The following is a 141675-nucleotide window of genomic DNA, read 5'->3' as shown; positions in this document are numbered from 1 at the left end:
ACCTGGGAGGCCCCCGTCTCCACGGTCTCCTTTGGGCCCCACTTTATTTTTACAGTATGAACAGATGCAGGAAGATGGAATTTGTGCTATTATTGGTGAGTTCAAAAGTATGTCACAATCAGTGATGGGCGGAGGGAATATCTGACCAATTGAGTCGTCTGTAACGTTGACACGGCGCTGCCAAGAGTTCCTTCTGGGAAGCTGCATGATGGTGGGCCTTTCCTTCATCATCATGGTAGTGCTGATGGTGGTGGAGGAGTCAGTGGGCATTTCCTTCATCCTCTTTGTGGTGCTGATGACGGTTGCGGACTCAGGTGGCATTTCCTTCATCATCTTTGTGGTGCTGATGACGGTTGCGGACTCAGGTGGCATTTCCTTCATCCTCTTTGTGGTGCTGATGGTGGTGGGGGACTCAGGTGGCATTTCCTTCATCATCTTTGTGGTGCTGATGGGGGTGGGGGACTCAGGTGGCATTTCCTTCATCATCTTTGCAGTGCTGATGGGAGCGGGGGACTCAGTGGGCATTTCCTTCATCATCTTTGCGGTGCCGATGGCGGTGGGGGACTCAGGGGGCATTTCCTTCATCATCTTTGTGGTGCTGATGGCGGTGGGGGACTCAGGTGGCATTTCCTTCATCATCTTTGTGGTGCTGATGGCGGTGGGGGACTCAGGCGGCATTTCCTTCATCATCTTTGTGGTGCTGATGGCGGTGGGGGACTCAGGCGGCATTTCCTTCATCATCTTTGTGGTGCTGATGGCGGTGGGGGACTCAGGTGGCATTTCCTTCATCATCTTTGCGGTGCTGATGGGCATTTCCTTCATCATCTTTGTGGTGCTGATGGGCATTTCCTTCATCATCTTTGTGGTGCTGATGGCGGTGGGGGACTCAGGTGGCATTTCCTTCATCATCTTTGCGGTGCTGATGGGCATTTCCTTCATCATCTTTGTGGTGCTGATGGGCATTTCCTTCATCATCTTTGCGGTGTTGATGGCGGCGGGGGACTCAGGCGGCATTTCCTTCATCATCTTTGCGGTGCTGATGGGCATTTCCTTCATCATCTCTGTGGTGCTGATGGTGGTGGGGGAGTCAGTGGGCATTTCCTTCATCATCTTTGTGGTGCTGATGGGCATTTCCTTCATCATCTTTGCAGTGCTGATGGGGGCGGGGGACTCAGTGGGCATTTCCTTCATCATCTTTGTGGTGCTGATGGCAGTGGGGGACTCAGGTGGCATTTCCTTCATCATCTTTGCGGTGCTGATGGGCATTTCCTTCATCATCTTTGTGGTGCTGATGGTGGTGGGGGACTCAGGTGGCATTTCCTTCATCATCTTTGTGGTGCTGATGGGCATTTCCTTCATCATCTTTGTGGTGCTGATGGCGGTGGGGGACTCAGGCGGCATTTCCTTCATCATCTTTGCGGTGTTGATGGCGGCGGGGGACTCAGGTGGCATTTCCTTCATCATCTTTGCAGTGCTGATGGGCATTTCCTTCGTCATCTCTGTGGTTCTGATGGTGGTGGGGGAGTCAGTGGGCATTTCCTTCATCATCTTTGTGGTGCTGATGGGCATTTCCTTCATCATCTTTGTGGTGCTGATGGGCATTTCCTTCATCATCTTTGTGGTGCTTATGGGCATTTCCTTCATCATCTTTGTGGCGCTGATGGGCATTTCCTTCATCATCTTTGTGGTGCTGATGGGCATTTCTTTCATCATCTTTGTGGCGCTGATGGGCATTTCCTTCATCATCTTTGTGGCGCTGATGGGCATTTCCTTCATCTTTGTGGCGCTGATGGGCATTTCCTTCATCATCTTTGCAGTGCTGATGGGCATTTCCTTCGTCATCTCTGTGGTTCTGATGGTGGTGGGGGAGTCAGTGGGCATTTCCTTCATCATCTTTGTGGTGCTGATGGGCATTTCCTTCATCATCTTTGTGGTGCTGATGGGCATTTCCTTCATCATCTTTGTGGTGCTTATGGGCATTTCCTTCATCATCTTTGTGGCGCTGATGGGCATTTCCTTCATCATCTTTGTGGTGCTGATGGGCATTTCCTTCATCATCTTTGTGGCGCTGATGGGCATTTCCTTCATCATCTTTGTGGCGCTGATGGGCATTTCCTTCATCATCTTTGTGGCGCTGATGGGCATTTCCTTCATCATCTTTGTGGTGCTGATGGGCATTTCCTTCATCATCTTTGTGGTGCTGATGGGCATTTCCTTCATCATCTTTGTGGTGCTGTTGATGGTGGGGTTCTCGGTGGGCATTTCCTTCATCATCTTTGTGGTGCTGTTGATGGCATGATTGGTGGGTGTTTGTTGCAAACTGGCTGAGCAGAGGGAGGCCAGGATGAGGAGTCCCAGCAGCCTCAACAGCATCTGCAGAAAGAGGAGAATGATGAGGCTCTGGCACTTTGCTGTGTTTTTTAAATCCCAATGTAGTGAAATTAGTCCAACCTCGTTCTGGTAAAAATGGGTTTGTTTAAGGAGTTATCCAGAATCAATTATATTTTTGTCATTTTATTACAGAATACTGACATTCATCTCATCATCATGATTTTGAATCAAATAAACTTTTGCTTTCACTGCAAAATACAGTGGTCCTTTTTTATTTTGCTTTCACCTGACGTTTCACAAGCATTGTGGATTTCTGGAAAAATTGGAGTATTTTGGGTGAAAATTCAGGAAGTTCAGATTTATTCACACAAAGTGCAAATACATCACAAGAGCGATATGTCATGGATGATGAGTTGAATATCATGTTACCAACATGTGATAAAAAACATTTTTCTATCTTTCAGCAGGCTCAACAGTCAGTAAATGGCAGCATATTAATGTCATATCCGCGGATAATGTCAGTAAGTCTGAGGCCTTGTCCACACGTAGCCGGGTATCTCACAAAACGAAGATATTTTTCTACGATTCGGCCTATCATCCACACGAAAACGCAGATTTACGTCATCAAAAACCATTCTTTTTAAAAACTCCGACCAAAGTGAAGATTTGCGAATTCTCCGTTTTATACGTCTGCATGTGGACATCAGTAACCGGGGTTTTGCGTTTCGAAACGTCACCGCCTGCGACAAAATATGTTCTTACGTCACATATGCGACCTGTGTTTACATTCGGTAACAGTATGGATGCTCTCACAAGGTTTTGGGCGCTGTTTCTTGTACAGGCGCTTTTTACTTGCTTGTTTTTACAAGCCCAGATACTGCTCCACATTCAACAACACAGGCGAAGGACGACGTTAAGGACGGTTATTCTCCACCACCTTGCTAGGATTTGGGGAACTACTGCCACCTAAAGGTCCGGCATGCTTATGAATGTGCTGAAAAATGCACTTATGCGGTTAGGTGTGGATGAAGTTTTTTTCTAAAAATGAGGTGGTGTGTACGTAAGCTTTTTTCTAGACGGAGGGGGCAGGATATTTGGTTTTACAAAAACCCTGCTACGTGTGGACAAGGCCTGAGTGAAGCAAAGACTTTGCTTATCCTGTGCAAATGCTCCGCATGAAATACAGACATGTGATGGGTCATTTTTAAATCGGTCGTCCCGTATGAATAGAACTTTAGTGTGAATGAAAATATATTAAAGCTCGTCTTGATTAAAAGACACATGAAGTGTAACTGTGGTCTGATCTCAATTGTGACTTTGATATTCACACAGACGATCTTTAATCTGTATCAGTGAGCTGCACAGATCACTGCTTTGACTTCAGTTAACTCAGCAGTGAAAAGTACTGATAAAACCACATCTGGGTTGGTTTACAGCATCATCCTGCTGCCACGACTGCCACTAAATGCTCTAAGTCTTGAAAGAAGGAATCAGCCTGAAGAAAACTCCTGCTCATCTTTAGGTTTACTTTATAACTGCTAAGTTAAAGAGAAGCATTTGGCTTTTAAACACACATTAAAACTCTTTTTTTCATTCAGAAAGCATGAAACATTGCTGTAACTGTAGTGTGTAGGCCTTAAGGAACAGTCAACATATTGTCTGTGAATTTTTCCAAAATGCACCTTTTATATTCATTGATCAGTTCAACATAAAGATAAATAACTTATGAATATGCAGTAACATTGTGTTGAATTTTTCTGAGCATTTTTACTAATATTACTTCTAGCATTCAGTCAAATATTCTCTTAGATTTAAAAATACAATCCTCGTAGCTGCTTTAGAAAAAACTCACCGCTCTGTTGTGCAGCATCGTCTGGAGAATATTTTTTGGGAAGATGAGCTGGATCAAAGAATTTATAAGTCTCGCCCAAAACAAAACTTCTTTCAGGTTCCATCTCACCCATTAGACTCGCAGACAAAGGCTGAAGATGGGGGGAGAATGGGGAGGCAGGGGAGGCGCATCGCCATTGTCCCACCAAAGAACTGGGCCTTCTCCTGACCATGAAACAGCAAAAATATATTCAGAGCCGAAAGGAGAGACGCTTTGTCTGTTTATCGTTCCATCGTTCTCCACCCTCCTTTTTCTCTCATCCTTGAAAACAGTCATTGGCTTTAACCTTTTCCTGTCTCCTCTCTGTTTACGGTCACTTACAGTCTCTGGAATGTTCTTCCTCGTTGGTTTCGATCAGTTTGGAGTCCAAAATTTTGCACCAACACAATAGATTAATTTTCCCCAGGGACTTCCAGTAGTTTCCCCTCAGAGGAAAAACTTTTGAAACAGCCATCAAACCATCAGAGATGATAAATTCTAAACTTCGTTCCATTTGGACGATAAATCTGGAGATATTCTAGAGTCACCTGATACAACAAAAACAACCAAATCTAAAAGTAGTTTACACTTGACCTCCTTTAGAATCCATTCTTTTCTATGGCCTCTATCTCAAGTACATCTAATGAAGCCATGCAAAGATTTACCTTCATACTATTAATATTCTCAGAATTACAGGCCATTAAAGTATATAGAGGTGGGGGAAATTTTGCACTTTAGAATTTGCATTATTTTTTCCAGTATTTCTAAGCTTCAAAACTTCAGAAGTGCAGGAGATAGACATATACATTTTTCAGAGTTTCAGAATTTTTCAACTTTGGCCATCAATAGTATGGGATGTATAACTGTTTGAACAGTAGAACTGCAGCAGTTTAATGTCTATGACATAGAATCATAGAAGCAATCATTGATACCCTGGATGTATTTCTGGTTTCTGATAATTCAGCAGAGAAAATTTTTAAAATGCATTTTGAGTAAACTTTCAAGGCTCATAACAGGATGTGTGATAGGTGGTTGGTCAGAACAAGTTATAGCAAATGAAATGTTACATTTTGATACCAGTCTCATTTTCTAAACTTTATGTGTCAGAATGATTTCCTTATGTAGTCATAATTTGACACTGATTTGATTCTATTTACTCAAAGAATAGAAAAATGTCAGTGTGAGATTATGTCTTTAGATTGTGACACCTTGGGTGAATGTAAAATGAATTTGGAGTTTTTTGTAAAAAATATGATTTCATGTGGCTACCTCTGCACTCATGAAGTTAAAAGGGTTCAAAAATGCTGAAAAAAGTAACACAATTTAAAAAATCTCAACTCAACTTTATGTACTTCAAGGGCCTGTTATTTAGAAAAAAAATCATAGTTTGATGCTACATAGCTCCAATAAATGTACCACAGTTATTAAAATCAGCTGAATCTGAGGGGTCAGGTGGAAGACATCTTTAAAAACACCTCACAAATACTAATTTAATTAAAACAGCTGCTTAAATTAGCTTTAATAAAATGCTGGGGACTATTTTCAGCTACATATCAATCCACATTTGGTGCTCTTTGGTGTAGATGCAAGATGGTATTTGTTGGACTGAGTCAAAATGAACTACAGGCACTTTAAAATCAGGCACTTTTACTGTGAGTACTTCATGACAGGCTCTGCCTAGAAAGCACTTTACTAAATAATAGCACTTTAGGGTAGCTTTAACCCAGCCAGAATGAATGCATTTTCACTATCTTTGTTTTACTATATTGTTTTTGTAAGTCAGTAACCCTGCATGTTTTTCTTTTATCTGTGGGACAACGGATGGAAATTAGCACTTGTTGCTAAATCCAACTGTTTTACTGCAACCTCGTGTAAACTATAATGAGATGTTCATTAATATGCACTGTCCCATCCAAATTAAGAAAAATGAAAAATGAAAAAGAAAAATTTTATTCATAAAAAGGACACATTTTATTCACTATATACTGTGCAGTAAAGTCAAGCACTGGTACTTGAGTTTCACTGGTTGGGAAAATTCAGCCATTTTTATTGATTTTACATTTTTTATATGTCATATGATGCAAAACCCCACTTTAGACATTTTAACAGGTCATATATAAGCTTGCATTGTGCTTTCAAGACTTAGCTTCATCAAATATAAATGGAAAACACTCCAAATTGTTCATGAAATCAGGTAATATTTATCAGAAACATATGGAACTCTCAGTCTGATGCTTCATTTTAAAAAAAAAGCCTTGCAGTCATGAGAGACTTTTTATGGAGGATTTTAAAATCAGCTAAATCTTGTTAATAACACATCACCACTTTCCCCATGATTCTCTCAGTGCTGCGTCTTCAGTCTTCTTCTGTTGTTCACATCTTGTTTTCTTCACGGTGGTCTTCCTTACCTGCTCAGGAACCCTTTTAGCTAATCACACGTTTGTATCAACAGACTTTTGGTGATTGAATTTTCTGTCAAAAAGGCTGATTTCTCTCCAGGTTTCTGTGGCTAAATCAGTCCACTGACTAAAAGCAGTTACAAGAGCAGGAACCTTTATTTGGCAAATACAAATAACTAAACCTTTGGATTGTTTGGTTGGCTTGTATTTGAAAATACCATTGTCATATCATGATTGAATAAGGGAGCAAAACTGCAAAACTTCCAGGGTCATGTTTTCCACTGCTACTCTCAAACTTAGGTTTGCAAAGCATTGGAGGTAAATGAGCAGCTGTTAAACAGCCTTAAGTACTGCAATGATGCTGAACACACACAGTTTGCATGAACTGACCTGCAGAATGAACAAAAGCAACCACAGTAAAAATAATTAAAGCAACACATTCCCATCCTGAGCCAGAAAAACCCTGTAAAGAAGCTAGCAGGACATAAAAATTAATCAGTGTACAAATGAGATCAGAGAGTAGGCTGTAAATGTTTTAATCTATTTGTCAATTTTCAGATAACATTGCTTTTGCCAGAAATGAAATGTAGAAGCTCTTCCCATCGAAGCATTTGCCGTGGTTGATATTTCGATAGAATTTTTTTTCTCTTTAGGCATCATCAGCATGTGAAAAGGTGAAATGATAAAAGTTCTAAAGCAAAACTTCAGCAAGCTGATATCTAGGATTAAAAAAATACGTCCTCATTTTAAAAATATTTAACATTAGAGCCGCTTTGAATTTCTGCAGATGCCTGACAAAGTCGTTGGCCAGTTTAGCGATCTAGCAGTTTATTAAAGTGAAAACATTATCAAACGTAGCCTGGTCAAACTTTCCATCCTGGAAAGTATAGATGCAGCGTTTAATCACAAGTGAATTTATCTCCACATTTAAAGAGGTGCTATTTTCAGGGTCAATATCTCCGTCATTTTTTTGTTCATTTCTTCACATTTCTGCAAGCAGCTGTTTGGTTTGAAGAATTCTAACAGCAGGTTGTTTATTAACACACACAACGCAAAAATACAGCATCAAGTTTTGTCAATAATTTAGTTCGAAAACCCATTGTTTTCTTAGAAGATTTGGGTAAAATGGTAATGTAGTAATAACATTTTTTCCTTTTTTCAAATATAAGTTACATTTTTCAATTTAAACATAAAAAAATAATTTTCCTACAAAGATGAAAACTTGATTCATATTTTTGCGTTATGTTCTCGTTTTCAAAGCTCTACCACTCTGTGTATAGACTCAATCCATTCTAACATTTTGGTCCTTTTCTGCTTTGCAGTAAGTTTGGTAAAAGCGACATTTATTACTTTCAACTCCTACACAATACGCTTCTTGCCATTGTTAGAACTACATGAAGAAACCAAACAACAACTTCCACATCTGAAAAATACAGCCAATGTGCAATGTGCCAAAAACTGCAGTTCCTTAAATGTCCACTTGAGACAGGCTCCAAAAGCAAGTTCGTTCCCATACAACTCCTTGTTGAAATGTCCAAACAAGCATGTTTACAACCTGGAACTTAAAGCAATTTTGGTTTTCAGAGCTAATTTCCACAATCATGCAACTGTGCCGAGAATAATTTTTAATATGTCTCTCCTGTTTAAATTTTCTGAAGGCTTCATGTCATACATAACTAGGGCGTGACCACTTAAAGTGACATGGTGGCACCATCATATAATAGTCCATGGTCCACATCAGCTCCAATCATGCTTCACCCTTTTGTTCATTTTTTACAAACCTTAGGGGTTGGAAGGCATCAGGTTCTGCCAAGATGTCACCGGGTGAAACCATCACTGTGGGCTTCAAAACTGCTCTAAGGAAAACCTGTGGGTGGCATCGCAGAGGGTTTGTCCATCTTTAAATAGAGTCTGTATACGAAATTCAACTCAGTGGTATAGAAACGACAGTGAAGAGTACCAGCCACACAACATGCACATCACCACAGTGACTTCTCTGACAGAATCTCAATTTCAAAAGTGGACAATGCTGCATCTCTAGAATACCCCTCCTTTAAATCTTGCAGTTATAAATACACAGAGATTGATCGGGCATTTGTTGTGGATGCTTTGTCTATAACTGTGTGACAGACTACAACCTAATTTTGCGAAGGGGTGGTGATGCCTTCAGAATTCCCCCAGCTGTAGGTTCCACGAGTTGGGTGTGGCACGATGGGAGATCGACTCCTGGGAAATTCGCAGGAGTCAGGGTACAACAGAAACCCAGAGAACGTGCTGGTGTTTTCTGTGTCGGTGTACATGCCGTTGGTGTCGCTGTTCTTGACCTGCATCCATACTTCGTCTCCCAACGCAAGGTGGAGGACAATCTTGTGGCTAGTGGTGGTTGGGTAGGTTCCTTCTGTCACTTTGACTTTCGGGTAGAAGTTGTGGAACAAGCCAACTTTAAGTGGCTTCTTGGCAACTGCAAGGTGGAAGCAGAAGATGTAGGTGCCGTTGACAGGGGCCGTGTAGATACCCATTAATGGGTTAAAGTGTCCCTGCTTGTTGGTGAGGACACGTGGGAAAGAAATGGGCCAGTCATGAATAGGAAATGACTGGTTGATAGATGCTGAGAACGCTGACTGGATGGCCGGAGAGCAGGGACCACGTGGCCCCATGATACCCATATCACCCTGGTTGCCTTTTGGCCCCATGTTGCCCTGTTCACCCTTTGCACCAGTGTCACCTTTGGCCCCATTGTCGCCCTTTTCTCCTGGCATTCCATCAACACCGTCTGCCCCGTCAGTGCACTCACACATTCCCTGCTCACCTTCCTCCCCCTTCTGGCCGTTCATACCAGGTTCCCCAGGTCTGCCTAAGTCCCCCTTATCACCCTTCATACCCTTGGGTCCCTCAGATCCCTTCATCCCAGGCAGGCCCCGGGCTCCAGCTGGTCCAGTCATGCCTTGTTCACCTGGTTCACCCGGGACACTGTCACAAGTGGTTGGGCATGTGCCGGTTTCTCCCTGGGGGCCCTCTGCACCAGGGGCCCCCATAGCTCCTTGGTCACCTTTTTCTCCTGCAAGCACACACAATACAGGCCATTGCACTATTTTAATATTTGTGATTTTGTGGTGATAATTCAAGATAAATCTTTCCAGTCTGCATCTGGTTGTCTTTCCAGGATTTCCTTTGGGAACGCTGTCTCTCACATAGATTCATCACAATGACAAGTGTGCCTAATAAACACAAACCACAATCTTTCCCCAACCACGTAATTTTTATGCCTAAACCCAACCAAACCATAGTAGTTTTGGATCACAAAAAACGATATTTTGGAGACTGTGATTTGTAACATTCTGGGTTGGTGTCCATGTAGCACTAACAACCCTTTAAACAGAGCACTGATCCACATAACAGGATTTCAGCAGACCTTTGAATCCTCGGTCTCCCTTCATCCCGGTGAAACCAGTTGTGCCAGCATGTCCTTTCTCCCCAATGTCTCCTTTTTGACCTGTAACAAGAAACGAAAATTAAATATGATGTGATCTACATTGAGATATGCTATTAATGTTCTCGATAAATAGCCAACAACAAAAATTCTAAGGTCAAGTCAGCTAAATGATTTTGAAGGTACATTCAAAAGAAAAAAATCCCAACTTGATTGGTTGTAGTTGTAAGGTAGCTCACAGCGGGACTAATGAAATCCAAAACCTACAATTGCTTTAGAAAGTACGACCCTCAGAAAATAGACCCTCATCTTTTTCCTCATCAGACTCCATTAAAAAAACTCAGTAACAAAGTGAGTACAGTATTTAGACTCTTTGTTGGGGCACTATACTGTGGTTGATTTATCTTGTTTTAATTATTCTTTAGATGTTTAGAATGTGACTGAAGTCCATGTCAGGACAGAAACCAAACAATGAAATCGCGGGATTCAGTCTGGAATTCAACCCTACAGATCATCTGCTGAGGGACCCGAAGTTCACACAAGCTTACATCTACAAGTTGAATTTGTTTCATTCATTTAAAATTTAATCTACATCTTGTTGGTACATATTAAACATAAGGTATTCATGATATTGCACCAACATAATTGGACATTAGGTGATGTGTTTGTCAAGCTTCTTCTTTTTAATGTACACCCTACAGTGACAACGTCCAGTTTTAAACTGGCCTGTGGGCGAACAGGGCAAAACTGCCATACAGCACTGAGGTTTTGTCATGTTTGTTGTTGTCATCAGTGCAATGATGGAGAGTCTTGGATGTGTAACTCACCCTTCATTCCTTGAGGGCCTGTGAATCCTCGATGACCTTTGAAGCCCATCGTTCCACTTCTCCCAGGACTCCCAGGGTCACCTGATCAAACATCACAGTCAGGTCAGTTTGTACACAACCTTCTGGAGACATGATTTTGTTTTGTACATTTAGCATTTAAGTCAAAGACTGGAATGAAGCTACCAGCCCTGTTGTTGTTGGTGTTTTGCCTTCGTGACTCTTTGATTGATCATGTTAAAATCAACATTTCTGCAATGAGTACGGTTTTCAAACGGTTTTGTAATGTCCTTTGGAATTGATTGGAATTGCATCAGACAACACAAACAAGCAAATTGGAGAAGGTTGAATTTACGAACTCCATGAACGTGATCCCTGTTTCTGAATCATTTGTAAGGCTGTTTCAAAGAACATTGTTGGAACTTCAAAGCTTCAGTGAGAATTCTGAGTAGGTCTGCACTAACAATACCATGAAGCCATGATTGCTAATCTAACGTTGCACTTCATCATGAAGGTTGTAGTTGCAAGACGGCTAAGCTGTTACTTACAGATTCTAGATTTATGGTCTCGACAGTCGACATTTTTTGGGGAGTTTTGTAGATTTTAATGTTGTTCCAGATTAGAGATATGTCTGTGTAGCCATCCAGGTCATGATTGCCCTCGCAGCTTCAGCAAAAAGCAGCTGGACTCTTCTTTTAGATTGATTTCTTCAATTCAGAACCAAAGATGCCTTCTGGATGAGAGGTAAAGTTTTCTCAGGAACCTAAAAGAGAAGTCCAGCTGCTTTTTACTGAAACTTCCAGGAGTCCAGACCAGAGACTGTATCTAGGAGCTTAACTTTTTGACATTTTGTTCTCATAGCTACAAGTCTGTCACATGGTTACTTGTCAGTTTCCCAGTGCCTGTGCTGGTAATGTTAGATCAGACCTGTCATGCACCAAGATAAATTATTAATGTCTAACTAATACTAATAGTAATTATTGCTGATGCATGAAGCCTCGAGTGACTCGTGTCCTTAACTCTCTGAAACCCAAAACCAAAAAGGCATTTTATCTTTCAAAAATAGACTAAGTCAGTATTTTTACAGCTTGAAACTATAAAAATAGAAAATACTGCAGGATTTCAAACATTCTGATGGTTCTTTAACGTATCTTGTGATGTGGTTCCAACAGGAAATACAATCAGATCGAAACTTAAAATCATGTTTCATCAAAATCACTTCAGTCTTCAAGTCTCATTTTAAAATTTTCTAAAAAATGAACAAATTGTGCCAGATTCTATACAAAACCAAATCCATTTGAGCTCTTCAACCTGACTGGTTTGCCTGCAACCGACAGGCAGTGTTTATGCAGAACAGAGGAGACAAGTGTGGAAACAAATGAAACAAGACAAAAATACTATATTTTTTATCTCTTCGACAGTCACCTGTTTCTTTGTTTTTTGTCTTCTTTTCGTGTCTGAAAGAGTCCTGCTAACCTGAATCTTTGCGTACACGTGAGTTCTCGTGTTCTTGGTGGTTTACATTTAAATGTAGGTGGTGTTTTTGCCCTCTGGTCATGTGTGATTAACCGCAGACATATGAGGAGGACTCACATCTCAGTGTTTAAGGAACTGCAGAGTTGACTTGTTTCGAGTCTGATTCTTACAACAATCAACATCATTGACTGTTTTCTTTTTCTTTCTTAAACATTGTTTGAGGTAAGAGTTGTGACAGTGTCGTCTACTTTTTAAACGTGTTGGTTGTTACTCAAAGTTACGAAAAATTACCTCAAAACAATTTTGATAATGTGTGACAAACTGCACTGAAGGGTAACATTTTTAACTAGTAAATGTAAAACTACCCAGTTTATTACTGATGATATATATTTTTTTAAATGCTCTGCAAGTTTACAGAAACTGTTTATTTAAATATGCAGGTAAGGCATTATTAGTATGTAAAAATGCCATAATTGGCATTAATTTTTAGAAGGGGAATCTAAAAACACCAAGTTCTACAGTTTTTTCGTTTCATCAGTGTATTTTTAGAGGATATTCTGGAGATCATCCTTCATCACTTCATCAATCAGAAAATGCTGTCAGCTGCCAGAACAAAATATCAAATTTCATTAAGTTTTTAGGAATAAAATGTTTTATAAATCAGGCTGTGACAGATATATGTACAAACTTCTTGTATAAAAACTTTTGAATATAGACTAGAATGAATCTGGGAAGTTTGTAAGAGCTGCTGAAGGGGAGATTCCTTGATCAGACAAGGAGGAAAATCTCAATTTAAAAAAATGGCCCATAAATATATGTGTTATAATTGAAATTTACATACACAAAAAGAAAAAATACTATTAAAAAACATCTCACTACTCTGAAAAAAGGCATTTTATGCAAGTAAAACACCTAAAAAATGACCGGTGCATGAAAAAAGTGTATGTTTTTGCCTCCAGATTCTTGTCTTGCTCCAACAATTTAGTCTTTTTAAGTGTTTGCTGTGAATTTGAGAGCTAAATTCTAGATGTTTGTGATTCACTTCACAGCAGTCATGACAAAATGACCACAACAAAAAGCTTGGTATCTGGATGTAACCAAAACAGCTGTCAGGATGGTTTTACATTGAAACTCAAACACATCATTGAAGGCGTTTAAGGTGGTCTACGTGCCTGGAAGGCCTCGGTCTCCTCGGTCTCCTTTGGGTCCCACAGTTCCTTTACAGTGCGAACAGATGCAGAAAGGCGGGATCTGGTCGGCAGGCGGCGGTACCGGTAAGCTGAACAGGAAGTCGCAGATTTGTGGATCGGGCTTTGGGGGCATCGGGGGCTTCGGGGGCATCGGGGGCATCGGGGGCATGGAGGAGCCGCCGGGCAAAAACATCCGAAGCATTTCAGTCATGTTGCCGTCAGATGGCCACGGTGGACCTGTGGGCAGGGGGCCGCTGTGAGGGTTGGGTGGCCAGGGGGGGTTATGTTCTGATCCGGTCCAGTAAATGGTGTTGTTGTCGGAGTTCGAGCTTCTTTCCATGCTGGGCTGGGTGCTGTTTGGATGCAACATGGCCGAGCACAGGGAGCTCAGGACGAGGAGTCCCAGCAGCCTCAACATCTGCAGGGAGACAGCAGGAGTAAAACCACTTCAACCTGGTTTACAGTAAAGAGATGCTCAGCTAACGCTATTCCCTCAATGACAGATGGACAGACACAACGACATTTGAAGTGAACTTGAGGTTGCAAAAAATGGAGACACAGGAAATATGAATTAAGCTTTTTTCCATTATTCCTTCCCAGTTGAAACCCCATCAGACAAAACAGCGTTGCCTAAACTGCTCCATTTACCAGAGCCAGATGCTGTAAAAACAGAGAGAACTATCAAATATTCAGCTTTCCGACAAATAATCTGTGACATGCAATTCCATCAGGAACAAATGACCAAATCTAAGCTTGAAACTGTAATATTTCATCAAATCATTTTTCTTTTACATGCCAAAAATACAACCTTCATTCTAACCTGATTCTGTACAAAACATACAATTCTGCACTACTTAGTGCCCTTAGTTAGCTTTGGACCCATGCTAAATAAAGCAGCAACTTTCAGCTGAACTGCAGGCAGTGTTACAGCAACCAGAGAGCAAACTAGTACTGAAACAAATGAAAAGATGTTAGTAGTAAAATATCTATAATGTATATATGTGGAGCCACCATTTATTTCTATGCTGCAGAGAAGACATTTGTGAGTTCTCTCTCCTTCTTCATGGTTGTTTTGTTTCCATACAGATGCAGGACTTTATATTGAAGTGAAAAATTAGCTCACAGAATTAAGAATATGCATAAAAATAGGTTATGGAAACTTGAACTGAGGAGCTGTCAGATAAATGCTGCAGCACAGTGATTCTGCTTGTCCTGTTTCGCTCAGACCCGGATATTGAACTGTTTTCTCCTTTGTACAGCAAACCACAGCTGCTCCACAGAGTTTATGGCAAAGGTTGCAGTCTGCCATCATAAACCCAGGAAACTATCTTTGCGTTTGTTTTTATCCTTTATCTTTAAGTGGATGAGCTTCCATCTGTTAAAGTGAATTCAGCCAAACAAATGTCTCAGATACCAGCTAATCTCAGTGCGTTCAAACACTCCTTTAGTCATTCATAAGTAAAGACTGTGACAAAAATATTCGTCCAAATTGAAAAGCTACGTTTTTTGGAAATTTTAAAGCTCGTTTGCTGTTTTTCCTTTTGCGAAAAGTTGCTCAAACGACCAGTGAAACACAACCTGCTCTCTGACTAAAATCCTCTGAGGTGTTTCAGGAGAAACTCACCACTCTGTCTGAGCTGCACAGCATCGTCTGCAGAGGCACGTCTGGGAGGAACAGCTGGATCCAAAGGGTTTCAATGCATTTATAAGCTTCACCCCGAAACAGCAGCGTCTCCCAGGTTGTACCTCACCTGCTGGACAAAGGCTGAGGACGGGAGGGAGGAGGGTGAGGAGGGGGAGGAGGGGGAGGAGGGGGAGGCGTGTCGTCATTGTCCTGCTGAAGGACATCTGACCTCCTTCACCATTAAAGTGCACAAACACATCCAGAGCAGAAAGAGGAGACGCTTCACTGTTTATCGCTCCATCGTTTCCACCCTCATTCTTCTGTCGTCCTTTGAATAATAATTTTTTAAAAAGCCTTCAGCCTCACCTGCCCACATCTCTGTTTACACCTCAGTGCTTCATTGATCACTTTGGATTTGTCCCACATTTTAAACCACTTCTTTGGATTCATTTCCCCACCAGCCACATATTTAGAGTATTATTTCCCTGCAGAATAAAAACTTCTGAAACAGCAGCCAAACCCTCACTGACACGAAACTCTGAACTACATTTCATATATGTTGATTTATTGTGACAATCTTGATGAAGTGTGTTTTTGCAGTTGCTGATAATGAAAGTTAAATAAGTTACTGAATAACTGAGAATTAAGGAGATAAAATCATGAACAAAAGCTTCCATACATTTGTAAAGATCATTTTCTGTATATCGTGGTGGTCTTGAGTTTCCAGTGACTCCAGTAACTGAATTTTTACTCCGTCACGTTCCTTGGTGGAGTTATGTGACTGTCTGTTAGTCTGTGAACAGAGGAGATCCATTCAGCATGGTGAAACATCTTTCTACAGCTGCTAAGTAGTAGTAATAGTCGTAGTAGTGGAAAAGTCTGGAGAGGCTGGAAACATAGAAATAGTTAAATATCTGTAGTATGCAGAGCCTCATTTTTTCCCCCAGTGTTGGTAACACCTGCGCTGCCTGGAAAGAATGTTGCATATGTTGCTTTTCCTTTTTTCTTTTTTTGTGAAACAAATAATTATAGAAAACAATCCTGCAGATATAAATCCCATCCTGCACCTCTGTGGAAACAGCACAACTGTGGCTAGAAGCAGAAATGTCTTCTGTGCACAGTGACACAGAATGACAGAAATCATAAAAAATACAAGAACAAAAGTTGCATTTCTTTGATTATTTGACTAATGACCCCGAAAGAGGTTCTACAGGGTGGTTCTTGCAGTCGGAACATGGAAGTTTCTGCAGCAGACATAAAATATAAAGTTGAGGACATAACATAGCATACCTCCTTCCAGTTATTTATTTTTACTGTTACTTTATTCAACTGTTGGATTCGGCACCAGAATGGAAACAGAAAGTCTGAAAGAGCCAATAAAGGTTCTGCTTCTATAAAAACTCCTTCACCTCAGGTTCCTGCAGTGGAAACCGAAGACGGTTTTTAATCCTTTAAACAAACAGCTCTGTTGACTCAACAATACAGTAATCTAACACTGTGAAAGCAGGCAGCCTTTACAATGAGCAGCCTACTTTTATTTTTTAGCACATTTTACCATAGAGGACAATGTCTTCATTCTGCAAGAACATCTCATGGGATCATCTGGATACTTGATACTGACAAAACTAATTACACACATGAGAAAAATGGATTTGGATGAAACTTTCAGGGAAGCTCAGAAATGACACAAGGACCAAGTGATTAGATTCAGGCAGTGATGCAGCTTTGTAGTCTGGATCCACGGATTTGTTAAAGATTTCTGAATCATTGTTAGATAGCGGCACGGCGTCACTGTAACTATGACAACAAGTGAACACTACATCAGATGCAGCTACGATCATATGATTGCGATCCTACTACAAATCAACCGCTGCGGACTTATCGGGACTTATCTGTCAGAAATCATGCAACGACTGAGCAGCCTTGGCAGAATACTCCGCTCTCTGAGTGCTTTTCTTCTGGTGCTTTGTGGTTGTTATACATTTAAAGATGCAAACTAAACTTTAAGGCATCTACTTTTGACATTCTTCAAGGCCCCTACAACTAGCTAGCGTCCCAGCTTCAGGCCAGTTCTGCCTTATAGCTAACCAACAGTTGTGGAGCTCAAACTTTGTATAATCCAGCCCCCTCAGTACTCTGACAGGTGAGATTAATGGGTGAGGAACGTATGTTGATCCATTTCCAAGCTGCTGCTAAAATACTAATTTTATAACGCCGTCTCACAAACTCACCAAACACAGGAGTTAAAAACGTCTGCGTTATGAGTTCAAGGATGTTTTCATGTAAAAAGATCACGCAGAGAAAAAGTCAGAAAATATAAAGTCCTGGTCTCACAAACTTATTTATTTCTATGTCAGTCGAATATGCAGAGAGAGTCTTCTTCCTGAAACTCGGCTGCATGTAAAGCTACCAACACTGAAACAGAACAGACTACCATCTTTGCACTGCTTTGTGCTGAAAAAATGAGAAGACACGTTGTGGGCACATTTGAAACTTTCATCAGTTTGCTGAAAAGGGGCACAATATAAATAATAAAACTCAACTAATGTGATTTTCAAGCAGAACTTTCAAAGAATTTCCTGGTTGCAACTTCTCTCCTGTTGCGATTTGCTGCTTTTCTCTGTTCAGTATCAGAGAAAAAGATACTCTTCTGGCAAAAACAGTTAAAAGCCTTTTTACAGAAGGCTGTTTCATGATGAAATTCTAACAACACAGTCAGTGCTTGTGCATGCTAAGTTACAGCTCTGTTTCAACATGTACAAATATTGTCTATTTTACCTTTTGTTGTTAGAAGAGTCCTTCACATACTTCATCTTTTTGGAACTTTTGTATCCTCTACTAAACAGAATCTGCATGTTTGACCTTCGAAGCCCTCTGGATGTTTTCTTAATATCTTTGGGTTTTGGACCATTTGTTAGACAATCTAGATTTGACATTTACATGCATTTTATAAACCAAATCCTCTCAGTTGAAGTCCGATTTCATAAATATTGATTCAAGTAAAATAATTTCATGTTCTTGAAAATAAAACACGAACAAAATAGATTTTGAAATTGCTGTGTGGAACTGTTTCTTTAGGTTTAGTAGCATCGATTCATGTCTTTTATTCAGATTGCTTTGATTGGTAAAAATAAATTTTATGCATCAGAATATTTTGTTTGCAGCAGAAGATGTTTTGCAATCAGGATGTGAAGGGGAAATGAAATCTATTGTCTTTACATCAGAGCTCTTTTGTTTGTAGTCGAGAGACAAAAACACAGATCCTGTTTATGAAACAGCTTGCAGAAAGTGGACAGAACAAAGTGGAAGCTGGACGGAACACAAAGCAGCAGGCGGTGATCCAGTTCTCTGAGTCCACACCCTCCATCGGCACTTTCCCAACCGGCATCAGTCGCCTCCTCACAGAGTCGCCGTGGAACCAGAGATGACTCCTTTATGTCCTCAGCCCAGCTTTTATTCTGCAAAATCAAAACAGCAGAGGACGCCGATGGAAACCGAGTTGAGAGAATGAGGCTGAGACACAAAAGAATAGACGGAGATGAATAGTTAACCTTAATAAGTGTCCTGGTTTCCACAGCCGACAGCGCTCAGTGACACCCTGGAGGCCGATAGTTCCACACCTGTACCTGCTCGCTCTGTGGGAGAACAACAAGACCTGCATTCCTGTTTGAAGAGGTTTATTCAGGGACGGTGTTGAGCAATCTGAGGGCTGTTACCCAAACAGAAAGGTCACGTTTTTAGAGCGTCATGTGACACACATGATGCATAAACAAGCTGTATGTCTGAGGCTGGGAGTTTGTTCTTCAACTGTTCTGAAGCTTTTAAAAACAAAACACATGGTTTTCCCAGCAGGCAGCTCTGCCACAGTATTCAGATTTCCCATTTTTGAGCATTCAGGGAGTAGATCACCACCTCACATGGAAACTAAATGGAGACTGTGGTGCACCAACTTCCTATAACATTAATAATACTTTGAGTGAGAAGAAAACTACAGCAGAAACTAGGGATATCCTAATTATATTTTTATATATTTTTTTGCTTCCAATCCAATCTGACTCAATAAATTGTAGTATCTGTCAATCCGATGCTATTTCTTTTACATATTATACCCTTAAAATATGTAGATTAGCTGTAGTATTGGGTTGTGCCACCAGGGTTGCTGTTAAATAATGTAGGGACCTGAGGAGGCCAGCAGTTCCATGTTAGCAAACAGAGAGCATCATAGGAGTTTAGCTGGTAAAGGGGCATCATAACAAAGTGTGTGACGCTAAATTACATCCAGCCAGTGCACATGTGTCATATAAAGTAAATCTGAGTGGCGTATGCAACATCTACTATAGTGTCCTGAATCCAGTGCTTTGATCGGAAGCTGATCCAATCCTCCCTAGCAGAAACACATCTGGATGAGGAAACGTTGGGAAGATTCATCAACACAGGTTGTAGTGTCTCAGGATGATTAATAATGGAAACCATCCCAACTCACAAATATCAAACATGTTTCATATTTAAAACTCCTGTTGTTTGAGTCAGGCCTTAGATGTATAATCTCTCCATCATGTTTTTAGTCCACCTTGAGTTCTTTAACCAGCCCAGAGAACCCTTCTTTGGACAAAATTCATATTGAAGACTTTTATTCACAAAAAATGGCTCTTTGCAGGTGTTGAAATGCTGGTAGGTAGAATTTGTTACCCTTTAGATCAGATGGTAAAGGAGAGTTTATGTTTTTCTTCAGATTATTCTGTTTCTTTTACTACATGAGGTCTGATCAGAGAGTTCAGTCTGCACCTACTGAAAGCAAAAACTGATTTAAATTCGGCTGCTGTCCTGTTTGAAGTTATCGTTTTGTGCATTGATTCTCTGCTCCCAGCACTTCTGCGACATTCAAAGGTTTGCATTTGCAGTTTCACCATGGAGAGAGAGCAAGCATTCCATTTTTAGCCAGCCTTCATGTCAGGGGTCATCACTGTTGATCGAGGTGGATCTTCGGCTACGATGCAGAGACCCAACAACAGTCCCATCGGGTCAGCAGCATGACAAAGATACTTGTTTTCTTCAGCATTAACGGAGTCGTGCAATGTGAATTCATCCAACAGGTTTGTAACAACTATGGGATTGATTTCTATAATAGAATAAAAACAAAATCTTAAAACCAGTAAGAGCTATAGAAAGCACGCACATCTTGAGATTTTTCAAGTTCCACATGGCAGCAAAGTTTAAACACAGTCCGGTTTTTGCTTTTATTGGTGAATGTTTTAATCACAACTTGCAAAAATATGACTCTTAAATCATAAACTGCCAATTAGTTTCTTTTGATTTAAGTAAATTCTGGTGGTTTAAATTAAATCCTCCTCAACATCAGTGAATTAAACTCTGTCAAGTTCTGGCATCAGCTTTTCCGGTTGAAAACGGAAATCCTTTCCCTTCAGGTAGAGCAGCAGCTGTGTGTCATTGTATTGACAATATGGAGGCGCCTTGCGAGGCAAACCATTACATTTGGCATTCTGAGGGTAAAGGCTATTTTGGTTCTGATTGGTAGAAACCGTCCTGGTTAAAGTTAAACAGGGTCTGCAGGGAATAAGCGAAAGTGAAGTCAGTGCTGTGTTCTACTAAGGACAATAACTGTTGTTTTTTTGTACATGCAGGGAAGTGTTCTTGTGTCTTGATATCTTCTGATCTGATATGGTGAGTTACATGATGCCTCCGTCTTTATACTTTGTGTGTTATGTAATTCCAATAGAAAAACAAGATCTGTGAAAGTCCCAAAAGCCTGTTTTTGCCTTCTCATCGTGTTCAGGGTTTGTTCACACGTCTGATGATATCTACAGTCTGTCATCATCTGCAGCTCACACACCTGAAACAGGTATCTCCTGTGTTCCTCCTGCTCTGGATTTGTCTTTAAAAGTATATTTAAAATCAACACATCAACTTTACATATTTGTAGTTATGTCTTCACCAATGTTCCCTGTAATTTTTCAGTCTGAGTGTGAGCAAACACACAAACTCCCTGAGCGTCCCTTGGACCACTGTGAGCAACATCAGACATGTGCACTGTGGTCACACCAGCATCACATCCATTCAAGTTACATGGTTCATTAAAAGAATCAAATTACAGCATTTACATTTCTGTTAAAACACTTTGTCAACAGGAGCCAGTTGAAGGCTGCAGTGATTTTAGTGACACTACAATGTATAAGAGTGAAGTTATTGAATATTTGTCTCTCTTTACTGTTGCAGCGGTTTTGCAAATTGCAGACGGACCCTGTTCACTCCATAGACACCAATGTTATTCCTGTAGCTTGAAAGACAGCTACTTTTGATAAAACTGGGCTTGTAGCACATTGTCTGCCTTGCAACAATGGGAAAGAGGCACCGTTTATGTTTTGACAACCTATATCTAATGAGTTATTGATGCTGGAAGTCCCAATCTGTGAATATCTTTCCAACTTTACTGAACTTGGGGCCACTACCACCTAAGGAGTGATATATTTAATTCTGAAAAAAAGCATTTAGCCATACTTAAAGCTTTAAGTGCTTTATTAACACGGAACTAAAAATTTTGTATTGTTTTATTATCACAGCTTCTGTCTGAAAAGAGGTGGCATCATTTTAAACAGTGAAATCAAACTAACAAAATGTAATGACCAACCAGTGAGCAATACTGGATTCTGCAAAAACATAAAGAACTTTTTAAAATCTAAATCTTATCTTAACACAGTTAATGTATTAACTTATTTTTGTGTGTATGCATGTATTTATTGATTTATTTAGTACTGTTAACATATCAGAGTTCTGAGTGAATTTTTCTTAAGATAGACAAAGGCCATTTATTGATTACATATAGGCTGTTAAATGTTTATTAAAAACTAAAAAGCATTAAAATAAACAACTTAGGCATTTATTGAGTCACTAAAATACTGTAGAGTACAGACTACATCAGCATGATTATAAGCATCCTCTGGTAAATGAACAACCAGATACTGATGTCTCTCACCATATGGACTTCAGGAGATGACTGGGGGATGATAAACTGTGACCTACTGGTTGGGTTCTCTCTGTTCTCATGTTTCTTACATGTTTGTCCCCTGACAGCTGGGTCCTAATGTTTTTTGAGCAACACACCATACTATGACGTTTTTACAATGATGGTTCTACTATGGAACCAGTTTGACATGTTCAGGTGTTCTTTGTGTGAAAACTCAGAGATTTCAGGGATCAGAAGGTGGTTTTCAACTTTCTTTGTTAACTTTCTGCTTCAACTTTAAACTAAATTTCCTTCACTAACCCCGCCCTCTGGACTTCCAGTAAGCTGTGTTCCTATTGGCTGTCCAGGTGGCTGCTTGGCATTATCAGGAACACCTGAGCAGCTCAGTGTCTTCCTGCTTTATTTAGCTGCAGACAAACATTTCCTCTGCTTCTCTTCACCACTGAACCTGGTTTAGCTCCATTGCTTTAGTTTGTTCTTTAGGCGTTGGCTTGCAGCTTCCAGCAGTAAAATCGTCTTTAATGTGTTTCTTGGTGTGTTTTAGGGCTTTGTATTGGATAGTTGTCTTGGTAAATGTGGTTCTTTAGCCACAGTTAGCACATGGTGTTAATGTGTGCAGTGATTAGTGGATTTGTTGCAGCTGAGTTGTGTCTTTATCTTGGCTGTAGTGAGTCTTTAGAGGTTTCTGGTCAGACACATTCTGTATTCTTGGTTGTCCAGAAGGTAAGAGTTCCTGTCCTGATTCTCTGTTCTCAGAGGTTCTCTGGTAGGCTGCAGGAGACTTTAGCGTTTGGGTTGTGCTAGTTTGGTTTTTGTATGGTTTCATTTGGACGACTATCTTGAGGCTCCTCCATGTGGTTTAGTGAGGTTTTCTGCAACAGTTCTACAAAGCAACCTGCAGCAGAAGAGACTTTGAGAGTTTTTAGGAAGTTCTGGAGACCAGACTTTAGAGCAGCAGAAACATTTGTCAGCAGTTTGAGCAGGAGAAGGTGAGCTTCAGAGTAGAAATGAGACAGAAACCTTCTTGACCCGTGTGGTGAGGTCCTGTACCAAGAGTTTGAGCAGGTTGTGAAGAGTCTGTAGTTCTTTGGTCTGAAAGCACAAGAAAAGTCGACTCATTAAAGGAGAAAACAGGAGATATTGTTGGTTCTTCTGTCGCTCTGCAGTTTCCTTAGACTGAATATCAAGTTTATATTTTAAATGATTTACCATGTGAGCCCAAGAAGACTTCAATAAACTCCCTCCATCCCCTGGACACAACACATTTTATTACCATGTTAAATCTTTTTTTTTTTTTTTTTTAATGTTTTTGAGTTTTAATCATAGTTTTTTCTCTTTGCTTGTTTAGTTTTGTCATCTGTGTGAAAGGTGCTAAACAAATAAAGTTGAATTGATAAACTGAATAATTGACTAACTCATGATTGTGACAACAGAAGTATTTTCATTGTGATTTAAGGGTTTATTTCATTTTTAAGGTTGGGGTTAAAATCTTGACAGAAAAAGAAGATTAAAGAAATAAACTACATAACAAAAAGCAATTAAATCAAACAAAAAAAATTAATACAATAAAACTTTTAAAAAGTTTTATTGTCAAAAAGATTTAAGAAATTTAAGATGTAATTTTCTAATTAAACCTTTAATTTTTTAATTAAATGTTTTGTCTTTTTAAGGGTTAGGTTAATCTGATTAAATGTTTTGCATTTTTTTAAAACGTTTCACATTCTTCTTGTTTAATTGTATTTTTTAAATGTTTAATGGTGGAAAATACTTTATCTGTAATTTCTAATATTTGTATTTTAAAAATTATGTTTAATTTCATAATGACACGTATTGTATCGTGTTGAATGATCTCATTCCATATTTTGTCTGTTTAATAGAGTTAAACATTAAATTACATTACATTCTATTAAACAGACAAAATATGGAATGAGATCATTCAACACGATACAATACGTGTCATTATGAAATTAAACATAATTTTTAAAATACAAATATTAGAAATTACAGATAAAGTATTTTCCACCATTAAACATTTAAAAAATACAATTAAACAAGAAGAATGTGAAACGTTTTAAAAAAAATGCAAAACATTTAATCAGATTAACCTAACCCTTAAAAAGACAAAACATGGGTGCCTGTATAGCTCGACGGGTTAAGCGGGTGATCCATGTACAGAGGATGGTTCCTGATGCAGCGTCACGGGTTCGAGTCCCGTTAGTGGCCTTTTGCTGCAAGTCTTTCCCTGACTCTTCTCCCCCATTTCCTGTCTGTCTCTCACTAAGCCTATCCAATAAAAAGCTGAAAAAGACAAAACATTCAATTAAAAAATTAAATGTTTAATTAGAAAATTACATCTTAAAGACAATAAAACTTCAAATAGGAATTACACAGAAAATACAGTGAAGCATTTAAAAAGAAAATTAAACATTGAAAGGTGGTAAAACATTTAAAAAGAAAAACCTTAAAGATTTAATCGAAACATTAAATATTGGGAAAGAAAAAGAAACTCAAACAAGCCGATAAAACATTTGAAAAAACAATTAAACATTAAAAAGACAAAACATTTGGAAATCAAATCAGACATTAGAAAAGAATAAAAGGTGAGAAAAAAGCAAAACTAAACATTTAAGAAGAATCAAACTAAAGATCAAACATTTGAAAAGACACCAGTTAGACTTTAGAAGATCAAATTAAACAGAAGAAACAATAAAACAATCAAAAAGAGCAAAAACAGAGCAAATACGTATGTGAATCGCATCATTGGCTGCAGCAGCCAGTCACCGGTCACTCACTGACTCACACTGAAAAATAGCACAGAATGAATTGTTACGTCTTTATTTTATTTACAATTTAGGTTGGATTTTTTTTTTTTTTGTGCGCAGTGCAGATTTTCTGTGCGCAGAGACCGTGTCAGCAGTGCACAATTGCGCATGCACACAGCTTAGAGGGAACAGTGGTCTTCACGGCCTCCCTGGTTCAAGTTCAGCACCCAAAAAACCACCCAACTTCATTGCTTGTTGTTGGTATTTTAAAGTTTGGCAAAGTTCACAGTGGGCTAAAGAAAACTATAAATGCAAAATGAATGAACATCTATGCAAGAATGCAGTAAACGAACCCGTTTATTTAAGGTGAGCATTTTGATTTTGCAGCATAATGGTAGTGTTGAGATATTCCAAATATCTTCATGGCCTCAGTCCTGATCTGAATCCTTCAGTGTTGGGTATCTGCTGAGACAGTCTAACTTTTACCTACATGGTCATTAAACACATCAGACACATTGGAATAAAAAGCTGTAACCTACTAAATATGACAGAGATCCAAGAGAAAACCAACTACAGGAGGTGAAGGTTAATACAGATAAGTTTATGAGCATCAAATTGGAGGCATTGCCCTCGCAAAAGAAATCATATGAAACCTGAGAAGTTTTGTTTTTTCATCAGGTCACTGTGGAATTAATGTTTTTTGCTGGAGCATTCACACAGAGCTTTACTTACATATACTCACATATACACTGTTTTGCCACAACATTAAAACACTGACAGGTGAAATGGATAATATACATTATCTAGTTTAAGTGGCTCCTGTAAGAAGATGGAATATATTAGACAATAAGTGATCAGTTAGAACCTGAAGCTGATGTTGGAAGCAGGTCAAATGTGCAACCTTTTGACCTGCACATTTGAAGATCTGCAAGACTTTGGGTTAAAACATCTTAAAACAGCAGCTGTTGTTGGGGATTTACGGTAAACTGTGGTTCCCCAAAATGAGGAAGGACAACCAATGAACCAGAGACATGGATGCCCATGGCTTGAATCAAAATATTAAATAACTCTGATCAGATCAGCAGCCAAACATCCCAACCAATAATTGATATTTGGGTCGATATACATAAAAATATACATAAAATTAAAATGCTTGATTTCAAAATTTGTTGAAAAGCTTTTTTTCATTTATGTTTTACATATTTAAGTGAACCATCAACATCTTTCCTTCACTGTTGATTGACTTTCACTTGGCGACCAAGAGAGGCGACTATAATGGAGCCAAAATAGTGTTTTTAGATAATTAGTTTAATTAGGAATTGGTTTGGAAAAAAATTACGATATCAATTAAAGCTGCAAGCAGTGTTGCTCAGGTCCTCGCATCCTTATGGCTCAGCTATCCCAACCATGTCCACCAGGTGGCACTGTGACTGAGAGTGTATTTTGGCCTATGGTTATGATGAGGGCCAGACACTGATCACACATGTAAAGTTTGAGCCAGCACTTCCTGTATCATGGCGCATTTTGATAACTTTTGATCAGCCATGCCTGGTGTACATCCTTAGCAAATTTGAAGTGTCTCAGTTTACCCCCCTTGAGTTTGCAGCTTTTGAAAATGTGCAAAAACTGGGCAAAAATCATCAAAAATTAGACACATAATTCAAAACGGCCAACTTCCTGTTGGACTTTGTGCATGGGCGCCAAGACTTTTTGTGGTTCTCGACGTGTTACATATGTGCACCAAATTTCGTAGCTGTAGATAACACATACTGGCCACAGGAAATGTTGAGTTTTTAAATGTTTGGGTTTTTTTATTTTCCAGGGGGGCAATTGAGGCACTTTGGCACAAACGTGAGCAATTCCCAAAAATATCACATTTTTGGCCAGTCCTGATGCAAATTTTCACACGTTTTTGTGTATTTTTATTTCAAAAAAATTTTGATTGTTTTGCCAGCCAGATAATAATAATAGATAGATAGATAGATAGATAGATAGATAGATAGATAGATAGATAGATAGATAGATAGATAGATAGATAGATAGATAGATAGATAGATAGATAGATAGATAGATAGATAGATAGATAGATAGATAATAAACCCATGGATTCCAAGAGGGTTCTCACACAGACCTTAATAAATGGAAAAATGCTCAACGGATAATTGAAGAGTTTGGAAGCAGAGTGGTCTGAACCACTTTTTGCAGTTTCTGAGAAAAATGGGTTCAAAGTATTGTGTTATCAAGAATGGTCTAACACTGGAAGCATCACTCTAATGCTTTATTTGGGTTGAGGGTTAGACCACTTTGCCATGAAAATCTAGACCATAAAATATTACAGAAATGATATAAAACTGAGTTATGATTTTTTTGTGGGTTTGGCTATGGAAGCAAATCAGACTCATCAGATTCTGAATTTTAAAAGCTGCTGAATTTCTTACTTTGAATTTTTTTGCATCAAAATTACGTATGTGAATTTTTTAATGCCTGAATTTAGCTCATCAAAATTCTAAAAACCAGTAAAAATTCAATGTCTTCAAAATTCGCCATCAAAAAAATTCAATGTCTTCAAAATTCGCCATCAAAAAATTCAATGTTCAAAATTTCGCCGTCAAAAAATTCGCTGTCAAAAATTCGCTGTTCACATCCGGGGGACTCAGGCGTAAACAATTGATCCTAGCCAAAATCGAACCAACGCCCAGCCAATCACGTGGCGCTCCTCCGGTCATGTGACGCAGACGGTTCACCTCACAAGACAGGGGTCAACCACAGCTACCAGCATGAAGGACGGCGCTTCAGTGAGTGTATTAATCCTTTTTGTCCTATATGTGGTTTGTTTTTGTGAGAGTCAGTAAGCTGTAATGCATGCCGTTAGCTGCGCTAGCACAGCGTTAGTCGCGCTAACACAGCGCTAGCACAGCGTTAGCCGCGCTAATACAGCGCTAGCCGCGCTAGCCGCGCTAATACAGCGTTAGCCGCGCTAATACAGCGCTAGCCACGCTAGCCGCGCTAATACAGCGCTAGCCGCGCTAGCACAGTAATAAGGTCACACAGACAGCACGTTCTGCAGCTGGGTAGTTGAGTAACAATTTTATAAATGCACAAATGGGTGGAAGTGTGATTTATGCGCCCGAAAATGCAGTTAAATCACAGAGCAGTGTAAAGAAACTGGTCACCTAGCAAACTGAATTAGTCTAGGTAACACTTTGTTTATTATGTGTGTTTTCTGCCCAAGTTAATGTCCTGGTTTGATTCATTTTAAATTACTCCTGATCTTGAAAGGTTTTAAACTGTGCAGTCAAAGTAGTTACAACTGTGAGCGAATAGCTTGAAATGAACTGCCCTAGACTGCCCTGTTCATAACCCACCATTCTTTCACAGCTGTATCAAGAGTTATTGTGCAATGATAGTGATAAATGCAGCCCATTTTTTCAACTGTTTCCTGTTTAGTATGCGTACCCTAGATTGTTTTTGATAATTTGTTGTAGCCATTTATTTAATCAATTTTAATCCACTCCATAGAAACACCGTCTGAACTGACCAGTCTGGTGAAATTCTGGACTGGATGGGAGACTCTACCAAGAACTCTCTTTGCTGAAGTAGTGAATGGCAGATACCTGACAGCCTCCACCTGCTGTGAGACCTTACACATCCCAGGACATTACAAGGACCACACATCATTTAAGACTGACATCCTGGCCTGTATATGTATATATATATATATATATATATATATATATATATATATATATATATATATATATATATATATATATATATATATATATACATATATATATATATATATATATATATATATATACATATATATATATATATATATATATAGTATGCCAAATACTGTCAGAGCAAAAAATATTTTTAAATTGACTGTCGATCTACTTCAACAGGCATTTTTTTGCACATTGAAATTTGAGGTTGTTTGAATGCCACTATCTCAGAACAATGATGAAGAATCTATAATACTGAACAAGTAGATCAATAATCTCAGATTATGGGTGAGTTGAAAAATGAAAAAAATGAAGTGGTCTATGAAAAGTCCAGTCTTCGAAACCTGACATGTTGTTTTGTGTAATTTCTTTGTAAATTAGCCCTGCATCCAGTCATTACCATGACATTGGCATAATGGAACCATGACCACATATATCCTTCTGAATATAGTGGCATTTTTCCAATGGCAAATTTTCATGCTTTGACAGATACAGTGGTGGAAAAAAGTTTTCAGGCACCTTTAAAATTTTCCACAATCTCAAATATTATCGTGAAATATTTGTTGGAAAGTCTTTTGTGTTTCAAAAGGTGTGACTGCATTAGACACACAAATGATGCTTTTTTTTGTTTATTCTTTACATGAACAACAAATCTAAATTCTACCAAAATGACCCAATACTCAAAATTTCTTATTTTTAAGGAACCAATCAATTTCAAGTTTTTATTGACTTTTTTAGGATTTGTTTCGTATTATGGTTGTGACTGAACTAATAGAAATTGCATTTGAAGACCTCAGAGGGATTCTTAATGCAATATTTCACAAATGTATGAGGTGTCCAAAAACTTTTTTCCACCGGTGTATTTAATAGCAATCGGATATGCTTATGTTAGCAAGACAAATAAATGAAAATTTCAGGCTTTTATCTTGAATTATTCTTGAGATATTTTATATATATATTATATATAGCCTCAAATTTCAATGTGAGAAAAAAAAATACTGAAACTGGGTCTACGGTCCACTTAAAAAAATCTAATAGTATTTGACATACTCAGCTAATACTTCACAGATACCATTATCTATACATGGGACAGACATATTAAGTTTCAGTAAGTTGTACAGGTGCTCTGGGGATGTGACCATTCTTTGCCACCCAGCTGGTCCTCAGAGTGCACAGTTGCAATGTACTGATTCCTGTTTTCTTTTTCTGAGCTGATAAGATGGTGTAGCTGTGTCAGTGCATTTAAAATAGCTGGGCAAACTTCTACTTGGTTGGATAAAGCATTTAAAAACACAAGTTCTTGTGTGCAAGTGAACTCTAAGAAGTCCAGATCCAGAGGCATGCGTCCGAGAATATGCTCCAAACGAGAACAAAGTCTCACATAAAGATGATTTAACAATAGTTCCTAGAACAGAGAAAAACAAAGTTATATAATGCAAACCACCAATGGGAAAAATGACTTAACCTGACTGAAAGACTAGACTGCCTCATTAGACATTTCTTTTAGAACAAATTAAGAGGAGGTTACACATACTAAACAGGAAATGGTTGAAAAATGGGCTGCATTTATCTATCATTGCACAATAACTCTTGATACAGCTGCTGTGAAAGAATGGTGGGCTATGAACAGAGCAGTCTAGGGCAGTTCATTTCAAGCTATTCGCTCACAGTTGTAACTACTTTGACTGCACAGTTTAAAACCTTTCAAGATGAGGAGTAATTTAAAATGAATCAAACCAGGACATTAACTTGAGCAGAAAACACACATAATAAACAAAGTGTTACCTAGACTAATTCAGTTTGCTAGGTGACCAGTTTCTTTACACTGCTCTGTAGGGTTGCCACCCGTCCCTTAAAATATGGAAACGTCCTTTATTTGACAATTAATTGTTGCGTCCCGTATTGAATCAATACGGGACGCAAGTTGTTCCGTATTTTCATAAATGCCCCGTACACGTCTGTCACACACTCATCAAAACTGCATAATGAATAAAATAAAACACAGGAAATATTAAGGGCAGCCAATTTCATCTTCGTAGGACCTTTGTAGCGAGGACCCGATGCCAGGTCCAGTGGACAGACTTCAGACGTCTCTGTGTGTTCGGTCCTGTCTCTGGTTGCCTGGTTACAGACGCTGCTGCACCCGCATGTTTAAAAATGTCTACACCTGAAACTCCACCACGTCTAAAGAAGCAAAAACGTTTGCAAATGTACAGACTGGAGTGGGAAGAGTGGAACCCCTGGCGGTGGATACAAGGCAAACTGTGTTTTCTGTTGCTCATGGACTGGCTGAAGTAAGGCAGCATCAGGAGACAAACATGGAGGAAATATGAGAACAGAGAGAACCCAACCAGCAGGTCACAGTTTATCATCATCTAATCATCTCCTGAAGTCCATATGGTAAGAGACATCATGATGAGATCAGCTAGATTTCCTACAGTATATGGCTGTGAATTTACCAGAGGATGCTTATAATAATGCTGATGTGGCCGTAGACTCTACACTATTTTAGTGACTCAGTAAATGCCTAAGTTGGTTATTATTTTTTTTAATACTTTTTAGTTTTTAATAAACATTTATTTAATAGCCTATATGTAATCAAACATGGCCTTTGCCTAAAAAGAATAATATTTCATTGCACAAGTAAAAGTATAGTAATTTTTAAAACTGTTGAAATTATATGTTGCTAAAAAACAAAAAAATACAAACAAAAAACACATCATAGTAATATGTCAATTAAAAAAGCCTATAGTATATAGCATGTTCCCAACAAACGTCATAGTATAGCATGTCGCTCTAAAATTGTCATAGTTTAGCATGTTGCTCTTAAAACGTCATAGTATAGCATGTCGTCCAACAAACGTCAGAGTATAAAATGTCGTTCAAAAAACGTCATAGTATAGCATGTCACTCAAAAAGTGTCACAGTGTAGCCTTTGGTCTAAAAACGTCATACTATAGCATGTCGTTCTAAAAACGTCTTAGTATCGCCTGTCGCTCCAAAAACGTCAGAGTATAGTCTTTGGTCCAGCAAACGTCATAGTATAGCATGTCGTTCAGAAAACATCATAGTATAGCATGTCGCTCTAAAAATCTCATAGTGTAGCATGTCGCTCTATAAACGTCATAGTATAGCATGTCGTCCAACAAATGTCATGGTATAGCATGTTGCTCTTAAAACGTCATACAATAGCATGTTGTCCAAAAAATGTCATAGTATAGCCTTTGGTCCAACAAACATCATAGTATGACATGTCGCCCAAAAAACATCATATTATAGCCTTTGGTCTAAAAACATAGCATAGCATGTCGCTCAGAAAACGTTATAGTATAGCATGTCGCTCTAATAACGTCATAGAAAAGCCTTTAGTCCACAAAACGTTATGTCCCGGCTGTCTGAAGTAGGTGAGGAGCAACACAAAAACAGTACAAACGCTGGTTTCCAGAGGGTTTGACGAGTATTTATTTGAAAGACTAAGTTTACAACAACACAACATGTGAGGGGGATAAAACCAAATGGGTGTTAGTAAAATAAAAATAAATAAACAGAACTAAAAGTGAACTTCATGTTGACATTGATGGACATTCCAACCAGGAACAAAGTAAAAGATAATCAATACGAAAAAAAAACTCTTCCTGTTCACCTCTTAAAACCCAAAAACACACCACAGTGGCAGCCTAAACTAAAACTACCAATGGTTTCCTGTTTTCCTTTGTGAACAATTCAAAGGTCCCTCTCTATCTCCCCACACATCCACCAACCACTGGAACACATCTCCAAAGTTCTGCTGGACCAGCTCAGCTTCCCCTCAGAAGAAGTGGCGCCACCTGCCAGATGAAGGAGCCTTTTGAGAGGCAGCTGGCATCGTGATTGGACTGTACTTTGGTCTGTTCCAATCCAGCTTCAGCTCCAGAGACGGCAGGCGGGACGAGTCAACGGAGGCCGGATGGACGAAGGCATGCAGCTGAGTACAATCCAGAAAACAACAGAGGAGGAGTGCAGCGACACAGGGCCAGAACAACCAGAGTAGCATCGTATGTCTCTTAGAAAACATCATAGTAGAGCCTTTGGTATGAAAAAACGCCATAATATACATCGTATATTGTACAAATAACAAGTCAAAGCAAAGAGACATACATTGTAGAATTGTAGTAATTGTGGGCTGACTGATTTACTGATTATCAGTATTTTATTTTTTTCACTGATTTATGGTAATAAATACATTTAAAAATGGCGCTACTTTGGCTCTGAACCTTTATCTACCTGTGGTCACTCTGTCTTCTGGAGTGATTTGATTGGTTATCCGTCACGAATAAAACTCCTTTAACTTAACATCTGTAAACAAAACAAAAACGTATCAACAAAGTTTTCTGTTAGTTTGTGTTCTTCTGAGATTAACTCCAAGATTTTAAATATTTTCATTTACTGCAAATGAATATCTACTCCAAATGTCTCACTAATAATCATTATCAGCCTTAAAAACCCACAAAACACCCCTCTATACTCCACCACACTTAGTACAGTCCGGTTCCCCCTTCTATAAATCTGCTTGGAATCTTCCACTTCCTGTTTGTCAAAGTGGCCTTCTACCTGGACAGGTTTTGTTGGAGCTCATGCAACAAACATTTTGGGTAACTGCACTTTAATATGGATGGATGACACTGAATTAGAGTCTGTTTTAATGAGACTGAGTTAAGATGTGTAGCTCTGTCATTAAATAGTAAATTATTTCTCAGAATTCACAGAGAAAAGTCTGAAATGTTTGCTAGGTTAGCATCCCACATGTTCTTTGGCTCAGCTAAAGCTAACTCTCTCCAACTTCTGGATCCCTTGAGTTGCTTGTTGTTAAAATATCTTGCTAGAGGTGCTGAAGCTCAGAAAGTCTGAGATGTTTGTTCAAAATAAGCTCATTGTCAAGTCTTACCTGAACTGTCCTCTTTTGTTTGAACTTTCCCTAAACTTAGGAGTTAATGACAGAGCAGCACATCCAGACTCAGTCTCATTTATGTAGAGATTAAACTTTAGTGTCATTCATTGATGTTAAAGTGCAGTTTTTCAAATGTTTGTTGCACATGCTCCCGACCAAACCAGTCCAGGTGGAAGACGATGTGAAGAGAAAGCTCCAGAGGATGAATATCACACATTTACGTTGGAAATAAATGTCCTGTCATTAGACATTGTCATGCAAAAGTTGGATTTCCCTTTAATGATGTTCAAATCTTTGTTGAGTGTTTCGTGGATGTTGGTTTCTAAATGTTTTTTGACACTCGGCCCCAAAGATTAAAACCTTTTACGGCTCACAAGCTGCAACAATTCACACATTATCAACTATCTTTCTGACTAAACTAAGATAAAAAGTGAAAAACTGCCTGATTCCTGCATCATGAATGTAAATCTTTTTGGTTTTTATGACAGTAAGCTGAATATATTTGGGTTTGACATTTTATAAACCAAAACAAGAAATGAATTACTGGAGAAAACAATCAACAGATTAATGGTCAAAGAAAATGTGTTTTCCAACATGTATGGCTGAATTAGTCCAACATTACAAGATACATACAATTTTAATTCAATTTTATTTATATAATGCCAATTACGGGTCACATTGTCTCAAGACACTTTATTTTTCCATTTTCTGTCATTTAAAATATGACAAAGTAAGAAATTTAAACCTCTTGACTAATCCAATTTATTATTTGGTTTTTAAGAGACTAATCGACAACTAAAATAACTTTCTCCACTAAAACTAATAAACATGAGGTCAAATAGAAGGAACAGTTTTAAATACTGCAGTCCCACGATGACAAGAATAAAGTTTCACAACAAAAACTAAATCTGCTGGTGGATTCCATTAAAGTCCTAATAAATGATAAAGTGTGATACTAAAGGTTTGTGGTGCTAAAAATGTCAAAGTAAAGATATGAAGTTGAACATGTGGATGGAGGTTGATAAAAGTTGACCTTCCTTCATTTCTCTGGAGCCGACTCCATGGATTTTATGGATGGTGGTTAAAGACCTGCTCTTCTAGTCGTCTTCCTTCTAGTCGCTGTAAAAAGTCAGTCCATCCTAGCCGACCTCAACATCTCTTCATGACAACTTGTTCTGCCTCCGACCTGGTGGAAACTCCAGAAACTCGGGAAAACCTGTGGAGACTCGAAGAACTCGTGGAGACTCGAAGAACTCCTCGGGCGGGGGAAGGTGTGGTGGGCGGTGGGGGAGTCTGGGTGGAGTCAGGGCGGAGAGTAGGCGGGGAGGTGGGTGGTGGCCTCCCCCCCCTCTACTCCCCCCACCTCCCCGCCTACTCTCCGCCCTGACTCCACCCAGACTCCGCCTTGGCTCCACCCATGTGGTGACATCAGAAACTACGATGCCAAAGGGACGACGAATTTATTTCTTTGTATCTGATCTGTAGCTCAGTGAGTTAAGGATTTACCTATGGAGCTGCAGGTCGCTGGTTCAAGACCAGACACTTCTTAAATGTTTTCAAAATCCTGACAAAGACAAACAAAGAAAAATGCCGCTGGCGGGTCTCGAACCTGCGACCTACCAGTTGGTAGTCTTCTTCTTATCCTCCTGAGCTATTCGCTCAGATACTAATTCTTCTTTTTTTTGCGCATTTATCATCTATTTTTTGTCGTTTTCGAGTTTTTTTTTTAACTCGAGTCTTGACTCGACCGTTTTTCTCAGGAGGTTGGACTTCAGCCTTGGTACTGGAGGGTTGAACCCTCAGTTCCAAGACTTTCCAAAGCCCCCAGACCTCCCGAGTCCTCAGGACCTGAGCTTTCACACAGTCCAAGGACTGATACCTTCTAAGTCCCACAGTAGTTCTCTGTTAGATTGAACTTCCAGACAGTCCAAGGACTGATATCTTCTAAGTTCCTGAGTAGTTCTCTGTTAGTTTGAACCTTCAGACAGTCCAAGGACTGATATCTTCTAAGTTCCTGAGTAGTTCTCTGTTAGTTTGAACCTTTAGACAGTCTGAGGACTGAAATTTTAAAAGTTTCTCAGTACTTCTCTGTTAGTTTGAACTTTCTGGTTAACAGAAGCCTTAAAACTAGTGACCATGAGTCTTGATTTCACATTTAGATCATCCATCTGAGTTCTTCTCAGACCTTCACCTGTGGGTTTTTTAGAAATCCTCAACAAACTTTGATTCTCTTCACTGAACAGTAAAGTTTATGGAGATCAGAAGGTAACATTAGTTTGATAAATGCCTTCAACTACTAGTCGACTTTATCTGGAAAGCAGTTTTCTGAAATGAGTTCTTAGTAAACCTGTCCACAATCAAACCAAGAACACAGAAAGAGGAAATGTTTGAAGAAACAACTTGATGTTTTCATTTCAGACTAGAAAACACTAAGATCTTTATCTGTTTTTGCTCTTTTGATCATTTTATTGCTTTTTCTGTTTAATTTGATCTTCTAAAGTTTAACTGGTGTCTTTTCAAATGTTTTGTCTTTAGTTGATTCTTAAATGTTTAGTTTTGCTCTTTTCTCACCTTTTCTTTTCTAATGTCTGATTTCATTTCCAAATGTTTTGTCTTTTTAATGTTTGTTTTTTCAAATGTTTTATCGGCTTGTTTGAAAAATCTCCTTTTCTTTCCCTGTTTAATTTTTCGATTAAATCTTTAAGGTTTTTCTTTTTAAATGTTTTACCTTTCAATGTTTAATTTTCTTTTTAAATGCTTCCGTTGTATTTTCTGTTTAATTCCTATTTAAAGTTTTATTGTCTTTAAGATTTAGTTTTCCAATTAAACATTTAAGTTTTAATTCAATGTTTTGTATTTTTAAAGGTTTAATAATCTAATTTAATGTTTTGTATTTTTAAAAAATGTTTAATATTCTTGTTTAATATTATTTTTTAAATGTTTAATTATCTAAAATATTTAATCTTTAATGCTTCATATTTTTGTTTAATAAATTTTGTTTAATTTCATAATTACATGTTTTGTATCTTGTTTAATTATTTAATTAAATATTTTGTCTGTTTAATATAATTTAATTGTATTTAATGTTTAATTTTCTTTTTAAAAGTTTTGTTGTATGAAATGCTTTTTTCTTTTGATTCAATTGCTTTTTTAGAATGTAGTTTATTTCTTTAATCTTTTTTTTCTGTCAAGACTTTAACCTCAACCTTAGAAATGAAACAAACCCTTAAATCACAATGAAAATACTTCTGTTGTCACAATCATGAGTTAGTCAATTATTCAGTTTATCAATTCAACTTTATTTGTTTAGCACCTTTCACACAGACGACAAAACTAAACAAGCAAAGTGAAAAAACTATGCTAAAACTATGATTAAAACAAAAAACATTTTTAAAAAAAGATTTAACATCGTCATAAAATGTGTTGTGTCCAGGGGATGGAGGGAGTTTATTGAAGTCTTCTTGGGCTCACATGGCAAATCATTTAAAATATAAACTTGATATTCAGTCTAAGGAAACTGCAGAGCGACAGAAGAAGCAACAATATCTCCTGTTTTCTCCTTTAATGAGTCGACTCTTCTTGTGCTTTCAGACCAAAGAACTACAGACTCTTCACAACCTGCTCAAACTCTTGGTACAGGACCTCACCACACGGGTCAAGAAGGTTTCCTTCTCATTTCTACTCTGAAGCTCACCTTCTCCTGCTCAAACTGCTGACAAATGTTTCTGCTGCTCTAAAGTCTGGTCTCCAGAACTTCCTAAAAACTCTCAAAGTCTCTTCTGCTGCAGGTTGCTTTGTAGAACTGTTGCAGAAAACCTCACTAAACCACATGGAGGAGCCTCAAGATAGTCGTCCAAATGAAACCATACAAAAACCAAACTAGCACAACCCAAACGCTAAAGTCTCCTGCAGCCTACCAGAGAACCTCTGAGAACAGAGAATCAGGACAGGAACTCTTACCTTCTGGACAACCAACGTTGGTTCACAAACAAGAACACAGAATGTGTCTGACCAAAAACCTCTAAAGACTCACTACAGCCAAGATAAAGACACAACTCAGCTGCACCAAATCCACTAATCACTGCACACATTAGCACCATGTGCTAACTGTGGCTAAAGAACCACATTTACCAAGACAACTATCCAGTACAAAGCCCTAAAACACACCAAGAAACACATTAAAGACGATTTTACTGCTGGAAGCTGCAAGCCAACGCCTAAAGAACAAACTAAAACAATGGAGCCAAACCCAGTTCTGTGGTGAAGAGAAACAGAGGAAATGTTTGTCTGCAGCTAAATAAAGCAGGAAGACAGTGAGCTGTTCAGGTGTTCCTGATAACACCAAGCAGCCACCTGGACAGCCAATAGGAACACAGCTTACTGGAAGTCCAGAGGGTGGGGTTAGTGAAGGAAATTTAGTTTAAAGTTGAGGCAGAAAGTTAACAAAGAAAGTTGAAAACCACCTTCTGATACCTGAAATCTCTGAGTTTTCACACAAAGAACGCCTGAACATGTCAAACTGGTTCCATAGTAGAACCATCATTGTAAAAACGTCATAGTATGGTGTGTTGCTCAAAAAACATTAGGACCCGGCTGTCTAGGGTCGCCGAGGAGCAACACAAAAACAGGTGGTATATTCCACCCAACATCCTTGAACATAAACTTAAAAAGTTCATTCAAAGGAATATTCCAACCAAAATCTTTCAATGTAGACCAAAAAATCTTGGTGTAAAGGAGTATTCCACCTTAACTGTAGACCTAAAGGATGGTTTGGAGTAATATTCTACTCTAAAATCTTCCAATGTAGACCTAAAAGGTTTATCTGATGGTATATTCTACCCAACATCTTGGAACATTTACCTAAAAGGTTGGTTTAATGGTATATTCCCAGAAGAACCCTTAAACATTGGGCTTAATGGTATATTCCACCCAAAATACTTGTACATTTACCAAGAAGTCAGTGTAAAGGAAATGTAGACCTAAAAAGATTGTTTAAAGGAATATTTAAAGGATTATTTTCATTATTTAATAATCTGTTATCAGTCAGAACCCTGGCAAACTTATTTTCATCAGTTTTTTTAGTGGAAGTCACAAATAAAGGAGCTCTTGGTTTTTCCCGGCGTTACTGAGTCCAAAGCTGCAGTTTCAACACAGATACGTTCACATGCATCCACAAACCTCTCAGCACTCAAACACCCACAGACAGGAGGCCGGCTGGACCGAGGCTCGGCGGCGTCCTCAGACCCACGAGTCGGGGAGTCGCTGAACTTGTTGGTCCGGTTTGAAGGCCTCCGTGTGGTCCAGTAGAAGTCCACATAGTCGGTGTTGGCTTTGAATCACAGCGACTGGCCGCCATCAGGTGGACCGGCTCGTCCTCGTAGGACTCCTCCTGTAGCCTTGAGGGAACCACAGGAACATTCAGTAGCTGTTGGAGTTCTTCCTGTCAGGCTCATGGTAGAACGGCTCTGAAGAATCTTGTACTTGTCTTATCTGGAACAATCTAACAGCCTAAACTGTTAACAGCAGTGTAAAGAAGCAAACACACAGGCATAGATTAGGACTCAAACTAGATTTATTTTAGAAAACAAATCAGCTTAGAGGCATTTGTTCACACGTGGCTGAATAGGAGGCCGTCCAATCAGATTGGAGGTCTTCATTCTGTAGGTTGTTTGTTGGGTGAGACTCTTGGACCTCCATCAGCTGACGTGGATGTTTGATGGTCTTCCTCTCTAGTGCCAGATGATTCATCCATGAATTCAGCAGCTACAGACTGAAATGAAGCTCATGCTGCTGTTATTGAATTCCTGTTCCAGATCAAATGTTCAGAGCTCACCTTGAATGCAGCCGTCTGATGTCTGATAGTTTTTCTCATTGTAGTCTTCAATAAAGTCTTTTTCCTCATGTCAGGATGTGGTGAGACTCTTTCTCAGTCGCTGCAGACGTCCCTCATTGTGCATCTCCAGAGAAGAAACAGAAAAAGTGGTCATTGCTTCAGCATCACAAACGCTCTCCAGCATTGAGAGTGTTTTAGGAATTCATTGTGTTGTAAACTTTGAAGGAGCAGAAACTTTACAGCTGCCAAAGATATGAGCTCCAATTCTGGATGTTTTAGGAAATGAAGTTCATCAAATGAACACTTGATTTTTGCTGATAACTCTCATTAAATTACTAAAGAAATCTCACATAAAAACCTGTAAACTCTCAGGCAGCTTTTGTTAAAGTTTGTCTATAATTCTATCATCATGTTCTGGAACCAGGACTCTGCAGAAGTTCCTTCAATCAGATACTTGTGTGTTTCTATTTAAGGCCTCAGGTTTGAACGTACAGCAGAGGATTAGAAAGGAGTGATTTTAATATTTAAATCAGTCCAGTAAATGTTTGGAGTAAAAAATGATTAAAATTTTGATTTAGATAGATTTGTGTCAAAGAATATTGTAGAGTCTCACTTAACTATATCCAAATGAGTTCAGTGTATTTACATTTTATAGCATATTTGATTTCTTAATCTTAATACTGTAGAGTCTGACCCTAAATATTATAATAATGATGTAACTCAATAATAAATAATATTGCAGTGCAGAGTCATAAACTTTAATCAGTTAAACTTACATAATAAATATCACTGTACAATCTTAACCTGAACATTCATATTATTGAGGTAAATTTACATAAATCATGATATTCTAGTCTTAACTGGAATATGTCTAACATGAATCTTTTTAGATTGTGCTGATAAACAACAATAACCCGACTTTCAGATAATATTTATTCACTGTGTATTGGGTAGTACAGAAGTATTAGTACAGAATATTATTTCTTGTTTTATGTGTGGTAATTGGCAGTAAACATTCTAAGAAGTGGAAATTGACAGGGTTGTAATAGTGCTGTTCTTGCACAATATTTGTCACTTAATTGCCCTCAGGATGCTGTTGTTGAGCTACCAGTTTTACATAATAGGCAGATGTTGCAGCTAATGATGTCTGTTGTACCCCCCTGTGCCACCCTGTGCCCCCCACTAAAATTAATCTAGATCCGCCCCTGTCTGACATGAAAGCTGGGATCGTTCTGCAGTTACTGTCCTCAACGAGCAGCAGGTGGCGCTGTGAGCTCCTCCCCTTCCAAAGCACAGCCGTCAGTCTTGTGACCTGCAGCATCCCACTGTCTGATTAGAGGAGACCCACATCACTCCATGTCCAGACGGCAGATGAATCAAAGTCTCTGCAGATCCCGTCCTGCTTACAGAGCGGGATGGAAATGAAAATGTTTCTTCACTGTCACACTAAAATAAATCACTGCATTTAGTCTCTAGTTCAGAAACATATTTTGGGTATTTTAAACTCACTTTTTGTCTCTCCCACAATGTTGATTACAATTACATGCAAACGGGAAATTATGCAAATTAGGCGATGACATCATTTAGTGACTTCTAGTGACTTTTAGGACAGCCAATAGCTACTTTCCTTACTGAGGAGTTGGCAACACTGGTCAAAACATAAACGATGCCTCTTTCCCACCGTTGTAAGGTCGACAATGTGCTACAAACCCAGTTTTATCAACAGTAGCTGTCTTTCAAGCTGCATGAATAACATTGATGTCTATGGAGTGAACAGGGACCGTGTGCAAATTGCAAAACTGCTGCAACAGCAAAGAGAGACACAAATATTCAATAGCTTCTCTCTGATACACTGTAGTGTCACCAGAATCACTGCAGCCTTCAACTGGCTCCTGTTGACACCAATGTTATTTCTGCAGCTTGAAAGATAGCTACTGTTGATAAAACTAGGCTTGTAGCACATTGTCTACCTTACAGCGATGGAAAAGAGGCATCGTTTATAATGAGTTATTGATGGTGGAATTCTGAATCTGTGAATATCTTTCTGATTTTACTGAACTGTGGCCCCAAGGAGCCGTGGTGGGCGTCCTTTATTTTCATTTCTGAAAGGTGGCAACCCTACTGCTCTGTGACTTAACTGCATTTTCAGGCGCATAAATCACACTTCCACCCATTTGTGCGTTTATAAAATTGTTACTCAACTACCCAGCTGCAGAACGTGCTGTCAGTGTGACCTTATTACTGTGCTAGCGCGGCTAGCGCTGTATTAGCGCGGCTAACGCGGCTAGCGCTGTATTAGCGCGGCTAGCGCGGCTAACGCTGTATTAGCGCGGCTAGCGCTGTTTTAGCGCGGCTAACGCTGTGCTAGCGCTGTATTAGCGCGGCTAGCGCTGTACTAGCGCGGCTAACGCTGTGCTAGCGCTGTATTAGCGCGGCTAGCGCTGTATTAGCGCGGATAGCGCGGCTAACGCTGTATTAGCGCGGCTAACGCTGTGCTAGCGCTGTAGTAGCGCGGCTAACGCTGTGCTAGCGCAGCTAACGGCATGCATTACAGCTAACTGACTCTCACAAAAACAAACTACATACAGGACAAAAAGGATTAATACACTCACTGAAGCGCCGTCGTTCATGCTGGTAGCTGTGGTTGACCCCGGTCTTGTGAGGTGAACCGTCTGCGTCACATGACCGGAGGAGCGCCACGTGATTGGCTGGGCGTTGGTTCGATTTTGGCCAGGATCGATTGTTTACGCCTGAGTCCCCCATGTGAACAGCGAATTTTTTGACAGCGAATTTTTTAACATTGAATTTTTTGATGGCGAATTTTGAACATTGAATTTTTTGATGGTGAATTTTGAACACATCAAATTTTTTTGATGGCGAATTTTGAAGAGATTGAATTTTTAACTGGTTTTTAGAATTTTGATGAGCTAAATTCAGGCATAAAAAATTCACATACGTAATTTTGATGCAAAAAAATTCAAAGTAAGAAATTCAGCAGCTTTTAAAATTCAGAATCTGATGAGTCTGATTTGCTTCCATATTTGGCCACTCTGCTTTTAACCCCCTGATTTGGTCGTCCTCCTCTCTTTTGCTTTGTCTCATTCAAATCCTGGAAGTTCATGATGATTGAATCCACACACCTGGATAAAAGCTGCTTCTTCTTTCTGCTCTCTGACAAAACTCAAACTATTTCTGCCTCGTTAGGTTCATATATCGGACTGTAAAAAGGTCACTGTGGAGTGAGTCTGTCTCTCTTCCTGAGGTCTTGAGTAAAAACGTTTTGCTAGAACACTAATAAGAGCGTTTTGGACTGGAGTGCAGCAGTGAGTGTGAAGTGCAGCACAGGTGAGTGGGTGGAGGTTAAAGAGCTGGAGGTCTGTGTGTTGACAATGTTGTCTGGCAGCGTCCAGCGGCAGACTGTGGACTCTCAGTAAACACTGGTAGTTAGTCATTAACACACCAGAAACAGAGCGAAGCATCGTCTTCGTCCTCGGCGTCCGTTCTTCATACGTAAGTACAATATCGTTCCTCAGATCGACCCTCCCTGGTTTCATGAAACTTAACATCTTTAGGATGTTGACTTGACTTCGCTCTGCGGTTGCTGTTGTTCTGCTCGCGGGGTTAAAAGTCACAGCGTTTCAAACAGGGATCATGTTCTGCTGCGTTTCTGTTCAGAGGCCTAAATGATCAATACTGCAGAAGTGTTTCACCGAATCTGTCGATTGTTTTTAGTCATTTTGTCTTTCTGTCTCCAGCTCCTCCAGAGCTCAGCGTTTTTATCCTGCTTTGATCAGTAAGTCACAATATCATTATGGATATTGATGTTTGGAGACGGTGGGTGAACACAAACACTGAGGAGGTGATTGCTTTGTCTGATTGGCTGCAGGGTTGACTGAGGTCATGTCCCGCCTCGTCCTGTATGGCTGCTTCATCGTCGCTCTGTGGTCGGCGTCAGTCATCAGCATGTCAGGTTGGTATGTTTGGATGATTACTACTGAGAACAACAACCACCATTAATTACACCTTGTTCTTGATCAAGCAGCACCAGTTTCCTGTTGTTGTATTTACATATTTTTCCAAGCAGTACGGTGACAAAACTGTGCAAAAGTGTCACACAGATGCCAAACATGTATATGTGGTGTAAAATGAAAAATGATCAAAGTAAAGAGGAACAGGGCAAGTAAATGTATAACACTGCAGATGATATATTGCACTGGAGCAGATATTCAATTCATTTTTCAGTTCAGTTTGTTTATATAGCACAGATTGACAACATGTGTCATCTCAAAGCATTTAGCATAGTATGGTACAGACCTGATGACTTACAGAGAGCAGAGAACCCAACAATCCAAAGATGCCTTTGGTTTTCCTGTGAGCGACGGTGGGAAGGAAGGAAAAAACCCTGAGACAGGAAGGAGAAAAAAACTCAGACAGAACCAGGCTCAGGGTAGGCAGCCATCAGTCTCAGTTGGGTCTGGATCACAAAACGGCTTGTAAACTGCAGCTTTTTTATTACATTAATACCAGACTTGTCCATATTTTCATTGGAAACGATATGTTAGCTTCTCCTGTTGCAGCAGCAGATTAGCCTTCTGCCACATTTTGACAAATTTTCTGAGCAGGCGATGAGATACAAGATGTGATCAAAAAGTTTGTGCCACCATCCCATTCTGCTTGTGCAGTGATCCTCTGCTCCCGGTGCTCCTGCAACGCTTATGACGCTTCCTGGAAGTCCAGTCATGTAAACATGTCAACCAACATCTGCAGTTAGCGCTGAATCTCCTAGACTGTCAAAACAGAAATCCTTTAACTTGAATTTCAGTTTGGGGAAGAGTCAGCAAACACAAGGAGGCAAAAGTGGTGAGATGACCTGCTGGAGAGTGACGATTTTGTTTTTAGGCCAAAAAGAAAATCTAATCTCTGCACTCTGATTGGGTGCACAGTGCAGTTGGGGCACCAACATGCCATCATCTCAGTTCAGGTCATTTGCGCTGATTGTTCTCCTTCAGGATTTTATGACAGATTGATTCACAACCGCTTGAATGTTGAGGAAAACATCGAGCTCCTGAACTGATGCTCCTTAATCAGTCTTTGAAACTGTTGTTTCTTGTCCTGATGGTAGTGACAGACCCTCCTCCCATCACCAGCAATGATCCTCTACATGAAGTTTGGCTATTACATGGTCTCCTGACTCATGACAGTTACTGCTTCTACTTAATACACAGGTGTACCATCGCTGTGATTTGTCCATGTACACCACAAACAGTCCCACAACTTTTTGGTTGCACCACAAAAAAATGCATTTCTTTACTACATAAAGAAGTTCTGTGAGCAGTCAGGTTCAGGGTTCCCAGCTTCTACAGTTCATGGATGTATAAAAGCTTTCTTTCTAAACCGTTTCATGTCCATCAGACCAATGAGTTCAAGTTTTCTGACAGTCATTGAATATGTCTACCAGTATCTGGGTTTCTGGTTTATATTTTTGGGACAATTGGTCGGATTTAATGATGCTGAACTGGGGAAAAAAAGTGTCACGATCTTGTTATGAAATCAAAAATTTGTGCCAAAGAAGCTCAAACGGTGTCCCTGATTTCTAAAAAGTTTTCTTACAAGAGTGTCAAAAGTATAACAGAAGAGCTTTTGTGTAGCAAAAACAAGCAGATTTTTTAACATTTTCATGCCAAAGTATAACATCTTCAATATATAGAGGGATTTGGAGTGAAAGACCTGCTACCGTCAGCTTGAGAAATATGCTGACGGACTCACAGGCATTAAAATAACTTGCAGTAGCTGCTGTAGTGTAACGTTTTGTCTGTGTTCAGTGTTCTCGGACCCTCCGAGGGCTCACATGCTGCTGCGATCCCGCCGGGCGAACTCCTTCCTGGAGGAGCTGAAACCCGCCTCCATGGAGCGCGAGTGTGTCGAGGAAAAGTGTGACTTCGAAGAGGCCAGAGAGATTTTCCAGACCAGAGAAGCTACAGTAAGACGTCTTTTAGTGCGAATGTTTCATACGCACTGTGGTGAAGTAAAAAATAATGCTAGAACCTCAATGAATCCACGAGAATACACAGTAGAAACTTCATACTTTCACCACAGATACCACATATGAAGCAAATGTTCTAGATGTTTACAACTAAAGCACATTTCTCTGTATATTTACAGTGATGGGGTACAACAGATTTCCTGGAAACTGTTTAAACTCTTTCAATAACAACTTTAAAATCAGGTCAATTCACCGTTTTCCAGGAAAAGAAACTATGATTGGTGTTACAGGTTAACGCTACAAGTTGCTTGCTGTTCTAAAGACAATGTTTGTTTGAAATTATCACCCTGAAAAAAGTTTCTGGTTCCTGATGACACCTGCAGGATGAAACCACAGTATTCAGCTACAGCAAGTTTAAAAACTGTTGAGAAAAAGAACCAGCAGCTGCGTGGAAGAAATTCATCTAAACAGAGATGAATGATTTAAGAAATGATCAGCAGTAATGTGAAAAATCTACACTTTCTATTTAAAAAACAAACCGTCGTCTCAAACTCGAGTCTTGAGGAACATGATGAAATTTGCCGCTCTTCCTGTTGCAGTTGTTTGATTTCTGACTCTGACTACAGAATGTGTTTCTCCTGTCAGTGTTGAGTTAAAGTCTGCACTGTTCAGATGCTCCATGGCTGATTTTCCATGTTTTGTGCTTACAGTTGGAGTTCTGGACCGTGTACACAGGTGAGACCAGTCTGCTCAGCATCAAACCTGTTGGATGTTTAGTAATTTGCTGAAGGTTTTCGCAGTAAAAGTGAGGATGTCTTCAAAAACTTGTCAATCAACGTCCAGGAAAGTGCAGTAAAGAGAAAAACCCTTCATCAATATTCACCTTTTAAACTGCTGCAGTTGCACAGTCTGTCAAGGACATTTGTTGTGTTTCCGTAAACTTGTTGAATTGTGCAAACAACTTGAGAATTGTTGCCAAAAAAGAAAATGTAAATCAGTCTTTCCTTCATCAGTTATTCAAATCCAGATGCTCAGTCCATCTTTTTTATAAATTCAATTCAATTCAATTCAATTTTATTTATATAGCGCCAATTACAGTCAAATTGTCTCGAGACGCTTTACAGAACCCATATGCCTGACCCCCAGAGCAAGCCAAAAGGCGACAGTGGCAAGGAAAACACCCTTTTAACAGGGAAAAAAACCTCGAGCAGAACCCGGCTCTAATGTGGGGGGACCCATCTGCCTGCTGGCCGGGCGGGTTGAGAGGGACAGAAGAGGTAGAAAGGTAGAGATAGAGGGATAGAAGTAGAGGGGTATAGGTAGAGAGGTAGAGATAGAGGGATACAGATAGAGGGGTAGAGATAGAGAGGTGGGGGGGTGGGACACAAGGACCATAAAACACAGCCACACATCTGAAGCATCCAGCATCCAGCTCTGGGACCAGGGACACTCGGAGAAAGGACACAGAAAGAAACAGAGTGAATGTAATGCAATAATGGTATATATAGTAAATACATAGGTAGTTAGAGAAGGGCTCAGTGCATCAAGAGAGGTTCCCCAGCAGCCTAGGCCTATAGCAGCATAACTAGGGGCAAACTAAAGGGACGTCAAGAGGGGAAGTCAGTTGTGCAAATGAAAACACCAGCATACCCCGTCAGGGTCCCCCAGTCAGCCCTAACTATAAGCTTTGTCGAAAAGGAAGGTTTTAAGCCTGGTCTTAAAAATAGAGAGGGTGTCCGCCTCCCGAACCCAAACTGGGAGCTGGTTCCACAGGAGAGGTGCCTGATAACTGAAGGCTCTGCCTCCCATTCTACTTTTAGAGATTCTAGGAACAACAAGTAAGCCTGCAGTTTGAGAGCGAAGAGTTCTGCTAGGATAATATGGTACTATCAGGTCTTTAAGATATGATGGAGATTGGTTGTTAAGAGCTTTATATGTCAGAAGAAGGATTTTGAATTCTATTCTAGATTTAACAGGAAGCCAATGAAGAGAATCCAATATAGGAGAAATATGATCTCTCTTGCTAACTCCCGTCAGTACTCTGGCTGCAGCGTTTTGGATCAGCTGTAGATATTTCAGAGAGCTATTGGGACAACGTGATAATAAGGAATTACAGTAGTCAAGCCTAGAAGTAACAAATGCATGGACTAGTTTTTCTGCATCACTCTGAGACAGGATGTTCCTGATTTTCACAATATTTCTCAGGTGGGAAAAGGAAGTCCTACAGATTTGTTTTATGTGCGAGTTAAAGGACATGTCCTGGTCAAAGATAACGCCGAGGTTCCTCACAGTAGTACTGGAGGCCAATGTAATGTCATCCAGAGTAACTATATGCTTTGAAAGCAATTCTCTAAGATGTTTGGGGCCAAATACAATGACTTCAGTCTTGTCTGAATTTAGTAGTAAGAAATTATAGGTCATCCAGGTCTTTATGTCCTTAAGACAATCTTGCAGTCTAGCTAGCTGATTAGTTTCATTTGGCTTCATAGATAAATACAATTGAGTGTCGTCAGCATAACAATGGAAATTAATACAGTGCTTCCTAATAATGTTGCCTAAGGGAAGCATGTATAGTGTGAACAGTATTGGTCCTAAGACAGAACCCTGAGGAACTCCATGATTAACCCTAGTATGCTCAGAAGAGTCATTGTTGACATGCACAAACTGGAACCTGTCTGATAAGTAGGATTTAAACCAGTCCAGTGCTGTCCCTTTAATGCCAATAGAATGTTCTAGTCGCTGTAATAAAAGTTTGTGGTCGATTGTATCGAATGCTGCACTAAGGTCCAATAAAATAAGTATAGAGACCAGTCCATTATCTGACGCTATGAGAAGGTCATATGATCACATACAACACCCCAACTTTCCCTCTTACTGTTAACGTCTCAACAAGTTAACATTTTGGTGAAAAAGCAGCTGTTACCAATAACTCTGACTACACTGCTGGTGGATAAATACTGGAAGATCGTTGATGATGTCTCTAACTCTGACCTACAAGCTGGTACGCTTTTTATAAACTCTGCTGCTGCTCATAATTATCGGTTAAAACGCTGCCGGAACAAGTCAGAAGACAAACGAGCATCTAAATGAGTTCTCTCTGCTGTGGACAGCCGGCTCCTCTGCAGAGAATTGTGGGAAACGTGCTGTTGTTTTTCTGTTTCAGATGGGAACCAGTGTCAGTCCAACATGTGTGTTCATGGATCCTGCGTGGATTTGTACCAAGCCTACGCCTGCCGCTGTAACCAAGGTTACGAGGGCAGATTCTGCAACCAGCGTGAGTCCATGAGCCCACATCTCAGTTTAAGACGAAGGAGTGGTGACGTGTTAGCAGTTTGAGGGTTTAGAGTTGGTTTAAGGGTTCCAGGTTCCTGTAAAGGGGCCTGAGAAAATGCATCATATCCCTGAGGGTCGTCACAAGCTATAGAGGCAGACCTGGCCCCAGAATGAAGGTGATAGTCTGGTTTATATATGTAATACAAGTGTTGGATCAAAGCCTTGCAAGAGCAAAGGGTTTGTTTTTATGAAACTTTAATTATTTTAACACACAGGAAACTGTATAGTGGTGTTTCTGATGTTTATGTGTTTGGAATGTCTAGTAAGCAGCCTATATTTAGAAATGAGACATTAATTAGCATGATTTACACATTAGATATTTATAAAATGACAGTGGTGCCGCAAATGTGTCTGTTTCTTGTGTTCTGTGAGGAATCAGGCTCAAACCAACAGTTATTTATCCTGATAACTCAGAGGCTTCTCACAGCCAGCTTTGTGGTAATACTTTATGTGTTTAGTAAAGATGTACACATACTTTAGGAGGTATTTCTATGTCCTGGGATCTTTGAAACGCAGCAGCTTTGACACTAAGTCAATAATTTGTCATCCAGTGGCAGATGAAAGTCTCCTGATGTTCACAGAATCTGACTAAATTAAATCTTTGACATGAACACTGTTGCTAAAACGATCTTCGAGTTTATTGTTGCTTGTGCTTAATTTCTACTAAAGCTTCACGTCAGTTCAGTTCAATTCAATTCAATAGCTTTATTGTCGTTGCAACTTGTGCGATGAATTTAAGTACAATCTTAAGAGAAAGGGTTCATGTTTAAATGTCGTCTGTCTCTGCTGTTGCTGCTCAGTTCAAACAGCTACTAACTGCTCGGTGGATAACGGCGGCTGCGACCACGACTGTTTCGAGAACGACGGCCAGACGAGGAGCTGCGGGTGTCTGACTGGATACAAGCTGGAAAACGATTACAAGAAATGTGTCCCGAAAGGTGAGAACAGCTTCATTCTGGCTGCTGGATCTTCAGGAGATCTGCAAACTCCAGCAGCTCCAGAGTAAATTCCTGGTTGATCACTTTGTAGAGATCAGTATTAGAACTGTAACTGTGCACAAAGTTCACAGTTTGAGAAAAAAAACATTAAACACTGACTACAATTCTTACTGTACAGTTAACACACTGAAATGCTGCCTTTTATTAATTAGGAAAAATAATTCAAGAGCTGCAAACATCAATCAGTTAATTAATCAATAAAACAATTAATCAGCAACTGTTCAAATACTTTGACTACTTTTTAAACAAAAATGTCAAATATTTGCAGCTTTTAGCTTCTCAAATAGTTCATGGAATATTTGATACAGACTGACTGGAGTTAGATGGGTGTTGTTTTTCTTAAACTTTTTTTAAATTTTGAATTCCATGGACTAAAGGAGTAATTGATTAAGTTAATAATCAATCAATAAGGAATCAAAAATAATGATGGTGACAACACTGAGCTAATAAATATTATCACACATGATAATGACATAATGAGGCTAAAATTAAATATTCCTCATTACATTGACACTATTGCACATGAAAGAGAAATATTACACCAGAGAAATGAAAATATGAATTTAAATGCGACACGTGAAACGAAAACTGACACTGGACAAAATATTGAGAAGTAGCATTAGAAATCATATTGACAATAATGTTCAGATCTAAGTGTCCGATGTTTTGTCTAACAGCACATCTGTATGGTTTCCTGACAGGTTCATCGTCCTGCGGTCAGCTGCTGATCAGCCAGACGTCCTACACCCAGCCAAAGGAGGGTCCACAGCCCTGGATGGTCGGAGGGGAGGTGGGCAAGAAGGGCGAAAGTCCCTGGCAGGTAACTGACTTTACTGCCAACACAAAGAAAAACTCACCTGCAATACAAACCAGCAGCATTAAACAGTCACTGTGCTGACAGATCTATTGCTTTTTGTTAATGTTCATCCACACTAAGCAAAGAAGAAATAAACATTGCAGCAGTAGTTTCTTGTAAGAATCAGACTGAGTTTGTAAAATACTTTTCATCCAAATCAGATTTTATCACAAAGTGCTTCAGAGAGCAAAAGATCCTCCCTACAAATCCTTAAAAAAAAACATAGTTATAAATGAAAGACTCAAAAAAAACACTGAGGAAACTAAACTAAAAATGTAATGACAAAACATCCATTATCTATACACTGCTTAATCCCTACGAGGGTCGAGGGAGGAGCTGGAGTCTATCCCAGCTGCCTCAGGACGAAGGCAGGCGACACCTGGACAGGTCACCATTCAGTCACGGGGCTTACTGGCAAAATAAGCCAACAATTCAGAACAAAAAAATAAGACGATAACAAAAAAGTGAACCGACAGAGACAGATAATAGAGCCTAAAACATAAACAGAAAATAGATAGCGAAACAAATAAACTAGAAAAGCACTCAGAGAGCGCAGTACACCGCCAAGGCATCTCAGTCGTATCATTTCCATTGGCTGAAATCTTTAAAAATAATCAGTGGATCCAGACTATAAGCTGCATCACTGCCAACATCTAATCACTTGGTCCTTGTGTCATTTCTGACCTTCGCTGAAAATTTCATCCAAATCCGTTAATCTGTTTCTGAGTAATGTTGCTAACAGACAGATAAACAGATATAACTCCGCCTCCTTGGCAGAGTAATAAAAGCAATTAAAAGTCTTAAGACTAAAAAAGAAGGTTTTGAGTTTGCTTTTAAAAATAGCAACGATAAACAACTGTTTATGTTTGTTTCCTCATGAAAGAAACTGGTCAAATCACACGATGCAGTTTGGTATTGAAAATCTCAACATATATCAGAAAACTTCACATCCATAGACCTGCCACTGTTTAGTACTCCTGAAAAATGAACCTTTTCAGTGTTTTTTGGTCATTTCATCCACACAAATACAGATTTAGGTGACTAAAAACAGGCATTTAGGAAATGTATTCAGATCCCCCATCACATGAGGACATCAACTCGCTGGTGTCCTCAAAGTATTTCTCTTTAACAGCGTTCTGGCTTTTAAATAAACAATAAAAACGTGTATACACACACTTAAAAATGTTTCCTAAACAGTCATTGGTTTTTACCAGCAGCCTGCTGAATTAAAATTGTAAAGGGCAATGCTGTAATTTACCTGATGGTGGCGTCGTCTCACTGCTGTGATTGTTAAACCAAAACACAGTGATAAAATGACTTGTCTTTTTGGTTCACTGGCTGGTTACAGCTTCAGTTCAGATCATCATATGTTGGATATTTTAATCTCTGCAGCAGAACCTTAGTCTGCTGCTGTCGAGGAGTTAGTTTTGTTCTGTATTGTACCCTCAGTCCGATCATTTAAAGGCAGAACAAGACAAACGTTCAGTCTGTGTGTTTGTGTGCAGGTGCTGCTACTGAACGCTAGAGGGCGTTTTCACTGCGGAGGCGTCCTCATTGACGAGAGCTGGGTCCTGACAGCTGCCCACTGCCTCGAAAACAACCTGAGGTTCAGAGTGCGACTGGGTGCGTTTTTACTGTTCAGACACCCAAAAACTGAGCCCTCAAACACATTAAATGACAATTAGAAACTTTATTACAGTTATTTACTGTACAGCAACAGATACTGAAAGAGACACAAATGATTTTAAAGAATTTCAGATTTCTGCCAAGTTTAGTTCGACTCATTCTGGAACTGCCGAACAAGACACTGTTACTATCCACTGGACGAAAATCCTTGAATTTAGAGATTAAATCTGATACAAGACTAAACTAAAAGATCATTTAAATTTAAGTATTTCAGTAAAAAAAAAAAAAAAAACTAACAAAAAAAACCAAATGACTTATATTTCCTACTTGAGGTTTTGTATTCAAATGAAGACATCTGCTAAATCTAAGGCAGCTGGACTTGCTTGAGGTTCTTAAAGACTTTTCATCCGAAAGGCTTCTGAAGTTCTAAGTGGTGGGGAACCTCAGCCGTTTAGGCTCCAGTGTGGTTTATGGTGACCCACCTGGCCTCATGTTAGTTATCACAGTTCCCTGAGTCGAGCTGTGAATGGGTGTTAATCTGTCTGGAGAGTTATCTCAGGACTGCATTGTAAGTATGTGGTAAATGGTGTCACATAAGTTGGTTTAGTAATGGTCGTTCCAGTTTGATGTAGAATGCTTCCTTCACTCCTCTTTCCAACAGTTTTTCTCAGATCAAATGGTGTCCATTGTTGTCCTCCAGTCTTCTTTCCTTCAGATGTAGGTGGACTGCTAAGATTCTGCTTATATCCGGGTCTTTGATCCTCAAACTTCTGCCTCAGTGTATTTTTGGGGCACAAATATGTGGTGTTTGTCGAAGATCTTCTGGAGTTTGTCAGAAAGTGCTTCAAAACAAGGAATGTTGCTCTGTTCATGGTTCCCCTTGTCTGTTCAGGGTGTTTTGGGGATTTTGATAAATCCCTGTTTGGGTAATCAGACATTTTGAGTGCTCCTCCTTGACCTGGGTGAGTTTTGTGTCGATGTTTATGTTTCTGTCACAGTGCTCTGTGCAGTCCAAGAAGGACAAACTGTTTCCTCTGGCATCCCTCTGAGTAAACTTGATGTTGCTGTCCACTACATTGATTCACATACCTGAACCAGCAGGTGGAACAGCTCATGTGAAGGACATTGGAGATTATATCTGCAGAAACACAGCCGAAACCACCTTCTTTATAGGCAGAAGGTTGTCATCAGGCAAAGACTGAGCAGGAAAATATGCATCTGGGGTGAAGTTGGTTCTGAGCACTTTACTGCAGCAGTCGATTCTGTAGTCTTGACTGCTTCTGGGGTGGGAATGCATGCAAAGAGTGCATGACATGATATCAAGTGAGATCAGGTTTATGTTTTTTTAGCCTTACTGGCAAAATCCTGGAGTGTGTGATCTGATGTGGAGTCTTAGTACTGGTGGGGATTGTTTGGAAATATACTAAGTAACTGAGTTGATGTTGCTGATGATGTCTTTTTTGGTGTATCTTTGAGTTCATAAATGCAAGGCTTGGCCTCCTCGATGTAAAAACTTTAATTTAGTGGCTGGTCATTGGCATTGTCTTTTTGTAGCTGTTATAGCCAGTTCATCATCTTTTTCTTGTAGGTGCTGGTTGTATCTCGCCTCATTGTCTCAGAGGTAACCATGTCATTGAGAAGACTAGTGACCTTAGCATGATAATCACCTGAGCTTATTGATCAAAACTGTGCATCTTCCTTTATTGCCTGGTGAGATGTTGGTGCTCTGGTCTCTGTTTTACAATGCCAGCTTGAATCATGGCAACTAATACCTTCAGTTTGAGTTATTTGGCAAACTTTTGGGTCTCATGGTTCATTCTGTTGCTGTCATGTTGTCTATGACCAGCATCTCTTCTGGTGTTACCACAAAGTTCAGCCCCTTACGTAAGACATCCTTTTCTGGTTGGGTGAGCTCTCTGTCAAAGTTCTTCACCCTTTCTCACGAAGTGCCCAGCTGTTTGCTTGTCATCCTTTTTCCACAGGTCACTTCTTGCATTCACAGGAATTGTATAATCCAGACTGTAACATAACCACAATTCTCTAGTCAAATGAACTGGTGTGGAGAAAAAGGATAACGCAACACAATGGACATTCATAAAAAGTGGGTCAAGAATTTGCTCTGAACCAGAAAAGCATGTCTTAGGGGCTGAACTTTACAGAAACACCAGAGCAGATACCAGCTGTAGACCTCATCACAGTAACAGAGTCATACATCAGGAATAAGAACTTGGCACATACAAAGTAAAAAATTCAGGTTGAAGGTACCAGTTCAAAAGAACCAGCTTCCCTTGCCATCTCACCATCTAAAACAGGAAGGCCTTGGTATTGCTGAGAAGAGAGACAGAGAGGAAAAGAACCATAAACAGAACAGCAGTGTTGGAGGAGTATCTCAAAAACTTTTCAACAAGCACTACATCCCTGTTCTTTTTAACCCCAGCACCACACAGAGGCAGAAGGTAGTCAACCCCGAGGACAAAACACCCAGACAAAAGCAGAGCAGCGTGGTGTACAATTCAACGAGTAATTTCAGGGTGAAAAGACACAGCAGCAAACAGTAGAGACTGAACAACTTGCTAAACAATAAACCCTGATCTGTGTCTTCAGGTGACTATGAGCGTCTCAGAGACGAAGGTACTGAGGTGACACTGAGGGTCACCAAGACCTTCAAACATCCGAACTACGAGAGTCGGACTGTGGACAACGACATCGCCCTGCTGCGTCTGGAGACCCCCGCCCCCTTCTCAGAATACATCATCCCTGTTTGCCTGCCAAGTCGTGAGATGGCTGAACGGGTGCTTCACCTCAACGGCACCATCACTGTGGTGACCGGCTGGGGCAAAGAAGACCTGGACAGCAGTCGCTACAGCTCAGCGCTAAACGTCATCAAAGTGCCACTAGTCAGCCACAGCATCTGCGCCCGCCAGATGTTTCCCCACAACATCTCAGACAACGTCCTCTGTGCCGGGATCCTTGGGCAGAGGATGGATGCCTGCGAGGGGGACAGCGGTGGGCCGATGGTCACTCTGTACCAGAACACCTGGTTCCTAGTTGGACTGGTTTCCTGGGGAGACGGCTGCGGAAAGGAGGACAAACTGGGCATCTACACCAAGGTGTCCAACTACAACGATTGGATCAGCAAAGTGCGTGAAGAGTGGGACAAAGCCCATCACCCACAACAACCCCCAAGTGTCTGAACCTGCTCCAACCCCATTTACTGATCCAGTCTGGTCTGGTAGACCCTCAGAGAGGCCTGAGTACATTAGAGATGTAACACACTTTGGTAAATAAACTGGTTAACTGTGAAGAGACTTCTGTTTGCTTTTTCACCACAACTGATCTCCACATCTTTCAGCAAAGTTAAGTCATGGTTCCCAGAGGATGAAGTCTAACTCATTCATCCATTTTAGCTCATTGTCACTGATTTCACAACAAAGGTTTTTATCTGGTTTTAGTGGTCTTTACTCGTCCGTTCAGTTCAGGGAAACTGAAATGCAACTGATACCCAACTCAGACTAGGTCTAAATAATGCTTGGTCTAACTGAGCCATTAAGGGTCTTTGTAGTGTAACACACCGAACACACACTCTAACAGCAGCACTGACACATATTCCATGTAAGGGTGGGAGTTCTGACCTAAAGATCCCATTGGTGGTCTTTGGGGCAGAATCACGATCTGAATCGCAATTCTATCCATAGAAGTGTGTCATTTGAACTCAAGGCTATTCATTATTTACTGTCAAGGTTCTGACTGGAAGTAGTGATTTGGATTTACACCACTCTGATGGTTCTTTAAAAAAAATTGATAGCATCGGCCCATATCGTGTTTCACCTGCTGACTGGTCCGGCTGCTTTTCTCCTTGATGTCATTCAGCTGCCTCTGCAGTGGACTTCTGGCCGACAGCTGCAGTCATCAGACTCACTGAAAAATAAGGCTGAACAATGAATTGATTTCAAATGGAAATTACAACTTGAAACAGTCCACCTAGGTTTAAACTGTTGTGTCAGTGATTTTACAAATTCACATCATTTTGTGTGGCAGTCAGGCTTTTGATGGTGTCTCATGTGATTAATGCTCCTTCAGTGTTATATCTACTACACAGTCAGTATTGAACCGAGGCAGGACTTCAGAAAATAGGTCCAAATCAAATTGCAATGTCTAACAGAAAAACATCTACATTTTCCCCAAATCGTTCAGTCCTACTGGATAGGCAGTTGAATGACATAAACTAAAGTTTCTCAAATACTTACATATGTCACCTTTAATGATGCCATCTGTATGATTCTCTTTAAAAGCAGATCATATGAGGAAATAAGGTCATCAGATTACCGAGTCCTAATTTCAAGAGCACAAATTATTGAGGAATCTGAGCTGCCCACCTACAAAAGAAGAACCAGTGTACTAATGCAATCAGCCAATTAACCCTCTAATGCCAAAATGCCCAGAAACAGAAGGAATAACTAGAGTTTCAACTTTCTGACGGACCCTGAACTACTCTTCAGTGACGAGCCACTCAGTCAGGAAACGCAACCAGATTGTGACATTTAGTCAAAATCATTTTATTCTACTATTGTACATTTCAATTAACAAGTTTCTAAAAAAAATGAAAAATTAGCTCTAACTAGATGCTGTAAAAAATAAATAAATCTATAATGCACAGTCACATAAGAAAAAATCCAGGGATATTTAGATTGAACTGCAGGCAGTGTTTATGCAGAACAAAGAGAAGAAAACAAACTTATTGAATATGAAAGTAGAAGAATATCGATAGTATGTTACAGAACATTTTTTTTCAGTATTGGTAACACCCGCAGGTAGGGCTGGGCGATATGGCCTAAAAAAAATCTCAGCTTTTTTCACAAAAAAATCCCGATTCACGATTTATCCATTTTTTTTTTTACCCCCTACCTAATCTCTGCATGGAGTCCAGTCTACTTCATGCAAATGAGCTGCAGCCCTCTCCAGGTAAACACACCGGATCGCAGCTGGAAATGCGCCGCATGTGGCATGCTGGTCCGGTTGGTGCGTTTCCAGCTGCAATCCGGTGTGTTTACCTGGAGAGGGCTGCAGCTCATTTGCATAAAGTAGACTGGACTTATACTTTATGCAAATTGCATCCGGCGTGCGGAGAGTCAACGCATCCAAAGTTGTTTAAATCAATCCAACTGCATGAGCATGAGTCACCTCACCTGAGTCAAGGTGACTCAGGTGAGGTGGCTCATGCTAACGACCACCATTAGCATACGAGGGCTCGGTGAAACTCGCATTTCAACGACCCCCTTTGTGACTCCCTGGCTCCCAACGACCATCGTTGAGGAGCCAGGTGGGCCTTGGCAATGGTCGTCAGAATGTGAATAACACTGACCACACCTCACAGAGGTTATAAGCTGAGGCAACATCAACCACCAGAACTGAAGAAGCCTCTTGGATGAGAGGTGAAACGTCTTCAAGGAACCTTCTTAAAGTCAAGTTGGATTGATTTAAACAACTTTGGATAACCATGACCTGGATGAATGAGGAACTACACAGACATATTCCACACATCGTGAAACTGTCCTCAAACTTCTAAACTAGGCGTCGGTGACCTAAAACGAGGACAGATTTAGCTGCTGCACAGATTATTTCTTGCTTCAAATGCTTTCAGAAATACTTTTCGGTGACGTGTTTTTGAAATAAAAGGGAAAGTTTGCGGCCGAGCCGCTGTGTTTATCCGACTTGTCTGCAGGACTGTCCAGCTGAAAGCTCGATCATGTGACCACGTAGCGGCCTGCTGTTGGTCAGTGCTGTCATGTGACCATGTTGTGGTCCGCTAGTGACTGCCATCCGTGTGATTTTCAGATGCGGTGTGTTGCCGTGCAGGAAAATCGCATCTAGTGGATACGTACCTTTAGATCTGCACCGCTCGCCGCCATGTTGTTTGTGTATCAAGTGTGGGGGGGAGGGGGGAGCACTCTGAACTACGGGAGCCCAGCGGGAAGGCGTTGGTGGCGGATGTTGATGAGAAAATCGATTTTCATTAAAACAAATCCACATTACGTAAAAAGTCGAATTAATCGATAAAATCGATTTATCGCCCAGCCCTACCCGCAGGTTGTCAGTTTTTAAAATTTTGGACATGCTGATTCTAGTTTTTTTTTTTTAAACATTCCTGTAAAATGAATAATCAAAGAAATGTAACTTCTCCTTCCATAGAGGTGCAGGACTTTAGATTGCAGTGAAAAATGAGCAAACAATGAAGAAAAAATGAGACAGGAGCAAAAAAACACCCAGAAACCGGCTGCAGCTTAGATGTCAAAATAAACAGGAAAAAAAATGAATTAACACTGACAAATGAACTGCTTTTTAAAGTATTAAAGGAAGTTAGTAAGTTAAGTATTAAAAATGCTTCCTGAGGCAGCCAAGCATCGACAGAAGACAGACAGCAGATCGATCAATACGAGGCTTTATTTCACCAACAGATAAATACAGTATTTCAGTCTTAAAGGCCTAAAATGTGCTAAAGGCTTTATCTGAGTACTCACTATATTCCAAAACGTACAGATCTATTTTTTCTTACAATCATCACAGACTCATTAAAACACAATCTGAGGTATGATGTGGTTTCAACAACATCACAAAGTATTGCTCTTATATGGCAGCACCACAAAGTGAGGAATACACACCTGAGATTAAACACACACTCTGAAAATGCTGCATTAACGTCCAGCCGCTGGAATATTAACTGTCCCACACTTTAAATCAGTTTAAATGGTAGATGTTGAATAATTAAGCAGCAGCAGCAACAGCAGCAGCTTTAAACCTCACAGTTCACTCTGTAAACTGTGTTCGACTAACATTTAAATCTACTGAAACATCTCCAAAGCTGTTTAAATACACTGATGCACTGCTACTCATTAAACAGACACATGTTCATTAAAGTGTTTCCTACTCGCTCTATATTTTAACCTGAGTATTTAAGTTAAGCACAGTTTAAGACATTTCATGAGGTACATTTAATTAAAAATATGTTTCTGTACAAGCATTTAAAAAATAACACCAAATTAAAAAAAACTCTAAATGTTAAACCCTGATAAATTCTGATCTTTCAAAGAAAATTTGTAGGTGACATTGTGAAACAGTTTTTATTGTCTTTTACCCCCACAGGTGTTTTCAGTTGTTTTTTAAAAAATTTTTTTGGCTGATTCAGTCTGCTCGGTTAGAGTTTGTTTTGTAACAGTGAGAATAAAATAATGCAGTTTGTTGCATTTATATTAATCTAGCAAGTAAGTGATGAAGTTGTGCTTCCCATTAAAAAAGTAACAATGCAGTAAATCACTTCATTATCAGTGCATGAAGCCTGTCTTCATGTTGCTTTGTTGATAAAAGTGATGAAAAAATTGACTGTACTATTTCAAAGATCAACAATTTTGCTCCCCAGTGAGGCTGCAAATTCACAGACGGCCGCATTAGAGATCAATAATCAATTAATCATTAAAGCAAATAAATTACATTTGTTCATGTGCTATTAAGGGCATTTTAGTCACTAATATTTGATGTCCAAAAATTGTCCATTTTTTGGTGTGACTTTGGACAACTTTGATGTCATTGGGAACACGTTTTTTGGTCATTTTCAAAAATTTTAGATTAGTTTTATGTAAAGCCAGTCATTTTGGGTAAACTTTAAGGCTCATCAGCATATTGGTAGGTGGTTGGTCAGAACTATTAGAGACGAGGGAAGCAGCATTTCTACATATTTTCATTGTTCAGTTCAACAGACATTTATTCAAAAGTCGTCCTGAGTAACTGAAAATGTGTGTAATGTCAAAAAAATGGTTCAGAATGACTCAAAATGTGTCTAATGTGATAAAAGTTGTCCAAAAGGAACCAACATTTGTCCAGAATGACATAGAAATAGTCTAGAATTACTCAAAAATTGTCAAAAAATTGAACCTGAAAAACATCCAAAATTATTTCAAACTCTTTCAAAATTTGTTCAAAAAATAATGATGGTGTGTTTTCAGGACCACAGCTGTAGAATTCTAAAGGCAAAGCAGTTTTTCCAGTCCTCGGACAAATAAAGGACAGTTTCAAACTTTGAACCCTTTAATTTCCAAGTTAGAACAGACCATTGGGTGGAACAAAAACCTTTAACACTGTAAATACTGGACAAAACGTAGTATTTTGGGTGGAACAAACCTCTACAACAATCATCCTATTCAGCAGGTGGCGCTGTTGTGACAAAAAAGAGTTCTACAAAAGTGTTCCTGTAACTGCAGCCTCCTTTCCTGCAGACAAAAAAATACTGAACCCACCTCACAAGAAATCTGGTTGAAAACCATTAACCGCTGCAGAAGTCTCTGTCATGGTGCCCATTGCTAGCTAAACTCCTACAATGCTCTTGGCTGCACAAGCACCAAAAAAACACCTCACCATCCACAACAATTCAGGTTTAAACAACTGAAATCACAATCACAAAATTTGGATCTAAACCTTGGCTACAGAATTAAACAGAGCAAACAAACTCCCGGTTTCCATCTCATTAAACAGCAAAAAGCTCCACCTGATGGAACACCCAGGTACTACAGCTGATCTACACTATAGTTTCTGACATGGATGTTCTTCATCTTGGGCTGCACAGTGGTGTAGTGGTTAGCACTTTCGCCTTGCAGCGAGAAGATCCCTGGTTCACGTCCCGGCTTTCCCGGGATCTTTCTGCATGGAGTTTGCATGTTCTCCCTGTGCATGCGTGGGTTTTCTCCGGGTACTCCGGCTTCCTCCCACAGTCCAAAAATATGCTGAGGTTAATTGATCATTCTAAATTGCCCGTAGGTGTGAATGTGAGAGTGATTGTTTGTCTCTGTATGTAGCCCTGCGACAGACTGGCGACCTGTCTAGGGTGTCCCCTGCCTTCACCTGAGTCAGCTGGGATAGACTCCAGCCCCCCCATGACCCTAGTGAGGATTAAGCGGTGTATAGATAATGGATGGATGGATGTTCTTCATCTTATTGGTTAATGTACTTTTACTCAGTTAAATTATCAATTAACTATTAATCAGGATCAGTCCTACTTCCTAAATGCAATTTTTTTCCCTGAAAACCTCAAAAATAATGAGCAGATAATTCATTAATGACAATGGCTAGCACTTTCTTTTGCTTAACACCAAATTGTACAGAACTATCTCAAAAACATCTTGTACTTTACAGCCAAATAGCAGCAAAATTTCAAGGAAATGATGAGAAAATTGAGAGGATATTCTCTGGAAAACACAGGATATGTTTCGCCTTTGCTCAGGTAAAGTTGAATGGAGCTCCACTGGATATAATGCAGGTGATTTGGTAAATAGAAATAAGAAAGATTTAGTGTAAATTACTTCAACAGCTTCAACTGTAAGCACCTGTATGGGTGACCAGAGTCTTTACATGTTTCTGGAGTTAAAAGAAGAAATATGCACTGATACGAAGCTGAGAGTTAAAACCTCCAGTGACACATCATCCTCGTCTGATTTCTATTTGACACTGAGGGTGAAACTGACCTGGAATCAGACAGACTGCTCAGGTTACCTGCAGTCTGAGCACAGGTGAGTTCACACCAACGATCAAACTGTATTTATGTGCTTCACTTTTTTAGAATTAAATCTGACTTAGAAGAACTACTCAGAAGATTTGATTTTACTGCTGGTTTCTTTTGGAGGATCGGAAATTCACGTTTTATAATCACCCTGAGTCTTCATGTGTCTCATTGAAATAAACTCTGACATCAAATTATATGTAAATGCTGCCACCACGAGGTATAAACTGGAACTGCAGTCACACATAGCCCAGATAATAAACTGGTACAGAAAAATAGAAAAGGTTTACAGTAGGAAGAAACACATAAATTCAACATTCAAAAATAAAAGTCTATGGCTTGTTTTCAGAACTATTAATCAATATGGAGTCATTAGTCAGTGAATTAAAGGATAAACAGATAATTCAAATCATTTAAAGTCAGTTAGGACTCTTTTTTTGTGCCACATTTTATTCTAAACAGAAGATTTTAGGTTTTGATTTGTTGGTCAAATAAAACATGTTTTCTGTAAAAAGTTGGAGGTTTAAGTTTTAAGGATGAATTACATTTCATATTTTTAAAGTGAAGAGAAGGTAAAATGCAAATCCTGCAGCAAACACACATAGTGAAACTTTTTTCTTCTTCAGACGTAACTTTACTGTCACTTAGTGAAATAATTTACATAAAAATTAAACAATAATTGTGGCTAAACTTTGAGAATCTTTCTATTAAACCTAAATTAATCAACTGGGATCATCTACAGCCACAAGTGTCCCGGTACCACCAATGTTCACACTGATCGGAGCAACGATGAATAAAAACTAAATCAGGAGCTTTATTACTATATCTGTCAAGTCAGATGACAAAAAGTGAAAAAAGTCACATCATCTCCATGGAAGAGGCATCAGAAGATTCTAGAGCTTCTTGTCATTAATATTATCGCAATTTTTTAATTACAATTAAATAAATTGAGCTCTGCTTTCACTTTCATGTTGCACTAAATTCCTGCTAATGAGCAAATCTTTGCATTAAAATAAAACTTAAAATAATCTCCACCTGAATTCAGAGAAAGTACAAATAAAACTGAACCCAAAATGACTGACAGTGATCACTTTGCACAGAGAAGCTTCTAGTCTCAACAGTACTTTGAAAACAGTGAAATTCTAATGTCAGATTTACATCAGTTGAAGTTGCTTTATCAACATGGGCTGTATTTTAAACATCCAAATCACAGCTAACCATGTTCAGTTAATTGTACGAAGCCAGTATCGTGATATTTGATTCAATTTTGAGAACTTTATTGATCCCAGGAAGGGCAATTCAAATGCTGCTGACCAAGTTCAGCTGTTCGGAAATCATCACTGAAAGGGAGAAACGTTTAAAGAAAACAACTGCCAGCTCAAATATTCTGCTTTGGGTTGTGTGGAAGGAAACATGGCTGGTGTCAGTATATAAGGTTTAAGTGTATATGTAATTACGATTCTTCTTCTGGCTCTGTGATATAATTTTAGAACTCAAGCTTCAGTTCAATGTTCATATACAACAGTATAAACTCTGGACTAGATGTGCTGCAAAGTGAACAGAATGTGACAATGAATAATCAGACTGGATTCATATCAGTCCAACCACAGTGTGCAGGAAGAGACATGAAACTTTCAATCTGCTCCACTTGAATAAAATGGAATTACAGCATTAGGCTCATTATGTATTAGCAATAACTCATGTATCCTTTGCAATTTGTTAACTGGATTGTTTCAAATTGCAGTTGGAAGTCAGTTAATTGTTCCACTCTGATTACAGGAAGCAAACTTCTGGACACAAATGTCAAGAAACCGAAACCATGAACTACAAAGATTCAGTCTTATGGTCTGTCCACAGGATCCGTCAGTTTCTCCTATGCATTCATTGTCTGTGTGAAAAGCATCATGTTGCATGCTGGTTGTGTTGCAGTGCATCGCTCCGGAGCTCATTTGCATAAAGTAGACTTGATTTCTACTTTATACAAATTGGGCCCTGGGAATCGAGGTCTGGTTCCTCATGAAATTTTCATGAAATGCCTAAACTAGCTGTCGTTGAACTAAAACAAGGACATTCAACAGCTTATTTCCCGCCTCAAATGCTTTCAGAAATACTTTTCGCTGAACTGTTTTCACAATAAAAGAGAAAGTTTGTCACAGAGCTGCCATGTTGGTGCGACGTTTCTACCTGACTGAAGGTGTGAAGGCCTGTCATGTGACCACCTAGTGGCCCACTAGTGCAGATACGACACCTTTTTATTCACTGTGCAGAAATAAGCTGTGCAACTGCTGAATCTGTCCTCGTTTTACGGCCCCGTTTACACGACAACGTTTCACCTGAAAACACCAAAGTAGTTCCTTTGCCTTGTTGGGTTAATAAGACAACAGAGTGAAAAAAGTCTGTCTTGACACTGGTACACTGGAAGGACTGAAAACGCTGTAGAATGGTTGCCAGGCTAGTAGTCGCTGAGGTAACTTTGTAGTGTGCTGATTATCTGCCGTTTATGTTGAATGCGTCTTCGCTGATTGCAGTAATGGCGCAACAAATGCACACTTTGCTGAAGCAGCACAAGCCCAACACGGTAGTCCGTCATTGTTCCTGTTGTTGTCTGGTTCACACATGGCAACTGGAACTAAGTGTAACGTGAATGCACAAAGCAGAGCATGACGTCAGCGTTCCCACTGAAAACTCCGGCTGCTCGTTCACACAGCGATGGCGGCTGTTGCGTTTGATAAAACTACCACTCTGGAGGCCGTATTCCAGTTTCCATTTTAGGTTGTCTAAAACGCTGTTTCTGTGTAATCAGGAGGCTGCAACGCACCAAAACGTTTGCGTTTTGTCCTAAAACCGTTGTTGTGTAAAGGGGGCCTCGCTTTAACAATGGCTACTTTAGACATTTTATGAAAGTTTCACGAGGCGTCAGACCTCCGCTCCCTGCAACAAATTTGCACAAAGTAGAAGTGAAGTTTACTTTATGCAAATGAGCTCTGGGGCGACACGCCGCAACACAACCAGCATGCAACACAAAATGTTTTACACAGACAACAAATGGGACGTGAGAAATTTTTGGATCCTGTGGAGACGTGCTATTTATCCTGCTGCTGATCTGAACACAGTGTTACTGGACAAACCTCAGCTACTTTCTGTAGAAGAGATTCAGACTCATTGGTTCAGCTGATCAGATGTTAGCTGACATGGACCTGAATGAGCTGCACATGTCTACAAGGTTACACAGTTGTGCTCTCCACAAAAGAGAAAAAATAAGACATTCAGTCGCTAATCATTTCCTCTTCAAGGCTCATTTTACATGAAAATGTCTCTGAATTCACATCACAGTTGTTTTTAACTCCTGTGTTTGGCAAGTTTGTCAGATGACATTATAAAATGAGTATTTGAGGGGGTTAGAAGAAGAATGGTCTAACCCACAAATAATCCAAACTGAGATTTATATCATTTCTGTAATATTTTATTGTGAAAGTGGTCTAACCCACAAATACAGAGGCGCTTCCAATGTTAGACCATTCTTGGAAACACAAAACTTTGAGCCCATTTTTCTTAAAAACTACAAAAAGTGGGTCAGACCACTCTGTTTCCAAACCCTTCATTTAATCAGAGCAGCAGCTTGGAAATGCCTTTGATGTTACTGTCTGAATGACTTTTAGTTTCTGTTTCATCCTCGTTCTGTTGTCTGACAATAGAAACAGAAACATGTGTGAATGACAGCAGCTTCACTGTCAGTTCAGCTGTATTAAAACTCAGTCTATGTGAGCACAGAGAGCAGGAGAGAAGCCAATAGATGAAGGTTTAACACTCGTCAGAATGCAAATACCACAAGATGATGTCATAAATATGTTAGTTAGCGGCTGATGTCGTATCATCAAGCAAAAACAGAAAGATTCTCAGCTGCCTCACGTCACAATCACAGTTTAAATTTTCACTATTTTAACTTCATTAAGCAACAAAAACATGATTTTTTATGTGTGTTTGCTGCAGGCCAACAGCCACATTTTACTGTTTTACAGTCAAAGTGATTCAACTGGAAAATAATCTGCACAAGAGATAAAATAATAGGAATAAATATCAGCAGCAAACGACTTCATTTCTCATCTGCTTCTCTTCTGATAGATGAAACACAGTCATTTACAATAACTCAGCATTTATAGCTGTAGATATTTTACTAACTTGCCTTCAAATAAACTATTGCTCACAACCTGCTACACTAATCTAGAATTTTCAACTAAAATCACATATTTTTAAAGTTGCTGTTTATTTTACCTAATTTTTTTTGAGTGTATAAATGTTCTACTGTCCTCTGCTTTAAAGCCTTTTGCAGCCATACTAGTGCAGCTTTTCCGTTCATACTGGAGCTAATATTACAGTTTTGTCTTCTCTGTTCTTCACTTTTTATTTTAAAAAAAAGAAGAACTAACATTTATACTTAAAATTTTATCTACTTTATAGTATGTAGTTTTTCTTGTTTTTTATCCACCTCATTTGTTTGTTTTTGTGATTTACATGAAGTTCTGCTGTAAAACTGCATTTTACCTTCTGGATTTTTCATGTTTCATTTTAGACACGAATGTTAAAATATTTTCACCGTCTGTTCAACAAACGAGCCAGAATCTAGACATTAAATCAGACATTTGAGCCTGGACTTGAGGAGATGACCAGATGTTAAACAGATGTGGAGATGAACGATGACATGAAGATCTTCACCTGTTGGATCTTTCTCGTCTCCTCTTCAGCTCCTCTTCGTATCTCTGCAGCTGAGACATGAAGCCGGGGTTCGGATCGATCACATGACGAGCCGTCTTCACTTTCTGGAAACACAATCAGCAGGTTTCATGTTATTATACTCTGGAAGAAGCTGAAGTTTTCCTCTATAAACCTGCTAAAACAAACATCACAAATAAAACCTGCATCATTATTATGTAAACTTATTGTTTTAAGTCCATTCTGCTGCTGTTTAAAGTTTATTTACACGTGAAACAAGTTGTTACAGATTATTAGCAACATATAAGTTACAAATATATGAAATTAGAAGTTTCTGAGAGCTGCTGCTGTTTTTAATTGATAAGTGTGATTCACACTCATTAAAACTGAAAGGCATCTAAGTCTCCTTTTACAATTTTTACTCTGGATATAGATCTCTCCAGAAGGCTGTTTCACCATGCAGAATGTATCTCCAACAACTTGCTCCTCTGTTCACTGTTTCTGAGCCATGCTGACTTTATTCTTGGTCCAATTGTTCAAAATGACTCGAAATTAGTCTAAAATGACTTTTGCAACTTTAAACATGTCCAAAAAATACTTAAGAATTGTCCAAAATAACTTGAAATCTCTCTAAAATTACTTAAAACTCGCAAAAAATGAATGGAATTTGGTTTTAAATTACCATTTTGACTCATTGGACAGTTTGGGTTATTTTGGAGAATTTTTAGTCCATCCTCTCCAGACTTTTCCTCTCTACTCTGTTCATCATCAGTAGAAAGATGTTTCTCCATGCTGAATGTATCTCCAACAGCTTCCTCCTCTGTTCACTGTTTCTGAGCCGTGCTGCATTTATTTATTCATCCAGTAGCTTTGATTTTCCTCTCTGCTCTGTGGAAACACTGCCTGCAGTTCACCAGAAAACTCTTCTGTCATTTGACTCTTGGTCACAGCTGAGTCTGTCATGGCTTCTCAGTTGCAATGAGGATCTCACATTTTATGCAAATGTTTTTTTACTGTAAAAATGTAAGAGACGTAGAATAAATTGATTTTGATTAAATGACGCCGTTAATTTTCATGACAAAACCGGACGTCACACAAGATGAGTTCAAGGACCGTCGGAAAGTTGAACATCTGCTGGATCTTTCTAAATGGTGCTTTTGATACCCGTTGGAGAGTTTTGCGTTTAAAAGTTTTAATGAAGGACTTTTTTACTCAGAGGGCTTAAACTGAACATAAAACCTTTTGTGCAGTGATGAGAAAAAAGTCCTCAGTGTCCAAATAGTATGAGGCATTCTAATTTTAACCGAGGTTAGATAAATCAGCTGATTTAGTTGAACATCAAGTCAAAACTGATTCAGAAGAGTGAAGCTTTCATCATTAAACCGTTCGGTGAGATTCGACTGTTCTGTTGTGTTGAGTGAAGCTCGTCTGTCGGCTCGAGGGCACCTTGGAAAATAAAAGCTGTAGTTTCAGAAAACGAGCCTCTGTGCTGCAGCCTGAACACAACGTGACACGTTTATGACCTTCAAGCAGCAGGACGGTCTGTTCGCCCAACAACAGCATCTGCACTGATTCTGAGTCTGTGTTGTTGCTAAAGGTTTAAATGACAACACAAACAGAAGTCGAAACGTCTTTATGTTTTACATGTTTAAAAGACGTTTATCCTGCAGTGCTGATTTGCTGTTAACTGTGATGTGTATCCAATCAGAGAGAGCTGACATTATCTAAGGTCACAAATTGGCTGCATCAGAGCCAAAGGAGCACGTTTTTAAAGTCATTTTTCTGGAATATGTTGAAACAATACAGAGATAATTGGAGAAGCTAATCGGTCAACCCCTAATATTTAAATGTGAATCTGAGCCTGGATCATCTGCATCACCGTCAGATTAATGAGATTAATGAGTTGAATTCAACACAGAATTCTGAATCAAAGTTTGGATTAAATTTTTTTCAGGCAACTTTGGTTTTTAAAGACACGTTTCTGAAGTGGATCAGAGTCAGCAGGAGGAGGTTGGGGTCAATGGTGGGCGTACAAAGAGCTGGACTCTCAGTTACTGGTTCAAATCAAAGACTGCACATACAGACAGACGAAGGGTCACTTCCTCTTTCCTATTTTGGTGTCATGTCAAAGCCCAAAATCCAGACCACCTTATATTAAAGTATGCAGAATGGTCAGGCAGCTTCATCAAAAGTTAGATTTAACAGACACCGAACCGTCAGAAATGGTAAAAAGTCTTGGCGCAGCTATTTAGTCAGTGTCACAAAAAACACAAAGTCAGTTGTGACGCTACCAGGAAGCCGTTATCCTCCATTATCACCACATTCAAGCACTACGGTGGTGAAACATGACGAATAACCAAATGGTGCTTAATGTAAGGCCAAAAAAGGTCCTTCAATTGTTATTTTGTTTTGTTTTCTACACTTTCTCTTAAATTTGACAATGAACAAGAGAGTTGTGAAGATTGTTTTGTAATTTAGTGGCCTGGTATTTGTGCAAACTTCTACTTTTACCCCAAGAAAGACATTTTCTGCTAAACATTTAGGTTTGAGGTTTGAGCATTTTTGTTCAACAACAACAACAATCCTGTACAATGTGATTCAGGGTTTTAGTCTGTTCTAATTAGACTGACAACATCTGTATATTAAAACAAATTTAGTAAACTGCTGTAAATTACAGAAAATTTAGATACTGATACATTTTTTCTAATCTTAATATTTTTGTTGTAATTTATTGGGCCACCAGTGGATGGCGCTCAAGTTACATCAAACACATCATGTTGTGTATTTTTTATCAGCTATGGATGCTGTATCTTGTAAATCTTAAAAAACAAACATGTCTTTCGAAAAGCTTGCTTGTCTGGTCTTTCTCTGAAATTGGTTTGTATAATTTTAATGTGTTTTTAACAGTGCTGCTTTTTAATGTTTTTTTTCCCATTTTAGATTCTTTCTTTACTCTGCCAAGGACGTTTGTCCCTCTGTCTGTCTGTCTGTCTGTCTGTCTGTCTGTCTGTCTGTTAGCAACATTACTCAAAAACAGACCAATGGATTTGGAGGAAATTTTCAGGGAAGGTCAGAAATGGTCAGAAAAGAACCAAGTGATTAGATTTTGTCAGTGATGCACCTAATAGTCTGGATCCATGGATTTGTTAAAGATTTCTGTATCACTGCAAGGTAACGGCACGGCGTCACTGTAACCATGACAACAAGTGAACACTACATCAGCTGCCTGCTGACTATCACATGATTGTGATCCTACTACAAATCCACCACTGAGGACTTATCAGGACTTATCCATCAGAAATGATACAAGGAACAACTGATTAAATTGTGGGGGTGTTTCTGAGTCCCATCAATTCCCGCCGCCAGCTACATGTTTAGGTCACGTGATCCGGTATCCGTACATAACGTAGACATGCAGAACACACGCCTGTACTCAGCACAAGGTCATTTTTTATTAAAGATTTCATCCATCAGAAATGATACGACTGAGCAGCCTTGGCAGAGTACTGCTCTCTCTGAGTGGTTCTCTTGTTTTTTTTAGTGTTTTTGAAATATTGTCCATCACTGAAAGCTCTTTTACTATCTGATGTGTTCTGTTCCTACACTAGCAAGATTACTACTATAGACAGTAAATGGTTAAACGTTGTCACCTGTAAGGCCTCCGTCAGCGTCAGTCTGCGGTGCTTCATCAGGTAGGCGATGCAGACGGTGGCCGAGCGGCTGCGTCCGTTCTTGCAGTAGACGACGCTGCGTCCTCCGCGGTTCGCCTCCTTCTGGATGGCGTCGGCGCAGCGGTCGAAGTGTCTGTAGAGGTCCTCGTTGGGGTCGTCGTAGACCGGGATCTGCAGCTTGGTGATGCTGGCGGAGGGAAACGGCTGCTGCTTGGACACGTTGATGCAGAGCGTCACCGCCTCCTGCTGGATGAGCTCGTCGCTGCAGGCTGAGCGGGCGTTACTGATGAACAGGGCGCTGGTGACTTTACACAGCTGCAGCATCCTGGTTGGTTTGACCCTCGCAGGCCTCCTTACTTATTCAGAAGCTGCTGCCTGGTCAGAAAAAGAAGCATCTCAGGATGACTGCTGAAAAATGGTTGGTTAAAGTTAACAGGAGATGATACGTAGAAGAAGACAGAATGTGAACCCTGGTCAGACGCCATCCATCCACCCCGAGCTCCTCTGTAACACCGTGTGGCATTTCAGTAAAGCATGAGAGGAGTTAGTATTCATATAACCCCCCAGTGGCTTCAAAAGGCATGTTGTCTTTTTAAAAAAGCAAAAGTTACACAATTTATAAGCCAAAAACTGTAAAAGCGGTCTTTAAACTTGTGTAACTTTTGGTTTTGTCGGAACAAATAACCAAATCTGTGCCTAAAATGATGACATTTCATCAGAAGCACTTTATTCTACGTGTGTCATTTCAAAAATTCTGCAAAAATAAAGTACTTCCTTCAACCGTTGAGTTAACTTTTTTTGTTCAGCTCAAACTCTATTTATCTGTCAGGCTTTATTTAAGTCGAAATAGGATTTTACTGTGAGTTGGAGCACTTAGTTTCTTGCAAAACTTCTTTGTTCCTGCTTTAATTTAGGGTTGTGATGACTCATTCAAATCTCTAGTTGACTAGTTTTTGACTAGTAAATCAGTAAGTTCAAATCAAAGCAATGAACCTTCAGACTGACTTCATTTAAGAAACAAAACAACTGAACTACAAGTTGAAAATATGGCATTAAAAAAGTGAACTAAACAGAAACGATGTCTGTGTGCTTCCAGATGTCATGCAGGATATTTATTCAGACCCTTCAGTGAAGGAAGTCCTGCTGCTGCTGCTGAGTGTTTCTAGACAGTGAAGGAAAAAAAAACCTCTGGCATTTAATATTCAGTCAGAAGGCATCAAAAATCAGCAGGAGTAGAAACGTACACATCAAAGTAATTCTGTAAAATGAACGCTGACGATATAAAGATACACAGGTAATTTTTTAATGATCTACCCTTGAATTGCAAAATATATATAAAAATAAAAAAAAATCATACTGTCTGAATAAGAAGAAAGAAAGTAGTCGACCGTTACAACTAGTAATCCCAAATCTATAGTAATTTAACTCATAAACAAACAACAACATAAATGACATTTGAAAATTAATACCAGCAAACATTATTTAATTTTTTGATTACATTTTTTTTCCACTCAGTTCGATGTCTGCTCCTGCTGGATATCAGATGAAAGGTTAGAATATATTTTGTTAAAAAAAGAGGACATAATGAACACAGTAAAGGTGATAAATGCTCTCTGTGGAACAGCGAATCAGACCTGCACCCCCTGACAGAACAGATCTCCAGTGTGGTCTTTGAACGCCTCACACAGTCTGAACATGAAGGACACTGAGACTCACATTCAGCTGATCTTCAGGCTCCTGCAGATTCAGTCCGTCGCTGCTTTTTCACTGGAAAACGTTTTAACAGACGAACGGTTCCCACTGATCCGCTGTGTTCAGGCCTCCTGGTGACCCCCAACTGCTGTGATCAACACACACACACACACACACACACACACACACACACACACACACACACACACACACACACACACACACACACACACACACACACACACACACACACACACACACACACACACACACACACACACACACACACACACACACCTGCTATATTTACTGCTGCTGACAGCTGCTCTGGGTCCTAATGCTGCTCAGATTCCACCCTGACATTTGAAACAAGTGGAAAAGTTTTGACAGAAAGCAATGAAGCAGACAAAAGTCAACAAAATATATTAAAAACGTAGTAATCATATATATATATATATATATATATATATATATATATATACACATTTTGTTGTTGTTTTTTTTACTAGTCATTTAATCTGCAGAGTCAAACCAACACTGAATGTCTCCACTCTAAAGTCCTGTGACGGAGCTGATTCCTTTGATGTTGTCACACCACAGATTCACACTGAAAGACTTCATTACCATGAACACAAACTGTACTTTATTCTGACTCAATCCACACTAAAAACTCTGGAGTTTTACTCTTTTTTTCCTGTATTTTTGAAATACACAAATACATCAATTAAACCAAATAATAATAATAATAATAACAATTTAGAAAATTCATTTACAAATCTAATGCACTGGAAACCTCCGACTGTGAATAAAACAATAACACAAAATTATTATTTTTTTGTTTGACTGTTAAAGTACACTCACAAATTTGTCTTTTTTTAAACAAATATTTCCTTTTATTAATACTTTAAATTATAAAATTCATTTCACTGTAAATATATTTCTAAAATTAGATGTAATTAGTGACAAGAAAAATTATTTTTAGTTCACGCACACACACACACACACACACACACACACACACAGATGTTGATGATGATGATGTTTTTTGTCAGTCTGCCGTCTGTTCTTGTTTGTTTTTTTTAGCACTAAGTTACATTTTGTATTTTTATTTACAAACAGTGACTTTTTTTTAATTGTAGTTTTGCTTATTAAAACTGATGGATTAATTTGGGTAAAGTGGGCAGTTTTTTCCTGATCTCATGCTGTTATTCTAACAATACAGTTTGTAAAGTGATAATGCAAGAACACCAGTATTTACAAGAAAGACTGAAGCTGCATCACCGACATCAACAGTGGAAGAAGCAATTTCAGTATATAAATGATTTATAGTTCAGTGAATATGAGCAGTTATGTGGCGAAATCTAAATGAAATTGAAGACATTGTCAGCTGCGACCTAAATATATTTATTTTATTATTATCTTTAGTATTATTGTTTACTTAAATATACTTTTAACAAATATAATGATGCATCTATTTCGTATTGTCACTGTAGTGTTTTATTTGTATGTATTTACACATGACTAAACACAAGAAGCGGGAATAAAGTTACCTGTCCTCCTCCTCTTCATCCTCCTCTTCTTCCTCCTCTTCTACTTCCGCCGGAACTTCACAGTGTGACACCAGGCGGAAAGAAACAGCCGCCAGGAGCTTTGGTTTTCCTGGTGTGTGGACTGAGCTGGAGGACAGTTGTTTTGTCTCATCTCAGATCAATATTTGATCAGATGAAGTAAAGATGAGTTCAGTCCAGAATCTGAGAGAGTTGATCAACCAGCGACTAACTGCTGCTGCTGAAGAAATATTCACAGAGTTTGAGAAAACCATCGTCCAGTACGAGGAGGAGATCGATCGTCAGCGCAGACTGCTGGATAACATCTGGAAACCACAGATAACACAATACACAGCAGGTTTGTAGAACCGTGTACAAAAATACTGATATATAAGACTGAAGGGAAACTGACCGAAACTAGAAGATCAATGCAGTTTAGAAACTTTGAGCTAACAGAGCTAACGCCGCGTAAACTATTTATTCAGGAAAACACAAGTAAAGCTAACGGGACAGCAGAACGTGTGTTTGTTGGATCTGGATAACATTCAGCCCTGCTAACAATAGCCTAGAAACCATAGCCAACCTGGTTAAAAACAAAACAAAACAAAGAGAGAACCATCTAAGCAAAGAGTTGCTATCGGTGCTCTTTGAATAGATTTTTCTGTCAGGATTTGTGCGTTTAAAATCCACCCAGACTCCTCTTGTCTCCTTTTAAAAATGTAAACTTTAAGGCAATGCACCTCCCCCTGAAGAAATGTCCTTCTTGTTCCTCCACTGCAGCTCTGATCAGTGGTACTAGGTTCCTCCTGCACCTCCTCATTGATGCAACTAATCCTCCTGTATACTATTCCACAGTTGTGAAGTCTAATGATCAGATTTTTCAGTTCCTCTGGTAATTTTTCTCCTCCATATGGAGCCATGAGGCAAACATGGAGATAGCTGCGGTCCACTGGTCCAAAACTGAGACAGTTGTACTGTTTACAGCTCATTTAATAACCATGAAAATCACAGGTGGACTCCGTTTAGTGTTGGTGATCACAGGTTCTATAACTTTTCTGTTTGTGATTACAGGTGTATACACTTTATGATTTTTCACTTTTGGGCCTGTGTTTCAATGTGTCTGTTTTAAAGTTGTTGTTTTTTTATTGTTCATAAGAGGAAATACTCAAATTGTCAACTTAGAACTAAAGCAGTTATTGACAGGTTGAGCAAATTTGAATCATTTGACACCTAATAGATATTGCCCAGGGCTGTTCTCATGTTTTTGTAACCTGCAGATGAGCTGTGTTTAATGAATTATGGTTACTAGCATTATTATTGACAAAATCATCCTTGTTTTCTTTTCAATAGACTCTAGTGACTAAAGTGTGTTACTGCTCAGGACTTATAATGTCAGTATGAAGTGTGTTTACAGAATCATTTTAATGTGTGTAATTAAAGAACTATACTCAAGTGCAGCCAAGAGTTCACTACTAAACGGGGTAATATTTAGTGTAACAACTGCTTGTGAGACGTTGCAATCTTCTGTTCCTTCTGTTCAGAACTCCCACAGCATGTCTGTAAGGAGATAGAAGGTTTCACCAACCAGCAGCTCAGTAACCAGGAGAGGAACTCCGGCCTGGAACAGGAGAACCTCGAGCCTCCACAGATTAAAGAGGAACAGGAGGAACTCTGCACCAGTCAGGAGGGAGAGCAGCTTGTACTGAACCTGGAGACTGATGGCTTTATGGTGATTCCTACTAAGGAAAAAGGTGACCACAGGGAACCAGAATCAACGGGTTCACTGCTCTTTCACAGCTGTCCTACAGCTCAGAGCCCATATCAGGAAGGAGGCTCACGATGGAACAAGAGACATCGCAGAAACAGAAGTCACAGTAGCAACGTAGACCACACCACCCCCTCAGAGAGCCACTGTAATACTGACACATGGACAAAGCCGGTAACAGATGATGTTTGTGGAAACGCCTTCAAGGAAAATAACCAAATGCAGAAACCTCTCAGGACTCAGGCAGGTGAAAGGTCATTTATCTGCCAAATATGTGGGAGGTGTTTTCGACAAAGTTGTAATTTGATTGCCCACATGAGAATCCACACAGGTGAGAAGCCTTACTCTTGCAAAACGTGTCGAAAAAGGTTCAGACACAGTAACTCTCTGCTGATCCACATGAGAACCCACACAGGTGAGAGGCCTTATTCTTGCACAACATGTGGAAAAAGGTTCAGTCAGAGCAGTAATTTGGTGATTCATACTAGAACTCACACGGGGGAGAAGCCTTATTCTTGCAAAATCTGTGCAAAAAGTTTTAGACATAGTAAATCTTTGTTGCTCCACATGAAAACTCACACAGTTGAGAAGCTGTAGTCCTGAAACAGCAGTGGGATCCAAGCTTAAGAAGCATTAATGTCCAGGTTGAAAGTAGATCTTTCAGATTTAAAGGGCTCTTAGTCTGTGCTCCACCAGTGATCACAGGAGTTTAATGCATTTTACACTTGGAGAGATGTGAAGTTTTATGTTGTTATCAATGTCTGCTACACTTGAGGTAACAGGATCACTGCTGTTACCTGATTTATGAAATGAAGTTTGAGCACCAATGTAATTTTTTAGGTGAAAATGACACATTAAGGTCATATGTTTGTAAATCAGTTGCGGTTCTGCTCATTTTGTTGAAACTAGATTTATGTCTGTGGTGGTTCTGAGTCAGTTTTGTAGATGAAACAGGAATGTAACAGCAGCTAACTGCTGGTTTAAACCCTGAGCTCACCTGGACATCATTTGGAACGTCCAACTCGGATCGCAGCTCGTCTCTTTGTCTTCTGGGTAATGCAGCAAAGCTGAGATCAGAAAGCACCATTTGTAGATTCTGCCGTGATAACTGCTGCTGTTCTTTCAATATAAAACCACTTTCCACCAGCAGGAGCAGCCTGATACATGCAATTAAACCATCTCATTAACATGCACATGTATTAGAGCTGCACAGTGTTGGACTAAACCGACAGCGTGATGCTGACAGAACCTGCAGTTGCTCCTCGTTTCTGTATGGCTGATGCTGCTTTTCTCTTTGCAACCAAATGTTCCTTTTCAGTGTTTGTTTTGTTTTCCTCAGTTGTGGAACCTGCATGTGTGTCAACAAACTGTTTTGTAAATAAAGTATTTTTTTAAACTTGAATTGCAGTAAATGGTGTTCTATCAGACACACTTCTCTACCAGACCAGTCACAGAAAATGAGAATTATTTGGTATCAAGCAACAAAAAATAAAAGTTGCAACACGTTTGATTTAAAATGGTTCACATTGGGCTCAATACGACGCCATTACTGCACATGCACACGTTGCAATGTCAAGGCTGGAACGACTCATCTTCAATTAAATGCCAGCAGCATCATTAGACGACAGATTAACATGCAGTCAACTCTGATCTTTGACAACTCAAGCTAATAGATGTAAATAGAAGCAGCCGCTGCATCGACCAGCATGTATGAAAATCCTTCATCATCCAGTGTTTCACAAGCATCAAAGGTTCAGATTTCATTATTTCAAGAACATTTTTTTCTGCACAAATTTTTTAAGAGGTATAGAAATGAAAACCTACATGTGGACATTTGAAGTTTTTTCAAGTTAAATCAGATTGTAAAATAAAGTGCTAAGTAGGTACTTTGGAGGAATACTCAAACTTACACGATACTGGATATACTGCTTTTAACGGTGCCTTAACTCAGTTTTTTTTCAATGATACATAGATAATAACAGTTTTGGTGCCCATTTATTTAATCTGAAAATAGAAGATGAATGTGTTGAGTCTCTCTAGGAAATTTTACCCATCTTTATGTAGAGTATCTGGTCTAATGAGGTTTAGATGCAAAAATAAGTAGTGAGATCTTTATTTCTTTGCGTCTTTACAAAGAAATGCTTCACAAATTTGAAAAAGGGTTTACCTGGTAAGTCTGACTCAGTTTTATATCATTAAAATGTGATAAACAGAAAAACAGTCACTCAGCACTGTTTGTCCATTTCCCCTTAATTTTTTCCTTAAGTCAGAAGCGAACTTTAGCATTGTCTAATAATACTTAATTCTGAGATCTTGCATCGGAAACCTCTGCAAATGAATAACTGGTAATAATGAAATTCTAATTCCTAACACTGTTACCCTCAGCTGATTGTTAATGTACAATAACTTTAGAATATTTAATAAACCTTCATATGATGAATATTTACAGACTTACATGAATTATTCCAGCATTACTGAGCCTCTTAACTTCATCAGTACAGCAGATCAATACATGAAGTTCTCAAAAACACATCTGAGATCCATTAAAAACTGCAACCAGATCAGTTTTACATCCAATCCAAGGGTCAGAATGTAAAACTAAAATCTCCTTTGTGTTCAGCACAATTTCTTCTATTACGAACTTTGAGCATCAATATTACGGAACATATCATAGGTTCAACTGCAAACCTGTAGCAGTTTAATGTTTATGACACAGAGACAGAAACAATCATTAATACCCTGGATGTGTTTCTGTGTTCTGATAATTCACCAGTGAAAGTTTAAACGGTCAAATCATTTGGTTGACTTAATATGAAATGACTCTAATGACAATCGTTGGAAAAGTACTACTGACAGGAATATTTCTCACTTGCTCTGGTACTGAAAAAAATAAGTGGTGCAATGTTTTGGCTACAAAATACACTTTAAACTGCCTTCTATCCAACTAGAAGACTTCATTCAACCACCTAGAAACAGATTCACAGTTCATTCACTGTACAAGTTTTGGCAGCAAACATAATTTCACTGAAAACACAGAACTTCTTTGAAAAAGCACCTGAATTTTACTCAATATTGTTCAGTACATGAAACAATAACCAACAAATAAACACAATCACATGGTTCAGCAGACATTTTTATGTGTCATTTTTAGTCAATTTACAGATTATGAGAAGGGAAGGAATCTGCTGTCAGGTAGTTTTGGTTGGAACTATTCAGAACTATTCTTAAGGTTTTTAATATTTCTTCAGGATCACAGTAGTTCAGTGACAGTTGGTGAAGGACAAGAACAAACTTCAGAAAAAATCTGTTGTACTACGCCACCTACAGTGTAACTCAGCACTGGACAGTCTGACAACCTGACACGGATTCTGGAGGCTGCCACAGATGGAAACCTGATTTCATTCCCAGGATCATTGCTGAAGCACAGTCTGAGGGTGAGTCAACTCTGAAAGATCTACTTGTAACCTACAGCTATTCTTACAAGTATTTTCAAGAGGTTTCAGGACCATGACCTCTCGCCTGTGTGAGTTCTCATGTGCATATTTAAATTACCACTTTTAGTAAAATTTTTTCCACATACCCTACAAGAATACTTCTTCTGGCCTGTGTGAATACTCATATGAGCAGACAAACTACCATTCTGAGTGAAACGTTTGCCACATGTTTTACAGGAATATGGTCTCTCACCCGTGTGAGTCCTCCTGTGGACGGTCAAACCATCACTAGTTCTGAAACTTTTGCCACATGTGTCGCAAGAATGTGGCTTCTCACCTGTGTGGATTCTTATGTGATATTTAACTGATGATATCTGACAGAATCTTTTCCCACAAAAGTTGCAAGCGTATGGTTTCACACCTGTGTGAATTCTCTGATGCCTTTTCATTTGGTACTTGTCTTTAAAAATTTTTCCACAGACGTCACATTGTGTATCAGTTTTACACCGACTCTCAGATACAGGAGAGTCGTCTACCGTGTTGCTGTGACTGTTGTTTCTGTGAGATCTCTTATCTGGGTTTGGCTCTGCATTTCTGGTTGATCCTGAGTCTATGAGCTTCCTTCCATCCTGACCTGGAGCTTCATCTACAGGACAGTAATGAGAGGAGGGCAGGTCACTGTGTTGACGACTCTCATCAATCTCTCGTTTCAGTACGAGCTGCTCTCCCTCCTGACTGGTACGGAGTTCCTCCTGCTCCTCTTTAATTTGTGAAGGCTGTGGGTCCTCCAGGTCCAGACCAGTGCAGAGTTCCTCCTGTTCCTCTTTCATCTGCAGATGCTCTTGGTCGTCCAGGTCCAGACTGGAGTTCTTCTCCAGATTACAGAGCTGCTGGGAAGCGAGAACTTCCTCCTCCTTATACACATGTTGCTGTGGGAGATCTGGATGGACAAAGATGCACAAGAAAAACATAATTATTAAGATAGTAGGAAAACACACCTCTGAACAGAAAATTTCTAGTTTGAACCATCAACAGGGTCCTACTGTGCAAACGTGTCACTCACTAATGCAAGTATAATTTAATTGTGAAACTCAGTAAATTATTTGAGTGCACCAGTGTGTCGCTCTTGGGTTCCGACATTTGTTGGCAAAGCTCAGTGTACAAAGCATTAAAGCAGCAGCGTGACACTTAAAGTCAGTGCTAATAGTTTCATAATTTAACCTGATGACAGAACAGTAAGAGGATGGAAAACTGAGAAATACTGTTTTTAACCTAAAAACAGACTCACAGATTAAAAAGCATGTATAACACAGAACACCAACAGGTCAAACTGATAAAGGTTCAACACCAACAAGCAGGCAAAAGCTCACAAATTAGCAAGGAGTCAAGACAAAAATAGAATTATCTTCCATTCAAATAACTATGTAAAACAATGTAATAACACATTAGCAAACCAAAATACTTCTGCTACACGAGATGAAGTCATCTTTGGCTTTGTCTCGTTATTACATTACTGTGACCAAAGACATTTTTGCAGTTTATAGTGCATGACATTTACCATCAACACTGTATGTATGATTTGTTACGTCTAACATTCTTGTTTATATCTAGAACTTTGACTGTATGTGTATGATAATATGATTTATGAATGGTTTTATTGTGTTAAACAATGAGTCTCTTTTGCAATCATCCCATGACCTAGAATCTTTGAAATATCTTATTTTGATGCAATAATAACAATTCAATTAATTAACAATTGTTTTGGTCCTTTACAGATATTTCAGCAGCTAAACTGGTGATATTTCAGGTACAGACCAGTAGAAATAATGCAGAGACGTAAAATCAGCTGCAAGAGAGATTGTTTTTTCACTTAATCCTCGTGTCGTCCTGTGGGTAAAAACTGATCCATTTTAAAGTTTGAAAATGTGGGGAAAAAATATATTTTCACAGTGAAACTTCTGATGTCCACATTTTCAACATTTTGGGGAAATCTTTGAACATTTTTCGGTTAAAAAAAATGTTAAAAATGTTTCTTCAGAACATTCACAAAAAAATCAACCAAAATCCAGCGAATTTCACTGGATTTTGATTTTTATGTGAATGTACTTAAAGAAAATATCAGAAGGTTTACTGATATATATGGAATCACTTTAGATAATTTTAGGATTTTTTGGGAAGATTTTTACTCATTATTTGAAAATATTTACAAGAATTTTCTTGCCAAATTTTTTTTAAATAAAACTTTTAAGGAATTGTTGGAATTTTCTTCCTGAAGATTTTGCAAATTTTCTGAAATTTGGGGATTTTTTTGGCTGAATTTTTGGATTTTTGTCAGACAAGAAAACAATATTTTTTGGTGGCTGTAAATGAGGACAACAGGAGGATTAATCACTGTGACCCAGATTAAAGCAGCTGTTTGATGCTAAATGTTTCAGTGCAACTCAGAGCTCTGATTATTGTCCTACATGAGTGTTTATCCACTATTTAGTTCATTCAGACCATCACAGTTCTACAAACCTGCTGTGTGTTGTGTTATCTGTGGTTTCCAGATGTTATCCAGCAGTCTGCGCTGACGATCGATCTCCTCCTCGTACTGGACGATGGTTTTCTCAAACTCTGAGAATATTTCTTCAGCAGCAGCAGTTAGTCGCTCGTTTATAAAATGTCTAAATGTTGAAGACATTTTTAGTTTAAGTACTGAAATATTCACCTACGACACCAACAACAAAACCGTCCTCAAGAACGTCCCCACATCAGCTAAGCTAACCTTAGCCCTAACGCTGCCGGAACCTTTTCACTGTCTACTTCCGCCTGGTGTCACACTGTGAAGGTCCGGCAGAGCACAATATACACACTATAGTGAACTTCACTTCTGTCCCGTGCGTACATTATTCTCTCTTAAAAAACACAATTTGTACCTTATTAGAAAATTTCTATCATTTCTGCATAAAGCAAGAATACACAAATACATGAACAAGAATAAATGTATTTATGATAAAAGTGAAAGAAAGTGAATAATGTGTTTACATGCTGCAGTCTGTTAGTGATGACGGCTAAAATATTGTACATTTACATCTTAACAATAATATCTTTATCATTTGTAATATTACCGTCATTAGTTTGTGCAATTTTAATGTCCAGAGGATGTTTAGCATTTCATTTTATGTGCCGTATCTCATATTTTCCTTTCTCAGAGGTAACATTTCAGTGTAATGTGCAATATTTCTCTTTAGTACATTACTAAGTCCGTGTAGCATTCAGATTCATTTATCATATTTCTGTATTTGGTCTTTTATTGCACTTATAGAGAGTTTTGATTTGGAAATGTTGGCACTTCCTGTTTTGATTGGAGTTTATTCTATTTTTTTTTTTAAATAATTGTTTTTTTTTTATGTGCCTAGACTGTCTGTTTGTGCACAAATGACAAATAAAAAATCTCGAATCTTCCATGTACAACACTGTCAATGTAATGTGCAATATTTCATTGTCCTTTTCATGTGTGATATTACCTCAGCATTGTTCCCAGTATGTACTTTATACTCTTTTATTCTGGCCTTATTTTATCCACTGTTTTTACTTCACTAATGTATTACATCTTTTTCTTTCCTACTTTTCAGGAACACCTTTCCTTATGTCATTTAGTTTTTTCTGAACAATATCAGCCACAAGAAATTTCCTTCGGGATTAATAAAAATTGTAGCTTATTTATCTTAACAACAAGAACAACTTTTTCAGAAGAACACTGTTAATATTTTTATCCCAACAACCTGCTCTCTTTGTGCCTATCTCATGTATATAAGTGTCAATAAATCTGTATTTATTTTTGCACCAAACTTTGGTTCAAGTTATTCAAATCTCCTCCAATAACTCGTTGCTCTTGTTTAAATGCATCTCTTTTATTTAGTGTAAATACTTTGAGAAGAGAAAACCTTGGAGTTAAATTATTCTCATACTTGGATAATAAAGCTGATTCTAAAAACGATTAATTAATTAATAAGTGGGTATTAGCAACTGATAAGTTAGTGGAGTAAAAACACGTAAATCGATGAGGCAGAGGATGAAAGTGTAAATTTGCTGTAGTTCTGGTTTTTGTCCACCAGGCGACGCCTCGAAGTAAACAATGACAGCAACGTCACGGCTTTACTTCCGGGTAGATGCAGCTAGGAGACAGTTGTGTTGTTGGTGTCGCAGGAGATTGTGTCAGTAATTGAAGTAAAAATGTCTTCAGCTTTGAGACATTTTATAAACGAGCGACTAACTGCTGCTGCTGAAGAAATATTCACAGAGTTTGAGAAAACTATCGTCCAGTACGAGGAGGAGATCGATCGTCAGCGCAGACTGCTGGATAACATCTGGAAACCACAGATCACCTTACAAATACCAGGTATGTAAAACCGTGATGGTCTGGATGAACTAAATAATGAATAAGACTCATGCAGGACAGTAATCAGAGCTCAGAGTTGCATTATTTATGGTGCCACAGACAGAAATGAAAGTCAGTCCTCAGATCATTCTGCAGCACCTCATTATCAACCTGGTCGACCTCCTCAGAATAAACTGGGGTTTTTTTGTTTTGTTTTTTGTGTATGAAGACTTTAGTATATTTATTGAAGCCATGCAAAGCTTTGCCTTCATATTATGAATGTTTTCAGAGTTACAGACCCTTGAACTACGTTAGAGTTTATGGACTTTTTCCAGCGTTTCTGAGCCTCAGGACTTCATCAGCAGATAAACGTGTGAAGTTTTCAGGGCTAAACAACACATTTGAGTTCTGTTAAAAACTGCAGCCAAATCAATGTTACACGAAACACAAAGTCAGTTTTTTGTTCAGCACCATTTTCTTTCTATAATCAAATCTGAGCTTTAATATCTATATAGATATGTGGTTTCATGTCATGGAAACACACATTCGTGGCCTGGATGTGTTTTCTGTTTTCTGATCAATTATGGAGTCAACTTCAAGAGTGCACTTTTGGTAAACTCTCTCTCAGGTGTATCACATGTGTACAAACTGACAGAACAACAACCGAATGCTATCAGTGTACAATTTGAAAGACTCCTAAACAAGCACTTAATGCTTCAGATTAGTTTGATTTGTCCATGATGATATAAAACATGAACGCTGATGTTGTTTCTGTCTTTCACAGCCAAAAGCTGTGTTTGTGACTATATTAAAGGAAGAAATGATGAGTATAAGCTGATCGTGGTATCAAATGTAGATAAAATGATCCTTTCATTGTCTATAATTGTTCTGACCAACCACCTGTCACACATGCTGATACGAACTTTGAAGTTCACCCGAAATGCACTTTATAAAGTTTTCTCTTTTGGGTTATCAAAAACAGAAACACATCCAGAGTACCAACGATTGTTTCTATGATTCTATGTCATAGACATTAAACTGAACAGTATATATGCATGAAACTATGACACTGATGCTCAAAGTTGGTTAGAGCAAAAATTCTTGCCAGGTGGTTTAATTAAACCTGCTAGTTTTTTTTTTTTTTTTTTTAAAAAGGGTTGTTTGAAGTGTATTATAGAGTAAATAAATAAAGTGACACATGCTTAAATTTTGCCAATTAAAGCTTCATTTATCTGGTGATTTTGCACTAATTATTTTTCTGTATCAGGGCAAGTGTGGAATAGATTTATCTATAGTACTCTTCCAAAGATGGTCCTTTGGGTTGCATCAACCAAAAGACATGACTGACCCCTTTAAAAGTTTACTCAAAATGCACTTTTTATTTTTCTCCATGAATCTTCATAAAACAGATGACACATTCAGGGTGCCAATGATTGTTTCTGCGACTCTATGTCGTAGACATTGAATTAATTTTTTCTGCTGCCGTGTGTTGCTGCAGGTATTATTGTAGTCAAGGGAAAGAATCTGATGCACAGCCAGAAATTAGTGGGTAGATCCAAGGTTACATATGATGAAAATCAATTTTTATTGTGTTTTTCTTTTTTTTTTTAGTTGTTATAATCTTGGAGATGTAAACTGAAATCTGGTTTAATGGTTTAAACAAGAAAATATTTGCTCAGACCAAAATGTTTTTCAGTTGTCACATTAGTCATCTTTTTCATGTGTCTCACTGTCCATCCAGACATCCCACAGCAACACGTCTGTAAGGAGGAGGAGGTTCTCACTGAGCAGCATCATTGTAACCAAAGCTGGAACTTCAGTCGGGACCAAGAAGACCAAGAGCCTCCACTATTTAAAGAAGAACAGACAGAACTCTGCACCAGTCTTGACCAGGTGGAACCAGAGCCTTTACAAGTTAAAGAGGAACAGGAGGAACTCTGCACCAGTCACGAGGGAGAGCAGCTTGTAGTAAAGCTGGAGACTGATATCTGTATGGTGATTCCTACTTATGAGGAAAGTGACCACAGTGAACCAGAACCATGCAGTTACCAAGTTCTCTCTCATAACTCCTCTGTAGGTGAGAACCCAGATCAGGCAGGAAGCAAATGTGTAAACGCAGCATCAATTAGAGTTGTAGAGCTGAAGCCAAAGAATAGACATGACACTAACAGCAGTCACAGTAACAGTGTAGACAACAAATCTGTGGATGTTCTCAGTCATCCAGGTCATGATAAGTCTCAAGCAAGCATAAGTTATGGCAACTGGACTAACCTCGTGTGAGTCGAAAACGTTTCACCTCTCATCCAAGAGGCTTCTTCAGTTCTGAAAGCCTGGTGGGGAGTACCAGATATTTATCCACCAGGAGGGTGGTGGCAAAAACAAGTGGACAAAGACCCGAAACCAACAGACTCGTTAGGTGTTAATGTGAGTCGTTAGCCTTTGATGGGCGGTCGTTACCCCTCCCAGCCCTCTAGGAGGGTGGTTGGGGGTCACCTGACTGCAAGTGGGACAGATGGCTGCACCTCCTTGGGAGGGCTCTAAGAACGGCGTTGTAAGTGGGAGACAAGTGGTGTCTGAGGCCCCCTCCTCTGTTCAAAGATGGCCGTTCTAGTTTGACATGAATGGCTTCTTTTACCCCTCTCTCAAACCATCTGTCCTCTCTGGCTAGAATGCGCACCTTGTGGTCATCAAAGGAGTGCCCCTTCTCCTTGAGGTGGAGGTGGACTGCTGAGTCCTGGCCTGTGGTCGTGGCCCTCCTGTGTTGTGCCATGCGCTTGTGTAATGGCTGCTTAGTCTCTCCAATGTACAGGTCAGAGCATTCCTCATTGCACTGCACTGCGTACACCACATTGCTCTGTTTCTCCCTTGGAATTTTGTCCTTGGGATGGACCAGCTTTTGCCTCAGAGTGTTGCTGGGCTTGAAGTGTACTGGGATCTGGTGGGTGTTAAAGATCCTCCTGAGTTTCTCTGAAATTCCTGCCACATAGGGGATGACAATGTTGTTTCTCTTTTTGTGGTCCTCGTCTTTCTTATCCTCCCTGCGCTTTTTTGCTGTTTTGATAAAAGCCCAGTTTGGATAGCCACAAGTTTGAAGAGCAGAGTGAATATGTTTGTGTTCCCTTCTTTTTCCATCCGCTTCTGATGGGATGTTCTGTGCTCTGTGCTTTAAGGTACGGATCACCCCCAACTTGTGTTCTAGTGGGTGGTGTGAATCAAACAGGAGGTACTGGTCTGTGTGAGTGGGTTTTCTGTAGACCTCAATGTTGAGTTCCCCATTGGTTTCAATGCGTACCACGCAATCTAGAAACGCCAGACAGTTGTCTTGGACATCCTCTCTTGTGAACTTGATGTTTTTATCCACCGAGTTGAGGTGTTCTGTGAAAGGTTCGACCTCACCCTTCCTGATGGTGACCCATGTGTCATCCACATATCTGAACCAGTGCCTCGGGGAGTGGCCACTGAATGTTCTCAGTGCCACAATCTCCATTTCTTCCATGTACAGGTTAGCTACAATGGGGGATACAGGGGATCCCATGGCACAGCCGTGTTTTTGCCTGTAGAAACCATTGTTGTACTGGAAATAAGTGGTGCTGAGGCAAAGGTTAAGGAGGTCACACACCTGTTCGGGGGAGAGGTTGGTCCTCTCAGACAGAGAGTTGTCAAGCAACAGTTTTCTCTTTACTGTCTGTATTGCATCTCCAGTGGGAATGCAAGTAAAAAGCGAAGTCACGTCATATGAAACCATAGTTTCCTCAGGGTCTAAGCTGATTTTTCTGACCTTGTTTGTAAAGTCCATCGAGTTCCTTATGTGGTGGGGGGTGTCCCCCACCAATGGGGAAAGGATGGTGGCAAGATACTTAGCAATGTTGTATGTCACAGAGTTGATGCTGCTTACAATTGGTCTCAGAGGGGCGCCCTCTTTGTGAATTTTTGGCAGCCCGTATATGCAAGGGATAGCATCGCCTGGATAGAGTTTGTAGTACAGGGCCCGGTCGATGATCTGACCTTTCTCCAGTTTTTGCAGGCAGTTAACCACTTTGAGTTTGTAGGTGTTGGTGGGGTCTCGTTTTAGGGTCTCATAAGTTGCTGAGTCACATAGGAGGCTGCTGACCTTTGAGTGATAGTCAGCTGTGTTAAGGATAACAGTACATCTCCCCTTATCTGCAGGTAGGATTGTGATGTAGTGTAGACAACTGTCCCATATCACAAAGTCACTGTGATACTGACACAGAGAAAAAGTCTGTAAAATGTGAAGTTTGTGGAAAAGCCTTTAAGTATAGGTCAGAAATGAAGAAACACCACAGAACCCACACAGGTGAGAAACCGTACCTTTGTAACATTTGTGGAAAAAGATTTTCTGCCTCATCTGCATTTAAAAAGCATAAATTAATCCACACGGCTGAAAAACCGTATGCGTGTAACTATTGTGGAAAAGGCTTTACTGACTCGACAGCATTTAAAAAACATACAGCAATCCACACAGGTGAGGCGCCGTATTGTTGCAAAATATGTGGTAAATTCGTCTCAAGTAATGCGATTTTGTTGGCCCACATAAGAACCCACACAGGGGAGAAGCCTTACGTTTGCAAAGCCTGCAGAAAAAGGTTCAGTTCCATGTCAGCACTGAAAACACACATGAGAATCCACACAGGTGAGAAGCCATACCTTTGTAACATGTGTGGGAAAAGATTTTCTGACTCATCAGCATTTAAAAGGCATACCTTAATCCACACAGGTGAGAAGCCTTATTCTTGTAAAACATGTGAGAAAACCTTTAGACACAAATGTCATTTGACAGCTCACATGAGAACTCACACAGGTGAAAAGCCTTTCCCCTGTGAGACCTGTGGGGAAAGATTTCAATATGCAATAACACTAAAAAATCACATGAGAACTCACACAGATGACAAATCACAATGCTGAAATGTCAGCTTGGGTACATGGTGACTTTTATTAAAACACGTTGCATTTTCACTTGAACTCTCCTCTATCATTTTGGTTTGTGTGCGCACCTCAACTTTGTTCAAAAGAACACACCTGAACTCTGTTGTTGAAACTGAGAAACCTTCTAGTGCTCTCTGTCAACTGAGGCCTGAACAACAAAGCAGGATTTGGAGTTCAGGGCAAACTCTGGCTTTGCAACACAGTGGGTACGTCACCGTGGTGCTTATGCTGAACACCAAAGAGGTTTTAGAGTAGCAATTTCAAGGCCATATTTTATTCTGTATTCCACTGTCCACAAGAATGAGACTGAATGAAGATTGGCATACAGATTACTGATTTTATCCTCCACATCACCATGAAAATAGTTTTATTTTTATTACTTGATTATGTATTTTTTAATGAATTAGACTTTTTTCATGAGTAGCATGAAGGGACTGCAACTGTAATTTTATTATACGATCATTGGAATAAGAAATCTACTTCTAAGCAGCTTCTACACAACATGGAGACAGTGCTATTTATAAGCATATTGATTGTGCATTTGGTCTGCAGGGGTTTTTTGTATGTTATATGGCTTTTCCTGTGTATTTCTGAGGTCCTCATGTTGGTATAAGTTTGTTCTTGTGAGAATGAAACATCTCTTGGCCTGTCTGTGTGAATTTTTTTTTTAGCCAAAAATGCAACGTTTCTTACACCGATCAGGCGTAACATTATGACCTCCTGCCTAATATTGTGTTGGTCGTCTTTATGCTGCTAAAACTCCTCTGACCCAGTGGGCCATGGAACCAGGACCTCTAGGGATGTCCTGTGGCAGTGAATTCTGTGGGTTGCAGGGTGGGTTCTACCTAGATCAGGCTTATCCTGGCACATCCCACAGATGCTCAATAAGATTTGGATCTGGGGAGTGTGGAACCCAGGGGAACAGCTTCCTGGTCCACTCCTGAGCAGTTGTTCATTGTCCTGCTGAGGGCAACTGGCATCAAGGACTGCTGTTGCCATAAGGGTTAGGGCTTTGGGGGGGTTGCTTGACCTCCAATGTTTAGGTGGGTGATAGGTGTCAAACATCCACATGATTGTCAGGAATCAAGGTTTCCCAGTGGAACATTAGAAAAAGATAGTCAGTGTCATTCACTTCACCTGTCAGTGGTCAGAATGTGGCTGATCGGTGTTTGAACGCACTCCAAGCTAAGCTCAGAGACCCCAGTTTGACTGTCCAAGTCGATAAACAGCTTTACTTTGCTGTAGTAATAAGGTTTAGTATATCCAGTTAACAAAAAGATATTCTGGCTAGGTTGTACTTGCTTCGTAGTGCAAGCTTCTGGAGTCTTTTCTCATTTGTCCAGAACATGATTTCATATTTGTACGGACGCTGCGATTTGCATCAACCTCTGATTGTTTCAGTTTTCGAAATGGCATTAATTGTAAAAGATGAACATTGTCGTGTTTTAAAAGGTGCTTTAGAAATAAACTTTCTGGTACTGAAAAAAATAAGTTTGACACAAAGAACTTTTTTTTTCAATCCTGCTTATTCAAACAGATTACGGTTTTTCTCAGTCGCTTTGGTACATTCCTTGAATCATCCTCCACATTTGCAAAACAGTAAATACATTTCTCAAAACAATTCATACAATTAGCAAAACACCGTGGATTCCCTGCAAAAGCCAGTCTCTTGCTGAAAATCCTTAGTTCATCTCTCCAAAGTAAATATCTGTGTCAATGTCAGTGGATCAGAATGACGAGTCATTGTGTCGTTGTGTGGATCAGACAGTCAGATTGCTGAGTCATGGTGTCATTCTAACAGTATCTGGAGGATGTTCTGATGTAAACTAGGGATAAAGTTTTGATGACAGTTATTGTAAATTGTAAGTTCCACCTTAGTGTATGTGGGAAATTGATTGCAGGAGACTGGACAAGATTCACATTTATGCTTTTACTGTTGTATTGTAGTTTGTTGACAGACCACGTCATTGAGATACAGAAAAGAAAACAGCTGCATCGCACAAAGAAAAAACAAAGTAGAAATGTGAACATAGAACAATCTCCTGAGGGAAAACTGTCCATGCAGCTGCAGGAATTCCAGTTCAGTCTTCCTACACCTCCTGATGTTCCTGTTACTGTCTGTTGGACACAAATTCTCATCCACATCATGAATATCTTCTCTTGTGTCTTTGAGTGATTTCAGAAAACCCTTCATTAGAGAAAATCAAGATTCACCTGGGAGAAATTTACCAACTCAGGACAGATTTAGAAAAAAAATCTAATTAAAATATATAGAAACATCCTTGACATATTCTGACAACTTGTTCAACCATTTTCCATGTAAAAACTGATGTGATGAACTGATGCCTAAATGTTGTGGAGGGTGAGAATATTCAACAGAGACCCATTAGAATACATTTAGATCATCATGACAGAAGCAGCTGATAATGTAGGAAACAGCAGAGAATTGTACAGAATCATTACATGGATGAACCAAAGCATTTGCAACTTGCTGAAAGAAATGAGAAACTGCTTTTTTGATGTGTACAAGTGACACAATGATGTGAAGATTGAACAAGTAGTTTTGAGAATTTCAATTCTCATCTGAGAAATGAACCAAAGCGACTGAGAAAAACTGTAATTAAAGGATTAGTGAAACTACAAGTGTCTTCAACTGTAGTATTTATTTTTACTCCCGAGTCACAGAAATCAAAGCTTGTTAGCAATCAGAGACTCACACGACTCAATGTGTGAACAGTTGTCAAACTGCCTGGGGAATAATGTCAGGACTTCATTTTATGTGGCTGATAGGTGATTGTAGAGAGCCTCCCAGAGCCATGTGAGCAGAGGGTGAGGATAAATACCTAGAACTCCCCACAAGTCAAATAAAACTTCAGTGTGATATGAAATGTCTTCAAGAACCGAAAAGAAATTCAGTTTCCTTCAACCGGAGCACAAAGAATTACCATGACTACAGAGAATGCAGACATAAAAGAATTAATCTTTTTGAAAAATCTAATATTTTGATTATTAAGTCACAATTATATGAATAAAGTCACATTTCCCCTGAAATCACAGCATCAGTAGTTCATTTCTGGTCCACAGTCTGGTCTACAACCTCCAGTTTATCAGTGAGTTCAGTAGAACACCAGCAGAGAATAAAAAGCTAATTTCAAATTCCAGCTACTGGTGGGTTAAAATTAATTTATTATATTTTTAACTTTGCATACTTACAGTCTAACTAGACATCAAATTTTGCTATGAACATTATAAATTAAAACCTTAAACTAAATGTGGTTCAACTACAGAGTCCAGTGTTTGCCTGTATAATGCGATACAGTAGAAGTACGTTTCACATAAAATAGATTTCAAATGTGTTTCCATTACATGGAATCTTTCTGAGGACAGTCATGTTGTACTAAGAGTACTTGAGTAAATGTACTCAGTTACTTTCCAAACCACTGCAATTCTAATTGTTCAGTATGGAGGTGAGCTGTTGTTACATTTGATTTTTAAGAAAAACTCTTGTCATGTTGATGTCTATCGCTTATTCACAAAAAAGGAGAGAAAGTTGTTGCACTTTTGCCCACAGATGTTTCAGGACTTGATATTCCATTCATGCGAGTTCTCATGTGGACAGCAGAAGCATTGTTTCTACTGAAACCTTTTCCACATGTTCACATGAATACAGCTTCTCACCAGTATGGACTGCTGTATGCTTTAAAGGGATGATGACAGCAAATCTTTTCCCACGTTTTGTAAAAATACAGCTTGTCACCTGTGTGGACTGCCACATGCTTTTTTAATGCTAAGTCAGTAAATCTTTTCCCACAGGTGTTACAAAGGCAAGGCTTCTCCCTGTGTGGGTTCTTATGTGAGGTTTCAGCTGAGAGCTAAAACTGAAACTTTTCCTACGTTTCACATGAATATAGCTTTTCATTTATGTGATGTTCAGTGTTGATACATCTGTAAATTTTTCGCCACAGGTGCTGCACAGGTAATGATTCTCACCTGTGTGGATTCTGTGATGTTTCTTCATTTGACAATCTTCCTTAAAGGCTTTTCCACAGACGTCACATTTTGCAGATTTTTTTCCCTGTTAGTGTCACAATGACTCTCAGACATGAAATTGTTTTCTATCACAGTTGTACATACCCGTTGTCTGTAACGTTCTCTGGTGGTTTCCAGATGTTATCCGGCAGTCTGTGCTCACAATCGATCTCCTCCTCGTACTGCACGATGGTTTTTCAAACTCTGTGAATATTTCTTCAGCAGCAGCAGTTAGATGCTCGTTGATAATCTTTCTCAGATTCTGAACTGAGCACAACTACTGAAATACTGACCTGAGATACGACAACACAACCGTCTTGCCGCTCAGTCCACTCATCACTAAAGCTCACACTGTGAACTTCCAACAGATTAGGACAGTTCGTTCCACCATGTACATCTTTCTGTCGTTTTCTTTTAGAAAACACTTTGTTTAGACCCTAAGATACGGTTTATAGTGGGGATAATAATTCTGCATTCATTATTGAGGCAAATTTTCTATAAGTGTTGGATTATGGTGTTATTTTATACATATATTCTAAACAGTAGCCAGACTCATCAACAGGACTGCTAACGCTGCCTCTCTCCTCCCACAATAAACTCAATGCATTACATTAATGCTTTTAATAGACACTATTATTATTATTATTATTATTATTATAATACACTACCATTCAAAAGTTTGGAGTCACTAAGAAATATATTTTGAAAGAAAGGCAGTTTTTTTTAATGAAGATAACATTAAATGAATGATAAATCCAGTGTAGACATTGTTATTGTGGTAAATGACTATTGTAGCTGGAAACAGCTGATTTTTAATGGAATATCTCCATAGAGGTACAGAGGAACATTTCCAGCAACCATCACTCCTGTGTTCTAATGCTACATTGTGTTAGCTAATGGTGTTGAAAGGCTCATTGATGATTAGAAAACCTTTGTGTAATTATGTTAGCACATGGATAAAAGTGGGAGTTTTCATGGAAAACATGAAACTTTTGAACGGTAGTGCATCTCTTTTTTTTTTTTACACATGTGCAAATGAACATTCTCAGTTGAATTATTTGCACATTCATGCACACTGTAAATATTTCTAATTCTTTCTTCCTTGGATTTGCTGGATTTGCTTATTTCTCTAGTGACACTGTCTATTGACTTGCAACACAAACCTTTTTGAAAAATTCTCTACTGTCTTTTTTTTTTATTCTGATGCATCAGCTAAAACCCTTTAGCCCTCGGACTCTATCATTTTGCAGAGATTCAGTACAGATATCTAACTGAAAGTGTCCTCAGCTAGCCTTTCTTTGTCAGCTCCTTACGTTTTGTTGAAACATTAATAGACATATTCTTGCTGGCAAATTTCTTTGAGTAAAGAAACTTTATTTATGTAGCACCTTTAACATAAGATAAAAAATATTTGAGCTACTAAAATGGGTGACTACAGAAGCAACTGATTATTGGTACATAGCAAATATGTTAATAAATGACACCCTTTAAGTTTTCAAATCAAGTTTACATTCACAAGACACATTGCATTCACAGAAGAAAAACAAAGTTTGGAGACTTTACTTTGTAAATATGAGTCTTCCTCATAATTACAGTAAAGACCTCTTAAGTACGAGATACACTGCCCATCCAAAAAAAAGTCGCACACTCTAATATTTCATTGGATCACCTTTAGCTCTGAGAACGACACATGGTCGCTGTAGCATCGTTTCGATAAGCTTCTGCAATGTCACAACATTTATTTCTGTCCAGAGTTGCATACATTTTCTGCCAAGATCTTGTATTAATGATGGGAGAGTCGGACAAAGTCTTCTCCAGCACATCCCAAAGACTCTTAATGGGGCTGAGGTCTGGACTCTGTAGCGGCCAATCTATATGTGATGTCTCATGCTCATTCACAGTGTGACCCCATGAATCCTGGCATCGTCATCCTGGAACATGTTCATGCCATCAGGGAAGAAAAACTCTACTGATGGAAAGACCCGATCATTCAGTATCTTCAGGTAGTCAGCTGACCTCATTCTTTGGGAACATAATGTTGCTGAACCTGACCAACCCCAGATCATAACTCTAACCCCCACAGGCTGGTAGAAACTGGCCATGATGAGGGCATCACTTCATCTGCCTCTCTTCTTACCCTGATGCCCCCATCACTTTGGAACAGGGTAAATCTGGACTCATCAGACCACATGACCTTCTTCCATTGCTCCAGAGCCCAATCTTTATGCTACCTAGCAAACTGAAGCCTATTTCTTCCTGATTAGCCTCACTGCTCAGTGGTTTTCTTAGAGCTACAGCTGTTTAGTCACAATCGCTTGAGTTCCCTTCACATTGTGCCTGTGGAAATGCTTTTATTTTCACTATTAAACATAGCCGCGAATTCTACTGTTGATTTCCTACGATCGTCTAAGAGTTTGTTCCGACCAAATTTGTTCCTCAAAGATGATGGTTCTCCACTATCCTTCAGGTTTTAATGATGCGTTGGATGATTCTTAACCCGATTTTAGTAGTTTCAGCAGTCTCCTTAGTTGTTTTGTTTGATCCAGACCAATAATTTGACCCTTCTGAAGCAGATTAACATCCTTTCTACAACCACAGGATGTGTCTTCCAACATGATTGTTTAAGAAATGAGAAGCTACTCATTGCATCAGCTAGAGTTAAATAAGTTGTTGCAGCTGAAACATATTCATCACTGCAGTAATTATCCAATGGAGGCTCTTACTTATTTGCTCAGTTAAATCCAGGTGGTGACTGGTTTTTTTTGGACAGACAGTGTACAAAACTAGTAATTATAAGAAAACCACCTCAGAATTAGAGAGATAATGAACAATACACTAATGGTGCAGCAGTTGGAACAGTTCAAAAGTAGCCTGAAAATCTTGAGGTTTCTAACATTTCTTCAGTATCAAAGTTAGTGAGAATTTTTGGTACATCCAACGATAAACAGCAAAACTGCAAGAACCAATTCAATGACCTTCATTTTGCACAATGTAAACAAATACAGGCATAAAAAACAGAGCTTACGTTGCTGCCCACAGCTTAACTCACTGAACCCATGACAGCTTCATACTTTTTTCTTGTAAAACTTTACATCTGTTCACTTAAGTAAAGACTTTTAACATGACATTTTTCAAAATGCTTTTTTTTCCCCCAACAATGGAATATTGTTAAAAGTAAAACTGTAATGCTCTTTGGGAAGATTCACCACAAATCCACTGAACAGTTTGACAGCCCTCAAATCGATCGTGCAGTTCGACACAGATGGACATGCAATAAACTCACAGGATCATTGTTGAAGCACAGTTTAAAGGCGCTTTAAATCCGAAAGTTCTACTGTGAACCTGAACAGATTCTTACAGGTTATTTTCAAGCTTGACTCCCACTGACCTTTTGGGACGACAACTTATCACCTTTGTGCGTTCTTAGGTGATTTCTTAGTGCTGATGAGTCTATAAATCTTTCCCCACAGGTGTCGCAGGGAAAAGGCCTCTCACCCGTGTGGATTCTCATGTGGACCAACAATTTATCACTAAATCTGAACCTTTTCCCACATCTTTCACAAGAGTACGGCCTCTCGCCTGTGTGGATTCTCATGTGGGCTTTCAGCTGAGAGCTAAAGCTGAAACTCTTCCCACATGTTGAACAACAATACGGCTTCTCACCTGTGTGGATTCGCATGTGGAGTTTCAGCTGAGAGCTAAAACTGAAACTTTTCCCACATGTTTTGCAAGAATAGGACCCTTCACCTGTGTGTATTCTTTCATGATATTTCATGAAATGAATCTGATAGAATCTTTTCCCACAATAGTTGCAAGCATACGGCTTCTCACCTGTGTGAATATTGTGATGTCTCTCCATTTGGTATTTATACTTAAAGCATTTTCCACAAACATCACATTGTACAGACTTCAGCTTCAGCTCTGCATTTCCACTTGATCCTGAGTCTGCAAGCTTGCTTCCTTCCTGATCTGGGCTCTCAGCTAAAGGAGAGTAGTGAGAGAGGAGCTGGACACTGTTTGGTTCTGGTTCACTGTGGTCACTGTCCACGTAAGTAGGAGTCACCATAAAGACATCACTCTCCTCCTTCAGTATAATCGGTTCTCCCTCCTGACTGGTGCAGAGATCTTCCTGTTCCTCTTTAATCAGTGGAGGCTCGAGGTCCTCCTGGTCCAGATCGGAGTTCCTCTCCTGGTTACAGCGTTGTTGGTCAGGGAGAACCCTTTCTTCAGTGGAGACATGCTGATGTGGGAGATCTGGAGGGACAAATGGACACAAGACAAAGGTTACCAACGTGATGATCAAACCTACTGAAGATATATATTCTTGTTTAGACAAATAGAGGAGCAAGTTGCTCACACATGGAAGTGAAAATTAAACTGTGCGGATTATTTGGGTGCACAGGTGTGAGCGACTCTTCGAGTTGTGATACTCTTGTTGGTGAAGCTCAGTGTACAAAACATTCAGGTAGCTGAGGTTACAGTCGGGGCAACCTCAGCTGGAACCTCTTATTTACACCTCTGACATCCAGGCTCTGCTGTTCCCCTGGATGTCGTAGTGTCACCTTTTCACGATCTGAGGAACTGTCTCAGATCTTCAGAAAAAGGATTGTGGATGCTTACAGGGAATTCAAAAGGATCTCCAAAATATTTGAAACAAATCATTCTACTGCAAGGAAAATCACTTACGAGAGGTGTGGATTTTAAACAACCGCCATTTCATCTAAATTCAGCCCAAGAGCAGACTGTTGGATGCAAAAAGACCTTTATTATTATTTTCTATTACTAAATACTTAGAGCATCACACAGTTGCAGAAATGATGCACGTATTTCAAATGATTGAGTATATTTATGCAAATATTATTTCATAATGACCACAGGATCAGTAAGGACCAAGTGTTAAACATTACAGCAATAAATGTATGCAGTCAAATCTGTTGGAATAAAGTTGCTGTCCCAATGAGCCCTGAGTTGTTGGTGAAAGTCCAAACCCTGAAGATCACACAAGAGCACGACTGATATTACTGACCAAAATGTTAAAGATATGTACAGAGTCAGCCAAAATAACGTATACACACATCAGGAAAAGAAAAACTTGTCTATGGGGGACCCTAAAGGATGTTGTGTATCGCAGGAAAGCGACTCCATTGGTGGCCCTTAGACAAGAAATTGAAAATGCATGTGCAGCAATCCCATTGGACACTTTGGCCAACGTTACCCAAGCAGTAGTTTGCAGTACACATAAATGTCTGGAAGCCAATGACCACCACTCTGAGCACCTCTTGTAATTGTAGAGGCCAAAGGTAACTTGTACTAACATTGTGATGTCTGAATAAATTTGGCAAATATTTATCTATTTATATATACATTATTTTGGCTGACTCTGTATAGATAGATAGATAGATAGATAAGCACACAGAAAAAACAAATGACATTAAATATCTTAACTGTGGCTTGTGGTTGGAGACATTACCTTCATATTATCTAACTACGTGTGCATTTTCGTCAGTTCCTTTTATTTGCATGTATTTTACATGTATCACTGTGCACATAATGAGAGCTGAACTTGTTTACCAGCTTGGGTTCTAATTTTGTCCACAGCATTTTAAACATACAGATGTGGATTTGTTAAGGCACCAAGTTTTTCACCATAATTTCACTCAAACAAAACTGATTTGGTGAGATGTTTCTGGCTCTACTGGTGACAGTGGCTAAGCTAATGTTAGCAGGGCTGAATGTATTACAGGAAAACTTTAAAACACCACAAACACACGGTCCCGTTGTCCCGTTAGTTCGTCAGTTTTCTGTCGTTACAAACCACCGTTAGCTCTGACAGCTAGCCCCGTTAGCATGCTAGCCTGCCGCCTGTAAACTGTGTGCTCTCTGTTAGCTTCCTGCTAACCGTCTCCAAACCGTCACCAGGCTCCAACACGAGTCCGTTTCATTTTCGCTTCGCTAAACCCGTCTTTACGTACCTACTGTGCGTATCTTGATGTCGGGCTTCCAGCTGACGTCCAGCAGTCTGCGCTGGCGGTCGATCTCCTCTTCGTACTGAACGACTATCTTTTCAAACTCCGTGAAAATTTCCTCCGCGGCAGCAGTCAGTCTCTCGCTGATCAACTCCCTCAGATACAGAACCGAAGACATCGTTGCTCCAGCACCTGAAATGTTCACCTACGATGCGACAACCCAGCCGTCTTCAACAACTTCCACACATCAGTGAACGCTGCTGGCCTCACTTTAACCGGGTGTCACACTGTAAACGTCCGACAGAGGACATGTAACTTCAGTTCCGCCTTCAACATCTTACATCTGTCTCTCTCCCTGCAGTAGAAAAAAACATTAATGTATTTTCAGCGCCAGCAAAGTGACAATATAAAAATAAATTTAAATAAATCAACAGAAGACAAATGTACATAATAAATCAAATCAAGTCAAGTCGAGAATCTTTATTGTCATTATATACAGGGTGGGCCATAAGTTTCCATAAATAGGAAAACTTTCAAGACTTTCAAGAAGAAGAATGTGATAATGTGACATCTGTAGGGGAACCAACAAGGATGTAAACTTATGGGGTTAGAAGCAGAGTGGTCTAACCCACCACTGGTATGATCCCTGCTCCAGTCCCTGCCTCTTCTCCTGTCTTGTCTTGTCAGTTCTTGGACTCCTCATGCTTCCCTGCCCCTTTAGCTTAGCTTCCCTCTGTACTCTGTTTTATTGCCTGGTTCAGTTTTTCTCTGTTTGGTTTTGTGGTTTAGTTGTGGGTTTTGTAGATCTTGTAGTGTAGCTTATTTTAGTATAGATTTGGTTTAGTTTCCCCCCTTGTTGGTTTTCTTTTTTCTGTACTGATTTAGTTCCTGTTTTGTTTAAATAAAAACCTGTTTTCTATTTACCACCTGTCTGCCATTATCTGCGCCTGCACCTGGGTTCTCCGGTTTATTTGTCAAATGCAAACAGAAAAACAAAACACGCAAAATACAAAGAATCTCCGTCTGTCTTGTTACAAATTAAATTAAACCAGCAATAAACTGATCAGAATAACCAAACAAAATGAAACTAGAAAAGTTACTAATGAAGGAAAAAAATATCCTTGTCAAATAAAGATAAGATCAGCTTTATAGGTCTGGGAGGAAATTTTTTTGCCAGAGAACAACACAATAAACAAAGTCTAGTAAAATATACACAATTACAGAGAGGTTAGTAATTAAATACAAACTTTTTTTTTTAAAGTACAAAACGCAAAGTGTCGACGTGTGTAAAGTGTCTGAGTGTATGCCAAGGAATAATCTCTTGAAAAAAACGAAATGTGAAGTAAATAACAAACATAACAGAAAGTGAACTGAACATAAATAGATGTGTTACACAGAAATATTACACTTGATGATGATATGAAACATTGAAAATATCCACACAACCAAACAAATACATTGTAATTATTAATCAGCAAACCTAATAAATACCTCTGGCACAGTCTTTATTAATATGCTAGTTTTCATCTTTATTCTACTTTTGTATTTCTTGTCCACTATTTTAGTGTAGTTCTATAAATGACCTGTAGAGGGAAGCAACACGCCTCCTCTGCGTCTAGTCTGCTCTTTTGAAGACCACGAAGAAGAACACACCCGGAAGAAGTGAAGTTTTAACGCAGACGTCCTTTGGTTTCCTGATGTATGGAAGTTGTGAAATACGGTTGTGTTGTCGCGGATAAATATGTCAGCAGTCGAAGTGAGGATGTCTTCAGCTTTGAGACATTTTATAAACGAGAGACTAACTGCTGCTGCTGAAGAAATATTCTCAGAGTTTGAGAAAACCATCGTCCAGTACGAGGAGGAGATCGATCGTCAGCGCAGACTGCTGGATGTCATCTGGAAACCACAGATAAAGTTACACACTTTAGGTTTGTACAGCTGTGAAGGTCTTAGGCCAGCCAGTGTAGTCAGACTGTCTCATCAGTAACACAAACAGACGCTGGCAGTTTATTTTTAATGGAATTTTGGGGAAAGATTTTGTGATGTTCTTGTGATTTAAATGTATGAATCGTTTCAATAAGTTCAGCTCAGTTCACGTGCACAGGGTGTAAATGGAGGTTATGCTGGAGTCGCCCATCACCTGAATGCACGTTAAGAGTTGGATGATATAAAAGTAATGTTTTCAACTACAAGCCACAGTAACATATTTTGGCATATTTCAGGTTCTTGTTTACATACTGTGCAACGCTCTATGGGACTCGTTTTAAGTGACTACTTTCCACATTCCTCCACACTGGAAATATTTCTTTTACTTTTCATGAGTTGTACATCCTTGATTACACTTGCTTGCTAGCTTGCTAATTTGACTTATAACAGTGCTTCTTATTTTTCTTATTACACTTTTTAAAAAAATAAGCCTGACCACATTTTCAGTCTGTGTGTTACTGTTCTACTGCACCAAAACACCAAATCAAATTTCTTGTATGTGATGAAATACTTGGCCATAAATTTCTTTCTGATTCTGATTTGGATCAATTTCACTGATTAGTCAAGCAAGATGTGAAAATGTGGTCTTCAGAGTTTGGATTTTTTTTTTTCCAGGACTGATGAGACTGTAGCATTATGAAATATTATGTGCATTTAAAAGTCCAATTATTTGGAGCCCTGTTAATGGCTTAAAATAGAATAGATTTTCTCAGACGTTTGTTTTTCTTTCATCACATTAGTAACATTTTTCTCGTGTCCCTTTGTTCCTCCAGACCTCCCACAACATTATGTCTGTAGGGAGAGCAAGGTTTTTGCTGATCAGCAGCTCTGTGACCTTAAGAAGAACTTCTGCCTGGACCAAGAGGAACCAGGACCTCTGCGGAATAAAGACGGGCAGGAGAAACTCTGCACCAGTCTGCGTCATAGGGGCCTAGATCTTCCACAGATAAAAGAGGAACAGGAGGAGCTCTGCACCAATCTGCATCGGGAGGACACAGAGCCTCCACAGATTAAGGAGGAAGAACAGGAACTTTGCCTGAGTCAGGAGGCAGAGCTGCTTGTGCTGAAGCAGGAGGCTGATAACTTTATGGTGACTCGCAGCAACAATGTAGAAAACTCTCTGACATCAGAGAGTCACTGCAACACTGATGCAGCTGAAAAGCCATATGTTTGCAACACCTGTGGGAAAATTTTCAGTTATAGTGCTGCCCTCACAGTCCACATGAAAACTCATAGAGGTGAGATGCCGTATGCTTGTGAAATATGTGGTAAAGGCTTTTATGAGACTTTTTTGCTGAAATATCACGAAAGAATCCACACAGGTGAAAAGCCATTCTCATGTGAAATATGTGGGAAAGGTTTCAGAAGTAACGATGGCTTGACTGTCCACATGAGAAGCCACACAGATGAGAAGCCTTTCCTTTGTAACACCTGTGGGAAAAGATTTACTGTCTCATCAGCATTTAAAAGGCACGTGGCAATCCACACAGGGGAAAAGCCTTATTCATGCATTACATGTGGGAAAAGTTTTACTCAGAGTGGGAATTTGACTGTCCACATGAGAACTCATACAGGTGAGAAGCGGTATTCTTGCAAAACATGTGGGAAAAGTTTCAGTCGAGGTGGTAATTTGGTTGCCCACATGAGAATTCACAACAATGAGAGGTTGTTGTCCTGAAACTTCCATGAGGAAAAACTCTCAGGGAACCAAGCTTGAAAAAACATGTAAGAATTTGTTGTTTGTCTGAGTTAAAGGCAGATCTTTTACATTTAAAGCACCTTTAGACTGTACTTCAGCAATGAGCCCCTGAGGACTCTGAGTCAAATTCTGAAGTACTCCAACTCCTGCACCATCAGTGTATTATACATTATCTCTTAAATTATGAGACAGTTTTCTTATATTTACAAACTTATTTAGTCTTCTTTGAATGCCTCCGTAACTCTTGATGCTACCATGGAAACTGAGAAGAAGCATGAGAGGAGAGATAAAGGAGACACAACTAAATTTTCCCACTCACATCCTTCATTTTGGTTTGTGATGTAAACTTATTTGACAAATGGTGCTTACGTGATGATTTTTTTCTTATGTTTGTAGGAGATATTTTATTTTTCCGTGCCTTTTCTAATTTTGCCAACTGTTGTAAATGTTGGAAGATATTTTGTGTGATCTTGTATTTATTCTAGCAATAAAGCTTTGTAAAGTGAAAATGCACGAACACCAGGTGTACACACATTTGCACTTTGAGTAACTACATTTCATATTAATTCTTCTACTTTATCATATAATGTGTGTGTGTGTGAACTAGGTTGGTTCTGTTTTTGTTCCATGTGCATATTCCATAAAATTGGATGAAAATTAAACAACCACAGAGGCTAGTTTATATACTACATGGAATTATGAACAACAGGCAAAACTGTGGAAAATAAACAGGCAATCTGAAACAAAAAATGCCTCTTAATAGTGATGCATTAGAGGAACCTTTTTAGTTCCAAAAAGAAACTTTAGCAAGTAATTCTTTAAAGAACATCCAAAGGTGCCCCCAAGAACCATCAAAAAATGATTCCTTCAGGAACCATATATGGTGCTTTGAAGAACTGTAGCAAAAAAAACCTTCTTGGTTCAGTTAAAAACCTCTTTCAAATAGTAATTTTGCAGAATAGGTCTTGGGGCCTTTTAAATCAAGTTATGTGTATGTGGAAAAAGAATTATATGAAGAGTTTTGCTGATTGTTAATCAATGCTCCGTTTTGCTTCTTTCAGTTACTGACAAAGTGTTAGAATTGTCAACTACAGAGACACACAAAGTAACATAAACACAAAAAAATCAGTCATGATGAGGGACAACATAGAGCTTTAAAACTTTCAAGTAACTTGTCAATCCAAACTAAAAATCAAGAAACACTGAATACATTTGGCAGCTCTAGATACATTTATTTTAAGAACTTTTATGTGTGAACTGTAAATGTAGTGTAATGAATGAACTGACATCCCACAAGCAGCATCGACAATCTCATCAACTGTGCTGCAGATGTGGAACTTGTTACAGATGTGATTTCTGGTCTATGTGCCCACTTTTCATTTTCACTTCCAGTATAATACATTCTTGGTTGTTTCCAGCTCTGTTGTAGAGATACATGATGTTTTTACTTTGTATATTAAAATCTGTAGCAATTACAATGAAGGAACACATGTACTAAATATTTAATTTGAAGAGAATTTAACCTGATTTTAGCTGAGATTATTAAACTGACATCTAATCAGTGGAAAACTGCTCAGTCGGGAGTCCCACTGGGCTGTGGACTCGGACATCACAAAGCCAAATGGGTGTTAGACAGCAGTATCTATTCGGTTACAAACTGAAATGCACAAAAGTAGTAAATGCAGTAAAAACACACACATACCAACTACATTAATGACACTCACCTAGACTGAATGTTACCCGTTTTTTCCCCCCACAAGACGTAACAGGAGCTGAATTCCAGGTTGTTGCTCCCCGCTGTTTTTTGGAGTCTTTCCTCGAACTTTATTAAATACCAGCAGCATCAGACAGCAGCAGAATCCATGTGAGTGTGTTCAAAGAGAGAGAGCAACAACAACAACAACAAAAATATCTTCATTAATGAGTTAGAATTATAAGTGATTCCCAAATCTGAGCCAGGATCGTTCAGGATCTAATAGAAGGTGCAAACACACAAACACAGTCTCTGGCTCTACAGGAAAGGAACCATGGATGCTTCTGGCTTATTGCCTGCTGTGTTTGAACTCTGATCTCTGATCAGATTCCACTGTACAAACCAGGAAACAGGTTATTATTCTACCTCACTGACAAGACACACTGAGAGACGAACGACAAGATTCACTGTCAGATCCAGAACTATGACTTCTACTGAGACTGGAGAGAACACACACCAGTAAAACTGGAAACACTGGAAACCCCTCAGAGATACTGAACTGCTGCCACTTCAACCTGCTGTTGACTCCACTCTGAACCAGTTGTACACTTTTCAAGGAGCAGAGTGTGACTCTCAGATTTCCTGTTGCAGTCGTCGGCCTTCAGGCTCATACTGGTAGACCCAGGTCACATCCAGTGATGACATTGTCCAGAAACTCTGAGTTACCCTTGAGGTGCTCCAAAACATCCTGGGACACATCCACATGGCGTGTCTTTTGGTTCTAGAGTGACCATAACCTGTGGTACACAGTTTGGTAATGAAGAGAGTTGGATGAGATTAAATAAGGAAGTGTTAATTAAAGGAAAAATCCAATCTGTTGGCTGTGAGCTCAGGAACTGTCAGGTAGTAAGGCTTAGCTTAACGTGGATTGTTAATGTTCACTGATTTTACGTCTCTGACAGTTTGATGAACATGTGACTGTGTTGTCCTGATGAAGCAGTTTGTTGTCATGGTGATGCGTTACAGTCTCCAGCATCACAACGGTTGATCCTGATCCCATTGATCAGAAGTAATGAAGGTAATATAACATTTGTCCACTCAGAATTTGTGTCAAGTGTAACTCATCTTGTGTTTTTGCAGCTAGAAAATCTGATTCAAGGGTCTCGTGAAGCCTAAGCTGCTGCCTGATATTCTCCTTTGATTTGGTAGAAGGTTTTAAATGTTTGCTGTGATACAAATTTTATAATATACTAATCTTTTCTATATTTTACTGCTTATACAAGGTGTGCTATTTCAAGGTATATTTCATACATGTGCTCTCTCGTGTGAAGGTTTGTCTGTCACTCACTCTTGTTTGTGTTATTCTGAAGAGGCCTTGGGCTGTTTTGAGGATGAGGATGACTGCTAGTAGCAGATACTGAAAAAAAGCTGATTCTTTGTTGAACAAAAGCTGTTCCCACAACAGTTCACAATGAGTGATTATTTTTTCCTTAGTTTCTAAAATATATTTAATAAGTTACAATTTGTCCTACATTACTGCCTGTCAATAAATGCTCTAAACCTCAAAACTGTAACTTGCCTTATTCTTTTTTGTTTGAGGTGTTTAAGTGCTTGATGCATTTTCAAGTCTTAAATGGAGTTGATAGATATCAATTCTGGACATGTTGATTACAGTGGCAACACTTTAATAAATAAATCCCACATATTGTTGGACAGTATGCTTTAGGCAACCACAGCTGTCAGTATTTCACTGTAAACTTCACATTCTACAGAAAAATGAACAAAACATTTAAAGGTAATTCACTGTTTAAATAAAATACAGTTGTAACACTGAAAAAATACTGTAGAATATTTAATTTTATAGAAATATTCGTTACATGATAGCAGCTTGACAAAACCTATTGGAAATCGATACTGATGCTGGGAGTAGCCTGAGAGACAAACCTACTGATAAGTTTGCTCTCATCTTGTGGAGCCACGAGCCTTGATGCATGCAATAAAGTGGTAATAAAACTTTTAACGACAACTGCTTCTTGGGAATTCATTAAAGAAATGACCACAACATCTGTGTTGTAGAATTGCAGTTGCAGCTCCCAGTTTAACTAACTTTCTCAGTCAGAACTCTGGTAAATGTACTGGAAGCCAGTTGTCCCGGTTCACATACTGAACAGGCATTATGACCATCTGCCTAACATTGTGTTGGTCCTCATTTCACGGCCAAAACAGCCCTGACCCGTTAAGGTATGGACCCCACTAGACCCCTCAAGGTGTGCTGTGATATCTGGCACCAGGATGTTAGCAGCAGATCCTTTAGATCCTTTAAGTTGTGAGGTGGGGTCTCCATGGATCGGGACTTGTTTGTCCAGCACATCCAACAGATGCCGGATTGGATTGAAATCTGGGAAATTCAGAGGCTAAGTCAACATCTCAAACTCATTGTTGTGCTCCTCAAACCATTCTTGAACCATTTTTGCTGTGTAGCACTGTGCATTATCCTGCTGAAAAGAGACCACAGCCATCAGGGAATATTGTTTCCATCAAAGGGTGTACATGGTCTGCAACAATGCTGAGGTAGGTGGTACGTGTCAAAGTAACATCCACATGGATGGAGAACCCAATGTTTCCCAGCAGAACATTGACCAAAGCATCACACTGCCTCAACCAGCTTGACTTCTTCCGATAGTGCATCCTGGTGCCATGTGTTCCCCAGGTAAGCGACGCACCTGGACATCCATGTGATGTAAAAGAAAACATGATTCATCAGACCTGGCCACCTTCTTCCATTGCTCCCTGGTCCAGTTCTGATGCTCACATGTCCATTGTTGGTCTTTTGGCGGTGCACAGAGGTCAGCATGGACACCCTGACTGGTCTGCAGCTATGCAGCTTCATACACAACAAAGATAAGATCAACTTTATTCATCCCAGAGGAAATTGTTTAACAATTAACAAACTGCGATGCACTGTGTCTTCTGACCCTAGTCAAACTCGCTCAAATCCTTAAACTTGCCCATTTTTTCCTGCTTCTAACACATTAACTTTGAAGACACTTCACTTGTTGCCTAATATATCCGACTCTCTAACAGGAGCCACGATGAAGAGATAATCAGTGTTATTCACTTCACCTGTCAGTGGTCAGAATGTTCTGCCTGATTGGTGTAAGTCGCTGCTGCATATCCTGTAAATGTTTGACATCAGACTCAATGCGACCGTCTGCGCTATCCGGTAGGTGGCGGAAGTACACTTCCAACACTTGTTTACCAACCACCAACGAAGAAGAAGAAGAAGACATCCTGCGGAAGTAAACAATGACAAAAGGGCTAGCAGCGTTAGCAGCGTTAGCTTTATGGACGCGTCGAGGTAGAAGACGGTTGTATTGTCGAATCTCAGGACAATATTTCAGCCGCTGAGGTAACAATGACTTCAGTCCAGAATCTGAGAGAGTTGATCAACCAGCGACTAACTGCTGCTGCTGAAGAAATATTCACAGAGTTTGAGAAAACCATCGTCCAGTACGAGGAGGAGATCGATCGTCAGCGCAGACTGCTGGATAACATCTGGAAACCACAGATCACACAACACACAGCAGGTTTGTAGAACTGAGATGGTCTGAATGAACTAAATAATGAATGTGACTCATGTAGGATCCTGATCAGAGCTCTGCGGTGCATTTAAGGGCCGCAGAATGAAACTGAGATGCAACTGCAGTCATCGTTCACAGAGAAAGAAGAAGAATTCATATTAAAGCTGTTTTAACAGAACTCTACAGCCTGATTTAAGGTCACAGAAAAATAGTGAAATACGTTATTAACAACAACAAAAACGTCACTTCAGTAACCATTCCAGATTTTAATGAACTGAGGATTACATTAAAAACGTGCTATTCTGTATAGGAGTCCTCGTGTATTTCTACAAGGCAGCCTTGTCTAGATACGTGAATGGTAGGAGTTAATAAACAAAAATCCAATTCAATTTTATTTACATAGCGCCAATTCACAAAATATGTCATCTCATAACACATAACAGTATGAATTTTAAACAGAGGACCCAACAATCCACAGTTCTCTTTCCGATTCCCTATGAGCAAGCAGTTGGTGGGAAGGAACCAAAAAAAACACCTTTAACAGGGAAGAAACAAAAATCCTCAGACAGAACCAGGCTCAGGGATGACGGCCATCTGCCTCGACCAGTTGGCGTGAGGGTGGGGATGGAGGGTGTGGGGGATAGCAGGACAGCAGATGGACAACAGACAAACAGAGAACAATGAACATTTTGGAGGTTGGTGAGGCTAAAACTGCAGATCAGAGACGTCTAGCTCCAGATCCAGAGAACGAACACAGAACCTCGAGGGAGAAACAAAGTTAGTGATGGAGTTAGTGGTGGAGTATAACTGTAGAGGAGAGAAGCCCAGTGCATCATGGGAATCCCCCAGCAGTCTAAATCTACAGCACCATAACTAAGGGACAGCTTAGGCAATCCTCAGCAGCCCTGACGATAAGCTTTATCAAATAGGAAAGTTTTAAGCCTCATCTTAAAAGTAGAGAGGGTGTCTGAGTCCAGAACACAGGAGGAACACTGACACAGTCTCTATAGGATATAGGATAAGAGTCTTTGCTAGAAACTAAACAAAAACAGCAAGACATTGTGCCTCCTCAATATAAGAAGTGGTCTCAGTGTGGCCACCCCTATTAAAACAGTACAGCTCCTCCACTGCCTGGAGGTCCTTTGTTGGTAGTGTTTCTGATGGACTCTTTGTTTGTATGATGAAGTATATTACATCACTTAGATGGAAACAGTTTTTAAAAATCCAAGTGCTAGATTTAAAGGTACTTTTATTACATTCAGTGTCAGAATAAATTGCTTTTGACGTAATCTTTTAAGGTGTGAATTTATTTATTTTTTTTAAAAGTTGCCCACAAATAATTGTACTCTTATTTTCACATGCTGCTAATGGGTGTAACTCGTATGTATATCCTCAACTGCAGATAGCTCTGACTTTTTTTCTCTTGTGACTCTTTGTACTTCCAGACTTACCACAGCAATATGTCTGTAATGAAGAGGAGGTTCTCGCTGACCATCAGCCCTGTGACCTGGAGAGGAACACCATTCAGGTCCAGGAGGATAAAGAACCTCTGCAGATTAAAGAGGAACAGGAGGCACTGTGCACCAGTCAGCAAGGAGAACAGCTTCTATTGAAGCGGAAGACATATACAGTTATGCTGGTTCAGTGCAAGTCCAAATGTGAAGAGATATTCGGAGTCTTTGTAAAAACAGTTGTCCAGTACGAGGAAGAAATCAACCGTCAGCGCAGACTACTTAATATCATCCAGAAACCTGAAATAAAGTTACACAGATTAGGTAAGTAAAAATAGAATGGTGATCAACACCTGATTTGACCTGTAGTTTGTCATTTTAACCACAGCACTGAATAAAAGTAGAAAGCTGTTGCACACTGAGCTTCTGAGCTCTTGTGTCACTCACAATGGTGCATTCAAATAATTTGTCATTTTATACACTTTTATTGCACATTTGGGTGACGTGCTCACACTGTAGAACCTTGATAGTGGTTCAAATTTACGGACATTTGCCCACGTTTTCCTGTCATCACAATCATAATGTTTTTCTTGTGTCCCTTTGTCCCTCAAGACCTCTCACAACAAGATGTCTGTAAGGATGAAGAGGTTCTTGATGACCAGCAACTCTGTAACCAGGAGAGCAACTCCAGTCTGGACCAGGAAGAACTGGAGCCTCCATTAATTAAAGAGGAACAGGAGGAACTCTGCACCAGTCTGGACCAGGAGGACCCAGAATTTCCCCAGATTAAAGAGGAACAGGAGGAACTCTGCACCAATCTGGACCTGGAGGACCCTGAGTTTCCACAGATTAAAGAGGAACAGGATGAACTCTGCTCCAGTCAAGATGGAGAGCTGCTTGTAGTAAAGCTGGAGTCTGATACCTTTATGGTGACACCTTCTTGTGAGGAAAGTGACCACAATGAACCAGAACCAAACAGTGACCAGATCCTGTCTCACAACTCTTCTGTAGCTGAGGACCTAGATCAAGAAGGAAGCATGCATGCGGATGGTGGGTCTCTTAAAAATGCAGAATTTCAGCTGAAGTGTATAAAATGTGATGTTTGTGGAAAAGCCTTTAAGGATAAGTACCACTTGAAGAAACATTACCGAATCCACACAGGTGAGAAGCCATATGCTTGTAACACTTGTGGGAAGAGATTTTATGAGATTTATTTAATGAAATATCATCAAAGAACTCACACAGGTGAGAAGCCATATTCTTGTGAAGTGTGTGGTAAGAGTTTCAGAAAAAGCGGTAATCTGACTATCCACATAAGAACTCATACAGGTGAGCGACCATACCTTTGTAACACCTGTGGCAAAAGATTTACTGACTCATCAACATTTAAAAAGCATAAGGCAATCCACACGGGGGAGAAGCCATATTCTTGCAAAGTATGTGGAAAAGGTCTCTCAAGTAACTCAGTTTTGTTGGTCCATATGAGAACCCACACAGGTGAGAAGCCATACCTTTGCAACACTTGTGGCAAAAGATTTTCTGATTCGTCCACCTATAAAAAGCATGCAGCAATTCACACAGGTGAAAAGCCCTATTCTTGCAAAATATGCGGAAAAGGTCTCTCAAGTAATTCAGTGTTGTTGGTCCACATGAGAACCCACACAGGTGAGAAACCTTACCTTTGCAAAACCTGCAAGAAAACATTCAGTTCAATGTCAGCTATGAAAAAGCACACAAGAGTGCACACAGGTGAGAAGCCGTACCTTTGTAACATGTGTGGGAAAAGGTTCTCTGACTCATCAGCATTTAAAAGACATACCGCAATCCACACAGGTGAGAAGGCCCATTCTTGTGGAACATGTGGGAAAAGTTTCACCCACAGGTGAAAAGTCATAGTTCTAATTCGTCTGTGGGACCTAAGCTTGAAAAACTGAAAATTTGTTCAAGTTCAAAGTATATCTTTCAGATTTAAACACCTTTAGACTAGTGCTGGGCGATATGGAAAAAAAATCATATATCACGATATGGATTATTTTATATCACGGTAACAATATATATCACGTTATAGCACATTAAAGTATGTTTTCAGTTATTCTCTGAAAAGTTTGACAAAAATGTCATTGCTTACTTTTCTCCATGAAACTTTAACCTGTTGCTAGGGCTGGACCCAAATATTTGGTCCCCATGGTGGTATGCGGATATTAATTTTGAGATCCGAATATTCGCCCCCTCCTACCTCCACCCCCCGTCGGGCGTTACGAACCGAGCCGAAAATTCGGCTCTTTCCTCCGTTAGCTCACCGCCTCTGACCTCACGGAGCGAACCAAATATTCGGGTCGTTCCTCCGTTTGTCTCCCCCCCCCCGGACGTTACGAAGTGGACCGAATATTCGTCATTAATAGGGCCCGAATATCCGGAGCGTAGAAACTGCTATTCAGTCCAGCCCTACCTGTGGCGCGTCCATCGTTCAGCACTCGTGAGTTAAGCAACATAAAGCAAGTCGCAAACCCGCGTGAGAATCAAAGAACGTAAAGCAGCGTCATGTCGCAAAAACCACAAGACGGAGTTTCTTTGTGAAAAATCTCCTTTTTATTCTTCTTTATTTTCACTTATGTAAACTTAGAGTATGCATAGTGACAAGAAAACACTAATACAATCGTCGCAGGCTATTTAGTGATATATTTGCTGTAATAATTGATAAAATTAGGTTAGAAAGATAGAAATGATAGAAGAGAAATGGCACAATAGACACTTTTCTATCGTTCTCACGATATGTATCGTCATATCGCCCAGCACTACTTTAGACTCTGCTACAACAGCCATTCCAAGAGTGTATTGCATGTCACACAGTTAGAGATGGATCCAGATCTATGAAATACTAGATCTTTTCTGCGATTGTCCCTCATAGTTAGAAGTTACTGTCTCCAAATCTTTCTTTGTGAATGCTTCCGTAGAATCTTGGTGCTACAATGTAAGTAGAAAAAAAGCCTTAGAGGAGAAGACCTCAAAAATGTAATGCAGCAGCAGGATAGAAGAGTGTTTGTCCTCATTTATACACATTAGCAACCTGCTGCTTGAATCTTAACTTTCTTGTTGATTCTGTTTGTGATTTTTGCCTGCCACAAACTCCCCTTAAATATTGTATTTTCTCTGACCATAGCAAATGTCTGGGAAATACTTTTATTTCTTTCTTTTTTAAACTCAGAACCTATTAAAGATGTACATGCACATGTTTTGCACCCTGGTTTTATTTTTGGGAAAACAAAAACAGCAGCTGGATTTCTGTGATTCGCTGAACTTTAAATCACAGCAATCACAACAGTGACTGAGCCAAACCATTCGATGTTGCCTCTGAGTTTAGCAGAATACAACTAGATCATTTTTGTCTACAATTTGTGAATGTTTCTCAAGTTGTGATTAGATGTTTGTACAGTAATCTGCTGTTCCAGCATGTTTTCTTGCCACATTTTGGTAAAGATGCCTTTCCTTGTGGCTTCCTCTTGTTCAGATCGACTCTATTGTCTGAATGGTAAATATGGGCAACTGGTTAGCTTAGCTTATCATGAAGGTTGGGATTGTGGACCTATTAAATGTACCTATCAATAGCTATAAAGCTCAGTGATAAACATGTTGTATCTCATTTGTGTCATCTGAAGTGTGACAGCACCATGTGGCTGTAGCAGACCTGGCCGTCAGTCTTCTCATCTAAAAACGCAAACATATTTTCTAAAGGGTCAGACTCCTGCTTTAAAAAGACTCTCACACAGTCTTATTTCCAAGAATGCGCAATGTTTTGGTGCTTTCTTGGGCAAATTCAAAGGTAACCCCAGACTATGTAGAAATGGACAACAAACCCCAACGAATAAGTGTTTAGCAGAAAGGGAAACATGCAGGTAACAGTTTTCCAAATGTAAATACAGAATCACAGGAAGATTCTAGGAATTAGTTCACCAATAAGTATCTTGGAAGCCAGTGTTTGAAGAGTGTGATTCCAGTAAGTCTCATGCTCTTTGAGTGTTTTACTATACAGGTTATTCAAAAAAAATGAACCAATTTCATTACACAATATTTTAATTAGGAAAAGCGATAGAAAACTCCAGCCAAGTCACGAGTATTCTACTCACAATCAGCTTTTATTTCCTGTCTTACAAGCGTTCGATGCTTCCACCACCTGCAGCATGGACAACATCAATGCAATAAGAGAATTCCACCCAGACGCGTATCAGCTGATCACAATCCACGGAGATGATCGCTGTTATTTGATGTCATTCGATGACCTTAAACATCAAATAAAAGTTGATTGTGAGTAGAATGCTTGTGACTTGGCTGGAGTTTTCTATTGCTTTTCCTTCTTAAAATATTGAAACCGGTTCATTCTTTTTGAATAACCCTCTAGTTCTTGCCTCTTGGTGGTAAGGTGATGTGTTTTTTCCCTGTTGAAAATTGAAATGTCTTCACCTTACCATGAGGTTAGTGCCATGAGATGACAGAGTATGTTGTGAAGTGGTGGTAAGAGTGGAGTTGAGCTGAATGTTCAGTCCCACAGAGGACCAACGACAAGTTGTCCTGATGAGCGTCACTGAGATGTTCAGCTATGGGTTTACCACGATCATTCCGGTGTGTTGTGCTTTTATGCTCACTGATCTGTTGTTTTATAATTCTGGTGGCTTTCCTCAACACAATGATACACAACTGATGACGCTGTTGTTAGGAAATATTTTTGCATGTATTTAAGTTTTAATGGTGTCATTGCACCAGCAGTAGTTTCTGTTGGGAAGAGGGTGCAAGCATGTCTGCATTACTTGACTAAGTTTCTCCTGGTCAGCGAGGCACAGGCCAAGTGATGCCTTATAGTTTCCCCCCAGAGTTTAAGATCTAAGGGCCAACTTACATGTTTGGATAATTGTCAGTGGTAGATACCTCCACTGTGCAAAGCTAATCTTTCTACTTTACAAACTCCTCTGTAGAATGACAGACCTTTCTCAATGCAGTCCCTCTTTCACCTCCCTCTTTCATTACTATATTTTGATGTAAATTGTGAGTTGCTTTCACAACGGTTCAACAGGCAACAAAACTGATAACTCACCCAAGCTTCTACTATAAATATGTTTGGAGCTGGTCATCATTCTCCTACATATCTGCTTCATAAAATAGATGTGCAAACAGTTATTTCATCTTAAATCCTGCTCCTGCTTTAAAATAACAAAGATGAAAGTCAGTTTACGCTTTTCTTGCCAACAAATAATCTCTCCTTATCTCCCTGTTGCTCGTAAAATGGCAACAAATGATGTTGTGGGACTAACTCACCTTCATCTGGCCTTGAAAATAGTGACTTTTGTACAAAATAAATTGCTTTACATTTTGTTTATTTGATTGGTCTGTTTTACCTCAAACTGCCACTTATTTTCACCTAACGCTTCATATTTGACATTTAAAAAAAAAGTATGTTTGAGCTTCTTTTTTGGGCCTTATGGAAAGACATGCAGCAAATGGCCGTGGGTCAGATTCGAACCCATAGCCGCTACATCAGAGACTGTAGCCCCCGATGTAGCGGCGATGGGCATCTCCATGTACTGTAGTGGATAGTCTATTAACGGAAAAAACTTTTACTTCTTCCAAAGATGATTTTTGTTTTCTTTCTCAATTCTTACTTGTTTTTTTAAAGGATTATGAAACGGAATAATAAAGTGAAAGGGGGAGACTAAAACTTACCACCTTTTTAATTTTCTTCTTTACAAAACCCAACATAAATGACATTTCTTTATCCAATTTGCATTTTATTTTGTTTTTATGTAAAATTTCCACTTTTTTAACTTCAAAATATTCTCCAAGTTTTTTTTTTTTTTGGTTGATTTGTGTTTTTTTTCCATTTGCCAGCTCAACATGTTGAGCTACCCACATACACAGTTTGAACTTTTTTTCTGGTTTTGGCAAAAATCTCAATTTCAAACTGTGAATCCCAAACCTTATGTTTTACAGCTCTGAGGTTTATTTCGCTGTTGAATTGAACAAATGTAAGAATTAGCACTTTGGGAAAAAAGAGGGAACATTAGTGTAGCATATTAGCCTGAAACTGAATCATCATCAGTCAGAGAGGAAAGCAGTCAGTCGGATGAATCAGAACATACAGTTGTTTAAAACAGTCACTTAGCTGTAACACACTAAAAGATTAGTGATCTTTGTACTAATAGTAGTTTATATTGTAGCATATTTGGACCTGTACAGAAAGTTCCCTCTGTTAATTGTTTTTTTAACTTCTCTCTGGTTTGCCAATAAAATATTGATGATACTCTGCTTCAACGTCACTGTTTGCTTGTGTGATGAATTTTTAACCTGAACAATAAAATCACTTCCTTCACCTGTTTTTGTGTTTTGTCATCACCAACAGATTTTACTGTGCAACACAAAGAGACAACCGTGCTAGCTCACATTCACACCTAAAACTAATTTAGAATCACTAGTTTATGAATCTTTTATCTCTTTTTGCAAAGAGGAATGTTTGAGTGACTGAATGTCCTTTTCACAGTTAAGGCAGATAATTGTATTTTCCAGCAAAAAAAAAACAAAAAAAAAAACCCTGTAGAGAAAAGTGAGATCATGTGTGGTTTTGTATTCATCAAACTTTTGCGTGATGGTATCATCTGAGCTGATATTTCTCTCCAAATTATTGCTGGAAAGGAGGAAGACCGTTCAGTGCTGTGATTATCACACATTATTGTCGTGTGACTTTGCACACATCTGTTAAATCGTGATGCATTCAGGAAAGTAAGTAAGTAAAACTATGAATGGAATAATTTCAGCTATATTTCTCCTAAACCCTGTGCAAACCTTACATTATCCTCATGGAGAATTAATGCAGCTTTCAGCTAAACCAGACAGAAATCTGGCAGGAGGCAACCTGAAGTCTCTGCTTTCACAGCTGCAGCTTTTTATACAGTTACAGCTGTATAAGCAAATCCTTCAGTATCTAGTATGAAGCTAGTATTACACAGTGTAACTTCATAGTGTAGTAATACGACACCATCAAGTTGTTTGCAATTCTTTTGAGAAAGATGTCATGTTAGTCCAATCAGATCCGTCTCTTCCAGATGCTACTGAACAGGAAACTGGCTTTATTTTTCATCTTCATACCAAGATTTACAGAGCATCACCATAGAGATACATCACATTTTAACAGGATTAACAGGACTGCAGATTTACACACATGAACTTAACAAAAAAAACAAACACTGATGGTAAAACTCGTGTTCATTGGTTAAATCAGGGATCACAAGTATCTCAGCGTCTTAAATATTACAGATTTTGATCACCAACTTATTAATTTAAATAATTCTGAGGTTTTTTCTTCGCTGTGATGTCTCCAATTGTCTTACTTTTACAAATTCATTGTGCTTCTGTAAGAGTCACCACAAATCCACTGGCCAGTTTGCCAGCTCTTATGAGATCCATGTCTTGCAGTGTAACATGTAACGAACTCACAGTGTGAGTGTTAAAGCAGTGTAAAGGCCCTTTAAACCGGAAAGGACTGGTATTAATCTGAATTATTTTTGATGTGCTTTTCAAGGTTCCTTCAAGGTTGATGCTTCAGGACTATGACTTCTAACCTTTGTGAGTCTTCATGTGGCGCAACAAATGTTCATGTTGAGTAAATTTTTTCCCACATTTTTCACAAAAATATGGCTTCTCCCCTGTGTGAGTTCTCATGTGTCGCATCAGCGGTGATGCAGCTTTGAATTTTTTCCCACAGATGCTGCAGATACAGGGTTTCTGATCTGTGTGAGTTTTCATGTGGACACTCAAAATTTCCCTCTGATTGAATCTTTTGCCGCATGTCGTGCAAGAATAAGGTTTCTCGCCTGTGTGAATTCTCATGTGCCGCAACAAATGACAGAGCTGACTGAAACTTTTTCCACATGTCTCACAAGAATGAGGTTTCTCACCTGTGTGGATTTTATTGTGGCACAACAAATGGCCGCGTTGAGTAAACGTTTTTCCACATGTTTTGCAGGAATACAGCCTTTCACCTGTGTGAGTCCTCGTGTGTGCTACTAAATTAACAGCACCCCTGAAACGTTTGTCACATATTTCACAAACGTATGGCTTCTCGCCTGTGTGGATTCTTTGGTGATGTTTAACTGATGACATTCGAGTGAATTTTTGCCCACAAGTACTGCAAGCATATGGCTTCTCACCTGTGTGCGTTCTGCGATGATACCTCATTTTTGACTTATATTCAAATGCTTTTCCACAAACATCACATTTGACGGGCATTCTTTCTGTCTTTGTGCCAGTATCACAGTGACTCTTTGACACAGGACGTTTTTTTTTCATGTCATTTTGACTTCTTTCTTTGAGATGTCTCATCTTTGGCTTTAGTTTTGCATTTCTACTTGATCCTAAGTCTACTTTCCTCTTTCTCTTTTGTACTCGGCTCTCTGTTACAGTAGAGAGGTGAAAGGCAAAAGGGTCATTGTCTGGTTTTGTTTCACTGTTGTCACTTTCCTCAGAGGACTCCAGCCTCAGTACAAGCTGCTCTCCCTCCTGGCTGGTGCAGAGTCCCTCCTGCTCCTCTTTAATCTGTGGAGGCTCTCCAGTCTGAACCTCCTGGTTCATGTGTTGTTGTGGGAAGTCTAGAGAGGCAAAGGGACACCACAGAAAGGTCAACAGCTACATGCAATTGAGGAAATAAGTTTAAGGTATTAGCAGGGTGTGAAAAGAAGATTTTTTAATGTGCAACAATGTGAATAACTCTTGAGTTATGACACTTGTTAATAAACCTCAATGTAAAAAACATTCAGACAGCAGCTTCCCACTTTTAGTTGATTAAAATAACAAAAAGTAGGTCATATCAACTGCCCTTTACTTACGGTAATTTAATGATTTGAACTTTGGTTTGGTGTCTGTAGTCATGGAAACACAGACTTCAACACAACACTGCTGTCTGCATTCCACAAAGATTGTTTGAGTTAGAAGTAGCATCACTATTTAACAGCACTGTGCCAGCAGAGAGATGAGTGTTTCTGTAGTTCCAACTAGTTAGTAGCAATAGAGTGAGGCGTCTACTTCAGTTACAGCTAATCACGTCACTTTCAGTCATCAGAATGTTCCCAGTTAAAATTTTGATGAGATCATGCAACATTTCCTAAAAAGTTGAGAAATTGTGTGAAATGTCAATTAAACAGAATATAGTTATATGCAAAGTACTTAAACCCAATGTTTAAACAGATACTATACAAAAACAACATAACAGTTGAAACTGAGGATGTTTTTTGTAAATATCTGCTCATTTTAAACCTTATGTCTACATCACATTTCAGAAAATGTACATAACTAAATGTGTAATGCAATGTACCAATCAAGATTCCAAATAAGTCATATTCATTAGTTAGTTCAATAAGACCATTCCAGTTTTACATACCTGTTTTGCACAACTTTGTTTCAGGTTTCCAGATGATACTCAGTGGTCTGTGCTGACCAACGAGCTTTTCTCCACACTGGACGATCGTTTTTTCAGACTCTGTGAACGTTTCTTTAGTAGCAGCAGACTGCAGTATTTCTCCACATGTTTCTCCACATGTGGACCTGCACTGAAACAGAGAAAAGGTATCAGTATCTTGGTTCTGTAAAACCTGCTCTCCATCCTGAGTGGTGCACAGTTCCTCCTGTACCTCTTTCATCTGTGCAGGCTCTGGGTCCTCCTGGTTCAGACTGGACTTTCTCTTCTGGTTACAGAACTGCTGGCCAGCGAGGACATCCTCCTCCTTACTGACACTTTGCTGTGGGACATCTGGAGTGAAAAGAAAAAGGTTACTAATGTGATGACAGAAAAACATCCAGTCATCCATCTTCTTCCTCTTATCAAGACTTTTCTCTTCCAAACCTCCAAACAGGTGCCCTGGAGGCGAAAAACGCACATCTGAGGAAAATAACTTTGAGTTGAGCAACTGCACTTCTTTTTGTTCTTAAAGACATTTCAATGCTCATCTAAGAGACTACTTTAATAGATGAAATGTCTTCAGGACCAATACAGGAAGTCCAGTTGTTTTTTTTTTTACTGAAGCTCATTGGAATACCATGACCAGAGGGTTGTAATACGAAGCAAGTCTGACAGAGGTAGGCTTTCTTTGTGTAAGTCACCTGGACAGAAACTAAACAACCCCCCACCCCAACCCCCTCAGAAAAAAACAGAAGGTATCACAAAAATGGATATCAACTTTCCCTGTTCAGTCAAGGTTTCTGCTTCAAATGTTTTCTCATTCACGTGAAAGAGGACGTATATTAGGTAAACAATCGCTGAAATCACTAACAGTTGACTTACAGACTCTATTAAGCATAGCAGCACTTAACACCATCATAAATGGCTGAAATTTTTAAAAACATGGCAGGAATATTGGGACATAAATGACACAGGAAGGTGTCTCTAGAGTACTCAAAAGCATGTGGGTGTTGGAAGGAGGATGTGTGGAAACCGAAAGGAAGAAGCCGTTATTACAGGGTTTCTGCAGAAATCAGCCAGTCAGATTTAATGCTTTTTAATGTAATGTTTTATACTGTAAAAATGTTAATGCCACGACCGTGAACTCAACAAATTACATGGGTTTGTTTTGTTGTAAAAGATGATTTTTATATGAAAACTGTCCCTACGTTTCACTATTTCTGAATCCAGAAACCACCCCTGACCACCCACAGGCTGCAGTCATTCTCTGAATTCCATGTTTTCTTGCCATTTTTGCTGGAATTTGCATTTCCCCATTTCCCAATTCTCCTCCACTTTCCAAACATGCAGTTTTTGGCAATTGTACCCAACCGGCCGGAGCAATTATCGCAATGCTTCAGCATGTTTATGCAGATGCACATATCTGACGAATCGCAGTCTACAATTATATATTATAATCAAATATTTTTCTTGAAAAGGGCAGAAAGAATTTTTAATGCCACTGAGAATCAAATTTCATTATTTTTAATGCCATTTAAGGCCTTAATTTTCGCAAAATCAATTTAATGACTATAAATGCTTTTTAATGCCCTGCAGAAACCCTGTCTCAGTATTACTAGTCTCAGAATAGGACCCACAGGACACTAAAACCATCTGGACTGGATTCTGTGCATATTGCAATCAGCATCGGTTCAGTAGATGTCAGTGGAATTAAATATCGATGAGCGGAGATTAAGAAAGAAAGGAAAGCCTAACTTCACAGTAGAGTCTCCTTGGAGCAGCATTATGGTGAAAATGTGTCCAACTAATGACCATTTTTAAGACACACTTGATAGAATGCTTTTTTGTGGAAAATGCCTATGTTCCGTTTCAATCCAAAGGGTGGCGGTAATGCATCTGAAGCTGGTTTTGCCAATAAGCCCCAAAAAGCGAAGTTCACGTTTCGCTAGCTCGGTAATATGTTAGCCTGTATGTTTGTATGCTTTTCGCTAGCTCCTAGCTACATGTCATATTTCCAAACTCTGCAGTGATCTTCTTGTTCAGTCAGTTTCTCTTGTATTTAGTTCATTCAGACCATCACAGTTCTACAAACCTGCTGTGTGTTGTGTTATCTGTGGTTTCCAGATGTTATCCAGCAGTCTGCGCTGACGATCGATCTCCTCCTCGTACTGGACGATGGTTTTCTCAAACTCTGAGAATACTTCTTCAGCAGCAGCAGTTAGTCGCTCGTTTATAAACAGTTTCAGACACTGAGCTGAAGCCATACTCACTTCAACTGAAGTTAATGATCTGCGACCCGACAACACAACCGTCTACACAAACTTCCGCACATGAATAAAGCTAACGCTGTTAGCGCCTTTTCGAGTTAACTTCCGCCGCTTGTCACACCGTGAAGTTCCGGCAGAAACAACTTTTTCATAGCAACTGTTCTCACATAGTTTTACAAGACTTTATAGTTTAGAAGCTTATTGTAAATCATAGCAGCCAAAGTTAATGTAATGCCCGAGGTGTTTAACTTAATGATTTTTTAAAAATGTTTATTTCGAATAAGTAAAACAATACAAAGGTCCACAACAAAAAGAAACAACAAAAATAATAATAATAATAATAATAATAATAATAATAATAAAACAGAACAAAGCAAAACAATACAAACAAAAGAACATTGACATAACTGTCTTATTCGAAAAGGAGTAGGAGAAGCCGTGGCTTGTCAAGTCCCACCCCTTTCAACAAAATAGCAAAGTCCAAAAAAAGAAAAAAAAAAATAGGATTCTTGAGGAAAATACATGTCTGAGTCCCACTAAAGTGCTGAACAGAATATGAATAATGCAAAGAAACAAGATCTTTTAGCGCTGTTTGACATTCATCTTTTCTTTAATTAAAATAAGGTGTGAAGGGAGAAAAAAGAAAAAAAAGAAAAAAGATCATATTTCCTCATTTATGTACTTTTCAATGATATTTTTTGTACATTTTTTTAAATTGGTATATGTTCCTACATTGTTTGATTCCCTCATCCAGACTGTTCCACAAAACAACCCCACATATTGAAATGTACATACTTTTCAAAGTACATTTGATTCAGAGTACAAAAACCTGAAACTGGATATTTTTATTGAAATTGTTCATTATTTCATGCGTTGCCCTGCGACAGACTGGTGACCTGTCCAGGTGTCTCCTGCCTTCACCCCAAGTCAGCTGGGATAGACTGCAGCCCCCACCACCCTGATGAGGATTCAGAGGTGTAGAGATGATGGATGGATGGAGGGAGGGATGGATGGATGGATGGATGGATGGATGGATGGATGGATGGAGAGAGGGAGGGATGGATTATTTCATGCATGTGTAATCTAAATGTAATCTGGCCAATGTGAAGACAAGCATGTACTTGGAGTATTTGAGTAAATGTACTCAGTTACTACAAGCAGGCTGCTGTTCAGAAAATATCGTCAGATCCAATACTCAGATCTTGTACTTAAGTAAAATGAAATATGCCAAATACCATACAAATACTCTATTACAAGTGAAAAATCCTTCATGCGAATTCTCCTTAATTACAAAAGTACAAGCATGAAAATAAGCTTAAAGTACCAAAAGTACTAATAATCTAGAATGGCCCATTTCAGAACAGTGTCTACTATATTATTGAATTATAATTACTGATGCAGCAATGTGTTCATCACTCTAAAGATGCAGCTGGTAAAGCTGAAGCTGATTTGAATATTTACTGCCTGGTAGTTTGCATATATTTCCTGCATGGGGATCAGAAAAGTTGATCCATATCTAGTAAAAACTTTCCAACAATAATACATCATAATTCATTTGTTGATTATATATTGTATTCTTATATAAAAACGCAAACTAACTGAAGTTATCTGAGATATATATATATATATATATATATATATATATATATATATATATATATATATATATATATATATATATATATATATATATATATATATATAAATAAATAATGGAGTAAAAAGTAGGAAACTTGCCTCTGAATTGTAGTGGAAAACATGTACAGTGTCCCTAACATCTGGACACAGGAAATCTCATGAACTATATTTTTTTTGCCTCTGTAGAATAGATATGGTTATTATATTAATTATCAAATATATATAAACTTCAGTATATTAAAAAAATCTATATGGAAAAAACGTTAAATATTTAATTTCTTGAAAACATATATTTTGCCTGTGTCCAGACTTTATTGAAACCCTGTATAAAGTAGCATAAAATGGAAATGCTAGTATTACTAATAAGCAATTGTACTTAAGTACAGTACTTAACTAAGCGTACTTAGTTACTTACAGTACTGGATTTAGTATACACATGATTTGTTGAAACTGACAGTAATGTACAATATTGCCACAGCATTCACTTAAGCCATTGTAACTAGCTGAACGAGTTTATTCTTTATATCATTTCAAAGGTCCTAAATAAGCCACATACTCACAAGGTCCTGCAATGGGCGAATGACATTAAGCCATTTCAGGGTCCTTTTAGAGCACCCTGAAACTTTGTGCATGCTCTAACTCCAAAAACCATCCTTGTTTATCCTCTGTTGGGAGCCAACTGTCCATCTGAGTGGCCCTGAAAAACTGTGTTGCTTGTCATGCCAAAAAGTTTCTGGTAAACAAATAGAACCATTTCTTCCCTTTTGACATCCTCATCTAGTAGCAGTGTTCTTCTCTAGCATCACATTACCGATGTAAAAGCCACAACAAACCTCCAGTTTTCCATTATATGCATGCTCACAGAACTGGAGTTGTGTCCAGTAACTTTTGTTTTTGTCTGTGATTAAGAGGACTTAGTGGCCGAAGCCATTGGATCCTACACCGCAGTTGAAACAGAAAGGCTATTTGCTATGAAAAAACAGGAAAGTTCAATGAAACAATGGCAAGACCTTGTGCATGTCCTGAATTTCTGTAGTGAAATGTTGCTTATTTATAAGTGGTAAATGTATGCCTGTGGTTACACCAAAATACTGGCTAAAAGAAGTGGCTCATGACCTGCAGAAACCTGGCAGAGGAGGATTTTTCTGGTATGATGACCATCCAAAGCACACTGCCTAAATCATACTAAAAAAGAACATTGAAGAGGAGTTTCTAAAGAAGGCGGAAGTAAAAAAAAAACTACGACTTGGTAAACTATGTCACCTGACTTGGAATCCCACAGGACACCTTTTGGGTATTTTAAAGAGAAAGCTAAAGCAACACAACCCCTTCAGAAAGAGCAGGTCACAAAAATCTCTGTAAAGAATCTCTTGACAAAATTGTTGACACAGGATGTGGACGACTGAGTTTGTCATCAAAAATAAAGGTTTACATACCAAGTATTGCAACAATAAAAGGTTTGCGTCTCAGTAATGAAAGGTGTACTGACTTTTGTTGCACTGAGTTCTTACTTTGGGACCTGTATTAGTAAATCTAAGCATCAACCTAGATGGTTCATTTTTAATTTGGTGGAACAACAAATAACTGGAACATAATACAATCTAGAACTGTCTGACATTTAATTGAGATAGCACATTCACCTCTGCTGCATAGTGTATCTACTAACATGGCCCAAAAACAACATGACAGCTTCATTAATTCCTGAGACAACCAATAACTAAAGACTAGAGCTGAATATTAAGTTCTTTAATCAATAATTTGACTGATTTGATCCAATAAATTAGTCTTTTTTTTAACCCTCGTGTTGTCTTAAGATCCTGTCCACTCCCCTTGTCCTCAGGTCAAAAATGACCTGCCTCTAAAATAGAGCATCTTAATTGAATTTTCAACCAAAAATCTATTTTAAATGAAGAAACAACCTGTCGTGCATCACACACTTTGTGAATGTTTGGGTTTTTCCCTCTTCAGAAGGCAAAAAGACTGTATTTGATCAGTGGACACCACTTGTTTTTATAACATCACACTGTTACTGTGATGTTTCTTCTTTGGCTTCAGCTTTGCATTTCCACTTGATTCTGAATCTACATTCTTCTTTCCATCCTGATCTGGGCTCTCAGTCACAAAACAGTTATGAGAAAGGACCTTGTCACTGTTTGGTTCTAGTTTACTGTGGTCATTGTTCTCATTAGTAGAAGTCACCATAAAGGGATCAGTCTCCAGCTTTACAACAAGCAGCTCTCCCTTCTGACTGGTGTAAAGTTCCTCTTGTTCCTCTTTAATCTGTGGAGGCTCTGGATCCTCCTGATCCAAACTAGCACAGAGTTCTTTCTGTTCCTCTTTAATCTGTGGAGGCTCTGGATTCTCCTGGTCAAGACTGTTGCAGGGTTCCTCCTGTTCCTCTTTAATCGGAGGAGACTCTGGATCCTCTTGGTCAAGACTGTTGCAGGGTTCCTCCTGTTCCTCTTTAATCGGAGGAGACTCTGGGTCCTCCTGGTTCATACTGATGCAGAGTTCTTCTTGTTCCTCTTTAATCCGTGGAAGATCTGGGTCCTCCTGGTCCAGACTGGAATTGGTCTTGCTGTTAAAGAGCTTCTGGTCAATCGTGTCCTCCTTACAGACAAAATGCTGTGACAGGTCTGAAGGGACACAAGAAAAGATAACTGATGTGATAGAAAAACACACTACTGAGCAAATGTTTGCTGCATTCATTTTCTTGACTTGTATACTTTCCTTTTCCCTCAGTCTCTCTTGTCAGCTCCTCTCTGCTCTGTGAAAACACACCCTGCAGTTCAGCTGAAAACTCTTTGAATTTGTGTCATAGGAGTGACGGTCAAATCTGGGTCAGTCAGGACTTCTCAAATGTGTTTAGGAGTACAAGACTTTTTTTTGTTTTTACAAAATCTGGTGCAAATGGTTCATTTTTGGTGCATTTTTTAACTTAACACATATAGTTAAGTTTTTTTTTTTTTTTTTAAAATATCCCAATTTTAAGCTTCAGTTGATTTAATTTCTTGACAGGATCACATATCACACGTAACTAGTTCAGTGACTTTTGGAAAGTTTACAATCAGATGATTCTTTCTGTTTCCACACTTTCTGGCTTATAAATGGTGGAGAATTTGTGATTTTTAAAAACAAAACACGTCCTTCAATCTCAACAGCAGATTTCGGGTTCAAAGGGTGAAACCATTAGCAGGACCCTATAGTGAGAGCTCGTTAACATCTGAATGTGAAATTTAAAATTTTCCAACAGAGCAGAGCTCAGTCTACAAAACATTCAGGTGGCAATTTTCCATTTCAAGCTGGTGATGATTATCACTCTTCTCCATAAAGATGATAAAAAGCTGGTGAAATCTGCTGCCATTCACTAACAGTAACTCAATGATTTAAACTGATGACGAAACAAAATAAACATTTGTTTTCATCAGATTTGTTTAACTGTAATTTGGCGGAGAAACAGACGTCAACACAAAAAGTTGGGACACTGTGTAAAACCAAAATAAAATCAGAATGTGTTCATTTGTGAATCATTTAAACCCTATATTTATGCCACAACATTCAAACACATCAAATGTTGGAACATGAATCAGCTGATACAGTGGCAGGGGAGATCATACATATATTGCCAAAAGTATTTGCTCACCCATCCAAATATTCAGAATCAGGTGTTCCAATCACTTCCATGGCCACAGGTGTATAAAATCAAGCACCTAGGCTGCAGACTGCTTTTACAACATTTGTGAAAGAATGACTCGCTCTCAGGAGCTCAGTGAATTCCAGCATGAAACTGTGATAGGATGCCACCTGTGCAACAAATCCAGTCGTGACATTTCCTGGCTTCTAAATATTCCACAGTCAACTGTCAGCTGTATTATAAGAAAGTGGAAGTCTGTGGGAACAACAGCAACTCTGCCACCAAGTGGTAGGCCACGTAAACTGATGGAGTGGGGTCAGTGGATGCTGAGGAGCATAGTGCCAAGAGGTGGCCAACTTTCTGCAGAGTCAATCACTACAGACCTTCAAACTTCATGTGGCCTTCAGATTAGCTCAAGAACAGTGCTTCAGCAGAGAGCTTCATGGAATGGGTTTCCATGGCCCAGCAGCTGCATCCAAGCCATACATCACCAAGTGCAATGCAAAGCGTGGGATGCAGTGGTGTAAAGCAGCCACCACTGGACTCTAGAGCAGTGGAGACGCCTTCTCTGGAGTGACCAATCACGCTTCTCCATCTGGCAATCTGATGGACCAGTCTGGGTTTGGAGGTTGCCAGGAGAACCATACTTGTCAGACTGCATTGTGCCAAGTGTAAAGTTTGGTGGAGGGGGGATTATGGTGTGGGCTTGTTTTTCAGGAGCTGGGCTTGGCCCCTTAGTTCCAGTGAAAGGAACTCTGAATGCTTCAGCATACCAAGACATTTTGGACAATTCCATGCTCCCAACTTTGTGGGAACAGTTTGGAGCTGGTCCCTTCCTCTTCCAACATGACTGTGCACCAGTGCACAAAGCAAGGTCCATAAAGACATGGATGACAGAGTCTGGTGTGGATGAACTTGACTGGCCTGCACAGAGTCCTGACCTCAACCCCATAGAACACCTTTGGGATGAATTAGAGTGGAGACTGAGAGCCAGACCTTCTGGTCCAACATCAGTGTGTGACCTCACAAATGTGCTTCTGGAAGAATGGTCAAAAATTCCCATAAACACACTCCTAAACCTTGTGGACAGCCTTCCCAGAAGAGTTGAAGCTGTTATAGCTGCAAAGGGTGGACCGACGTCATATTGAACCCTATGGATCAGGAATGGGATGTCACTTACGTTCATATGCCAGTCAAGGCAGGTGAGCGAATACTTTTGGCAATATAGTGTATGTGAGTCCACAGACTGCTGTCCAAAAACCCCGACAAACATTAACAAGACGACTGCAAAATGTTCTTGTTGTCAGTTTTAACATCTGATTCACATATTCTTGTTATTGTGATGTGATCTGAGAACTGTTCAGCCTAAAAGTAAAGCTCCTACTTCAATGGAAGCTAACACTCAATCCACACTCCAACTAAACCTGAACAGCCACCACTCCAAAGCCTGAGCTGCAGCTGAACAACTGAAGTCAGTCTTTATACACACTGTGGCTTTAATGTCTCATGTTTACAGGTTAGAAGGCAGACGCATTAATGGCATTTATTGCTGTTGCCCCTAAAACTAAATGTAACTCAGAGCTCTGATTCGGATCCTACACGAGTCATAGTTATTAGTTCATCACAGTTTTACATACCTACTCTGTGGAGCTTTATTTGTGGTTTCCAGATGATATCCATCAGTCTGCGCTGATGATCCATCTCTTCTTTGTGCTGGACGATGGTTTTCTGAAATTCTGTCACTTTTTCTTCAGCAGTTTGTGTCTCGTCTATAAAATCTCCTAAATGCAGAACTGAAGACATTATTACCTAAACTAGTGAAATATTACCTGCGACACAACAACACAACAGCCTTCAAAAACATCCATTAAGCTAACGTTGCTAGCGCCCTTGCATTGTTTACTTCCGCCGGTGTCACACTCTGGAGCTCCGGCAGAAACACTGACATTAATTTCCAACTTCTTCAATTTTCTTTTCAATCTCTCTTTTCAAAAACGCTTTGTAGCTTTATTATACAATTAATATTGTAAAAAAAAAAAAGGACACAAAAATATGTAAATAAAACAGATAAATAAACGAAAATTTCTCTAATAAAAAAACAAAACCTCCAGCAAAATATCTTCACCTTCTCGCTGTTAGTGTCACCAACCACATCCACTGTACCAGAAATTATATATGTATTTAAGTCCTATTAACAAATCTTTTAAGTAGGAAGATAAATTGAGATGTGTCTACTGATATAGCTATGGAAGTATTATTATCTTTATGGTTACCATGGAGACGTCACAGCTGAGGGTCTTGACTCAGCCAGTTCTTTAATAAAGACAAGAAGAAAAAAAAAGTCATTCAAGTAAAAGAGTATTTCATCTGCATGTATGTATGTATGTATGTACTGTACATGGTTGTCCTCCAGCTGATCAATATTTACTTTGAGACGTAGCTGAGTATCAGACTGTAAGACTGAACTCTTCTCTTGAATCACCACTCTTGTAACTGAGCCTGTCCACTTTGGTTCCAGCTTTTCCAGCCTTCCATAGTTGGGTATGTCAAAACAATGGAAGAAACATTCTTCTTATCAAACTTCTTTTAGGAAAGAAACTTTATTTATACAGCACCTGTAAAATAATATAAAAATATCTCTTATAAAAATTAGTGACTACAGAAACGTTATTGTTGGTAAGAGTGTGAATCAATGACATGGCTAAGTTTTTAAACCAACTCTACATTCACTAATCACACAGCATTCACATGAGGAAAGAAAGTTTGGACACATTCACTCAGAAATATTAGGGACTATCTCATGACTGTAAGAAAAGACGCCACAAGTGCAAGATCTCATACTATCTCATAGTTACAGACATAGCATACAATACACTCATGGTGTGGTAGTTGTTAGAACAGTTCAGAAATTACTCGTCAGCACATCTAATGGTAAACATAAAAATAATAATTCAGTGAATTCCATTCTTCAGAATGTAAACAAATACAGGCTACATAAACAGGACTTATGTTGCAACCCACAGTGTACCTCACTGATGTTCACATTTATTATAAGCCAAAACTTTAAATATGTCATTTTCTAAGATGCTTTGTTGTCAAGCTTGGCTCCCACAGATGTGTCAGGAGTATGACTTCTCACCTGTGTGACTTCTTTTGTGAACAGTTAAATGACTACGTTGAATGAAACTTTTGCCACATATTTCACAAAAATACGGCCTTTCGCCCGTATGAGTTCTCATGTGCGTTTTCAGTGTTGACATGACTTTAAATCGTCTCTCACAGATGCTGCAGGCATAAGGTTTCTCACCTGTGTGAGATCTTGTGTGTACTTTCAGAGTTGATGCATCTTTATATAATTTCCCACAACTGTTGCAGGAGTAAGGCCTCTCATCTGTGTGGGTTCTCATGTGGACCAACAATTTATCATTGCTTCTGAATCTTTTCCCACATGTATTGCAAGCATACGGCTTCTCACCTGTGTGGATTCTGTGATGTCTCTTCATTTGGTAATTATCCTTAAAGGCTTTTCCACAAACATCACAGTTTACAGACTTTTTCCCTATGTAAGTATTACCATGACTCTCTACTACTGGACAGTTGTCTGCATTGGTAATATTGCTGCTGTTTCTGTGAAGCCTCATCTTTGGCATCAGTGCTGCATTTCTCGCTGATCCAAAGTCTACATACTTGCTTCCTTCCTGATCTTGGCTCTCAGCTACAGGAGAGTTGTGAGAAAGGAGCTGGTTATTGTTTGGTTCTGGTTCACTGTGGTTGCTGTCCTCATACATAGGAGTCACCATAGAGATATCAGTCTCCTGCTTTAGAACAAGCTGCTCTTGCTCCAGACTGGTGCAGAGTTCCTTCTGTTCCTCTTTAACCTTTGAAACCTCGAGGTCCTCCTGGTGCACATTGGTGCAGGGTTCCTCCTGTTCCTCTTTAATCTGTGAATGTTCTGCATCCTCCTGGTCCAGACTGGAGTTCCTCTCCTGGTTACAGAGCTGCTGAACAGTGAGATTCTTCTCCTCCATACAGACATGTTTCTGTGGGGGCTCTGAAGAGACAAAAGGACATAAGAAACAAGTTACTAATGTGGTGAAAGTAAAACACACATCCAAGCAAATCCTTTCAGTTAAAACCATAAAGAAGGTTTGACAGTATGAGCACGTCAATCAGATTTACAAGCAAAATTTAAAGTGTGAAAATAAGACAAATCATTTGAGTGCCAAGTTGATTACTTCTATGTTGTACATTGTTACAATCAAAACAGTTCCACTCCCTTCATTTACCAAAAGACATTAACTTCAGAATTCTGATACTTTTAGTTTCTAAACAATATTTTGACATTGTAGCTTTCACCAAACAAGAATTCTTTGGAACCAATCATTAGTCATTCAGACAATAGCTCCTCATAAAGTAGCATGAACAACACAGAGCACTAAATAACTTATCATTACGCAAGATACCACAGCTATTATCAACTATTGTTGATAATAGCTGTTCACGCAAGCACAATAAATAATATGGTGTAAAGAGACATTCACATATACTCTGGGTTTCACCATATAGCTTGGCTCCCAGACCAGTAGTGTCCCTGCAGTGACCTACACAACAAAGCAAACCCTGTTGTTCCAGCCGTAGCTGTCACATTATCCTCCACAGTGGTCTGTGTTTACATTCATGCTGTTGGATGTCCACAACTTCTCTTTGACTGAACTACTATGGACCACACAATATTTTCACTGATTACTCACAAGCTGCTCAAGTACAGTTTTTGGTTACTTCCCTCCTTCTGCTGCTTTTCCTCTTCATTCAATTCCTTCTTTAATTATTATTGCACAGGAATTATAGTAAGTCTGTGGCGCAGGGTGTGTCCTGATGTTAGGAAGAATCATGATGCAGAGCTCACCACAGCAATGGCTGACAGCATTGTGATGGATGTTAGCATCACTCATTGGCCTAACCAGACTTGGATGATACAGCTAAATAGCTTAGCATAATATGATGTTTCATTTATATCACAAAATTTTTAACCCCCCCCCAAAAATCATTCTATTCACCTTCTACAGTTCCTTTATTAAGAATTAGCAGTGTCAATTTCTTAAATACTTTCCTCTCTCCCATCCATCCACAATCTACACATCACTTAATCCTCAACAGGGTCACAGGGGGGCTGGAGCCCAGCTGACGTAGGGTGAATGCAGGAGTCACCTGGACAGGTAACAGTCTATCACAGGGCTACACACAGAGACAAACAATCACACTCACATACACACCGAGGGACAATACAGAATCCCCAATTAACCTCAGCATGTTTGTGGACTGTGGGAGGAAGATGGAGAACCCAGATGCACAGGTAGAACATGCAAGACCCAGGCCCAGGTCTGGACGTGAAAAACTGGTGCAAGGCGACAGTGCAAACCACCGAACCACTGTGCAGCACTCCCTCTATCCCCTTCTGTTAAACAAAAAGTGCCTCCAAACAGCTAACACGGCTTTTGGTCAGTCTGGCCATCTGTTCCACCAACCAACCTGTCATTCATTTCTGAGGCCTTCTGCTTGGCGAAAAAAGAAACTACCTCTGCATTTTTTATATTATTTTTATCAGCTTAACAGCACTTTATCACCAAAATATCATCAAATTGGTTGTCTTTTTGACCAAGTGGTTCCAACTCCATTCCTACCTTTAGTTTAAATCGTCGTGAAAGTTTACGTTGTCCAAAATGACAAATAATCACAGTCTGGATGGATCCCAGAAACACCACAAATACATGATCTACTGTCCTGGTAGCCTGACAGTTAGCTTTAGTTAGTTAGCCTCGTTAGCATGCTAGCAGTCGGCTACCAGTTTGTGTTGTCTCTGTTAGCTCACAGCTACACGTCACGTTTATAAACTCTGCTTTAATCTCCCAGTTCAGTCAGTTTCTCTGGTATCTTCTACATCCAGACCATCACGGTTTTACATACCTGGTATTTGTAAGGTGATCTGTGGTTTCCAGATGTTATCCAGCAGTCTGCGCTGACGATCGATCTCCTCCTCGTACTGGACGATGGTTTTCTCAAACTCTGTGAATATTTCTTCAGCAGCAGCAGTTAGTCGCTGGTTGATCAACTCTCTCAGATTCTGGACTGAAGACATTCTTAGCTCAGCTGCTGACAACACAACTTCCAACAAAAACTACCACTCATCGGTAAATCTGGGCTCAACTTCACTTCTTCCGGGTGTCGTCTTCTTCTTCTTCTTCTTCTTCTTCTTCTTCTTCTTCTTCTTCTTCTTCTTCTTCTTCTTCTTCTTCTTCTTCTTCTTCTTCTTCTTCTTCTTCTTCTTCTTCTTCTTCTTCTTCTTCTTCTTCTTCGTCATATTCTAATAGAGTTTGCAGCAAACTAAACACAGCGGAGGCGCTTTGCTGCCTCCTATTGGTCATTTGTAGAATTCCATATGCACCGTTAAATCCTTGGGTAGAGGCCAAAAACTCAATTTGATTTCTAATAATCAATGTCGGATTTCATAATTGTTCTTTGTGTTCTTTATATTATATAACAGACCACAGCCAGATTTTCAGCTGTCAAACCAATTTATAATCATATCCATAAATATTGTAATGCTTTGTATCTCCTCTACCTCGTTCCAGTGGACATAGGCAGGTTATCTCCATACAGGTGGAGGCTCTGGATCCTCCTGGTCAAGACTGTTGCAGGGTTTCTCCTGATCCTCTTTAATTCGAGGAAAATCTGGGTCCTCTTGGTTCATACTGATGCAAAGTTCTTCTTGTTTCTACTTCTTTTATTAGTTAATAATTTAACTAATAAAAATAACTAAACCTCCAGCAAAATCTTTCTACATTCTCACTATTAGTGTCACCAACCATATCCCCATAAATTATTTATGTATAAAAGTCCTATAAACAAATCTTACATGAAGGGCGATGCATTGAGATGTGTCCATTGAAACAAGGCAATGCTAATAACTTAATAGTTATCATGGAGACGTCACAGCTGAAGGTTGTGACTTGGTCAGTTCTTTAATAAAGGCAAGAAGAAAAAGAAAAAAACACTGTTATTCAAGTGAAAAAGTGTTGAATCTACAGGCTAATGTATGTATGTATGTATGTATGTACGTATGTATGTATGTATGCATGCATGTATGCATGCATGTATGTATGTATGTATGTATGTATATGTGTATGTATGTATGTATGTATGTATGTATGTATGTATGTATGTATGTATGTATCTATGTATGAATGTATGTATGTATGTATGTATGTGTGTATGTATGTATGTATGTATCTATGTATGAATGTATGTATGTATGTATGTATGTATCTATGTATGAATGTATGTATGTATGTGTGTATGTATGTATGTATGTATGTATGTATGTATGTATGTATGTATGTATGTATCTATGTATGAATGTATGTATGTATGTGTGTATGTATGTATGCGTGTATGTATGCATGTATGTGTGTATGTGTGTATGCATGCATGTATGTATGCATGTATGCATGCATGTATGTATGTATGTATGTATGTATGTATGCGTGTATGTATGTATGTATGCATGTATGTATGCATGTATGTGTGTATGTGTATGTATGTATGTATGTATGTATGTGTGTATGTATGTATGTATGTATGTATGTATGTGTGTATGTATGTATGTATGTATGTATGTATGTGTGTGTATGTATGTATGTGTGTATGTATGTATGTGTGTATGTATGTATGTATGTATGTATGTATGTGTGTGTGTATGTATGTATGTGTGTATGTATGTATGTATGTATGTATGTATGTACTGTACATAGTGGCACCTGAGCTGATCAGTATTTACTTTGGGTTGTAGCCGAGTACCAGACTGAAAGACTGAACTCTTCTTGAATTACTACTCTTTTAAATGAATCTGTCCACTTTGGCTGCAGCTTTTCCAGCCTTACTTAGTTTGTTGTGTCAAAACAGAGGAACAAAACTAAATTCTATCAAAATGACTCAACACTCAAATTTTTTTCTTTTTATGGAACCAATAAATTTTAAGTTTTAAATGGCTTTTTTTTAGGATTTGTTTAATATTATGGCGGTGATTGTACTAAAAGAAATTGCACTTGAAGACCTAAGAGTGATTCTTATTGCAATATTTCACAGACGTATGGGGTGTCCAAAAACTTTTTCAAACCACTGTATAAATAAATGAAGTAATTTTGTAAAACATAAAAGCTGCACAAATTTAGCACTATTGACTGTAGAAGCATAAACTACTCGACTGATAGCAGTAGTGAGCTTTTATTAGACAATGAAAATTTACATTTCTTAACGTCTTTTGATGTACATGAGGCACTTGACTGTAATAAAAGAAACAATAAGGTTGGAAGTCACTGCTGTGAATTGCTAAATACACTTTACAACTTGCTAACAGATACACTTAGATTTGTAGTTAACCTGTATGAATTCTTACATGTTTTTTCAAGGTTCCCAGATTATTTTTTTCAGGACTATGTCTTCTCATCTGTGTGAACTGTCATGTGGCGCAACATATGGCTGCGTTGAATGAAGCTTTTCCCGCATGTTTCACAAAAATACGGCCTCTCACCTGTATGAGTTCTCAGGTGTTGTGTCAGTGGTGACACAGATTTAAACTGTTTTCCACAGACGCTGCAGGTATAAGGTTTCTCACCTGTGTGAGATCTTATGTGTATTTTCAGTGTTGAGGTATCTTTAAACAATTTTCCACAAGTGTTGCAGGGGTATGGTCGCTCACCTGTGTGGGTTCTCATGTGGTGCAACAACGTATCACTTAATCTGAAACTTTTACCACATGTTTTGCAAGAATATGGCTTCTCACCTGTGTGGATTCGAAAGTGGATTTTCAGGTGATAGCTACAACTGAAGACTTTCCCACATGTTTTGCAAGGGTACAGCTTCTCCCCTGTGTGATTTTGTATATGAATTTTAAGGTAAGAGCTACTAACAAAACGTTTTCCACAAGTTTTGCAAGAATATGGTTTCTCACCTGTGTGGCTTATCATATGCTTTTTCAATCCTGATGAGTTACTAAATCTTTTCTCACAGGTGTCACATATATATGGCTTCTCACCTGTGTGGGTCTTCATGTGGCGCTTCAAGTAAAAGCTAACCCTAAAACTTTTCCCACAGGTTTCGCAAGAATAAGGCATCTCACCTGTGTGGACTCGTTGGTGATATATCAACAATGATACCTTGTAAAATCTTTTCTCACAAATTTTGCAAATATACATCTTCTCACCGGTGTGAATTCTCTGATGTTTCTGCATTTGGTACTCATCTATAAAGGCTTCATCACACACAGAACATTTTATCGATTTTTTCACTATATCAATATTACTGTGACTCTCTGACAAATGAGATTTGTCTACATTGTTACTGTGATGTTTCTTCTTTGGCTTCAGCTTTGCATTTCCACTTGATTCTGAATCTACATCCTTCTTTCCATCCTGATCTGGGCTCTCAGTCACAAAACAGTTATGAGAAAGGACCTCGTCATGGTTTGGCTCTAGTTTACTGTGGTCACTGTTCTCATTAGTAGAAGTCACCATAAAGGTATCAGTCTCCAGCTTTACAACAAGCAGCTCTCCTTTCTGACTGGTGTAAAGTTCCTCCTGTTCCATTTTAATCTGTGGAGGCTCTGGATCCTCCTGATCCAAACTAGCACAGAGTTCTTTCTGTTCCTCTTTAATCTGAGGAGACTCTTGATCTTCTTTGTCAAGACTGTTGCAGGGTTCCTCCTGTTCCTCTTTAATCTGAGGAGACTCTTGATCCTCTTTGTCAAGACTGTTGCAGGGTTCCTCCTGTTCCCCTTTAATCTGTGGAGGCTCTGGGTCCTCCTGGTTCATACTGATGCAGAGTTCTTCTTGTTCCTCTTTAATCCGTGGAAGATCTGGGTCCTCCTGGTCCAGACTGGAATTGGTCTTGCTGCTACAGAGCTGCTGGTCAACCGTGTCCTCCTTACAGACAAAATACTGTGACAGGTCTGAAGGGACACAAGAAAAGATAACTGATGTGATTGAAAAATGCACTACTGAGCAAATGTTTGCTGCATTCATTTTCTTGACTTGTATACTTTCCTTTTCCCTCAGTCTCTCTTGTCAGCTCCTCTCTGCTCTGTGAAAACACACCCTGCAGTTCAGCTGAAAACTCTTTGAATTTGTGTCATTTGACTGATGGTCAAATCTGGCACAGTCAGGACTTCTCAAATGTGTTCAGGAGTACAAGACTTTTTTTTTGTTTTTACAAAATCTGGTGCAAATGGGCGGCTGTGGCTCAGGTGGTAGAGCGGGTCGTCCAATGATCGAAAGGTCGGCGTTTCGATTCCCGCTCTGTCCTAGTCATGTGCTGTTGTGTCCTTGGGCAAGACACTTTACCCACCTGGCCTCCAGTGCTGCTACTCACACTGGGGTATGAATGCGTGTGAATGCTGGTGGTGGTCGGAGGGGCCGTAGGCGCAGATTGTCAGCCACGCTTCCGTCAGTCTGCCCCAGGGCAGCTGTGGCTACAAATGTAGTTTACCACCGCCGAGTGAGAATGTGTGAGTGAATGAATAATGGGTTCATTGTGAAGCGCTTTGAGTGCCTTGAAAAGCGCTATATAAATCTAATCCATTATTATTATTTTTGGTGCATTTTTGAATACGGCACATACAATTTTATTTTGTTGAAATATCACAATTTTAAGCTTTAGCTGATTTAATTTAGGATCACATATCACACGTAACTAGTTCAGTGACCTTTAGAAAATTTAGAATCAGGTGATTCTTTCTGTTTCTACAAACATAAACAAGACGACTGCAAAATGTTCTTGTTGTCAGTTTTAACATCTGATTCACATATTCTTGTTATTGTGATGTGATCTGAGAACTGTTCAGCCTAAAAGTAAAGCTCCTACTTCAATGGAAGCTAACACTCAATCCACACTCCAACTAAACCTGAACAGCCACCACTCCAAAGCCTGAGCTGCAGCTGAACAACTGAAGTCAGTCTTTATACACACTGTGGCTTTAATGTCTCATGTTTACAGGTTAGAAGGCAGATGCATTAATGGCATTTATTGCTGTTGCCCCTAAAACTAAATGTAACTCAGAGCTCTGATTCGGATCCTACACGAGTCATAGTTATTAGTTCATCACAGTTTTACATACCTACTCTGTGGAGCTTTATCTGTGGTTTCCAGATGATATCCATCAGTCTGCGCTGATGATCCATCTCTTCTTTGTGCTGGACGATGGTTTTCTGAAATTCTGTCACTTTTTCTTCAGCAGTTTGTGTCTCGTCTATAAAATCTCCTAAATGCAGAACTGAAGACATTATTACCTAAACTAGTGAAATATTACCTGCGACACAACAACACAACAGCCTTCAAAAACATCCATTAAGCTAACGTTGCTAGCGCCCTTGCATTGTTTACTTCCGCCGGTGTCACACTCTGGAGCTCCGGCAGAAACACTGACATTAATTTCCAACTTCTTCAATTTTCTTTTCAATCTCTCTTTTCAAAAACGCTTTGTAGCTTTATTATACAATTAATATTGTACAAAAAGGGACACAAAAATATGTAAATAAAATAGATAAATAAATGAAAAAAATATTTAACTAATAAAACTAACAAAACCTCCAGCAAATTATCTTCAATTTCAACTTCAGCTTTATTGTCATTCAGCAATGTACGTAGTATACAGTTAAACAAAATGACGTTTCTCACATCCATTGATAGTGCAGAAGTACAAATAATACTATTATAAAATTAAGAATAAATATAAAGTAAAAATGAATATAAGATAAATTAAAAAGACGAAACTAAATAAAAAAACACAAGCATGCATCAGACACAATCATACTCGCTACTGGGTGTGCTGATAGTGTTAATTTTGAGTGTGTGCAGTTATACAGCTACACCGCTAGGGGGCTGTCTAAGCTAACTCTGCCTCCTATGCAGTAGAAGCAGACTACGTTGTTACTGGCTAGCAGATGAACAATGCATGAGCCATGTTAAATAAAAGAGCTTGAACCCACATATATTTTCGATGTTTTATTAAAAACATTACATGGTACCAGGAGTTGGCCACTGAAGACGGGCAAAATGGAAAGTTTGAAGCCGCCAGATGCCGTCAATTGGTCTGGAAATGTGGACTGTGAGTGGAGAACTTTTAAGCAGCGGTTTAGCCTCTACCTAGCTGCTGTCGGCCTGGAGGAAGAGTCTGATACACGGAAGATTGCACTGCTTCTTACCGTGGCGGGTCCTCAAGCTGTGGAGGTATACAACACCTTTGTTTTTGCCACTCCAGAGGAGAAAGATGATTTTGCCGTCGTTGTGAAAAAATTTGATGAACACTGTTCACCCAAAAAGAATGAAACATTTGAGAGGTATGTCTTTCGCTCACGTATGCAGCTACCAACAGAGAGTTTTGATACGTTTTTGACTGACCTGAAGCTAAAAGCAAGAACCTGTAATTTTGGCCAACTACAAGAATCCATGATAAGAGATCAGATCGTGTTTGGAGTGAAGGATAAGAAAATGAGAGAGAGACTTTTGCGAGAAGCAGAATTAACATTGGATGGCGCAGTCAAAATATGTCATGCCAGTGAACTCGCACTTCAACATGCAAAAACCTTTCACGGCTCAGCAATGGACATGGAAGCGTCAGCCGTGGCTGCAGTAACCACACGGCAAGGCTACAAGAACAAAAAGGTACAAAAGACTTACTCGAACGAGTCAGAGACATTTCAGTGCAAAAGATGTGGCACAAAACATGCAAAACAGCAATGTCCAGCTTATGGAAAAATCTGCAACAAGTGCAAAGGACACAATCATTTTGCTAAGCAATGTTTTACAAAGAACAAGCAAAATCAAAAAGACAGAGTACACACAGTGGAGGAAACTGCCCTCAGTGACACGTTTTTCGTGGGGATGGTGACACAACAGGACACACCCATGGAGCAAGTAACGGTCAATACAGTGGAGCAGGACAAATGGACTGAGACATTACAAGTGAACGGAGCCCTGGTCACATTTAAACTGGACACAGGAGCCAAAGCAAATCTGGTGAGTGAGCGGGATGTGAAAGCTATGAAAATAAAGCCATTCATTTCCCAAAATAACAGTTCACTTCAAGCATACAATGGACAGCCAATCCACACCAAAGGTAAATGCAGACTCAAGGTACAAGTAAAAGGTAAATATCACAATCTGATGTTTATTATTGTACCAGAAGGACATGATTCACTTTTAGGAGACAAAGCCTGTGAGAAATTAGGCCTAGTCAGAAGGGTCTACAGCATAAGCAGTTCAGAGCCAAGTAGTGTGAAAGCTATTGTGAACAAGTACCCAGATATATTCAAAGGGTTTGGAGTCTTACCTTTCACCTACAAGATACAGTTGAAAGATGGAGCTCAGCCTGTAGTCCATGCACCTCGACGTGTTCCAGCTGCACTAAAGGACAAGCTTAAAGAGGAACTGGATCGAATGGAGTCTCTAGAAGTGATCAAGAAAGTGGAGGAACCCACTGAATGGGTTAACTCCATGGTGTGCATTAATAAGCCAACTGGTGCTCTGAGAGTATGTATGGATCCGAAAGACTTAAATGCTAACATAAAGAGAGAGCACTACCAGATACCTACAAGGGATGAGATAACAAGTGAAATGAGTGGCGCCAAGTTTTTTAGCAAACTGGACGCCTCACAAGGATTTTGGCAACTCAAGCTTCATGAGGACAGTACAAAATACTGTACATTCAACACGCCATTCGGACGGTACTGCTTCCTGAGAATGCCATTTGGAATCTCTTCAGCTCCTGAAATTTTCCACAGGACAATGGAGCACATGATTGAAGGCATTGAAGGAGTGAGAGTGTATGTGGATGACATAATTTTGTGGGGATCCACACTTGAACTGCATAATGAAAGACTCAATAAAGTGCTGCAGAGAGTCAAGCAGTATGGACTGAAGTTAAACAGAGCAAAATGTCAGTTTGGAGTGACAGAAATCACTTTTCTTGGAGACAAGTTGACAGCAGAAGGCATCGAGCCGGACAAAGACAAAATACGAGCTATACTAGAGATGCCTCGTCCAGAAGACAAAAAGGGTGTTCTGAGAGTACTTGGAATGATTAATTTCATTGGAAAATTCATCCCGAGCTTGTCGTCTAAAACAGTTCACCTGAGACAACTTCTACATGATGGATGTGAATTCAAGTGGAGTGACAATCTTGAAAAGGAATGGCAACAACTGAAAAAGACACTGACAGCCGAGCCTGTTTTGGCATATTTTGATCCGAAGAGAAAAACAAAGATATCCACAGACTCATCAAAAGATGGGATTGGAGCAGTTTTGTTGCAAGCTTATGGAGACAACTGGAGGCCGGTGGCCTACGCCTCAAGAACAATGACTGTGTCAGAATGTCGCTACGCTCAAATTGAAAAAGAGACTTTAGGGCTAGTGTACGGATTCGAGAAGTTTCACAGCTATGTCTACGGGTTACCAACATTTGTGGCTGAGACAGACCACGAGCCGTTAATAGCCATTATCAAGAAAAACTTGAGTGAAATGTCTCCGCGCATTCAAAGACTCATGATGAAGCTACAACGCTATGACTTCAACTTAATCTACACACCGGGTAAGCTCATTGTGTTAGCAGATGCTCTCTCTAGGGCCACTACACAAAGCAAAGAACAAAGCTCCACAGAGACAGATGTAAATGTACACGTAAACCTGGTTGCAAAGTCACTTCCAATGTCAGACATGAAATCAAAGCAAATCGCTGCTGAGACACAAAAAGACACTTATCTCCAAAGGGTAATGGCACTGTTACATGGAAAATGGCCAAGAGGTGAATGCCAACCATACTACAACATCAGAGCAGAGTTGAGTGTGGTGAATGGACTTTTACTCAGACAAAACAGAGTGGTAATTCCAAACTCACTGAGGGAGGATATGCTGAAAAGATTGCATGAGGGACATCTCGGCATAGAGAAATGCAAAAGGAGAGCCAGAACAGCAGTCTTTTGGCCAGGAATCAATGCAGACATTGAGAAAATGGTTTCAAGTTGTGACACGTGCATCAAACACCAGGCAAAGCAACCAAAAGAGCCTTTGACTGTAACAGACATTCCAGATGAACCATGGCAGAAAGTAGGGACAGATATTTTCCACTTGGATGGTAAAAACTACTTGTTAGTTATTGACTATCTATCCAACTATCCAGAGATGGCACTATTATCCAACATGTCAGCTACTTGTGTCATAATGCATATGAAATCAATCTTTGCGAGACATGGAATACCTCAGATTGTTGTCAGTGACAATGGACCTTGCTATAGTTGTAGAGAGTTTCAACTATTTGCACAAGATTATGACTTTAAACATGTGACATCAAGCCCGCTGTACCCGCAGTCCAATGGGAAGGCAGAAAAAGGGGTACACATTGTGAAACAGTTACTCAAGAAAGCACAAGACAGTAAGGCAGATCCTTACTTGGCACTACTGAGCTACAGAGCTTCACCATTAGAGCATGGAAAATCTCCTGCAGAACTACTAATGGGAAGACAACTGCGGACTACTCTTCCTTATACAACTACCAAGAAACACAAGCAAGTCCAAGACAAAATGAAACGTTTGCAGAAGAGACAAAAAGTCAACTTCGACAAGTCGGCAAAAAGTTTAAAACCACTTGCACCCAATGATACAGTCAGAGTGGAAGATTCAAACATCTGGACAAAGAAAGCAACCGTGCTTGAGGAAGTGAATCCGAGATCCTACAATGTGAAAACTGAAGATGGACTAATACTAAGGAGAAACCGGAGGAGTTTGTTGCACACTTCAGAGACTTTGAGAACAGATGATGGACGGTGTGAGGACAACGATAAAACAACACCTGAACTAACCTCACCTGCAAAGGACAGCGAGCAAGCGCCAGCGCTCAGAAGATCGGGACGTTCGGTTAAACCACCTGAGAGACTGAATCTTTAAATGAGTTAAATCTAAAGTAATCCATGTTTTGTTTAAAATGAGTTAAAAAGTAATACATGCTTTGATGTTATAAAAAAAAAAAAAAAAAAAAAAAAAGTTAATTCAAACTAAAAGATAAAATTCAGAATGTGTTAAAAGAAATGTTTAAATACTATGTTGATGAGTTTAGCATGTTATGCAATATGTTGAATGCATATTACTCTGATATGGTTCAGCTATCATTCAAAGAAAAGGGGATGTGCTGATAGTGTTAATTTTGAGTGTGTGCAGTTATACAGCTACACCGCTAGGGGGCTGTCTAAGCTAACTCTGCCTCCTATGCAGTAGAAGCAGACTACGTTGTTACTGGCTAGCAGATGAACAATGCATGAGCCATGTTAAATAAAAGAGCTTGAACCCACATATATTTTCGATGTTTTATTAAAAACATTACACTGGGGTGATAATGAGTGAGATTAATGTG

At 39.3% G+C, this 141675-nt stretch overlaps 13 protein-coding genes and 1 long non-coding RNA gene across 19 annotated transcripts in view; 5 read left to right on the top strand and 9 right to left on the bottom strand.

Moving 5' to 3' along the window:
• The window catches only part of LOC129349741 (mucin-2-like), a 9687-nt gene extending 5366 nt beyond the window's left edge, over positions 1-4321 (bottom strand). Inside the window, exons 1-2 of the mRNA XM_055014031.1 lie at positions 4184-4321; positions 3-2373 (exon numbers count right to left, since the gene is read on the bottom strand). Of these exons, the coding sequence (XP_054870006.1) occupies positions 3-2373; positions 4184-4201 (2389 nt within the window). The 5' untranslated portion in view covers positions 4202-4321. The remainder of the gene's footprint in view (positions 1-2; positions 2374-4183) is intronic.
• Positions 4322-7120: 2799 nt separating this feature from the next.
• LOC111568594 (otolin-1-like) lies at positions 7121-15265 on the bottom strand. Its single transcript, XM_055014016.1, has 5 exons — positions 15145-15265; positions 13503-13938; positions 10858-10938; positions 10013-10093; positions 7121-9658 (listed from the first exon to the last, which is right to left on the bottom strand). The coding sequence occupies exons 1-5, from the start codon at positions 15166-15168 to the stop codon at positions 8739-8741; spliced, it is 1542 nt and encodes a 513-aa protein (XP_054869991.1). The 5' UTR covers positions 15169-15265; the 3' UTR covers positions 7121-8738.
• Positions 15266-39097: 23832 nt separating this feature from the next.
• LOC129349849 (uncharacterized) lies at positions 39098-45209 on the bottom strand. The gene is made up of 2 exons (XR_008603005.1): positions 41989-45209; positions 39098-39500 (listed from the first exon to the last, which is right to left on the bottom strand). It is a non-coding gene; the product is annotated as an uncharacterized LOC129349849 (long non-coding RNA).
• Positions 42768-55476, top strand: proca (protein C (inactivator of coagulation factors Va and VIIIa), a). Its single transcript, XM_023270303.3, has 10 exons — positions 42768-42886; positions 43132-43169; positions 43263-43346; positions 45199-45356; positions 46070-46094; positions 48523-48633; positions 49493-49630; positions 50392-50510; positions 52052-52169; positions 54777-55476. The coding sequence occupies exons 3-10, from the start codon at positions 43277-43279 to the stop codon at positions 55364-55366; spliced, it is 1329 nt and encodes a 442-aa protein (XP_023126071.2). The 5' UTR covers positions 42768-42886; positions 43132-43169; positions 43263-43276; the 3' UTR covers positions 55367-55476.
• Positions 49626-74881, bottom strand: dusp28 (dual specificity phosphatase 28). Of its 2 annotated transcripts, none has more exons than XM_035948212.2 (6): positions 73340-74881; positions 71814-71937; positions 70077-70472; positions 66430-66533; positions 56001-56090; positions 49626-50547 (listed from the first exon to the last, which is right to left on the bottom strand). In XM_035948212.2, the coding sequence occupies exons 3-5, from the start codon at positions 70419-70421 to the stop codon at positions 56039-56041; spliced, it is 501 nt and encodes a 166-aa protein (XP_035804105.2). In that variant the 5' UTR covers positions 70422-70472; positions 71814-71937; positions 73340-74881; the 3' UTR covers positions 49626-50547; positions 56001-56038. The 2 variants fall into 2 exon arrangements, with proteins under 2 accessions (XP_035804105.2, XP_035804106.2); XM_035948213.2 differs by lacking the exon at positions 49626-50547 and adding an exon at positions 52166-54500.
• On the top strand, positions 73420-76503 carry LOC111568588 (zinc finger protein 771-like). The gene is made up of 2 exons (XM_023270293.3): positions 73420-73694; positions 74878-76503. The coding sequence occupies exons 1-2, from the start codon at positions 73523-73525 to the stop codon at positions 75696-75698; spliced, it is 993 nt and encodes a 330-aa protein (XP_023126061.2). The 5' UTR covers positions 73420-73522; the 3' UTR covers positions 75699-76503.
• Positions 76504-78216: 1713 nt separating this feature from the next.
• Positions 78217-81326, bottom strand: LOC118470304 (zinc finger protein 37-like). The gene is made up of 2 exons (XM_035948211.2): positions 81053-81326; positions 78217-79475 (listed from the first exon to the last, which is right to left on the bottom strand). The coding sequence occupies exons 1-2, from the start codon at positions 81216-81218 to the stop codon at positions 78601-78603; spliced, it is 1041 nt and encodes a 346-aa protein (XP_035804104.2). The 5' UTR covers positions 81219-81326; the 3' UTR covers positions 78217-78600.
• A 1364-nt stretch (positions 81327-82690) lies between these two features.
• LOC111568583 (uncharacterized) lies at positions 82691-85178 on the top strand. The gene is made up of 2 exons (XM_023270290.3): positions 82691-82919; positions 84640-85178. Exons 1-2 carry the CDS (start codon positions 82754-82756, stop codon positions 85176-85178), a joined length of 705 nt encoding a protein of 234 aa, XP_023126058.2. The 5' UTR covers positions 82691-82753.
• Positions 85179-87058: 1880 nt separating this feature from the next.
• On the top strand, positions 87059-87878 carry LOC129349843 (zinc finger protein 892-like). Its single transcript, XM_055014531.1, has one exon. It carries the CDS (start codon positions 87186-87188, stop codon positions 87819-87821), a length of 636 nt encoding a protein of 211 aa, XP_054870506.1. The 5' UTR covers positions 87059-87185; the 3' UTR covers positions 87822-87878.
• Positions 87879-93224: 5346 nt separating this feature from the next.
• Positions 93225-98117, bottom strand: LOC129349841 (zinc finger protein 239-like). Of its 2 annotated transcripts, none has more exons than XM_055014522.1 (2): positions 97844-98117; positions 93225-96125 (listed from the first exon to the last, which is right to left on the bottom strand). In XM_055014522.1, exons 1-2 carry the CDS (start codon positions 98013-98015, stop codon positions 95239-95241), a joined length of 1059 nt encoding a protein of 352 aa, XP_054870497.1. In that variant the 5' UTR covers positions 98016-98117; the 3' UTR covers positions 93225-95238. The 2 variants fall into 2 exon arrangements, with proteins under 2 accessions (XP_054870497.1, XP_054870498.1); XM_055014523.1 differs by having other exon boundaries at positions 95989-96125; positions 97848-98117.
• Positions 98118-99482: 1365 nt separating this feature from the next.
• On the top strand, positions 99483-114547 carry LOC111568586 (zinc finger protein 184-like). The gene is made up of 6 exons (XM_055014663.1): positions 99483-99765; positions 100597-101494; positions 101600-101681; positions 106556-106802; positions 108242-108571; positions 108860-114547. Exons 1-6 carry the CDS (start codon positions 99579-99581, stop codon positions 110131-110133), a joined length of 3018 nt encoding a protein of 1005 aa, XP_054870638.1. The 5' UTR covers positions 99483-99578; the 3' UTR covers positions 110134-114547.
• A 792-nt stretch (positions 114548-115339) lies between these two features.
• On the bottom strand, positions 115340-120059 carry LOC111568592 (zinc finger protein 569-like). 2 transcript variants are annotated; one of them, XM_035948208.2, is made up of 4 exons: positions 119776-120059; positions 117916-118034; positions 117666-117834; positions 115340-116877 (listed from the first exon to the last, which is right to left on the bottom strand). In XM_035948208.2, exons 1-4 carry the CDS (start codon positions 119945-119947, stop codon positions 115847-115849), a joined length of 1491 nt encoding a protein of 496 aa, XP_035804101.2. In that variant the 5' UTR covers positions 119948-120059; the 3' UTR covers positions 115340-115846. The 2 variants fall into 2 exon arrangements, with proteins under 2 accessions (XP_035804101.2, XP_035804102.1); XM_035948209.2 differs by lacking the exon at positions 115340-116877 and having other exon boundaries at positions 117691-117829.
• Positions 120060-122068: 2009 nt separating this feature from the next.
• On the bottom strand, positions 122069-131534 carry LOC118470303 (zinc finger protein 892-like). 2 transcript variants are annotated; one of them, XM_055014519.1, is made up of 3 exons: positions 131187-131534; positions 126860-129273; positions 122069-124224 (listed from the first exon to the last, which is right to left on the bottom strand). In XM_055014519.1, the coding sequence occupies exons 1-2, from the start codon at positions 131356-131358 to the stop codon at positions 128342-128344; spliced, it is 1104 nt and encodes a 367-aa protein (XP_054870494.1). In that variant the 5' UTR covers positions 131359-131534; the 3' UTR covers positions 122069-124224; positions 126860-128341. The 2 variants fall into 2 exon arrangements, with proteins under 2 accessions (XP_054870494.1, XP_035804103.1); XM_035948210.2 differs by having other exon boundaries at positions 126864-129273.
• A 1952-nt stretch (positions 131535-133486) lies between these two features.
• On the bottom strand, positions 133487-136676 carry LOC111568591 (zinc finger protein 664-like). 2 transcript variants are annotated; one of them, XM_055014509.1, is made up of 2 exons: positions 136394-136676; positions 133487-135225 (listed from the first exon to the last, which is right to left on the bottom strand). In XM_055014509.1, exon 2 carries the CDS (start codon positions 135086-135088, stop codon positions 133712-133714), a length of 1377 nt encoding a protein of 458 aa, XP_054870484.1. In that variant the 5' UTR covers positions 135089-135225; positions 136394-136676; the 3' UTR covers positions 133487-133711. The 2 variants fall into 2 exon arrangements, with proteins under 2 accessions (XP_054870484.1, XP_023126065.3); XM_023270297.3 differs by having other exon boundaries at positions 136390-136675.
• Positions 136677-141675: the final 4999 nt, after the last annotated feature.

Source organism: Amphiprion ocellaris, chromosome 10, assembly GCF_022539595.1.
Source record: "Amphiprion ocellaris isolate individual 3 ecotype Okinawa chromosome 10, ASM2253959v1, whole genome shotgun sequence".
Classification (NCBI taxonomy): domain Eukaryota; kingdom Metazoa; phylum Chordata; class Actinopteri; family Pomacentridae; genus Amphiprion; species Amphiprion ocellaris.
Note: the sequence above shows the minus strand (reverse complement) of the source record. Positions and strands in the feature narration are given on the sequence as shown.

Coding starts and splice junctions, on each gene's coding strand:
- LOC111568594 (XM_055014016.1), bottom strand. CDS start 15,168: ATGCTGTGCAGCTCAGACAGAGTG. Junction 10,094..10,857: donor AGGCCCTCAAGGAATGAAGG/GTGAGTTACACA, acceptor TTCTTGTTACAG/GTCAAAAAGGAGACATTGGG. Junction 9,659..10,012: donor GGGAGACCGAGGATTCAAAG/GTCTGCTGAAAT, acceptor GTGTGCTTGCAG/GAGAAAAAGGTGACCAAGGA.
- LOC129349841 (XM_055014522.1), bottom strand. CDS start 98,015: ATGTCTTCGGTTCTGTATCTGAGGGAGTTGATCAGCGAGAGACTGACT. Junction 96,126..97,843: donor CATCAAGATACGCACAGTAG/GTACGTAAAGAC, acceptor TTGTCCCTCCAG/ATCTCCCACATCAGCATGTC.
- proca (XM_023270303.3), top strand. CDS start 43,277: ATGTCCCGCCTCGTCCTGTATGGCTGCTTCATCGTCGCTCTGTGGTCG. Junction 46,095..48,522: donor GTTCTGGACCGTGTACACAG/GTGAGACCAGTC, acceptor TTTCTGTTTCAG/ATGGGAACCAGTGTCAGTCC. Junction 50,511..52,051: donor AGGGCGAAAGTCCCTGGCAG/GTAACTGACTTT, acceptor GTTTGTGTGCAG/GTGCTGCTACTGAACGCTAG.
- LOC129349843 (XM_055014531.1), top strand. CDS start 87,186: ATGAAGAAACACCACAGAACCCACACAGGTGAGAAACCGTACCTTTGT.
- LOC111568583 (XM_023270290.3), top strand. CDS start 82,754: ATGTCTTCAGCTTTGAGACATTTTATAAACGAGCGACTAACTGCTGCT. Junction 82,920..84,639: donor GATCACCTTACAAATACCAG/GTATGTAAAACC, acceptor CTGTCCATCCAG/ACATCCCACAGCAACACGTC.
- LOC111568592 (XM_035948208.2), bottom strand. CDS start 119,947: ATGGCTTCAGCTCAGTGTCTGAAACTGTTTATAAACGAGCGACTAACT. Junction 117,835..117,915: donor AGCCTGCACAGATGAAAGAG/GTACAGGAGGAA, acceptor TCTCTGTTTCAG/TGCAGGTCCACATGTGGAGA. Junction 116,878..117,665: donor AACAAAGTTGTGCAAAACAG/GTATGTAAAACT, acceptor TTGCCTCTCTAG/ACTTCCCACAACAACACATG.
- LOC111568591 (XM_023270297.3), bottom strand. CDS start 136,555: ATGTCTTCAGTTCTGCATTTAGGAGATTTTATAGACGAGACACAAACT. Junction 135,226..136,389: donor GATAAAGCTCCACAGAGTAG/GTATGTAAAACT, acceptor GTGTCCCTTCAG/ACCTGTCACAGTATTTTGTC.
- LOC111568586 (XM_055014663.1), top strand. CDS start 99,579: ATGTCAGCAGTCGAAGTGAGGATGTCTTCAGCTTTGAGACATTTTATA. Junction 101,682..106,555: donor CCAACTCCTGCACCATCAGT/GTATTATACATT, acceptor TAGCAGCGTTAG/CTTTATGGACGCGTCGAGGT. Junction 108,572..108,859: donor AATAAAGTTACACAGATTAG/GTAAGTAAAAAT, acceptor TTGTCCCTCAAG/ACCTCTCACAACAAGATGTC.
- LOC111568588 (XM_023270293.3), top strand. CDS start 73,523: ATGAGTTCAGTCCAGAATCTGAGAGAGTTGATCAACCAGCGACTAACT. Junction 73,695..74,877: donor GATAACACAATACACAGCAG/GTTTGTAGAACC, acceptor CCTTCTGTTCAG/AACTCCCACAGCATGTCTGT.
- LOC118470303 (XM_055014519.1), bottom strand. CDS start 131,358: ATGTCTTCAGTCCAGAATCTGAGAGAGTTGATCAACCAGCGACTAACT. Junction 129,274..131,186: donor GATCACCTTACAAATACCAG/GTATGTAAAACC, acceptor TTGTCTCTTCAG/AGCCCCCACAGAAACATGTC.
- dusp28 (XM_035948212.2), bottom strand. CDS start 70,421: ATGCTGCAGCTGTGTAAAGTCACCAGCGCCCTGTTCATCAGTAACGCC. Junction 66,534..70,076: donor CGCTGACGGAGGCCTTACAG/GTGACAACGTTT, acceptor TTGTGTTTCCAG/AAAGTGAAGACGGCTCGTCA. Junction 56,091..66,429: donor AGACGAGAAAGATCCAACAG/GTGAAGATCTTC, acceptor CTTATTTTTCAG/TGAGTCTGATGACTGCAGCT.
- LOC118470304 (XM_035948211.2), bottom strand. CDS start 81,218: ATGTCTTCAACATTTAGACATTTTATAAACGAGCGACTAACTGCTGCT. Junction 79,476..81,052: donor GATAACACAACACACAGCAG/GTTTGTAGAACT, acceptor TTGTCCATCCAG/ATCTCCCACAGCAACATGTG.